This window comes from Lithobates pipiens, unplaced genomic scaffold, assembly GCF_037356315.1.
Source record: "Lithobates pipiens isolate NorthernLeopardFrog02 unplaced genomic scaffold, aLitPip1_a1.2 Scaffold_1, whole genome shotgun sequence".
NCBI lineage: Eukaryota > Metazoa > Chordata > Amphibia > Anura > Ranidae > Lithobates > Lithobates pipiens.
The window spans coordinates 201730634-201874812 of NW_027507685.1; the positions used below are offsets into that span (position 1 = coordinate 201730634).

General features: G+C 44.4%; 3 protein-coding genes across 3 annotated transcripts in view; 2 read left to right on the forward strand and 1 right to left on the reverse strand.

Moving 5' to 3' along the window:
- The window catches only part of SARS2 (seryl-tRNA synthetase 2, mitochondrial), a 48949-nt gene extending 40380 nt beyond the window's left edge, over positions 1-8569 (forward strand). Inside the window, exons 12-16 of the mRNA XM_077480098.1 lie at positions 982-1094; positions 2449-2542; positions 3057-3149; positions 4717-4782; positions 8129-8569. Coding sequence (XP_077336224.1) covers positions 982-1094; positions 2449-2542; positions 3057-3149; positions 4717-4782; positions 8129-8257 — 495 coding nt within the window. The 3' untranslated portion in view covers positions 8258-8569. The remainder of the gene's footprint in view (positions 1-981; positions 1095-2448; positions 2543-3056; positions 3150-4716; positions 4783-8128) is intronic.
- A 31680-nt stretch (positions 8570-40249) lies between these two features.
- On the forward strand, positions 40250-65667 carry LOC143981914 (uncharacterized). Its single transcript, XM_077480164.1, has 6 exons — positions 40250-40438; positions 41382-41428; positions 44602-44695; positions 51707-51775; positions 54552-55312; positions 64488-65667. Exons 1-6 carry the CDS (start codon positions 40393-40395, stop codon positions 64560-64562), a joined length of 1092 nt encoding a protein of 363 aa, XP_077336290.1. The 5' UTR covers positions 40250-40392; the 3' UTR covers positions 64563-65667.
- LOC143981911 (inositol-tetrakisphosphate 1-kinase-like) lies at positions 65465-107404 on the reverse strand. Its single transcript, XM_077480152.1, has 11 exons — positions 107299-107404; positions 106645-107160; positions 101774-101798; positions 96963-97085; positions 90942-91059; positions 85892-85987; positions 82551-82591; positions 80267-80432; positions 77727-77794; positions 75578-75737; positions 65465-66283 (listed from the first exon to the last, which is right to left on the reverse strand). Exons 2-11 carry the CDS (start codon positions 106737-106739, stop codon positions 66060-66062), a joined length of 1116 nt encoding a protein of 371 aa, XP_077336278.1. The 5' UTR covers positions 106740-107160; positions 107299-107404; the 3' UTR covers positions 65465-66059.
- Positions 107405-144179: the final 36775 nt, after the last annotated feature.

Genomic DNA, 144179 nt, shown 5'->3' on the forward strand with positions numbered 1-144179 from the left:
AGAACTGTATTAGGAAATTGTCACCTAACATCTCTGGGCACAGACATGCAAGCACAAGGAATCCTTGAATAATTCTTGTGGTTTATTGGTGTTTATTCAGAGAGCACAGTGTACAAGCAACATCACACAAAAACCTTGATGCAATTTGCACCCCTATTACTTGGGCTGTCCCTATGATGGAAATTCCTTTCCTGCAACCACAGGTCGCAGAAAAGCAATTCTCCTGATTCCCTTAACTTCGCAGACAGTGCTGACAGGCATCAGCAATTGTCTTCTGGCTGGGGAAGGTGTCCCCGCTGGGAGAAGACAGTGGTTGTCGTTAGCAGCTTTAGCAACCACTAGAAATAATCGTAGGAGAATCCGGCAGGCTAGTTATCCCCAAGTTGATTGATTGATCAACTTGATGCATTCTGCCTGCCCATTAACTGTTCGTGTTTCAGCTGGTTCCTGCTAAACTGGTCGAGATTTGAAATGTGTATGGTCGGCCATACACGTTTCAGATCTTGGGTGGTTCAGTAGGGACCGGCCAAGATTCGAACCATGGCAGGCTGAATGTACCCAAGTTGATTAATCAGTCAACTTTGGGTGCAACCAGCCTGCTGGATTTTTCATGCGATTATTGCCAGCGACTATAGCCACTAGCAATAATCACTGTGTTCTCCTGGCCAGGACATCTCCCCCCGCCAGGAGAACACAATAGCTCCACAGGACGGATTCCCCTATCAACACTGTGTTGATGGGGAATCAAGTGATTTCCTTTCGGCAACCCATGGTTGCAGTAAAGAAAATCGTTTTATCAACGGCCTTTTACTAAAAAGGTCTAAGTGAATTTTAGCACTGACTAAATGGCAAGTACTATGCAATCAGGGAGAATTTGCTGCTCTTTCAAATAAAGCATAGCTGAAGACCATACAAGTTTCAAAGAATTATTCACACCTTTGCTTCCCGGCTTTTAACTTTTGTTCTCCTCCCCCCACTCAGGTAGAGATGTTTGGGGTCACAGCTGCTGAAAGCGGGACCGAAAGTCAGGATTTGCTTGATGAATTCCTTCAGCTGCAGAAAGAGATATTTTCGGAGCTTGGTTTACACTTTAAGTAAGCGTTGCATTCATCTTTTATGTTGTGTTGCTGAACTGCTGTGCATCAGCATGTGTTAAAATGAGTTACTGTGGCCTAGATCTAATGACTATTTTTTTTTAAATTCTATAAAGTTACTGCTTGTTCTCAATTTCAAGAACCATACCCTCTCGTGTGGCAAGAGTTCATAAATGCTTTTTCTTTATGTACACTGATATCAGAGTCCACATTTAAGGCCTTATGTATCTAATAAGTGGACCAGCAATGGCTTGGGGAGCCCATTGGGTGAGACTTCCCCACAATAGTGTGTCATCCTCTCTTAAAGCCATAAAGATGTGTCATTTTCTCTGTGTTCTATTAAGAATCCATTAGGGGAGGGTAGCATCATTATTTGCCTTTGAATGGCCATGGCTGAAAGGAACTAGGCATTCTACTATGGAGGCACCCCATACTGAAGTCTGCAAAAGATGATAAAAGAAACTAGCGAGAGAATAAACTTGTCATAAAGAACACAAACTCAAAATCTCTTTTATGGGGTTGGCCTTTAAACATTATACTTGTGGTGAGAGAGACTGTAACGTTCAAGTCAGAACTGACCCGCATTACAAATCAAGTATGTCCTTGTATCATTATCTGATAGAAAGGCAATGAAAGCTTCCATGGGTATTGTACTGGAAAATATTATACTGGAAAACTTCCATGGGAAGCCAGCTATGTTTCCTAGTTCTGACCAGCTCAGCTATAACATGCTAAGGGGGGTGGAGAGATGTGACCAAAAGCACTAAACATTTTGTAGAAAATGTTTTTCTTCCTGGAAAACAGTCTTGGAGATGGATCCCTGGACAGGTAAGTTTTTTTTATTTTATTTTTTACAGTATTTGTAGCTGCTGAGATATATATATATATATATATATATATATATATATATATATATATATATATATATATATATATATATATATATATATATATATATATATATATATATATATATATATTTTATATATATATATATATATTTTATATTTATAAATTTTTTTTTTTTTTTTGGTAAATAGAGTAAAGAACTGTTTTAAGGCTTTCCCTGAAAGAAAAATAGATTGTCATTGTTCAAGGACAAATTGAATGTTTGTTTTTTTGGGGGGTTTTTTTGTACAAAATCCCCTAAATTTATACAGCCTAACCATTACCCCTTTAGTGATTACTTACCTCCTCTGGCGGTGGTGTTTCTTTTTTTGCCTGCAGTCTGGTGGTGAAAATCTACTGTCGGGCATTAACAATTCATGGACTGGAGTGGGGTGGTGGTCCAGTAGTACGGAGTCTATCTTTTCACTAACCGCTTCAACATTTATCAATAGATTTTGCCTTTCAGGGTTTTGGAGATGCCGACTCATGAGTTGGGCCTACCTGCCTACAGGAAGCATGATATAGAGGCATGGATGCCGGGAAGAGGGAAATATGGAGAGGTAACTTGGAACGCTAACTGCCAAACAACATGGCCCTGTGTATATCCAAGGAGTCCCTGTCGCTATAATTGTGTTCAAGAAACAGATTTTTTAAAATCTGGTGTAATACTTAATTACCTCCAGCTGGGGGCACAAGAGCAGAATGTTTAACTTTTTTTAGTTTTATTTTTTTCTTCATTTGTAACTGTGCTGCTTGTAATTTGTGTTCTTCTTTCTTCTTCTTTCTTCTTTTTTTTTCCCATCACCCCCTCAACACTAGTTGAAATTCACAGCACAGTAAGATTGGGATTACTTTATGACAGGTGTCAGGACACAGAGTGGCACACCTAGAGGGATAATCTTATGAACATAAAAAAATAGCTTTTCCAGTAAGCACATGTTTTGTAGGGTTGTTGTCAAAGCAGAGAACTGACTGTAGAAACAAAAAAGATTTTGTATGAAGGATGTGGGCTTTACGTCTACTTGACAACACTTTGCTCTTCAATGCTGACATTTTCTTTTCCATGCCCTCTAGATTTCCAGTGCATCAAACTGTACTGATTACCAGAGCCGTCGGTTAAACATTATGTACCAGGGACCTAATGGCGAGCACTGTCATGCACACACAGTGAGTAAGCTATGTAACTTGTTTTGCTTTTAAGGTGAGCTGGCATGAGGCGGGCAAAGTAAATGCTGAAGTCAGCTGATCGGCTGTGGCCAATTGCACGCAAAGTACTGGGTTTTCAAAAGCACATAACTGTTTTGTGAACTGTGGTCTGGATGTTTGGGGAAAAAAACAACCAGACCTTTAAGTAAAAGCAGCACACATTACACATTGTTTGGCACACAACTAACCCTTTGATTGCCCTTAGATGTTAACCCCTTCCCAGTCAGTGCCATTAGTACAGTGACAGTGTACACTATTAGCACTGATCACTGTGTTAGTGTCACTATCAATGTCAGGGTCAGTCAATTTGTGTACCTTCCAGCCAGTGTCAGTGCAGCGGGCAATTTGGCGCAAGCTATAAGTCACTGATTACAACCATTACAGTATAGCGTCTATCTATCTGAAGAATACATTTTGGCCTAAATCTATGAAGAACTTCGTTTTTTTTTTTTTTGTTTTTGTTTTTTTATCTGTTTTACTGGATATGTTTATAACAGTGCTGAATAGCAAAAAATGTTCTAGTCATGAAGGGGCTCAAGTGGTTAAAGAGCAATTTCAGGCAACATCTGAAATCAATCAGTGAACAGCTAATGCTATTCAGTACTGCACTGCTGTGCTAAATTCAGAAAGTCCTCTCCGCTTGTGTTGAACTGTATTCTCTCTAACCCACTGAGTCAGATTGAATCTGATATATTACCTGTCAGATTCAAACTTTCAAGGCAGTTTTGAATCCGATTTTTGCCTGTGAAAGGTCTCCTGGTACAACAAGAGCCTATACCAGTTCAGGAATTCCTCTCTTGTTTTATAAACTAGTAAACACAAGGGGTTTCCAGATGACCACCAAAAGAGAATGGGTGGACTATAGTTGTATCTGGATGGGAAAACTCCAGACTTGCTGTGCTGCTAGAGTGCATTTATTTTCCTGTAGTGTACCTTCTTTCTGAGATTAAAAAAAAAAATTCAAGTCTAACTTGGTTATATATAACTATTATAACTGACATTCTGTGTGTATCTAATAAATATATATATGTATTATTTTCTCTCCCTCTCCCTCTCCCCCTCCCTCTCCCTCTCTCTCCCTCTCTCTCCCTCTCCAAACCTGGTGGCCAACTACAAGAAACGTCTGACCTCTGTGATTGCCAACAAGGGTTTTGCCACTAAGTCATGTTTTGCGAAGGGTCAAATACTTATTTCGCTCATTTAAAATACAAATCAATTGATAACTTTTTTTTTTTTTATTTTTTTTTTTTACATTTTTCTGGATTTTTTGTTGTTGCTCTGTCCTCTCACTGTTAAAATAAGCCTAACTTTTAAAATGTATAGACTGACCATTTCTTTGTCAGTGGGAAAACATACAAAATCAACAGGGGATCAAATACTTTCCCCCCCTCTGTGTGTGTGTGTATAGATAGATATCTATCTATTATATCTATGTTTTTTTAAATAATAATCTCAGTGTATATACAATTTTAATGTTGCTTTCTATTTAATTATTTTGCAGTATAATCTGCTCTTTTCTCTCTTATAGATTAATGGTACAGCCTGCGCAGTTCCCCGACTCATCATTGCCCTTCTGGAGTCAAACCAGTTAAAGGTGAACGTCTCACCTGTAGATTGCACTCATCACCCTTTTCACCTACAGTATTTCATCTTAATGCTTAAAGAGGAGGGCCAGTTTAAAAAAAAAAAAAAAAAAGTCAGCAGCTGCAAACACTGCAGCTGCTGACTTAATAAAATCACTTACCTGTCCAGGGCGTCCGCGATGTCGGCCGCCCGAGGCCGAGCCGTCCCTCGGCTCTCGGGTCCCGGCGCCGCCATTCCCTGTAAGGGAAACGGGCAGCGGAGCCTTACGGCTTCACTGCCCGTTTCCTACTGCGCATGCGCGAGTCCCGGAACTACTGCGCATGCGCGAGTCCCGCAGCGCTTTCCGAATGGGACGCGCTGTGTTCTGGAACACACAGTTCCCAGAACACAGCGCGACCCATTACCCAGAAGACGCCGCGATGAAGACAGAAGACGGAAGATCTCCGCGGAGGAGGAAGATTAGGATAAAGTGCTTAGCAACAGGCATTTCTGGTAAGTAAAAAAAAAAAAAAATTTTCCCATTTTTATTTTTTTTAGATTTTTTTTGTCATTTTTAACATTTTTTGGTTTTCAGGGTGGCCCTCCACTTTAAAGAGGAGTTCCTCCCTCAGCTTTCATTTTTCAAAAACTCAAAGCTTCACAATGCTTAATGGAAAAGTTCACCTTTTCGAGCATGTTACACCTGTGTTTAGAAGAACCCCGTGACGGAGGGAGAGGTTTCTTCTCCCCTGCAGCCATGACATTCATTCACAGGGATCTGTGAATAAGGAAACTGCAAGTCCTGCTTCCCACCATATATGAGCACCCCTGTAGTCTCTAGACACTTCCTTCAACTTTCTAACAGAGCCAGACATTGATGTGCAGGCTCCTGTTGGAAAAAAATAATAAATGCCCATTTTTTTTTTTCCAGAAAAAATTATGTGCATATATTACGTTTTTTTTTTCTCCTGAAACTTATCCTGTTAAAGTAGAATTCCTGCCCTAAACTTAACTAGTCTTAAAAATTTTCCCATCCTCCTAACACCAGTCACATGATACTGCTCCCCTGTTGGCCAGCAGTGGATACAGGGAAGAGGAGGAAGCACCAACATTGGCTGGGACATGGGAGCCTATGGGTGACATCGCTGCTTCTAGTTATCCCCAGCCATTGTCAAGCACTCTCTCTCCTCTCCCCTGTAACTGCTGCCAGCTGATACAGGGGCTCACATGACCAGAGTGAGCTGAAAATAGGTAAGAAGAAAATACATCATCCTTTTTTTTTTTTTTTTTTTTTTTTTTTTTTTTTTAGTTAGTAGAGATGGGCTTGGGTGTGTTTGGATCAATCCACCAGGAAGCCATCACTGCACACCGCCAATCATAGACAGCGTGTTTATGTGCAGTTGCTGTTTAGGAAATGCCTCACTGCATATAATTTGGCGGTGGGCAGTGGTGGATTCGATCCGAACACGCCCGAGCCCAACACTATTAAGCTGGCCATACACCTATAGATTATCTGCAGATTTTCTATGGTTAGATGGAAAAAGTGCAACAGATTTCTCCATGTATGCTGAACTGTGTGGATGGAGGAATCTCCCACTGGGCCAAGCTTCAGTATCTTGCTAGTCGACCCCGCTGGCTCCCACCCTAAACAATGCCTGCACCCAATCAGAATGTTCAGGTATTGAGAGCCAGCGGGGCCGACTAGCAATATATGGAAGCTTGGGCCAGTGGGAGATTATTCCATCCACACAGTTCAGCATAGATGAAGGAATCTGTTCCATTTTTTCCATATGACCATAGAAAATCTGCAGATAATCTATAGGTGTATGGCCAGGAATATGGAACATATTTAAAACTAGTTAGGTTTACGATTGACTTCTACTTTAACAACCAAAACACCATATGCTATTGAATGATGTCTGCTCACAAATAAGCATACAGGCATCTGTAACTTCGAGCCTGACACCTAAAAAAGTACATGAACTACTTTTGAAGCAGAATCTGGCTTTTTTGACCCAACAGATTTAATTTGCTGCCTAAGCAACCATCTGCTCCTAGTAACTAGTATTTCCTTGGTTGTAAGAGAAATGCTCAAGTCTTAACCCTAGGTGTATACCTATGCATTTTTGAGTGCGTTTTGCATAAATGTGCTACGGTACATTTTACATGGTTGCCTGTGGTACACGTTCACATCTATGGAACATGCATCTATTTTTTGGAAAGAGTCAGATTACATTTTGCGTGTAATAGACCTCAATGGGCCCACACCAAAAATGCTAGTATTGTGTTTTTACATGTGTTTTGCGTCTTTTAAATTTTCTCTTTAACACACCGTGTATAACTGGCTAAGGAGCAGGCTGGGAAGCCGGCCACCGCAACCTTAACAACGAATGAGTCGTCAGTTATCAGCGGGCGTCCCCGCTGAATGTAAAAACAAGAATTGCCAGCAATAAAAAAACGAGAAAAAAACGGCCCAATCCATAGAAAAAAAATAAAATAAATGAGGTGGGGCCCCCCCCCCCCCCCAAAAAAATCGTACTAGACCCTTAGTGCATGCAGCCCGGCAGGTAAGGAAAGGGTCAGGAGGAGTGAGAGCCCCTCTTCTGAACCATACCAGGCCACATGCCCTCAATATAGGGAGGGGGCTTTGGGCAGGGGGACTCCGCCCCACCACCACCACCCCAGAGCACTTTGTTCCCATGTTGATGGTGACAAGGTCCTCTTCCCCACAACCCTGGGCGGTGGTTGTGGAGATCTGCAGGCAGGGGGCTTATCAGAATCTGAAAGGGGTCCCCTGATCCCAGTCCACCCCCCCCCCCCCTCCATGTGAATGAGTGAGTATCCCTACTCATTCACCAAAAAAGGGAATAAAGACATTCCAAGAGTTTTTGACAAGCTGATGAGTCCTCAGTTTTTAAGAATGAGGGAGCTGGCTTCCCAGCCCACTCCTTAACATCCAGCTATTTGCAAAGAGAAAAAAAAAAGCAAAATGCTTGCAAAAATGCTTTAAAAATGCGAACACACCTGAAAACCACATCAACCGTCTAGAGGTGTCTAGGCTAATACACTCAAAAATCATCTGTAAATTCTCAATGGCAGCAAGCATACCTACATTAACCTTGTGCAATTAGACATAGAATTTTATTACAGAAAAATACACATTTTACCATTTCAAGTTTTTATGCTTTAAATATTTTTTTTCATATATACAAGAATCAGGATTTGCAAGTCAACTAATAGTGTAAAGCATTGGACTAACAAGCAAATCTAGTGTGTGTGTGTGTGTGTGTGTATATAAGCACAGGTGAAAACCCTATCAATTTTTACTGTTTGTTTGGAAGATGCTGTTACGCTACTTTTTTTTATTTCTTTTTTAGGATGGCAGAGTTCGGGTTCCTGAGGTCTTGCAGCCTTACATGGGCACAGACGTTATAGAAAAGCCTCCTTACACTCTACAGAAATACATCGGACCAAACCAGAAAAAGTCTGAGAGCAGGATGACGTGACATTGTGATCGGAAGGGACAAGGAGGACCTGTCAGTATCAGGGGATGCTGCACTCCAACTGGACAATGAAAAATGAAGCGGCCATATCTTCCCCCAACATAAGAAGCAACTGATTGTGAAAGGAGTGATTGTGCTGCCTGTAGTAACCAGTCATTCGCTTTCACAGGCTACAATAGCAAATGACAACTGTGCTTTGATATGGGTGTAAAGGGCAACATGGACAGCCTAATGTGATGACCCTTGAAAATCTTCTGAACAGAGCTTCTACCATTTCTGTTGTGTTTATTGTAAATAAAGAAGTTGTTAATGGTGTGCATCTTTGTCCAGTTCTGTGCTGTTTTTAGATCAGTTCTAGGCAGGACCTGAAACCAGTCATTAACCTGCTATTGCTTGCTTGCAAACACTGCAACCTGAGCTGATGGCAAAAGTTCAGTTTTAATATTTTCATAGGCCCCTTTCACACAGGCAGACCGATCTTGTTAGCCTCTGAGTTTTTAAAGTGGACTCAGACTAATCATTGCCCTCTATGGAGCGGCGGGTGTTAAGACGTGTCTGTTCACACCCGCCGACATCTGATCTGATCCTATCCACTAAAAACAGATGCATGGGGGATCCAATCCCCATCCGTCTGGCTGATCGGATGACAGCCAGATGTAAAAGGACAGATGGTCCGTTTTACATCTGACCGCCCATAGAGGAAAGCTGGTTGTGTCTCCTCTACTTCAGTGGAGCAGACATAGGTCTGTCATCTGCCTGCTCAGTGGGGTTTAGTCTGTCCAAACCATGATGACATCATGCCTGCGATTTGCATGCGGGAGTCTCAGTTGCGGCACACAGCTCTGAAGGAACGGCGCAGGTATGCTGTTCCTTCAGATCACTTGCGCTGGTGACGTCATCCCTCTGATCAGCAGAGAGATCCCCTGCTGAGCAGGTGGATCTGCTGGCAGACTACACCAGTGTGAAAGGGGCCTAAGTTCTGTATAATCCTGTGCAGCCAAAATCCATATAGTTTCTCAGGTAAGGTCAGGGGATGTGTGCGTGTGCCACTCAATTTTCATTAAAGTGGTATTAAACCCCCAAACTAAAAATGTCATATATTGCAGCCTACCAATCAGATATAGTGGCTAGAACCAAATATGAGGAAACACAGCTCAAGGTATGGGTGCTGCAAGTCTGGTGTTGCTTTCAAAACAGAGGTGCCCACCCAGCTTACCTCCGAGATCAACAGGTAAAAATGGATGAATATCTGCACATTCCGGGAGGATGCCAAGATCTTTTTTTGTAGTGATCAACAAACAAAAGCATATACAGCACAGCTAGCACTAGGAGATAAAAATGTTAACGCATTTCATGCCGTGCCGTCGCTCTGGATAAAGGACAGGAGGTACATTTTTGGACAGCAGCATGGTCGGTATGGGAGGAGGGGGGTGTTAGATGGAGTAGCAGATTTAAGTAAACCTTAATTGCAAAAGCATTTTACCACCGTTGCCCATAAACGTTTACTGTACAAATTGAGGTCTGTCAGCATGGTCCATAGGGTGAGTATTGAAAACTAGCTACAAGGGTGAGTTCAGAAGGTGGTGATAAATGGAGATTAATAGGAATGGTCAGAGGTGGGTAGTGGGGTCCCCCAGGATTCAGTCCTGGGACCAATCCTATTTAATTTTATTCATAAATGACCTGGAGGATGGGGTGAAAAGCTCAATCTCTGTATTTGCGGACTATACTGAGCTAAGCAGGGCAATAACTTCTCCGCAGGGTGTGGAAACCTTGCAAGAAGATCTGAACAAAATAATGGGGTGGGCAACTACATGACAAATGTATATATGAGGGCTCCTGCGCTATATGTAGAAAAATGAAAGGCACAGTTCTATTCCAATAGGTGCAGCAAACATTTTATGAGTTGGCTCTCATTTAGATATGAATAGAATAAACAGACTTCTGTTTAAAGAATAATTATTTTTGGTTTAATCAGAAGTTCTACCACCAAACAGGCGTCGCAATGGGTGCAAAGTTTGCACCCAGCGTCGCTGGTTTGTTTATGGCAAAATGGGAGGAAAACACAGTCTTCTCTGATACACCTACCGAATTGGTGATGTATAAACGATATATTGATGATATCATACTACTTTGGAAAGGAAGCAGCACTAGCCTTAGTGAATTTCAAGGCAAACTGAATCTTAATGACATGAACATAACACTTACATGAAAAACAGGTGATTTTTTTTTGGACCTTGCGATTATACAAGATGATGGGAAGCTGCAGACAAAAACACACTTCAAAAGTGTTGATAAGAACAGCTATCTTCCCATAACAAGCTGTCATCACCATAACTGGTTATTCAATATTCCTAAAGGACAGTTCATGAAACTGCGTAGAAATTGCAGCAAACAGGAAGTCTTTTTGGAACAGGCAAAATCCATGGGTCAGAGATTTTGCGAGAAAGGCTATGATAATGATATAATCACAGAAAAAATATCGGAAGTAGAGAAGATGAACCGCCAAGATCTCCTTAAAGAAAAAAGAACGCAAGATAATAGAAATACGAAATCAAATGATGGGGCAATAATCTTGGACTATAATAGCCAATATAAAACTGTGGAAAAAATAATTAAGAAACACTGGCATATCTTGTTGAACGATAAAGATCTACATAATGTTTTACCACCTATACCGAAATTTATATATAGACGTGCTCCGACATTAAGGGATAGGATAGTAAGAAATATCCCAGATCCACCCACAAAGAACTTTACGTTCTTTACAGGGAAAGGCTTTTATCCGTGTAAGAGGTGCTTTGCATGCACGAGAGCAAGCAAACCCAACAAAGTATTTCAATTTTCATCTACAAGTACAGGTAATACACCTGAAATCAGAGATTTCATTTGTTGTAATACAGAGGGTGCTGTATATGCCTTAGAGTGTAGTTGCGGCCTGCAGTATGTAGGTCGCACAAAGAGGCCCTTGAGGATCAGGCTCAAGGAACATGTACAAAATATCCTAAAGGGATTTGACAAACAGCGTTTCCAAGCACTTCGCTACACATCACAAAAAGGATCCTAGGGACCTGAAGTTTTGGGGGTATTGTGCCATACGTTAAACATTGGAGAGGGAGGCATAAAGTTAGGACTTTGAGCCAGATTGAATCAAAATGGATATTTTCCCTTGACACCATTGCCCCCAGAGGACTGAATGTGGAATTTGACTTGAATTGTTTCATCAGTAACTTTTAGTGCCCCCTTGACATCCCCTCTCCCTCCAACATTTATTTCTCTCTCTGTTATGCACTATAACCCCCTTTTTTTTAAATATATTAGATTTTTTTATATATATATATATTTTTTTATATATATATATTATTGGATTTTACATATATATCACATGATCTGTAATGTATACGTCACTTCCGCGATCCTTCTCTATTGTTGTTTTTATAATTTTTAGTAAAATTAATATTCAATATAATACCTTTTATTTTCCATTGCTTTTTACATTTTAAATTTTAAATTATGGAATTATGGTGGTCTACATGACCACTTGTGTGTGTATATATATATATATATATATATATATTTATGGCCCAGAGCCCTCTGACCGATACGGATAAGGATGACAAACAAGGTTAACATAAACTCGCTTACTTGAACCGGACCTGAAAGTGTGCCCTGGCCTAACGTAGGGTATACCAAAATAAGGGGGCATACCCTAGATAGAGAAATGAGTAATAAATGAAATGAAAATGAAATGGAGTGAAATGAGTACTCACCCGAGGAGTATAATGCTTGAGAAATGCCCTGACAGGGGATGGGTGGGTGGGTGGGTATCGCGCACCGGAACCGACGAGGGAGCTAGGCGAACGGGCTGGTTATATACTCCACCGGGCTCCACCCATAATTCCAGGCCACCATACTGGCCTTTCCATTTATGGCCCAGAGCCCTCTGACCGATACGGATAAGGATGACAAACAAGGTTAACATAAACTCGCTTACTTGAACCGGACCTGAAAGTGTGCCCTGGCCTAACGTAGGGTATACCAAAATAAGGGGGCAAAAACATACAGGTAGGGAATGCTTTTATTGATTCGAGTTTGTTACTGGGTGAGCTTGACAAAGGCCTGGGCCATCTCTACTTGCGGATTGGGTATGTAACGGGCAAAACAGGTGGACTTCCATCTACCCAACTTTTTGATAACGTGGACCGGGACCCCTTGGCGGGAGGCAGTTGAAGCCGCTCCGATACGAAATGAATGTCCGGAGTAGTGAGCCGGATTGAGGTGAAGGATGCCCAGGAGTATCCTGACATGCTCCATGAACTGGGCTGCGTTCAGTGGCTTACCGTGGAATGGCAGAAGCGGGCCAGTTCCTGGTTGATCGGCCAGAAGGGTCAACAAGCGGGTGAGAATGGCGACCGGGCACCAGCGGTTGTTGGTTTTATAAAAATGTATGTCCGTACCTGGGCCAAGCTGCTGCGTCTTGGATACTGCTATATGTAGGATGAAATGGTCTCCGTGCCTGACCAGGTGGTGCTTGCATAGCATGCGAGCTGAGGGGCTACTGGAGGTAAACTCGCCTGGCCGTAAGAAGCCGTAGAAGGCCAGGTGTATGGCTGCTTGTATAATGATACTAGTGTGGAGCCCGAAAGGTGCAGTGGCCAGAATATCAGACATGTTTCTGAAAACGTCTCCTGTGATAGGCAGGCGTTTGGCGGAGGCCGTAGGCTGGCGTTTCTGGATGCCGCGCATGACAGCCCGAATGGCGTGAAAAGTGAACAAGGAGGGTTCGGCAGGGTCCTGGAGGGACGTAAAATGTTGTACCCCGGCCAGGTATAGCCGGATCGTGTTAAAGGATAACGCCAAGTCCGAGTGGCAATGGGCAATGAAGGCCAGGACTTGCTTGACCCGGGAGGTCTCTGTGGAGTGAGATGTTAAGAAACGGTTAAAGGCCCTCCAGGCTGTTTGGTAGGCCTTGCGGGTATTGTCTGAGAGGGAGTGATTGATGAGTTGAGTTGCGGCTACTAGGTGAGGGGTTAATCCAGGGTCAGTTGAGACCAGTCCGGGATAGCTGCTGACGTTGGTCCGGCTCCGGGCACCTGATCAAAAAAGGAAACTAAGTTAAAGCGGGAGAGGGCGTCCGCTGCCCGATTACATTTACCGGGGATAAAGGCACAATGAACATTAAATTGAAATAATAACGAGAGCTGGACCAGTCGCCGCAGGAAGGACATAATCTCCAGAGACTTAGACCTGCCTTTGTTAATGATTTCCGCAGTGGCGAGATTGTCCGTTGAAAAGGTCACTGTTTGACCCGACCAACTGCGGCCCCATGTGTGGGCAGCGGCTACGATGGGGTACAACTCGAATAGGGAGGACGTCTCGGTGAAGCCCGGAATTGCCAGTATCTGAGGAGGCCAGGGGGCTGCGAGCCAGAGGTGGCCAAAAATTGCCGCAAAACCCGTGGAGGCTGCTGCGTCGGTCACGACCTGCGGTGACGAGGAGGACACGGAGGGGATGAACAGGGACACGCCATTCCAGGACGTCAGGAATTCCTCCCACATGGCAAGATCTGCTATAGCTGCGGGGTCCAGGCTGAGGACGTGCTCCGGGTCTTGTGAATGGGACAGTAGGACTAACAGGCGCGATACGAATGCGCGACCTTGAGGGATGATGCGCATAGCAAAATTAAGCATACCGAGAAGGGACTGTAGCTGCCTCTTGGTGCAAGTTCTGGTGCGGGTGAAGTCCCTCATGACCATCCTGATGCGGCTTAGTTTATCCGGGGGGAGGCTGGCCTGCATAGTACTGGTGTTTAAGCTGACCCCGAGAAAGGTGATTGCCTGCGCAGGGCCCTCCACCTTGTGCTCAGCAATAGGGACGTTAAGGTTATTGAAGACCACCCTTAGTTTATCCAGATCCCCTGGAAGGGAGCCAGGTGACTCGATCAGCAGGAAGTCATCCAAATAGTGTATGACTCCCTGGCACTGGGCTACGTGCAGCAAGATCCATGCGAGAGCCTGCGCAAACGAGTCGAAGAGCCAGGGGCTACTCTTGGACCCGAAGGTTAGCTTAGTGGCAAAATAGTAGAGCTCCCTCCATTTGATGCCATGCCAGCACCAGAGAGATGGATGGATAGGAAGGAGCTTGAAGGCGTCCGAGATGTCGGCCTTGGAGAGCCATGTTCCTGTGCCTGACTTGAGAATGGCCTGGATGGCCGTATCTACGGATGCGTATTTAAGGGAGAACTCCTCAGAGGGGATAAGGGAATTAAGACTGGGGACAGAGGAAGAATAAGGCGCTGACAAATCGTAGACCAACCTAAGTTTATTGGAGAACTTGCCCTTGACAAGCCCAATAGGGCTGACTCGCCAGGTGTTAAACGGGGGCTTTGTGAAAGGGCCTATGACGAAGTCCCGGTCTAGCTCTGCCTGTAACAGCTGGTCGATGGCCTGTACATCCGTGGCTGCTGACCGCAGGTTCTGGCAAAACTACCACGTGGAGGTAACGATCCAGTTCCTCCCTCCTGCCGGGGGAGGCCGAGCAGATGACATCCCTCAGCATGCCGAAGGCCAAGGTGAACTCGGTGACAGAAAGCTTCCTGTCCAGCCTGGGGTCTTTGGCTTTGAGGACCACCGACACGTCCCCCCAAGTGTAAGCTTTGTTTTCTGCCAGCTCATGAATGGAGATAAGGAGTGAAGCCAGATTGACGTCCTTGCCCTCTAGGATGTCCTTCCTGATGTTGGCTGATATTAAATGAGAAGGGTACACTACTGGTGTACACCCGGGGGTACCTGCGCTGGTGTTATCCACTGCTTGTGAAGCTGGTATTGGAGGAGGAACGAATGGGCGGGTCTCGAGGAGGGCCACCCGACTCTGAACCTCTGACATTGAGGTCGTCAGGGATGACACCAGAGTGTGAAGCTGCGTGATGGAAGCAGCGATAGAGCCCAGGGAGGCCTGCTGGGCACTATCCTCAACCGCGGCTGGGGGAGGAAAGAGGAGCCCAAAAAGTTCGGCCTTTCTGGCTGTAGCTGGAAAGGGTACACCCCTGCGCCTTAACTCGGCTGTTAGCCTGGGAATGGTCCATGCTCTGAAGGACCTTTGGCTGCCACTCTCTGAGACAAGAGAAGGGGACAACGGAGCCGTGTAGTCCTCGCTGCCAGCCTGGGACATGGTGGCAAAATCCAGGCTTGGTAAGCCTATTAATCACTGGGTCCGGGTTTTCTCCTGTACGGAACCTACGGAGGCACCGTTCGACCAGGTGCAGGTTGGACCTACTGAGAACTCGACTGACCTGAGGAGATGAAGGTGAAGTTTTGTTTGAGAATCCAACACCTAAAGAGAGATGTCTAGCTAACTAGTGGAGGTGAGACTGGAAATGTGATAAATGACATAAATGAAATGAATGGACAACCGAAATTTGCTTTTTTTTTTTTTTTTTTTTTTTTTTTTTTAGAATAACGTACGTACGACAACAGAGACGTGACTTGGTTGCGTCGCCGATGCAAAAATATTATTATTTTTTTTTTTTTCCTTTTTTAATTCTTTTGAGGCAATTCAATAGTGAAATGAGGCTGATGGTCAAGGCCCCCCGATAGAAATCCGATATTGAAGAGTCAACTGGACTAACCGGGAAGCCGTATGTGACCGTGAAATGAGTGGATCCGCCATGACAGAGATCTGAATCGCCATGCCACAAACTTGCGACCGAGCACGAAACGGACTCTGGAGCATGTACTGAAATGAGGCCGTTCCTGGGGCACGCCGATACGAATTTAGTACACGGAAGTGGCTATTCGTACCGGAACGTGATAAGTGAAATGAAATGAAAACCCATGACAAAGACATGAATCAAAGGACGAGCCCATGAACCCAACAGAAGAATCCTGTCTTTGGAGCATGTACCGAAATGAGGCGTAACAGCTGGGCGCACCGGAACGACTCGGTACATAACCAAATGCAACAGGATTCGAATCGGAGCGTAATAAGTGACTGAAATGATATCCCATGACAGAGACAAGTTTCAACGACTGGACAGATGGTTACCACAAAGAATCCGTCTCTGGAGCATGTACTGAAATGAGGCGTAGCAGCTGGGCGCACCAGAACGAATCGATGCATAAGGAATGCGATGGGATTCGAATTGGAGCGTAATAAGTGACAGAAATGATATGCCATGACAGAGACAAGATTCAATGACAGGACTGATGGTTTACAATAAAGAACCCGTCTCTGGAGCATGTACTGAAATGAGGCGTAGCAGCTGGGCACACCAGAACGAATCGGTGCATAACGGAATGCGACAGGATTCGCTTTGGCGCGTAATAAGTGACAGAAATGATAAGCCATGACAGAGACAAGTTTCAACGACTAGACTGATGGTTGCAACAGAGAAACCGTCTCTGGAGCATGTACCGAAATGAGGCGTAGCCGCTGGGCACGCCAGGACGAATCGGTGCATAGCAGAATGCGACAGGATTCGAATTGGCGCGTAATAAGTGACAGAAATGATATGCCATGACAGAGACAACATTCAACGACTGGACTGACGGTTACCACAAAAGAATCCGTCTCTGGAGCATGTACTGAAATGAGGCGTAGCAGCTGGGCACGCCAGGACGAATCGGTGCATAGCAGCATGCGACAGGATTCGCATTGGCGTGTAATAAGTGACAGAAATGAAAGCCATGACAAAGACTAGAATCAAGGACCGTGCTTGAACCTGCGAGTGACTCAGTCTCTGGAGCATGTACAGAAATGAGGCCGAACCCTGGGGCACTTCGAAGCGAATCGGTGCATTGGAGATGCGACAGGATTCGCATTGGAGCGCGGTAAGTGACAGAAATGATGAAATGTCTTTAGAAATGGTAGAAATGAAATGATCCGACATAACAGACTGAAATGATTGAAATGACTGAAATGATTGAAATGACTCGAAATGATAGAAATGACTGAAATGATTGAAATGAAATGAACCGAAATGACAGACATAGTACAAACGGCATGAAATGATTGAAATGCTTAACTTATTCGGATTTGAAACGGTCCGACCGTTTCATGATTTTGGACAACGTTAGATTGCCATTGGCCGGAGTGCTCAGTTTAACGTGACAAGCAGACGGCTGTAATTTCGAAACGGTTCGATCGATTCGAACATAGAAATGATCGGGGGAGTCGTTCGGTTTGCAGCGACGTGCTACGAAACGAGGTGCCTGGTGGCACGAACGGCATGTACCGAAAAGTGATAACGGCTTCTTTCGAAGAAGGGGTAGTGACATGTAGTAACGAATACGAGTGCCACAGTTAAGACGTTCGTGCAATCTAAAGTGAGTGGTTCGTGAGTTCAGGAATCTAGTTTACGTGACTTTGTAACACATGAAATGAAATGGGTGCCGAAGCCCTACCTGCGACAGCCGGCCCAGACGTGTTTGTATGACAACGGAAAATTTCGATTTGAGTATAGCGACTCAGACGGCAATCAGACGGACGCTGACGAACGACAAGGCTTTGTCGACACTAAGGCGGACGGAACAGCGTGGAACTCACGAACCCGGCTCACTGAAAGGTCTCGAGGATAGTCGGCCCTTGATTTCTGACGTATCAGATATCGCGCACCGGAACCGACGAGGGAGCTAGGCGAACGGGCTGGTTATATACTCCACCGGGCTCCACCCATAATTCCAGGCCACCATACTGGCCTTTCCATATATATATATATATATATATATATATATATATATATATAATTTAAATTATATATATATATATATATATAAATAAAATTTAAATAATATATATATATATATATGACATTTTTATATATATATAATTTTTCTGCACCTGCTCACTTTTAATTTGTTTCATAGAATTATTTTTAAATGATGGTATAATTAATAATTACTATAAAGATCATGACATCTACATCTAATAGACTGACACCAACAAAATGGCAACGAGACGAATACCCTTTGTCTAATACATAAATAGACATTTACCTCCAAAACAATGGCTGCTCTCACCAGTGTAGAGACATATAAATAGTCTCCTAGAAAATGGCTGCGAGCGCTTTCTTTATTATAAGTTATAAGGGTTAGTCCTAGTCATTTATTGGGCTTGTATAGCAAGCAGTGTGCTCTCTATTTAGATGAAATTTTTTTTACTATTAATTTCCATCATTATGCGCTTTGAGTCCTCGTTCTGTGTCCGTTTGACCGCTCGCTCTTTTCGTAATGTCTTTTGAGCGTGACGCGATATGCAAATGATGGGCCGGGTATACCCGCCCAGTCCTCTCAAAAAGCCACTTCCGGCCGCTATGGAAACATCCCAGTTGAAGTCACTGTGTGACGTAACGCGTAGGAGACCGGAAGTGACGCCTACACCCGAGCGACACACTCGTTGGTCTGTTTTGCTGTGCGCTCTGTCCTTCTCTACCTTTGTGAGTAGTTTGATATTTGTTTAATAAAATCGATATTATTTTAACCTACTACACTATGGAGGACTCTATCTATTCCTTGAGTGTATATGCTGATAGTATCCACGGAGGAATTTGATGGATGACGGTGACGCTAGAGAAGTGTGAAGTTCCCCCCCTGTTTATCTCCCGAATTCAAGTGTTCCTTATTAAAGGCTATTTTGCTGTATACCTTACAGCAGTAAGGTAATTACCTGGTGTGGCCAGCACTAACACGTGAAAATCACCTGAACGGAGAGAGTTGGCTTGGCACTGTGAACACATAACTGCACTATTTTATTTGGTTGTGATATTTCACCTTATTATCACGATTGGACTATCTATGGGTCACTCTGATTAAACCCAATCAGTTTTTTTGGAATTTAATTTTTTTTGCTGTATGCACCTTACTACTTTATATTATATGTTTTATCACAGCACCACTGCCGCTGATATTCGAATTACTTGCATATTATCTTGAAGTCTTATTTTAATATTTTGACATGTTATGCACAGATGCACTTTGTTCTATTTTTTCTTGATATTATTATTTTAGATTTATTAAGCACGTTTGCACTTTGTTTTCTAGTTTTTTACATTTATCATTTACACTATTATATCTTTGACACCTTTTTAAGATATAGATTGACTATTTAGTAGCTGCCGAGTTTTATTTTAGGAGCCCAACTACATGACAAATTGAGATTTAATGTGGAAAAGTAATGAATTTGGTTGGCAAAAATATGAATGCAATCTATACACTGGGGGAATCTAGGATGGAAAAGGACCTGGGGGTCCTAGTAGATGAGAGGTTCAGCAATGGCATGCAATGCCAATCTGCTGCTAACAAAGCAAACAGAATATTGGCATTCATTAAAAAGGGGATCAACTTCAGAGCTAAAACGATAATTCTCTGACTCTACACAACTCTGGTTCAGCCGCACCTGGAGAATGCTGTCCAGTTCTGGGCACCATTCCTTAGGAAGGATGTGCTGGAAATGGATCACAGAGAAGGGCAACAAATCTAATAAAGGGTGGAAGGATATTAGTTATGAGGAAAGGTTGCAAGAACTGAACTTATTCTCTCAGGAGAAGAGATGCTTGAGAGGGGATATGATTTCAATGTACAAATACCGTACTGGTGACCCCACAATAGGGATAACCACTTTATGCTACAGGTAAGCCTATAATAAGGCTTACCTGTAGCTACCTTGGATATCTCCTAAACCTGCACAGTTTAGGAGATATCCCCTGTATGTGCCGATGTCCTCGGCACATGCGCACTCGGGCAAACTGGAGCAATGGGATAAATCTTCCAGCGGTCAAGTGGTTAATTTTACTTATGTGATTGCAATTGCTTATAAAAAATATACTGTATTTACTTGATTCCAGTAAATGTATTCTGCTGCGCTTGGTTTCTTCTTTTATGTTTTTAGTGTTTGTGGCTGCTTGTTTGAATTTAGGCAGGCTATAGACAGTGCACATTTCTTTCCTGCAACCATAAGGAAGCCATCCCTGCCGGGAGAAAACGGTGGTTATTGCTAGTGATCAATCAACTTGGTACATTCAGCCTGCCCATTAATGGTTCCAATCTTTGCTGGTTCATCAGAAACTGTCTATGACGTGCCTAATACAGGGTTTACTTATGCACTACAACACATACTGAATGGCAGCCGGTGAAACTTAAGCCTAGTACACATGGGCCAAATGTCGGGTGGCTTCGGCCTGTTTCTATTGACATTCGGCTTGTGTCTATGCAGCCGGTCTGACAGAAGCCAGCCGTTGAAAAAAAGGTCTGTCAATCGCTGACTGGAGTTTTCTGTTGGGGGGGAGGGGTCCCCTGTCAGAACACAATAGAATAGCAGGGGAGATCGCTGTACTAACATTGCATAGTTAGTACAGTGTCTCTGGCCTGAGCTGTAATTTTTTTTTCTGTTCAGCCCACGGGGTTGAACAAAACAATAAATAGTAGTGTGTACCAGGTTTTAGGCCGGTTCAAACCATGTATGGGCAGGCTCAATGTACCGAGTTGATCAATCGAACAATTTGGGTACAACCAGCCTGCCGGATTTTACATGTGATTATTGCTTTTCCGGCAGGGAGAACACAATGGCTCGGTGGAAGGGATTGCCCTGTCAACACTGTCTGTGTTGATGGGCGAATCGAGCAAATTTAATTTGCTCCGTCTATGGCCGGCCTAAGCTATAAAGCAGGTGAAAATCTGACTCAAGTGAAATGAAAGTCTATGTTGCGCCAACATTTCATATTCCTGATATGTGTATGTTGCACCAGGTACTTGTGTTCTCTTTGCATTTCTTCCTTTGTGTAAAACACCTGGTGATTCTGCCAGTCCCCCTGCCTTCTTATAAGGCAAGCCATACATGTATAGATTTCTTTATCCATGATAAACACCGTGGTTGCATCTGATTGGATGTAAATGCTGTTTGGCAACCGACTCAGCTGAGTGGTCACTCATTGCGTCATAGGTGTGCGCAGCCTATTTTATTAGGGTATGCACCTCAAAGCTCCAACGTGTGTGTTTGTGTGTGTGTATATATATATATATATACAGTGGTGTGAAAAAGTGTTTGCCCCCTTCCTCATTTCCTGTTCCTTTGCATGTTTGTCACACTTAAGTGTTTCGGAACATCAAACCAATTTAAACAATAGTCAAGGACAACACAAGTAAACACAAAATGCAATTTGTAAATGAAGGTGTTTATTATTAAAGGTGAAAAAAAATCCAAACCATCATGGCCCTGTGTGAAAAAGTGATTGCCCCCTAAACCTAATAACTGGTTGGGCCACCCTTAGCAGCAACAACTGCAACCAAGCGTTTGCGATAACGTGCAATGAGGCTTTTACAGCGTCCTGGAGGAATTTTGGCCCACTCATCTTTGCAGAATTGTCCTAATTCAGTTACATTAGAGGGTTTTCGAGCATGAACGGCCTTTTTAAGGTCATACCACAACATCTCAATAGGATTCAGGTCAGGACTTTGGCTAGGCCACTCCAAAGTCTTCATTTTGTTTTTCTTCAGCCATTCGGTGGTGGACTTGCTGGTGTGTTTAGGATCATTGTCCTGCTGCAGAACCCAAGTTCATTTCAGCTTGAGTACACGAACAGATGGTCGGACATTCTCATTCAGGATCTCTTGGTAGACAGCAGAATTCATAGTTCCTTTTATCACGGCAAGTCTTTCAGGTCCTGAAGCAGCAAAACAGCCCCAGACCATCACACTACCACCACCATATTTTACTGTTGGTATAATGTTCTTTTTATGAAATGCAGTGTTCCTTCTACGCCAGATATACTTGGACACACACCTTCCAAAGAGTTCCACTTTTGTCTCATCGGTCCACAGAATGTTGTCCCAAAAGTCTTGGGGATCATCAAGATGTGTTGTGGAGAAATTGAGACGAGCTTTGATGTTCTTTTTGCTCAGCAGTGGTTTTCTCCTTGGAACTCTGCCATGCAGGCCATTTTTGCCCAGTCTTTTCCTGATGGTGGAGGCATGAACGCTGACCTTAACTGAGGCAAGTGAGGCCTGCAGTTCCTTGGACGTTGTTGTGGGGTCTTTTGTGACCTCTTGGATGAGTCGTCTCTGCGCTCTTGGGGTAATTTTGGGCGGCCGGCCACTCCTGGGAAGGTTCACCACTGTTCCATGTCTTCGCCATTTGTGGATAATGGCTCTCACTGTGGTTCGCTGGATTCCCAAAGCTTTGGAAATGGCTTTATAACCCTTTCCAGACTGATAGATCTCAATTACTTTCTTTCTCAATTGTTCCTGAATTTCTTTGGGTCTCGGCATGATGTGTAGCTTTTAAGGATCTTCTGGTGGACCTTACTGTGTCAAGCAGCTCCTATTTAAGTGATGCCTTGATTGTGAACAGGTGTGGCAATAATCAGGCCTGGGTGTGGCTAGAGAAATTGAACTCAGGTGTGGACAACCACAGTTATAGTATGTTTTAACAAGGGGGGCAATCAGTTTTTCACACAGGGCCATGATGGTTTGGATTTTTTTTCACCTTTAATAATAAACACCTTCATTTACAAATTGCATTTTGTGTTTACTTGTGTTGTCCTTGACTATTGTTTAAATTGGTTTGATGTTCCGAAACACTTAAGTGTGACAAACATGCAAAGGAACAGGAAATGAGGAAGGGGGCAAACACTTTTTCACACCACTGTATATATATATATATATATATATATATATATATATATATATATATATATATATACACACACACACACACACACACACACACACACACACACACACACACACACACACACACACACACACACACACACACACACACACTCTCTCTCTCTCTCTCTCTCTAATAAATACAGTAAATGTAAATAAACCTTTTAAAATGTGGCTAGTGTCAGTAGGACAGTTGATATGTCAGTAGGGCAGAGGATAGTGTCAGACAAAAGAGCAGTGTACGGTGTCAATGTTTTATTTTTTTTTACGATTTTATTTTTACAATATTATTATTATTTTTTTTTTTTTGGGGGGGGGGGCTTTGGTGAAAGATGCAGTGGACAGTGAATGAATGGGATGTGCCCTGTGCTGAGAAACTTCCTGTTCATTCACACAGTAAGACCCCTTTCACACCACACCGTCGATAGCGTGGGCGGTAAAACGCCGCTATTTTAGCGGCGTTTTACCGCCGGATTTGCGGCGCATTCCGGCCACTAGCGAAAGGGTTAAAACCGCCGGCACTACACCGCAATAGCGGCGTTTTGCCGGCGGTATTACAGCACTTCCCCATTGATTTCAATGGGGAGCAGCGGTGGAGGAGCGGTAAACACACCGCTCCAAAGAAGCTGCTGGCAGGACTTTTTTCTGACGTCCTGCCAGCGCACCGCTGTAGTGTGAAAGCCCCGGGCTTTCATACTACACACAATGGTGCAGCTTCTTTCGGGCGTTTTGCAGGCGCTATTTCTAACGCTATAGCCCCTGCAAAACGCCCTGGTGTGAAAGGGGTCTAACACAGTGTCACAGTTTACTATGCTTCAGTTATGAATGAACGCAATACCGATTACTCACTGTGTTCATTCAGAAAAGGAAGGGGAGGGTGAATTGCATATTAATTGGCCTCTCTGCTCTCCATCCTGAAATGACGGGGTGGGGGGAGACCAGAGGAGTAAGAAGAGAAACAGGGACAGGAGGGGTGGCGGGGGCAGCATATATTGGCACCGATCCCCTGCATTGTTATGTGGCAGCCCCCCTATAGCCCTCCATCACAAAGCCCCCATCACAGATCCCCCCCAATCACAGACTCCTTTGCATCACAGAGCCCGCCATCACAGATCCGCCTGTCACCGGCTCCTCTCCATCACAGACTCCTCCATCCCAAAGCCCCCATCACAGAGCCCCCATTACAGACTCCTCCATCCCAAAGCCCCACTATCACAAAGCCCCCATTACAGACTCCTCTCCATCACAGACCCCCTCCCCATTACAGACTCCTCTCCATCACAGAGCCCCCCTATCACAGACTACTCTCCATCAGATAGCCCTCCACCACAGACCCCCCTATCACAGACTCCTCATTCCCCCTGTCACCGACTCCTCTCCATCACAGATCCCCCATCACAGACTCCTCTCCCTCACAGACTCCTCTCCATCACAGATCCCCCATCATAGACTCCTCTCCATCACAGATCCTCCATTACAGACTCCTCTCCATCACCGAACGCCCATCATAGATTCCCCCCCCCCCCAACACAGACTCCTCTCCATCACAGAGCGCCCATCACAGACTCCTCTCCATCACAGAGCCCATCACAGAGCTCCCATTATACATCTCCCTGTCCTAGACTCCTTTTCCATCACAGACCCCTCTCCATCACAGATCCTCCATCAGACTCCCCATTATCACAGACTCCCCCATAACAGATCCCCCCCCCACCACAGACATGCCCCCCTGGTGATTAATTGCTGGGACGGCCTCACTGCCTAGTAACCAATCACCCGCTTCTTAACTCAAAAAGTCCCGCCCTTTGTCCTGTCACGTTTCTCGTCTTGTCTGAATAAGGTAGCAGACGAGAGGGGGAGTGCTGCGATGCTATAAAGGGGCAGTCCACTGGCCGGTGTTCTGCCGAGAACTGTCCTCCCATCAGATAGTGTCCGCCCCGTACTGCGCAGGCACAGTGCTTGCGCAGTACGGAGGACAACGAGATTCCGAAAGTCTCCGAAGATGAACGGCGCATGCGCACTTAATAGTACCTTCTGCCCTGAGTCCAGGTTCAAGCCCCCCCATCCAAGTGGACATACGGTAGATGATGTTAAACAGCACTCACATGCTCGATTCGTGGGCCTCCCTTCACTCACCAATTTTTTATTCTAACTCTATGTCCACTTGGATGGTGGGGCTTGAACCTGGACTCAGTGCACAGGCGCCGTTCATCTTCTGAGACTTTCGGTGTCTCCTTGTCCTCCGTACTGCGCTACGGCGGACAATATCCGACAGGGGACAGTATTCGTCAAGACACCAGGTAAATCACCCTGGCTGGCTGTATCTGGCCCACAGCCCATAGTTTGAGGACCCGTGCTTTAAAGGATAAGATCATTTAAAAAAAAAACTAATAATAATTCATTTTTTTGCAAGTAAAAAAATGTGTTTACTATTTTTTTTTTCTAGGAGCCTAGAATGCGATGTACCTGTAATCATCAGATCGTGGGTGCAATCCAGGGCTTCTGCAGACTGTGTACAGACATACCCCACTTTTAAGTACACAATGGGGTTTATTTACTAAAGCTGGAAAGTGTAAAATCAGGCTTCTAACCTTGGCTTGTTAAATTAAGCTTTGGTAATAAAACATGGAAGATCATTGGTTTCTATGCAGAAGTGAGCCTGATTTTTGCACTTTCCAGCTTTAGTAAATAAACCCCAATGTGTACTTAAAGTGCGGTATGCCTGTATGTTGTCTGCTCATACCTTACATGGGCAGGCAGTTGCACAATAAGGCCGCGTACACACGGGCGGACTGTTCGCCCAACTTAGTCCGCTGAACAGTGTTTCAGCGGACAATCCACTCGTGTGTGGGCTTCAGCGGACTGTTTCAGCGGACAGTCTGACGAACAAAGTCTTACGGAATTTCCGTAAGACAGTCCGTTCAAACTTGGTTTTGTCCGTCCAAACTTGGTTTCAGCGGACAGTCCGCTCGTGTGTAGGCAAGTTGGACGGACTAAGTATGGCGCATGCTTAGAAAGGGTTTACACGGCCGAAGGTTGCATTGCAGTGTATAGGACGTCGTTTTTCTAGTCCCGTCGTACGTGCTGTACACGTTATCGCGCACGCTTTCAGCGGACTGTCTGCTCATCGTGTGTGGTCAAGTCCGTTCATGCAAATTTTGAACGGACTGTTTGTCGGATTGTTTGACGAACTTAGTTGGGCGACCAGTCCGCCCGTGTGTTTGCGGCCTAACAGAATCAAGGAACTACCTAGAATGTGCTGGTTATTGAAAACTACAAGTCATTGTAGCCATGAATGTTGCAGCTATATAGGCAGAGTGCCACTGTGCTCTTTTAAAATAGTGGCAGCAGGTAAAGGGAGAAGATCCTCAGCCCACTGTCATACGGAGGGGGGATTGGGGGAGCGGCTGCAGGAGTGAGTGGGAACATGTTACATGTTGTATCCTAAAAATGGGTTGAACGTTTAACATGTTCCTAAAGGTGAACTTATGCTTTAAAGAGGAAGTAAAGGCAAAAAATAAAATAAAATTAAAAACACACCCTGTAAGGCAAAGGCATAATGAGATAGTATGCAGCTGTGGCCTGCCCAGTGCGCCTGCGCGCCGCTGTCTATAGCGCATGCGCCGTAGACAGCGGTGGCTGTCTTCGGGGTAAATATCTCCTAAACCGTATAGGTTTAGCAGATATTTCTTGGACCTACAGGTAAGCCTTAATCTAGGCTTACCTGTAGGTCAAAGTTGGTTGTAAGGGTTTACAACCACTTTAATGATAGGCCCATTCTCTACCCCCATGCCTGAGTCCTGGTTCTACCCATCTAAGACTTTAAGCAGTATAGGAACTTTTTTTTAAAGGTTTTACAGAAGGGGCCAACATGGAGTGATTAAGCAGAACTTACATTTCTGACTAAAGTTCCACTTTAAGCTGCATTTTCTCAGAAAAGGTAAGTAGTTCAAGCATTTCACAAATCTTTTTAGTTATCTGTCCCAGCAAGATTGCTAATGATAGCTTTATGTTTGAGTATATTGAGTAAAGCTCAGCACATAATACAGCGCAGAAGTTTTGTTACTTATGTTTTGTTAAAAATGGGGAACAATCCGGAGCCCCCTTTTAACCCGCCTCCTTTATTATCTCCTTTATGAAGGCAGAGGCGCCGCTCTAATACAGTTTGGATTGTGGTGTCTCCGGGCAGTTTTCCACCCTCATCCAGGTGGTAGATGGCAGCCCTGCGGCCAGTAATTTATAGACAAAGACAGACACAATAGACAGGAGGACACCTGCCAGAGATCTGCTGGGAACAATAGGCATCAGAGGACTGAACATTCACTAACTGTGATTAACTGTGTACCTGCCACAAACATCAGACATTACAATTCATTATGATCCTATTATTGGAGATATTCCCGACCTACACCACATCTCTGAGTCCTTGTATCTACACCCTGACATTTATATCCTGTACATCTTGTGTAAATACAACGTACAAAGTGTTCTAACGCCGCCCACAACCTGCCTACGTATTATTATATCCTTATATTTAAACGTTTTCTGTTTGATTTAGTCTTATTACATTTCATTAAAAAAATGGGGATTCCTCTTCTAATGATCATGTACTGTATATTATACAATCAATGTTTATAGCACAACAGTTACTATGATGTCAGGATATCTTACACAAAGTTTATTACTTTGCCTGATAAGGATCAGTACAGCACAAAAATAAAGTGGAACGTCACTCTGTCAATCAACTCTGATTATTTTGAATCCTTATGCTGCTAGCATTAGTAAATCGATAGGAAACAGGGGCGTAACTAGAGATCACAGGGCCCCATAGCAAAATGTTGTATGGGCCCCCCCCCCCCACCAAAAAAAAATGAACTAATGCTATTAAACAACAGACTACCACACCCATGTGGCACAGTACCCAGGCAACAGCTTATATAAATTTTGAACAACAAAGTATGCAGTATACTGTATGCAGCCCCTGAAGGGAACACATTGCTGACCTCCAGGCCTTTTAACCAATTTCTGTTCTGTTATATAAAATGAAATAGTTCAACTCACCATAATGCAAAATCAGTGGGATCCCTGAGCGTGTCACTTGCCATCATCGCCTGCCACCAGATGCAGATTGTAACTTGTCAAACGTTGCGGAATGTCACCTACCACATGTTGCGGATTGTCCACTTGCCACATCCCAGATTGTCACTTGCCAAGTCACCTGCCACACATTATGGATTGTCACTTGCCACATCCTGGATTGTCACTTGCCACACATTATGGATTGTCACTTGCCACGTCCTGGATTGTCACTTGCCACGTCACTTGCCACACATTATGGATTGTCACTTGCCACGTCCTGGATTGTCACTTGCCACACATTATGGATTGTCACTTGCCACGTCCTGGATTGTCACTTGCCACACATTAAGGATTGTCACTTGTCACATCACCTGCTACACATTGCGGATTGTCCACTTGCCACGTCGCCTGCCACCAGATGCAGATTGTCACTTGTCACACTTTGCAGAATGTCACCTGCCACATGTTGCGGATTGTCCACTTGCCACGTCCCGGATTGTCACTTGCCACGTTACCTGCCACACATTACGGATTGTCACTTGCCATGTCCTAGATTGTCACTTGCCACGTCTCGGGTTGTCACTTGCCACGTCACCTGCCACACATTACGGATTGTCACTTGCCATGTCACCTGCCACACATTACGGATTGTCACTTGTCTTGTCACGGATTTTCACTTGCCACGTCACCTGCCACATGTTACGGATTGTCACTTGCCACATCCAGGTTGTCACTTGCCACGTCACCTGCCACACATTACGGATTGTCACTTGCCACGTCCTAGATTGCCACACATTACAGATTGTCACTTACCACATCCTAGATTGTCACTTGCCACACATTATGGATTGTCACTTGCACGTCCCGGGTTGTCACTTGCCACGCCACCTGCCACACATTACGGATTGTCACTTGTCATGTCACGGATTTTCACTTGCCACGTCACCTGCCACATGTTACGGATTGTCACTTGCCACATCCAGGTTGTCCCTTGCCATGTCACCTGCCACACGTTACGGATTGTCACTTGCCACGTCCCTGGTTGTCACTTGCCACGTTGCCTGCCACACATTATGGATTGTCATTTGCCATGTCATGGATTTTCACTTGCCACATCACCTGCCACATGTTACGGATTGTCACTTGCCACATCCAGGTTGTCACTTGCCATGTCACCTGCCACACGTTACGGATTGTCACTTGCCACGTCCCGGGTTGTCACTTGCCACGTCGCCTGCCACACATTATGGATTGTCACTTGCCATGTCACCTGCCACACGTTACGGATTGTCACTTGCCACGTCCCGGGTTGTCACTTGCCACGTCGCCTGCCACACATTATGGATTGTCACTTGCCATGTCACCTGCCACACGTTACGGATTGTCACTTGCCACGTCCCGGGTTGTCACTTGCCACGTCGCCTGCCACACATTATGGATTGTCACTTGCCATGTCACCTGCCACACGTTACGGATTGTCACTTGCCACGTCCCGGGTTGTCACTTGCCACGTCGCCTGCCACACATTATGGATTGTCACTTGCTCTGCCACTTTCCTGCTGTGTCACAGAGTTAGGCAGCAGATTATCAGTCAGGCAGCAGAGAGATAATGTCATCTCTCTGCTTCCTGGCTGCCTGCACAGTGAGGGGGAACTGCACTACAGGGATGAGAGGGCAGCGAGAGATGATGTCATCTCTATGCTCCCCCGCCCGTCAGCTCCCTGATTGGCCAGCCCACTCATGCCCACTCTCATCTGCCTCCCAGTCCCACTATCACCCGCGGAGCCGCTCGCGGACCACCCGCGGAGCCGCTGACTACCCGCGGGCCGCCCGCGGACCACCCACGGAGCCGCGGACCACCCGCGGACTACCCGCGGACCACCCGCGGAGCCGCGGGCCGCCCGCGGACCACCCGCGGAGCCGCGGACCACCCTCGGAGCCGCGGGCCGCCCGCGGACCACCCGCGGACAGCCCGCTCTCACCCGCTATCTCCCGCGGAGCCACGGAGCCTATCCTCACCGGGCCCCACTTGACTGCGGGCCCCATAGCGCCCGCATGTGTTGCTATGGCGGTAGTTCCGCCACTGATAGGAAAGTGTATCATATTTACTTATTTTCTACAGTTTTTTTTTTTCTGCGTTTCTTTAGTTACCGTTGTGCACATAAGTTTACGTACCCTGGCAGAATTTATGATTTCTTGGCCATTTTTCGGAGAATATGAATGATAACACAAAAACATTTCTTTCGCTCAACTGTGTTTACTCTTTTTAAATCATAATTGAAACAGAAACTACCCTGATCAAACGTTTAAATACCCTGGTGATTTTGGCCTGATAACATGCACACAAGTTAACACAAAGGGGTTTGAATGGCTATTAACCACCTCAATACTGGGCACTTATACCCCGTTCCTGCTCAGACCAATTTTCAGCTTTCAGCGCTCTTGAATGACAATTACTCAGTTATGCGACACTGTACCCATATGAAACTTCTGTCCTTTTTTCACACAAATAGAGCTTTCCTTTGGTGGTATTTGATCGATTTTAAATAATCACTAGTAGGTTTTTTATTTTTTGTGCTATAAATAAAAAAAGACCATAAATTTTGTGAAAATGCCCTTTTCTTTGTTTCTGTCATAAAATGTTGCTAATTCGTAATTTTTTTTTCATACATTTTGGCCAAAATTTATACTGCTACATATCTTTGGTAAAAATAACCCAAATTAGTGTATATTTGGTCTTTGTGAAAGTTAGAGTCTACAAACTATGGTGCCAATCACTGAAAATTGATCATACTGTATCTGATCAGGCCTTCAGTTCATCAGGTGAATCTCACTTGACAAACTAAGACCTCGTTCACACTGGGGCATTTTCAGGCGCTTTAGTGTTAAAAAAAAGCGCCTGTAAAGCGCTTGAAAGAAGCCTCATCTGTAATCCCAATGTGAAAGCTGCCAGCGCCCGAAAAAGGCTCGTAAAGTGCTGCTTAAACTAGCGGTGCTTTAGCAGCATTTTTCGAGCACTAGTGGGGCGCTTTTAACCCCTGCTAGTGTCCAAATAAAGTGTTAAAAGCGCCGCTGCCAAAAGCGCTTTGCAGATGCTTTTCAGGTGTTTTGCAGGCGCTTCCCATTGATTTCAATGGGAAGGGAAGCTTTAGGAGCGTTGTATTCACTGCTCCAAAAGCACTGCAAAGAAGCTGCTTGCAGGACTTTTTTTGAGGCCCTGCCAGTGCAGCGCCTCAGTGTGAAAGCACTCGGGCTTTCACATTGGGATTGCAGTTGCGGCTTCTTTCAGGCGCTTTACATTCGCTTTTTTTTTTTTTAAGCTAAAGCACCTGAAAAACGCCCCAGTCGAGTGCTTTCACACTGGGATTGTAGATGAGGCTTCTTTCAAGCGCTTTACAGGCGCTTTTTTTAGCGCTAAAGCGCCTGAAGAATGCCTCAGTGTGAAAGGGGTCTTACAAGTCAGGAAAGTACAAATACCCCGCAAATGACCCCTTTTTAGAAAGAAGACATTCCAAGGTATTAAGTAAGTAGCATGGTGAGTTTTTTTAAGTTGTCATTTTTTCCCACAATTCTTTGCAAGATGAATTATTTTTTTTTGTTACAAAATTGTCATATTATTAGGTTATTTCTCACACACAGCATATGCATACAACAAATTACACCCCAAAATACATTTTGCTACTCTTCCCAAGTATGACGATACCACATGTGTGAGACTTTTACACAGCCTGGCCACCTACATGAGTCTTTTGGTTAATTTTTCCAGAAGTTTTGTGGAAAATGTTTAAAAAAAAATGAAAACACTTTCTCTTTTTTTTTTTTTTTTTTTTTTTTACACAAAGTTGTCAATTTATAAGATATTTCTAACATGTAGCATGTATATAGAAAAAATTACACCCCAAAATACATTCTGCTACTCTTCCCGAGTATGGCGATACTACATGTGTGAGACTTTTACAAAACCTGGCCACATACAGATGCCCAAAATTGAAGGAGTACCTTCAGGGGTTCTAGGAGCATAAATAACACATCTCATTTCATTCCTACCTATCACACTTTTGAAGGTCCTTGAGCACCAGCCCAATGGAATTACTCACAAAATGACACCATTTTGGAAAGCAAACACCCTAACTTATATTCTATGAGACATGGACTGCAGATAGGTATTCGGGTACTCTGATGGGCTGGAGACAGGTACTCGGGTAACTTGATGAACTACAGACAGGTACTCGGGTACACTGATGGGCTGGTGACAGGTACTCTGGTACTCTGATGGGCTGGTTTCAGGTACTTGGGTCCTCTGATGGCCTGGTGGGATATACTTGGGTACTCTGATGGGCTACAGATAGGTACTTGGGTACTCTAATGGGCTGGTGACTGGTATTCGGGTACTCTGAAGGGCGATGACAGGTACTCGGTACTCATATGAACTGTGACGGGTACACGGGTACCCATATGGACTGTGTCAGGTACTCATATCGACTGTGACAGGTACTCGGGTACTCAGATGGCTTGTGACAGGTACTCGGGTACTCATATGGACTGCGACAGGTACTCAGGTACTTTGGTACTCAGATGAACTGTGACAGGTACTCAGATGAACTGTGACAGGTACTCAGGTACTCATATGGACTGTGACAGGTACTTGGATACTCAGATGAACTGTGATAGGTACTCATATGGACTGTGACAGGTACTCGGGTGCTCATATGGACTGTGACAGGTACTCATATGGACTGTGACAGGTGCTCATATGGACTGTGACAGGTACTTGGGTACTCAGATGGATTATGACAGATACTTGGGTACTCAGATGGACTGTGACAGGTACTCGGGTACTCTAATGGACTGTGACAGGTACTCAGATGGACTATGACAGATGCTCATATGGACTGACAGGTACTCAGATGAACGGTGACAGGTACTTTGATAGGTGGTGACAGGTCCTCTTTATTGGGGTAGGCAATCAGTGTGATTGGTGTACACTGTAATGAGATGTTACTGTAATCTCCTTCTCACACATGATCGGTGTGTGAGAAGGAGAACCCGGTAGCATCTCGGTACTGTGGTTTGTTGACATTTAGTGATCGGCTCTGAAAGGATCACGTGCTAAACAGCTGCTGGCCAATGGCTGATTACCAGAGTCTTTGACTAGCAGTGTTCCCGGGAACACGCCGCCACCGACGCGCATGCGCCATGCAAAGTGGGACAGTACCACCTGTGATCAGCCGATCACGTGGAAAACAGCCATGCCCAATGGCTGTTCACCCCCCTCAGTGGCGAGCGGTGTCTCCATGACAAGCCGTCAGCGAAGGTACAGGGATACGTGACGCCCATCCTATGACGGCCGGTGGGTGGCAAGCGGTTAAAGGTAACCATCCTCATCTGTGATCTGTTTTCCTGTAATTAGTGTGTGCATATAAAAGGTCAATGAGTTTCTGGACTCCTGACAGACCCTTGTATCTTTCATCCAGTGCTGCACTGACGTTTATGGATTTTGAGTCATGGGGAAAGCAAAAGAATTGGCAAAAGATCTGTGGGAAAAGGTAGTTGAAATGTATAAAACAGGAAAGGGATATAAAAGATATCCAAAGTCCTCTACAAGATGCTGGAGACAGTAACACCTTGCTCCAAGCCCCTTTTCATAAAAGAATGGGAGGGAGACCCAAGAGAATAACTGCAAGCTCTTATTAACCTCCCTAGCGGTAATCCCGAGTCTGGCTCGGGTTGGGAATTTACTGATAGAAGCGGTAACCCCGAGCCAGACTCGGGATCGCTTCGCTGGATGCAGGGGAGGACACAGGGAGACTTACTTACCTTGTCCCCTGGATCCAGCGATGTCCGCCGTGCTGTGTAATCGAGCTGTCATCCGCTCGATTCACAGTGCCGAATGCCGCCGAGCTCCGTTCCCTGCGGTGTACGGCGCACAGGAGCGGAGAACGGCGGCAAATTCAAAAAAGTAAAAAAGACACAAAACACACACAGCACTGTAATCTTACAGATTACAGTGCTGTATTAAAAAAATTACACACCCCCTTTGTCCCTAGTGGTCTGTGCAATGCCCTGCATGCACTTTCAAATTATAAATACTGTTTTTTCTGCCTGGAATTTGGAGATTGTCCATAGCAACCAAAACGTGTCCCTTTTTCAGTGTTTTAGGATTTGATTACATTATTAAATAATTTTTATTATTCTTTATTATATTATAAACGTTATCATACCCAGCATGTCTGCTAGACTCTGGTTTGAAGAGATTTAAGAGCATTATTCCTAAGAATTACAGGACTACAAAATAAAACGCCAGATTTCCATGCAAAATAATTGTACAGCTTTCAGCACCTAATTCCAGACTGAATCATACCGCCAGGGAGGTTAAGGTGGTACAGGGTGCCCTCATCTCTGGCCAGAATTTCCCTCTGCCTCCGACCAGTGCTGGAGGGGATGTGGAATGCAGGGAACACTTCTCCATATATGGTGGGAGTGCCCAGTGCTAACACCATTTTGGTCTATGGTTGTCAGGCAAATATCAGATGGCTTGGGTATAGACCTCCCAGCCTCACAAAACACTTTTTGCTCCACGTCCTCCCCATGCCTATATCTCACTACAAACGTAGTGCTCTCCCCCACCTCCTCAATGCAGCTAAACACCTCATACCAATACAAAAAAAGCCCACATATTCCAAGCGAGCTTGACTGTGTTGGGAAGGTGAGGGAGATCTTGGAGGCAGAGGACTGGCTCGCTACTTGTAAAGGCACCCCAGAACGATTTGAACTTACATAGACAGCTGACACATACATGTACATGACACAACCACAGTTTCAGCTAGACTAGACGTTGCTTTACTGGCCTTAGCAGATCCCTCCTTTAAGAGACTTGTCCAAATGAACCAACACCCAATGACTAGCAGCTCTACACAGCTTATGAACCTGGTGAACTTTTATTTTTGTTGTCTTTTCTTTTGGTACCTTTGGTACACTCTTTTTTTCATTTTTATTCATGCCACCTGAGCGGTTACCCAGTACCCGACCATTCATGGTACCTCAAGTTCTCTTATGTTATTAATGCACTTTAAGTCCTATATACACTACCTTTTTTTTTTTTTTTTTTATTGGAATCGGCCCTACTCTCTCCTCATGCGGGAGTGAGATTTGTCCATATGGACCAAATGTCCGAGACAAGGAGGGTACCCTTGCAAACACAACACATTGATATGTCTTCCTGCTATTACTGTTGTTTTCATTGGGGCCATGACAGATCTATCCCTCGTCTCCCTCCTTTATCCCTTTCTCTCTCTTCACCCCTCCTTTCTTTGTGTGCGCTCCCTTGTTGTAATGACAAAATGTTACTAAAATAAAGATTATATACAAAAAAAAAAAAAGATATCCAGGGAATTTAGACTGCCAATGAGCAGTGTTCAAACTCTAATCAAGAAGTTGAAAATGAGGGGTTCTTGTAATTAGTGTGTGTGTGTGTGTGTGTGTATATAAAAGGTCGATGAGTTTCTGGACTCCTGACAGACCCTTCCATCTTTCATCCAGTACCGCACTGACGTTTCTGGATTCTGAGTCATGGGGAAAGCAAAACAATTGTCAAAGGGTCTCTGGGAAAAGGTAGTTGAACTGTATAAAACAGAAAAAGGGATATAAAAAGATATCCAAGGATTGAGAACGCCAATCAGCGGTGTTCAAACTCTAATCAAGAAGTGGAAAATGAGGGGTTCTGGTGAAACCAAACCATGGTCAGGTAGACCAACTAAAATATCAGCCACAACTGCCAGGAAAATTATTTGGGATGCAAAGAAAAACCAACAAATAACTTCAGGTGAAACACAGGACTTCCTGAAAGCATGGTGTGGCTGTTTCAAGATGCACAATAAGGAGGCACTTAAAGAAAGATGGGCTGCATGGTCAAGTCGCCAGAAGAAAGCCATTACTACGCAAATGCCACAAAGTATCCCACTTACAATACGCCAAACAGCACAGAGACAAGCCTCAACCCTTCTGGCACAAAGTCATTTGCAGTGATGAGACCAAAATTTAGCGTTTTGGCCACAACCATAAACGCTACATTTGGAGAGGAATCAACAAGTCCTATGATGAAAGGTACGGATGTGGATCGCTGATGTTTTGGAAATGTGTGAGCTACAAAGACACAGGAAATTTGGTCAAAATTGTTGGCAAGATGAATGCAGTATGTTATCAAAAAATACTGGAGGAACATTTACATACATCAACCAGGAAGCTGAACATGGGATGGGGTCCAGAGACCGGAAATAATGCATCGGTTCCATTTGATGTGTTTTGCCATCAATACTTGACATCTTCAGAAGTAACTATTGATGACGAACTTCCGGTGCATCATCTCCGGTCTAGGTGGAATGCACACTGAGAGTTAGGCAACTTCCCCATAGCTTTGTATTACAGGACCAACAGTGTTTAATGTTAGCGGCATTCTTTTTATGCATTCTTACTAAAATTACCAATCGTTTTTTACATTATCAGAGGACTCCTCAACTTTTTCCTTTTTTATTCCCTCTTGCCATTCGAGTCATCGGAATATGGATTCAAGTACTAAAAAGGAAAGGATAGCTATGGAAAATGCCATTTAGGAGGCCTAATTGGGGCCTAAGGTGACCACAAATGCGCAGATGACTTCTCTTGTTATTCAAAAAGGGGATCATTGGATTCTGGTGAGTGTGGACTGTTTCACATGAGCAATTGGTGAAATACTATGAAGAGGGATATTTTGGTGTCAAGACACAAGCACTTTTCATGAACTTTCATAATTGCTTGGATTATATAGGAGATGCACAAAATTCTTTTGGACTGAGTACATATGTTATAATTTAATATTGTTTCATATATTGGTTGTGTTGGCAAGCACTTTTTCTATTGTTTATATTGTTTTGAACATTGCAAATATCGATACCAAGGTCCCCAGATCTTCTCAAATTTTCGATTATTTAGCTAAAAGAATGCTGGCTAATTTCTCATGGATCATAATCCACAAGAGTTTGTTCTTGGTGGCAGCCAGTAGAACCACTGCGCTCTTCCACTCCTTCACAATTTCACTGCCAAAAATATGAATTGGGTTCTGGGTGTGCTTGGGTATATTGCAACAGTCTTAATCAGGAGCGCCATTCCTGCATTCTTAGTTAAATTGATATTGTTGCGCTTATCATTTTCAAACATGATTTGGCCTTCAGCATACAACATAATAGAGGGAATCTCATTTCAAAAATTACATTTAAAATCAATCAGGATTCACCCATCAGTTGCCACATTAGACATATATTGAATCCTCTGAAAAGGATAGCCTTGAGTTGTAAAAACAATATCCAGTAAACATCTGCTATGCCAATCGTACTGTGAATCCTTTCTAAATAGGGCCTGCCTTTATGTTTTATACCGGTGGATCTGGAGTGGTGCTTATTTTGTTAGTGTGGTCATTCCTAATTGTTATAAAAAAATAACTGTACTAAATGTTGGATGGATAAATGAATAATCAAAATCACTTGTTTCTTAGGATTACCATTTTTTATTTTTTTTTATCTATCACTGCATTGTCCGGGTGAAGAATAAAAATATATTAGAACATTACATCATTTCATGTTTTGCTTACAGTGCCTTAAAAAAGTATTCATACCCCTTGCAATTTTCCACATTTTGTCATGTTACAACCAAAAACATAAATGTATTTTAATGGGATTTTATGTGATAGACCAACACAAAGTGGCACATCATTGTGAAGTGGAAGGTAAATGATAAATGGTTTTCAAAATGTTTTACATATAAATATGTGTGTAGTTTCAAGGCTTTTGTAGACCCTAATGCCCCATAAACACGGGCGGAATTTCCGTCGGAAAAATCTTGGATGGTTTTTCCTGGCGGAATTCCGCTCAAGCTTGGCTTGCTTACACATAGTCACACAAAAGTTTGCTGAACTTTCAACCATCAAGAATGCGGTGACGTACAACACTACGATGAGCTGAGAAAATTAAGTTCAATGCTTCCGAGCATGCGTCAAATTGTTTCCGAGCATGCATAGGAATTTTGCGCTCCGGAATTGGTACAGACGATTGCAATTTCCGATCGGAACTTTTTCCGACTGAAAAATTAAGAACCTGCTCTCAATCTTTTGCTGACGGGAATTCAGCCAGCAAAAGTCCGATGGAGCATACACATGGTCACATTTTCAGACCAAAAGCTCTTATCGGTCTTTTGCTGGTCGAATTTCCAATCGTGTGTACGGGGGCTTAACATGTTTTCTTCTAATGCCATGTACACACGACCGGACTTTCCGGCAGACTAGGTCCGACGCTCTTCCTGACGGACTTTCGGTGGAGTTCTGATGGACCTTCTGAACGAACGGACTTGCCCACACACAAACGGACTAAGTCTGTTTGAAAGTCCGTTCGTTTTGAATGTGATGACGTAAGACGGGACTAAAAAAGAAAGTTCAATAGCCAGTGGCCAATAGCTTCCCTTGCGTCGTATTTGGTCCACCGGACCAGCATACAGACGAACGGTTTTCCCGATAGGAATTGAGTCCGTCAGACAGATGTGAAACATTTTCTATTTCTAGGTCCGTCTGATTTTTTATGTGACGCACGATAGCGTTTTGCTTTTAGGCCAAAAAGTTAAATTTTGCTCCCACCTGACCAGAGCACCTTCTTCCACATGTTTGCTGTGTCCCCCACTTGGCGCCCCGCAAACTGCAAATGGGAATTCTTATGGTTTTCTTTCAACAATGACTTTCTTCTTGCCACTCTTCCATAAAGGCCAGATTTGTGGAGTACACGACTAATAGTTGTCCTGTGGACAGATTCTCCCACTTAAGCTGTGGATCTCTGCAGCTCTTTCAAAGTTACCATGGGCTTCTTGTCTGCTTCTCTGATTAAAGTGGTTGTAAACCCTTACAAACCACTTTGACCTACAGGTAAGCCTAGATTAAGGCTTACCTGTAGGTCCAAGAAATATCTCCCAAACCTATACGGTTTAGGAGATATTTGCCCGAAGACGGGCACCGCTGTCTACGGTGCATGCGCCGTAGACAGCGGCGCGCAGGTGCACTGAGTGTGGCATCGTCGATGACAAAGATGCGGCGCAATGCCGCGCGTCTCGGCTCCCGTGCGCATGCTCCGGCGAATCACAGCGCCAGAGCAGCGAGACCCACGGAGACCCACCAAGAAGATAGACGCTCGGAACTACAGGGGACAACGGTGACTTCGCTGGCTCCTGTGTCAGGTAAGTGACACATAATGGACTACTATGCGATGCATAGTAGTCCATTATGCTTTGCCTTTGCAGGGAATGAAAGAGGAAGTAAACTCATCAGGTTTTACTTCCTCTTTAATGTTCTCCTTGCCCTGCCTGTCAGTTTAGGTGGACGGCCATGTCTTGGTAGGTTTGCAGTTGTGCCATACACTTTCCATTTTCAGATGATGGATTGAACAGTGCTCTGTGAAATGTTCAAAGCTTGGGATATTTATTTATAACCTAACCCAGCTTTAAACTTCTCCACAGCTTTATCCCTGACCTGTCTGGTGTGTTTCTTTGCCTTCATGATGTTGTTTGTTCACTAAGGTTCTCTAACAAACCTCTGAGGGCTTCACAGAGATTATACTCAGAATAAATTACACACAGGTAGACTCTATTTACTAATTAGGTGACTTCTGAAGGCAATTGGGTCTAATAGATTTTAGTTAGGGGTATCAGAGTAAAGGGGGCTGAATACAAATGCACACCTCACTTTTCACATATTTATTTGTAAAAAAAATTGAAAAACTATTTATCATTTTCCTTTCACGTCACAATTATGTGCCACTTTGTGTTGGTCTATCACATAAAATCCCAACAAAATACATTTATGTTTTTGGTTGTAACATGACTAAATGTGGAAAATTTCAAGTGGTATGAATACTTTTTTAAGGCATTGTACATTGGGGTGTTTTTGCTCATTTTTTTTTTTTATCTCACTGTATGCAACTGTTCGCTACAGGTTTGAAGCACTCGTGGTGAGGAGAGATTGTGACCCAATCAAAGGAGAAAAGATTGCTGATCATTAGTGTGCAGTGCATGCAGAGATGTTAAAAGAGAAAAGGATTGGGGATTAGGATGACAATGCTGAGCTCTGCTGCACAGACCCATCTGCAGGAGGGGGGGGGGTTGTCCATACAGGTGAACAGCAGACTGCTAATCGGTGGGACACAGTCACCTGCAGCAGATGGGGAGGGGGGGTCACATGATCACACTGCCTGTGCACTGTGCCAGCTATATAATCTGCAGCAATAAACAGAGTGTGCAAACTCTGGTCCAGCCTGAGGCTCAGGCTCTCTGCATCCTTCTTGTCATTGCTGCCTGCTGCTTCTGGGCCAAGGGATTCTCTGCACATCCAGGATGGGTCTTGTGAAATGTTTATTGCTGGCAGCTGTCTGCATTCAAGGTAAGAACCTTAGCCACAGAAAATGTTCACTGCTATGCTTTATTAGATTAGAATATTCCATCAACAATATAAAGGTATGAATATTTGCTACATCAGCGATAATGCATGCATGGTCATTTCACGCAAATCCCAATTCTCATTGGTGATTAGGGATGTGCTTATCACTCTGTATATGTTATTACATGCATGATGGTCCCCATATGTTCATATATATTTGAGGATAATTTGTTGATCACAAATAATTGCCATTAAACAAAAAACAGATACCTGACTGTATGAATGTGCCAGCATGCCTTTTCCCCCTAGGACATCGTTTCTTTAAAAAAGCCAATACGGTACTCTTGCAGTTGGCCAAATTGAATGTTGGTCACTCACCATTGGTGTCTTTTGACCAGATCTGCTTAATAGAAGGTAACAACTTTAAGAAATAACAAGCTGCCATCTAACTTATTTGTAAAGGAGAAGCAAGGAAGGTACCCATAGAAACCAACCAGCCTTCAGTTTACTGCAATCAGACCAATTTAAGATAAATTCTGATTTTTGGGTGGACTGAACCTCAAAATGAGTCTTGATCTAAAACATCTTTACCAACCAATATTTGTAATGGTGAGCATAGGTCCCTAATTTTGTATACTGACTCCACAATAAATCCAGAATAGTTCAGAATATATCTTGACTCCATAGGTTTTCCTAAATTAATAGGATGATCAGGATAATTGAGGCTATATAGCTGTGAATTGGTTGACAGTAGTCTACCAGTACCCTTAGACCCACCAGCTCTTTTCACAGACAATTATGAAATTGACAGATGGACACTGTGAATGTATGTATAGTTAGCTACTTATGTATGTATGTACTGTATGTGTGTATATAAAATATATATATTCCTGATTATGTACCGTTCTTCTTCCTTCCTGAAAATCATTGATCTTCTCCTATTCAGTTTCCTCAATGCCCTTGTCTACTCAGCTTTCCGAGGAAGAAGAGAAGGTGAGAGATCTGAACATAAATGGACTTCTGTTATCTTGATAACATATTGTAAAAAAGTACCCGACTGTGTGTTTTACAAGTGTAGCATGGCGGCTGTATAGCCAGAACTGGGATTCTAGGTTCAATTCCCAAGGGGACACTATTTACTTATGTAGCTTGTGGTATCTGTGTTTTTTTTATTTTATTTTTATTAATATACAGGATTTATATAACGCCAACAGTTTGCGCAGCACTTTACAGTATGAGGGCAGACTGTATATTTACAATACAATTTAATACAGTAGGAATTAGAGGACCCTGCTCATTAGAGCTTACAATCTAGGAGGAAGGGTCAAGTGGTACAAAAAGTAGTAACTGTGGGGTATAAGCTGATGGAGAAAAGAAATGTACAGTTGTTAGGTGGGGGCCAGATAGGCTTCTTTGAAGAAAGTAGATTCGTTAGGAAGTGGCATATCTTGGAGAGGTTGAGGAGGCAAGCTTTGGACAGTGATTGGATGTGGGGCCAAAAGTACAGTTCAGAGTCCAGGATTACACCTAGGACCTTGGCATGCCGTAATGGGTTAATAGTTGAGAAATCTGGGGAAGGGGCACACGGGGCAGGAAATATTATGAGGAGTGGTGTGACATCCAGGCTGATATGTCGGTCAGTAAATTATTGATGGGTGAGGAGACTGATGGACTGAGCTGAGGGGTAGAGAGATAAATTTGTCATCAGCTTAGAATTGGTTTCAAAAGCCATAGGAGGAAATCAACTGACCCAGGGAGGAGCTGTCGATTGAGAATAGCAGAGGTCCAAGAACAGAACCTTGGGGAACTCCGATGGAGAAAGGAAGAGGAGTGGAGGAAGTAGAAGTGCAAGTGACACTGAAGGTGTGGTGGGATAGGTAGGATGAGAACCGGCGAAGAATACCATCATGGAGACCAAAGGAGTCAAGTTTTTTTGAGGAGGGGGTGCTCCACTGTGTCAAAGGCAGCAGAGTGGTACAGAAGTTGTACAAAATAGCATCCATTGGTTTTCACCATTAGTAGGTTGATTGGGAGTTTAAGGAAAACAGATTCTGTGGATTATTGAGGGTGAAATCTGGACTAAAGGGGATGAAGAAGTTTTGTTCTCACTCAGATGGTCGTTCATTCAGTTGTAATGTTTTTTTTCTTCCAAATGTTCCAAAGATTTTTTAATAAACTGCTTTTTAATTGTCATTAAGTTGATGCAAAGTTTTTGTACTAGAGATATTACTGTGCTGATTTATTTGGGTGATAAGATGGTGTTATCGGCACTAGTATTAATTTAGGATTAATTGATTTAGGATGCTTTAATGTGATTTAAATTAAATAAACAAGAAGTGCAGCAAGATCTTCTTTCTTGTATAGATTCTGTTGCCTCCATTAAGTATTTTTGAAATGTTTTTTAAATATAACTAAAGAAATTACATTGAAATAAATGCACGTGAAAAATGATGACAGTAGCCAACTGCAGCCAATGCTAGTAAATGCTGGTGGACTATTGTATTTCTGATAAAATGGGCAGTTTATGTGCTAATGTGGAATCAACGCTATTCTTCTGATCATCAGGATGAGCTTAAAAATGCAGATTTAGGCTGGATTCACACCAGTTTTATTTATGCAGTTTTAGTGCTTTTTGCATTTTGCAGATTTGCACTACAGTCCATTTAACATGGTTTCCTATGGAACACTTTCTGTAGTGTAAATCTGCAAAATGCAAAAAGCACTAAAAATGCATAGGTGTGAATCCAGCCTTAGAGATGGCTTATAGGTCTTGAACTAGACTTGATCCTTAAATCCCAAGTTAAGTGTGTGAACCCACTGAATACATTTCAGGTGAATTGAAACTTTTTTTAATTACCGTAAATGTATTTATCAGATTTGCAGTTTATTCTTTTCTAAAGCAGCCACAACTCAAGTAGAAAGCCTTCTGTGGAGAAGGACCCATGCTGTCTTTGTGGAAGCGGTCTTTCTGGAGCAGTGCAACACACGACCCTGCTTGGTCAGAGCTAGTGCTCACCAATCAGCAGCGAGCATGAGCTTTGCTGATTGTAGATCTCTAGCACTGACTCAGCAGGAGACGTGATGGACCTCTGCTGAGAGACAACTGCTTACACAGAAAAAGCAAGGCAGGGGGACTGGATTCAAGCTGTTGCTGTTTTCTAAAGTGAAGAAACTGTAAGGGGTAATTTGCACAGTCACAGAGGCTCATACAGTGCGCAAGAGCCATTTGGGCAGACCTGTGTGCAGGCAGCCTATGTTAGTCAATGATGATGCAGCTACTGTACAGGCATGCAGGGACAGGTGCGAGGCCCTGAACACATATTGTCTACATTCAGGGCCTTGCATTCATTCCTGCACATCTGTTAAACTCAGATGTGCAGGTGACTCCATACAGCCACTGCCTGGCATTCGGTACAGCCACTATGTCTCCATTGACTAACACGGGCTGCCTGCATACAGCTCCACTTTTTTCAAGAAACATAAACAAACAGCTCTTGCATAGTGTATGGGCCTATGAGCCCTAAAGCTGAGATTCGAACCATGTACAGTATGGGTGGGCTGATCGATCAACTTGGGTGCAACCAGCCTGGTGGATTTTACATGCTATTATGGATTTTCCTGCCCCCCCGCCAGGAGAACACAACATCTCTGGAGGGATTCCCCAGTCAACACCCATGGTTGCAGGAATATTAATTTTGATGCACCTGGAATGTTTTTATTCCAATTTAAACTGAACTTTCAATTGGGCATTAATCTTTGCTGTTATTAAGGGCATGTTCTAGTCCAAAACGCATAGGTAGAGTACCTCCATTGTATCTTTTTGTGCCTTTGAAGATTTTTCCATAGATACTCTGAGTATTGTTGATCTTTCTGTTGGTTGGTGCTAACACATAGGCTCATTTCACTAAAATATATTTTTAATTTATAAGTTGCCATATTGATCATTATTTTGAGGGACAAGAGTCAATGAGGAGAGAAGAGAATATTCACAGGGCTAAAAATGGCTGTTATGGCAAACAATGTATGCAGTATAGGTTATGGAATACGAGCATAAAGAGCGTGGTTGTTGGTTTTTGGGGGTTTGGCTGACCAAGCTGATGTATAGCAGGGTAAAGTGGTATATCGATATTTTCTGGCTATGGAATAACATATCCCTGTATTTATAGGTCACAAGATGTATCATGGAGGTCCTAGCCGAGTCGTTGTCTACACCGGGGTCCGAGAGGGTCAGCAGTGGCTGCATCCGACTACTCAAGGAAGGTCATGTCACCTTTTGCTTCTCCTTACCTTTCCATATCTAGTCACACAATGCTTCATATACCTATATAAAATGTTTACCAATAATTTCACCCATGATTCACACAACATCCACCCAGGATGCACACAATTGTCACCTGAGAAATGTTGAATCTTGGGTGAAAGTTGTGTGAATTTTGGGTAAAAATACTGATGAACAGAGTCCTTTATTTTGCCTGAATCAAGTAATCAGAGTCTCACTTTTGTTTTCCAATATTGCCTAAGAAATATAAAAGGCAGAATCTGATTGATTTTGCGTTATCTAGAGTTGTTCTTATTTTGTACGCTGTTCTTGTCTCATCTTATCTTTGCAGTCTTACTCCTAGACTTAAAGTGTTACTAAACCCACAACAGTAAAATCCGTCTTTATATGCAGTAAAGCATGCTTGTTATACTCACTGAGGAACCTAAGGGGTTAATCTTGTGCATTGTGTAAAAAAGGCTGCTTGGTCTCGTCTTATTTGATCCTCCCCTTCTTCCACGGGCCCCAATCCATCTCCTGACAGTACAGAGCTTTGGGGCACTCAACACATGCTCAGTTTGGTGTGTATTGTTAGAGTGTTGTTTTTCTTATTTCTGGAGGGTACATGTGATCAGTACAAGGGCAATTAGCACTGTCCAGACACAGGGTCAGGGGTTCTGCAGCCTTATACAGTATATCACAAAAGTGAGTACACCTCTCACATTTTTGTAAATATTTTATTATATATTTTCATGTGACAACACTGAAGAAATGACACTTTGTTGCAATACAAAGTAGTGAGTGTACAGCTTGTATAACAGTGTAAATTTGCTGCCCCCTCAAAATAACTCAACACACAGTTATTAATGTCTAAACCGCTGGCAACAAGAGTGAGTACACCCCTAAGTGAAAATGTCCAAATTGGGCTCAATTAGCCATTTTCCCTCCCCGGTGTCATGTGACTCTTTAGTGTTACAAGGTCTCAGGTGTGAATGGGGAGCAGGTGTGTTACATTTGGTGTTATCGCTCTCAGTCTCTCATACTGGTCATTGGAAGTTCAACATGGCACTTCATGGCAAAGAACTCTGAGGATCTGAAAAAAAGATTTTTTGCTCTACATAAAGATGGCTTAGGCTATAAGAAGGTTGCCAAGACCCTGAAACTGAGCTACAGCACGGTGGCCAAGACCATACAGCGGTTTAACAGGACAGTTTCCACTCAGAACAGCCCTTGCCATGGTTGACCAAAGAAGTTGAGTGCACATTCTCAGCATCATATCCAGAGGTTGTCTTTGGGAAATAGACATATGAGTGCTGCCAGCATTGCTGCAGAGGTTGAAGGGGTTGAAGGGACAGCCTGTCAGTGCTCAGACCATACGCCACACCCTGCATCAAATTGGTCTGCATGGCTGTCGTCCCAGAAAGAAGCTTCTTGTAAAGATGATGCACAAGAAAGCCCACAAACAGTTTGCTGAAGACAAGCAGACTAAGGACATGAATTACTGGAACCATGTCCTGTGGTCTAATGAAACCAAGATAAATGTATTTGGTTCAGATAGTGTCAAGCGTATGTGGCGGCAACCAGGTGAGGAGTACAAAGACAAGTGTGTCTTGCTTACAGTCAAGCATGGTGGTGGAAGTGTCATGGTCTGGGGCTGCATGGGTGCTGCAGACACCGGGGAGCTACAGTTCATTGAGGGAACCATGAATGCCAACATGTACTGTGACATACTGAAGAAGAGCACGATCCCCTCCCTGCAGAGACTGGGCCGCAGGGCAGTAATTCAACATGATAACGACCCCAACCACACCTCCAAGATGACCACCGCCTTGCTAAAGAAGCTGAGGGTAAAAGTGATGGACTGGCCAAGCATGTCTCCAGACCTAAACCCTATTGAGCATCTGTGGGGCATCCTCAAATGGAAGGTGGAGGAGCGCAAGATCTCTAACATCCACCAGCTCCGTGATGTCGTCATGGAGGAGTGGAAGAGGACTTCGGTGGCAACCTGTGAAGTTCTGGTGAACTCCATGCCCAAGAGCATTAAGGCAGTACTGGAAAATAATGGTGCCCACAAAAAATATTGACACTTTGGGCCCAATATGGACATTTTCACTCAGGGGTGTACTCACTTTTGTTGCCAGCGGTTTAGACATTAATGGCTGTGTGTTGAGTTATTTACACTGTTATACAAACTGTACACTTACTACTTTACATTGTAGCAAAGTGTCATATTTACAAAAATTTGAGGGGTGTACTCACTTTTGTGAGACACTGTAGGATAAGACTGCTGTATATTGCAGATGAGAAAAGGTATTAAACAGTTTATATTTACTAAAAAATAATTGCATTTCCATGTTCTGTGTACTGTGGGAGACCAGATATAGTGAATTCAGGGTCCTGGGTTTAGTAACACTTTAATGCAACATAGCATCTAAAAACACATAGTTAGGTGTCAATCTCCAAAACTGTGAGATGAACAAGAATTATGTCAGAGATATCTCACTGCTGGAGTCTCCAAGCCATACAAGAAGCAAAGGACTGACTTACTCCACCAGACTCCAGCTATAATTAAAATATCACTTTTGGCCATACTGACTTATTAGGAAAAGCAATGGTAAGCAGTAGCTCATAGCATACAGTTAGTTTGAAGCTTCAAAAAACAAAGACAAGCTATTGCTTATTGTTCGTTATGGGTCACTGCACTTTGCAAATGTTCCTTGACCTACTGCAGAACCCAGTATACCTGAGTCTCATTACAAAGAGATGACATCAAAAGTTTATAGGAACAGATAATGTGATGAGAAAATACTCACAAAGCACAATGTTAATGTGGTTCACAGAGAGGGGCATATTTATCAAAGCACCAAGGGGACAGTAATCAGTGCTGAACAATAATATACCATTTGGCCTTATTCTATATGGCGTTTTATTCTTAATTGCTAATTCGCATGCAGTACCCCAAGCAACTAATCAAAATTGACCTTGTTCTGGTCTCACATCTGGCGATGTCTATCATTCATTACCAGTCTGATTCAAACCATTTCTGGAAAAGCAGAGCTGGCAAAAGAGAACTTGATGCTTACTCTTTGCTTCAAGGCTATACAGCTTATCTGAGACGGTGCTTTGTTGAGACACAAAGCTCAGTTCTTTGCTTATTAATATCCAGGGCTTTTTGTCAGTGGGGACGTCAGGGAATGCAGTTCCAGCACTGAATGTATGTAATGGAAAGAGGTGCCGGAGGCAGGGCCGGATTAAGAGCATCATGTGCGTGGTGCTGAGGATTTTGGTGGACCTTTTACTGGGCACCCTTCTGCTTTCCAAGAGCCTGTGCTGGCATGCGCCCAAACTCAAAAGAGGCAAACAGGCAAAACACTAGGGAAGCCTGGCATTTGATTTGCCAAGTTTCTGTAAGAGCCTTGCATCGGCGTGCACTCTGAGCTGAAAGAGTGCAGCTGCACAGGCCTAACACTATGGAAGCCCCAGATTCTGTAAGAGCCCTGCATTGGCGTGCCCCAGGCTTCTGTTAGGACTCCTGCTCATGCAGTGCCAATTATCAATCCCACCACCCTGGCCAGGCGGTGTGTGTGGAATGCAGGGCCCGTCAGGAGAGATCTCTTCCCATTGGCCCATTGCTTTCCATGGGAAGTTTGTCATTTTTGGGTGGCTGGGCCTATATTAAAGTAGGGGCCTGGAGCTGCAGCTCCAATAGCCCCTACGTTAATCCAGCCCTGGCCGGAGGGTCTATTGATGCTTCCTGCAGGGGGATGTAATGTCACTGGTGGGAATCAATTTTGGCATGGGGTTCTATTGTTGCTGGAGGGGATTTTATGTTGCTGGGGGGTTATTTGTTGATGGAAGGGATCTATTGTTAAGGGAGGGGTCTATTGATGCTGGCTGTTGGGAAATCTATTGTTGTGAGGGGGCTATTGCTGGATCTTTTGTTGCTGGGGTGGTATTTTGTTGCGGAGGGTCCATTGCTGGGGGGGAGTCTATTGTTTTGTGGGGGATCTATTGTTGCTGGATGCAGGTAATCTATTTTACTGCTTTCCTTGTTATCTTTTGTCATTTATAAAGGGAAAAAAAACTTGCACTGTGAACAAATAACACCTAAAAAGAAGCAACTCTGCTGTGAGATATACAGAAAGAAAATAGAGTATTGGAAGTAGAGCTGCGCTCTCTCAACTAATATGTAGCAATGAGTAACAGGTAACGAACCCTTGTGCTATTATCATAAAAAACAATGATAAGTGGTAGCATAAGCAGTACTGATAAATCACTTAATGCTCATGTCATATAAACCAGTAATATCGAATCATGTGATGATCTTATTAGTCCACAGAAACCAGTATAGGCTTGAAAAATTCTTAACAGGTATCATATGATGGCATCAAGTCACCTGCATGGGCAAAAGGTACAAATAATCATTGAAGAGGAATCTTTCTCGTAATGTTAGCAAATCATACTGACAAACAAAGTGATTATCCACCACCACATGAATGTCACACTTACCAACTTGCACAAGCTGAATCACTTGTGGCTAAGATCCCTTTCACACTGGAGGCCTTTTTCAGGCGCTTTAGTGCTAACAATAGTGCCTGTAAAGCACCTGAAAATGCCTCATCTGCAGTCCCAGTGTGAGAGTCCGAGTGCTTTCACACTGGGGCGCTGTGCTGGCAGGATGTCAAAAAAAGTCCTGCAAGCAGCTTCTTTAAGGCGCTTTAGAAGTGGTGTATACACCGCTCCTAAAGTGCCCCTGCCCATTGAAATCAATGAGTGGCGCTTTGCGGGCGCTTTTAGATCGGCTTCTAGCGGGGGTTAAAAGCACCCTGCTAGCAGCCGAAAAGCACATCTAAAACGACGGTAAAACGCCACTAGTTCTAGTGGCGCTTTACCGCTCACGTCCCCACGCTGTCAGTGTAAAAGGGAACTAATATCCAGCCAGGGCCTTTTCCTCCAGGGAAGGCAAGCAGATGGCAAATCAAACCAGATGAGCTTTCACAACACATGGGCAAAACAGATGATCATATCCTTCCACTGGGTTCAAGGGTCTTCACCTAGACACCGTATTCATGGCAATCTGAAAAAAGAGATACTTGCCATAGTGTAAAACCAAACTTTAAATTTAATTGGTAAAAAGTGATGAACTTACATCAAAAACGGCTTAGCTTTTTACAAAAATGTGCCTGTACATTCCATTTTTGATGTAATGCATCACTTTGTACCTCTTGATGGTCAAGTTTTTACACCATGGCGAGTATCTCTTTTTTTGGATTGCCATGAATACGGTGTCTAAGTGAGGATCCTTGAACCCAGTGGAAGGATATGATCACCCATTTTGCCCATGTGTTGTGAAAGCTCACGTGGTTCGATTTGCCATCCCTGGAGAAAAAGACCCTGGCTGGGTATTAGCCACAAGCGATTCAGCTTCTGCAAGATGGTAAGTGTGACATTCATGTGGTGGTGGATAATCAATTTGTTTGCCAGTGTGATTTGCTAACATCACGAGGAGGATTCCTATTCAATGACTAATTGTACCTTTTGCCCGAAGGGGCGACTTGATGCCATCATATGCTATATGCTCTAGCCTATACTGGTTTCTGTGGACTAATAAGATCATCACATGATTCGATATTACTGGTTCATATGACATGAGCATTAAGTGGTTTATCAGTACTGCTTATGCTGCCACTTATCATTGTTTTTTTATGATAATAGCACAAGGGTTCGTTACCTGTTACTCATTGCTACATATTAGTTGAGAGAGCGCAGCTCTACTTCCAATATTCTATTTTATTTCTGTATATCTCACAGCAGAGTTGCTTCTTTTTAGGTGTTATTTGTTCACAGTGCAGGTTTTTTTTTCCTTTATAAATGACAAAAGATAACAAGGAAAGCAGTAAAATAGATTACCTGCATCCAGCAACAATAGATCCCCCACAAAACCATAGACTCCCCCCAGCAATGGACCCTCCGCAACAAAATACCACCCCAGCAACAAAAGATCCAGCAATAGCCCCCTCACAACAATAGATTTCCCAACAGCCAGCATCAATAGACCCCTCCCTCAACAATAGATGGACACCAGTGGCAAGAAAGCGCCCTGAGGCGATTCAGTTCGCATAAGTAGCGCTATACAAGTCATTCATTCATTCAACAATAGATCCCTCCCAGCAACAAATAACCCCCCAGCAACATAAGATCCCCTCCAGCAACAATAGAACCCCACGCCAAAATTGTTTCCCACCAGTGACATTACATCCCCCTGCAGGAAGCATCAATAGACCCTCCGGCACCTCTTGCCATTACATACATTCAGTGCTGGAACTGCGTTCCCCAACGTCCCCACTGACAAAAAGCCCTGGATATTAATGAGCAAAGAACTGAGCTTTTTGTCTCAACAAAGCTCTGTCTTAGATAAGCTTTACAGCCTTGTAGCAAAGAGTAAGCATCAAGTTCTCTTTTGCCATCTGTGCTTTTCCAGAAATGGTTTGAATCAGACTGGTAATGATAGATATTGCCAGATGTGAGACCAGAACAAGGTCAATTTTGATTAGTTGCTTGGGGTACTGCATGAGAATTAGCAATTAAGAATAAAACTCCATATAGAATAAGGCCAAATGGTATATTATTGTTCAGCACTGATTACTGTCCCCTTGGTGCTTTGATAAATGGTTCATATGACATGAGCATTAAGTGGTTTATCAATACTGCTTATGCTACCACTTATCATTGGTTTTTATGATAATAGCACAAGGGTTCGTTATCTGTTATTCATTGCTACATATTAGTTTAGAGGACGCAGTTCTATTTCCAATACTATCTTTTGTAATTTGTATGTTACCATCAGCACCACAAAAGGATACTCTAAAAGGGGTGGTATTGGGAGTGGAAACAAGGGACAGTTCTTGAAGTCGGGTGAAGGACGGAGACAGGAGGTGACTCAAGGGAAATTCCTGCACCTATTCTCTGAGAAAAAAACCCCCTGCTAATATCTACATTATTGGGTTTTGCAGATGAAAGACTAATCTCCATTCTGCGTCATCAACATCTCTTGAAAGAACTGGAGGACCTGAGCCATCGAGGTAAAGGGAACAGCTTTGGAGGATTGAGGTCTAACCTTGAGGAGTTAAGGAGGCTGTAATGGTCAGAAGCCCCATCCCATGGCAATACAATTGAATTTTAATTTTCCCTTTTCTCAGGAAGCACACGATAGACACAAAACATAACAAGAATATATTTGATATCATTTTTATCACCGGGTATCAGCCGAGAAATCCACATGAGGCATATTGGCTTTTAAAATATGAAACCACAGTAGCAGGATGTAGTCTGTGCAACTACTGCAGGATCCAACATTAGTGACAGATGCAAGTCTGTGTTCTACACATCAGAGGGAAGGAAATTTGGCACATTTCGAAGCTTAACTGGCCTCATACACTGCGGTGACACAGATCATCCCCAAAGAGAGTTTCTCCAAGGCTTGCTAGCATGCAGTCAACCAGTTGTTTTGCTCAATCGGCACACCTGCATCTCCTCTACCTAACACCACCAGCTGAGTGGCCTCCTTTAATAAACTCCAAGTCTCCTGTCCTTGGTGACATTACCCAATCAAGGTGCAAGGATTTGCCTGTGCTAGAAGGAATTTTCCCTTGTCACTTTGCTAAACCTAAATATATGGGGGACCCTAACAAGCCTGTGCAAGATCAATAAAGCCCGAGCTTTAACACCCAATAGTTAATACTGAGAGTAAAAACCACCATATATTGTTAAGCATTGAAGATGTGCTGTACTGATAGGCTGCATTCACACCTGAGCGTTTTCAGCTCATAAAACACCCAACAAGCAAAATCCCATTAATTTCAATGGCACCTGTTCACATCTAAACGTTTTGTTACCTGAAGCAAAACGCCTGAAAGACGCCCTAAGCTCAAAAAAGAACACAAACTTCTTTGGGGCAGATTACAGGCATTCTTCTGCTTTTACATTGGTGACCAGAACAAAATCGTGGCAAAATCGCAGTAAAAACGCAGTAAAAACATGACAACTTTGAAACGCTCAGGTTTAAATGCAGCCTGAAAGTGATTGTAAATGATCACCTTGTAAAACAACCCATTCAGCTTAAAATAGAAATGAAAGGCAAAACATTTGTGTATAGATTTAAACTTTTTTCTTTTACGAATACCTTTTTTTTCCCCCCTTTTTTATAAGTGATCACATTCCCTGTGTCCTCAGCTGCATAAGATTTAGTGGGAGAAGCAGCAGCAGCACACTGAGCTTCCCAGTGAAAGGCTGTGTGTGTGTGTGTGTGTGGGGGGGGGGTTCAGGACAAGTTTAATCATTGGGGGAAAGAAGGCTGAGTTTCCAGCACAGCCAGAACACTGACCACACTATGCTCTCCTTCTTAGTGCGGTCAGTTATTAGGGAAGCATGGGGATTAGCAGAGGAAGCAATACAAAAAGAACAGGAGACTTTCTCATACAAGTACATGGTACAGCAGGCACAGATCAGTAATATGAAATTATGGGGTAACACTTTTTTATATTGTGGATTTGAATTTATGCATATTTTTCTTTTGGTGTTTTTTAATATGTTGTCTCTTTTAAGACACTATATTAATAAGTATTGTGAATTTTAATTTGATTGTTTGTATTCTTGGTGCCAATTAAAAATCTCAGGCCACAAAATTCACCTTTTTGATACCACTATATAGGGATGAGATACTTTGAAACCACTTTGGGTGTAATTAAGACAATCGGTTCTCTATGACCATTCATCTATGAAAAAGTATTTGTTATGTTACTCATTTAGAAGAATGCCTTGTTTACTATAGCCCATGTATTATTTACCCTCTGGCAGTAGTGCCAATCTCCTGACCATGACTACATAATATCTACCCGCTTTTCAACATTTCTGGTCTCTCTGTTCAAAGCTATGATGTATAAAGCCCCGTACACACGAGAGGACTTATGTCCGACAGACTTCCGAAGGAGTTCTGCCGGAGTTCTGCCGGAGTTCCGACCGAGTTCTGATGGACTTTTCGGCTGAGCGGACTTGGCCACACACAATCACACTAAACTCCGACGGATTCGAACGTGATGACGTACGACTGGACTCGAATAAGGAAGTTCATAGCCAGTAGCCAATAGCTGCCCTAGCATCGGTTTTAGTCCGTCGGAATAGCATACACACGAGCAAATTTTTCGAAGGGACCGGGTCCGGCGGAGTTCCGTCGGGAAAATTTGAAGCATGTTCCATATTCTAAAGTCCGTCAGACTTTGGTGAATCAAAACTCCGTTGCAGCCCACACACGATCGAATAGTCTGACGGAATCAGTCCGTCGGACTTTGGATGTTGAAAAGTCCGCTCGTGTGTACGGGGCTTAACTGACTGCAACATTCTTCATGTCAACATAAACCTTTCACGTTCCCCATTTAATGGTAAACCTTAAGCACCTTGTAGTGCACAAATGCACTTGTACCTGCCTTGAAATTCATTTTGTGACCAGGGAAAACCGTGGCTCCTTGGAACAAACCGTGGCTTCCTGTATGCAGACAGTCAATAGAATCCAGGGTCTTCCCCAGACACAAAGAAAGGCATTTGAAGACAAGCCTGGGTATCATCTCCACTTCACCAGTAATGTTTTTTTGTCAACTTGTGGGCATGGCAGGTTCAATTTAAAATTCTTTCTACTCCACCTACTTGTAACAATCATACAATTTAAGTTATTTCAGATTTCATTTTTCACTTGCATAGAGCAACAAAATGTTGTTATATGGTACAGTAATGGGTGTTGTCTAAAATCCATGATCTCGGCTGTGACACTTGCCTATGTTTTTCTTTTGTTTATGCTACCTTTAGAAAAGTTACAGCAGCATGGAGGACAGGAAAGCAGTGAAGAAGAAGAACTTAGAAAGAGAACCAATGAGAGTCCTGTACCTGCTCCTAAAAGAGACACCCAATCAAAAAGGGGAACAGAAAATGAAGAATCAAAAGAATTTGAGAAGATCGAAAAAGTGGAGGTGAAACAGAAAGAGCATGGTGCATCAGCTGAGGAGAAAGCCCAGGAGCTGCTGGATGAAGAGGAGGACAAAAGAAGCCCTGCTGTAAAGAGAGATGAAGGTCAAGGAAAAAGAGCTGGAGATGTGGCCAGGGATGCTGCAGCCACCAAGAGAAAGGACATGGAGAAAAAAAATATTAGCGATGAGAGTGAGGAAGACAGCTCAGAGGAGGAGCATGGTAGAGGATACCATGACAATAACAAAGGGTGGTACCACAGGAACCATGATGAATGGGAGAAAAGAAAACGAGGGTCCCAAAGAAGAATGGCAGAGGACCCCAGCCAAGAAGAAACAGCCCAGTTTGAGACTGAAGACAGACGCTTGAAATATTTAAACTCCAAGAATCACATGCATGGTTATCCTCATGAAGAGAAGAGACACATCCACCACCCAGAAGAAGGAGACATTGACAGGGAGAGGAACTACTATGGACCAGAAGAAGATGAAATGGGGAGGGAGAGACACCATCACAATGTTAGACCTGGAAATCATGAACAAAGAGAAGAGGAAGAAGAGAGGGAGCTTGAGGAAATGGAAGAACGAGAGGAGCATAGAGCTGAGGTGAGACAGTGAGAACACTAGTCTACAATAGTGGGTGAAAAGTATTTAAAGCTTATCTCAAGCTAGCCCCTCTCCCGTTCAAGGTTTACTACCTCCTTCACCATCTAATTGCCTAACTACATAAAAAAAATACTCAATACTAAAAGTACCCAAATCATTTTATTAATTCCCAGGTTACGCCATGTTCCAAGCTTGCCATTTTCTGGGTAACACGTATTCAATGCAATCTGTGGCTATGTTGCTGCTTAGATGACATATACCTGACTCATTTCATTTATGAAAATGGGAGGCACTTTTGCCCATTGCTTTGAAAAACATAAAGCTGTCTTAACTGTTATTCCTCTGCTAGTTGCCTGGTTCTCATAGTGACCTTCTGATTTCAATACTTTCTCAGCCACTGACCAGAAATAAATCAAGTGTTCATATCAGGATCAGGTCGTACAAGTGTGAAAGGGGCCTAAATCAGAGGTCATTATCTGCATACCTGTTCTAGATTAGTGACTCAAAGCACTGAATTAAGAGGGACAGGATAAAATTCAGACAGTTTCCACGTTCGGAATAAGAAGTCACTCTCCGCTTTTCCTTCTTACCCTTAAAATGTATCTAAATCCAAAACAAAGTTGTAATATATTGCATCTCAACAGTCCTTAAATGTGGTGGCAGCTTTCGTTTTCTAATTTATCAGGCTTTCCTTTGTTTATTTTTACCTGCTGATCCTTCTAGTAACACAGTTCTGGTTCTAGTGTGACTACGCTCACTGTACTGTATCTATGGAGGGCAGTGTTGTTATCTTAGACTACTCTTCTGATTTGGACTACAAACATCTCCCCTCTCCTTACCTTATGAGTTGGGAAGGCTGATAAGATTGTTTGAGATTTCAGTTCGGTGAATGGGAAGTTGCAGGGACACTGAGTTTCTGGCAGGATCTACAGATATTTTTCTGTACTTGCAGAAAATCTACTTTGTCGGAAGAAAACATCTAAGGGCTGGTCATCTACAATAAATCCAAATTTATTTTTGGGTTTGGATATACTTTAAACCAACCTGAAGTGAAAAAATACTTTCCTTTTTTGGTAGTGACAGCAACTCAAATACGCTAATAAGAATGGGCTCGACCTCGTTCGGATCAAACCCGTCAGGAAGCCGACACTGCCAATCATAGGCAGTGTGTCTATTTACAGCTACTGGTCGGGAAATGCCTAACTGCCTATGATTGACGTTGTGCAGTGACGGCTTCCTAGGCGGATTTGATCCGAACACACCCAAACCCATCACTACTAATAAGTCTGTTTCCATGGTAAGCACCTTGGGTGCCTGAAACTACTGGCATTAAAAGATAGTCATTTAAAACAATCATGTGCTTTCAACTGTTAACTTTGAACGGACTTTAACTGATTAAAGTAGAACTATGGCCTGTTATTAAAAAGTATGTGCTGCAGCAATTATAAGTGCATATGCATTTGCAGTTTTCTTTTAGCCCTGCTTTAACCACTTAAGGACCAGAAGATTTCCCCCCTTAATAACCATGTATTTTTTTGCTATATGGCACTGCGTCACTTTAACTGACAATTAGGTGGTCATGTGATGCTGCCCAAATGAAAATTTACATTATTTTTTTCCCACAAATCGAGCTTGCTTTTGGTGGTTTTTATTTTTTGCTCTATAAACAAAAAAAAGACTGACATTTTGATTAATAAAAACAATATTTTTTACTTTTTGCTAGACAGACAGATCAGACACTTTTTTGGGACCAATGAGATTTATATAACAGCGATCAAAGCTAAAAATAGATACTGATTACTGTATAAATTACTGTATAAATGACACTGGCAGGGAAGGGGTCAACACTAGTGGTGATCAAGATGTTAAATGTGTTCCCTGGGAGGTGTTTATAACTGTGGGGGGGTGGGGGTGACTGGAGGAGGAGAGAGAGATCACTATTCCTGATCACTAGGAACAATTTCTCTCTGTCTGTTTACATCTGTGGAGCGATAGCCGGTGGCCGACGGACATCACGGCCACCGGCCACGTGCATCAGCTACCCCACAATGCAGTGGGCTGTAAAACGGACCCACATCCCACTATGGCGATTTTCGGGAATGAGACGACCTGCCACAGTATAATGATGGCTGATGGTTGGCAAGTGGTTAAAGTCCCACAAATGTGTTGATGCTGCCAGTGAGGTGCATCTAATGCAGCGTCCTGTGATGGTGTCACAACAATTCTAAACTGCTTCTAAATTCAGACTGTGCCTTCTTGCATTACAGTGTCATGAAAGAAATGTCGCTGGGAGTATGGCTATGAGCATCGTCACTGCTGATTGACAAGCCTGGAGCTTGTCAATCAGCACCTGGCCACACCTAGTCCTGCCCACTGCTTTCAGGATTGACAGCACTGCCCCTGTTGCTGAAACCATCTGAGCTGCAGTGTCGCGGAGGAGGAGTATGTGAGATACACAAAGGAATGAAGAATTGGCCAACTCATGGAAGAAAGTTTGTCTGTTTACCTTATGAGGCTTGTGCATCACATAGTAACTTTATTTGGGACTTGTAATACAAGTCAATACCTATTCTGTGAAATTTTCCAAAAACTGTTCATTTTATGTCCAACTTAAGCCTTAGGCCAGTGACGGTGAACCTTGGCACCCCAGATGTTTTTGGACCTACATTTCCCATGATGCTCATGCACTCTGCAATGTAGTTGAGCACCATGGGAAATGTAGTTCCAAAACATCTGGGGTGCCAAGGTTCGCCATCACTGCCCTAGGCTATGTCACCTAACCAGGGTTGCCAACCTCTCGCAACTTGTTTTACCGACATGGAAAATTTAAAGTGAGTACACATTGCTATGGCCTTGATACTTAGCTTCATAGTGCGGAAATTTTAACTTGACATGTCAAGTTTCACAGGCAGCAACACATTGCCTGTCAAACTTGCCAGTTGAGCTCAATGTGGCTATGCAGCAGCCACAAGCCAAATGTATTGAAATACTGTGTCATACTGTGCCGTGACACAGTATTTCAATACAAAATTCCCATTCAGCTGGGGAAAAAACACATTCAGGAGGCAGCAGTATCAACTCCTGCACTAACAGTGGGAGGGTCTTAAAGGGGCATAAAATACCAGGAGTGTAAATTAGGTACAGAGTGCAGGTTTCAGGGGTGCACTGCGTACAGAGTGCTGGGTTCAGGGATGCACTGCATACAGAGCGCTGGTTTCAGGGGTGCACTGTATACAGAGCACTGGGTTCAGGGGTGCACTGCGCACATAGTGCTGGGTTCAGGGATGCACTGCATACAGAGCACAGGGTTCAGGGGTGCACTGCATATAGAGCACTGGGTTCAGGGATGCACTGTGCACAGAGTGCTGGGTTCAGGGATGCACTGTGCACAGAGTGCTGGGTTCAGGGGTGCACTGCATACAAAATACAGGGTTCAGGAGTACCCCCTTTTCCCCATAATCGCCCCCTCCCCCAGTACAGTGCTCTCCTCTCACCCCCAAATCCTTCCTCTTTGACAGTACCTGATACCAGGATAAGTTACTCAGTAGGAGAGTGTAGTGTAGCTGCAGGACACATAGGGGCCGTGGGCACAGGCTTTAGCAGCTGTTGCCACCAGACAAGCACTGGGTTCCAACTACCTATCTATGCAGAGAGGCGGCAGGCAGAGCACAGTTGAGATCCGCAGCCGGAACTACCGGAGCAGGATCGGCAAATGTGCCTGCCTGCTCTTTCTGCCGCCGACTCCAGCCTGCTTCTATTTAAAAATAATCCCAACTGGTACCAAACTCTGCCTGAATAAGGGGAAGCAGGTGCTGCATCAAGCTGTCAAGGGGTTCTTTCTGACACTTGCCGAGCCAACACTAACCTGCCTGAAAAAAAAATACAGATTTTTACTCGTTTTACACTTTCCCTAACAGACTTTTACTGACAGCTGTAAAAAATCACTAATTTTCACAAACTGTCAGTAAATGTACTGATGGTTGGCAACCCCGCCTCTGATCTGTCACTGATGAAATTCTCCTTTAAAATGAGGCAGGGTGGTTATCAGTGTTTGCTCAGTGCAATTGGATTTATCTAAGGTTTTATACCCCAGTGATAAGTTTATATTGAACCAGAATTAGTAGCAAAGTGCATGCTACTCCCCTGTACACTATCTGCAGTTTTGGCGTGTCTTAGATTTATTGCAGGATAGATTCTATCTATGTTTTCATTTTTTTCAGAACTAGTTTTAGTCAGACTTTACGGGGGTTCTTTAAGGATGTCCATTGGACTTTAGTAATTTGATACAACATCAGCAACTATAAATGTTCTTATAAATACTGGGCTCTGTCAGGGCTTGTTAAGGCCCCTTTCACACTTGTGCGACTTTACCTGCAACTTTGGACATCAGAATCGCATGGCAAGTTGTACCCCATGATTCTCAATGATAACCATTCATATCTGTGCGATTTCAAGTTGCACCGACTTCAGAGTAGTCCGTGCCTGCACTACTTTGGTTTGACTTTGATGCAAGTTGAGGTCCATAGACCTCAAGTTTGCACAGGCATTCCCTAAAATTGCTTCACAATCGCGGCAAAATCACGGCCGTAAAATTACACAACTTTTACGTTGCGGCAGTTTGACAGGGGCCTCAGGTAGAATTCTGTGTCTATTCCTATAAATAAGGCTTTGTTCACATCTCCCCGTTCCAAATATGATTCCGATTCCGCTCGCGATTCACAATAGCGGAAAATCGCGGGACGCCCGGTTGTTCTTAGTGGTAAAAATGCTCAAACAGAATCGCGGGTTGCCTCTCGTGCAAAAGAAGTACATGAGCTTCTTTTGGGGGCAACAGCCGTGCCCCGATTCTATTTGCACAATTTTACCGTGATTGTCGCCCCCATACACCTAGATGTGAACGGAGCCTTAAAGTTCATCTAGTACTTGAACAAAGTTAAAGCAGCCATTATGTGGGACAGAGCAACCCATCTACAACGCAGAATCTTAACCCCTTCATGCCGACCGTATGCAAATTTGCGGCCCCACTGGACTAAGCATTTCTCCATGGGGCTGCACACACAGCGTGCTACTTGCACAGAGACCGGAGTTTCAGGGAGGGCCCCAGGCCCTGTACTAACGATCAGGACCTGCAGCTCCCGATTCTGAGTCACCTGATCACTGTGATAGCCTCTGATTGGCTGTCACTGTGAAGCCCAGCCCCCTTTTCTTTTTTTTTTCCTCTGTAAATGGAGGAAAGAGATGAATCGTATCTCTCTCTCTCTCTCTCCTTGCAGAGAAAAATAAAGTGTGTGTAAGACAATTAAAAAAAATAATAATCAAAAAAATATATAAAAATACAAAAAAATACCTAGATCAAGGTTTGATCTAGGTCAGTGCCGGGGTTAGTGTTTGGGCCAAGGTCAGGGTCAGTATTATTATTATTTTTTTTGTATTAGTCAGTGTGTTTTAGATAGGATAAAAAAAATAGCAAAATGGGAATTATTGCTTTTGGGCTGTACAAACAAAAACTAACATGCACTTATGTGGTATCGCTGAAATCATCAGGAGAAGGAGACTTTAATATGGGTTGTTCTTTGGTGGAAGGTTATGGTAGTAGCAATAAATATACAGCTAAATTAAAAAAAAAAAGTTTTCCTTTGATAATAAAATAAAAAAAATCAGGAGATATCCATTACAATTTACCACTGAAAAAAACAAGGTATATTTCACCTGGATGCACAAAGTAGTTGTGATGGTATGTACGGTTTTCTTAACGCATATCAAAGTTTCAAAATTGTGCTTAGGCATTGAGATTTGTTTTACGGTTAGGTGCGAACACGTTAAAGTGCAATCAGATAATCTTCTGTGTCCAGCAGCCCCCTAATACTTACCTGAGCCCCATCACTATCTAGTGGTGTTGCAGGGGAGACTCAACTGCCTGGGACTCTCCTCATTGGCTGAGCCAATGAGGGGAAAAAGGGGGCAGGGTCTAGCCAGGGCTCTGTGGAGGGTGCATGTGATCAGCACTGGGCCAATCAGCATTGTCCAGACAGAGGGTCAGGCGTCATGCAGCCTCATAGGTCAGTCAGAGTTGAATGAATACTCATCCTTTGAGCTTTAACTAGACACTGATAGAAGTCATAAGACTGCCATATATTGCTGATGATAAAAGGTAGTTAGCAGTTTATACTTACTAACATAATTGCATTTCCATGTCCTGTGTACTGTGGGAGACCAGAGATAGTGAATGCAGGGTCCTGGGTTTAGTAACACTTTATGTACCAGTCTTTAGAAAACACACCCTTAAAGAGGGATTTTACTGAAAATTTTTTTTATTAAAAGCCAGCAGTATACTACAGCAGTATACTACAATACTACAGCTGCTGACTTTTAATAAATGGACACTCACCTGTCCCAGGGTCCAGCGATGTCGGCAGCCAAGACCGATCGATCACTCTAGGTGAGGGAATCAGGAAGTGAAGCGTTGCGGCTTCACTTCCCGGTTCCCTACTGCGCATGCGCGAGTCGCGCAGCGCAATAGGAATGGTCCGTGCTGTTTTTGGGACCCGTTTGTGTCCCAGCAGACAGCACAGCGGGACAGGAAACGGCACAGACTCCCGTGGGAGTCTATGCCCAGAAATGGGTGTAAATACCTGTCTAAGACAGGTATCTGCACCCCCCTCCCCCCTGAAAGGTGCCAACTGTGACACCGGAGGTAGGGAGGGTTCCGATGAGTGGAAGTTCCACTTTAGGGTGGATCCCCGCTTTAAATACAGCTTACAACACACTTGAAATGCAACCTTAGCTGTACTTGAATGTAAGGCTCTGTTTACACTTGTGCTACTTGTCATGCGACTTTGGACACATAAAGTCACAATTGTTTTCAATGGACCCATTCTATCTATGCGACTTAAAAGTTACAACAACTTTGAAAAGGTTCCTGCACTACTCTGATGCGACTTGGATGCAACTTCAGTACCAGAGAGTGTAAGGGTAAGTCAAACTGGAGATTGCGTGACTTTGGAGTCACACAAGTGTGAACAGAGCTATTAACCACTTAAATACAGGGCACTGTCCCCCTTTCCTACCCAGGACAATCTTCAGTTTTCAGCGCTGTCACATTGTGAATGACAATTGCACGGTCATACAACATTGTACCCAAACTAAATTTTTATGATTTTCTTCCCACAAACAGAACTTTCTTTTGGTGGTATTTGATCACCACTGGGGTTTTAATTTTTTTCTAAACAAACTAAAAAAGACAGAAATTTTTGAAAGGAAAATAAGTTTTTCTTAGCTTCTGTTTATAAAATGTTGTTTTCTCCTTCACCGACGGGCACTGAGTTGGCACTAATATTTAGAATTGATGGACACTGACAGGTGGCACTAATAGATAGCACTGATGGGCAGCACTGATTGGCATCTGACATGGGTACTGACAGGCGTTACTGAGGGGCACTCACTGGCACTTTGGTGGGCACTGACTGGCAGCTGTTGGGCACTTATTGGCAGCTGTGGTGGCACCTCTGATGGGGGCTGAGCTGATAATCAATGTGCTGATTATCAGCTCAGACCCCCCCTCTGACAGGGAGCCGCCAAAGGCCATGTACTGGCACTTCCTGGCTACAGGCTGTGATCGTTCACAGCTGATCACGTGGTAACAAGCCTACATCAGAAGCTCTTTACCTAGATTGGACATGCAGTGTTTCACAGTGACACACCACAACACCCTCGGCTTATCCTGCTGGACGTCATATGATGCTCAGTCAGGATAACAGAACCACCGCCCGGCTGTCATTCTGCTATAGGCCGGGCGGTAAGTGATTAAAATTAAGTATGTGATTTTTTTTTTTTTAATTATACTCACCTAGCCCCCGCAGGCACTAACTGTTGCCCGCCGACACTGATAACTGAGTGATCAAACACCGCTGATCACTCTGTTCTCAGAGCTCCCTGTGCAGATAGCTGGTGACTGCCAATCACCAGCTCTCTGCTCTGCCCCCCCCCCCCACACTCACTGGGGGAAGGGAGCGGCTGGCTCAGGCTCTCAGGGGTTTGCTGAGAGGCTGAGCCAGGTGCTGGTTCAGGCATGTGGGCAGATGACGACCATATGGTTGCGATCTTTCCCAAGCCTGGACTGGCTCTGTGATGTCAGCAGACTTCAGCCTGCTGTCTGCTGAAAACGGGTCACAGGAGGACAGAAGGAATTGCACTTCTGTGATCCATAGAAGTACAGCCAAACAAACTTTGGCTATACTTCTCCTTTAGGATGTACAAGGCTCTGTTATTTGATATTGTTACATGCATTCCAAATCTCAGAGACTGTACCAGGTCAGGTAGTTGACAGGGCAGCTACCGTCAAACTAACACCTTGATTCCTCAGTTATGCTAAGTAAAGAGATAAGGAAGGATAAATCCTTCTTAATTAAGTAAGTTAAAATTGCCACATAAGCACAATCGCAGCTAGCTCTCTTTATTATTCTGATCACACAGATCAAATACAGTAAAGTGGAAGTAAACTCCCCTATCGTTTTCAGCCAAGGAAGCTGCCATCTTTGCCTCTGTTTAATCTTCAACTGCTATGGTGCTGCACATGTGATTCGTTATGACACCAGCCATTGGATGGTTTGATAGTTTGGCTGAGAGCACAGCCAATGTGCAGTTAGCCTTCCCGGCATGCCTTTTTTTTTTTTTAACTGTTTAAATCCATGGGTTTACTTCCACTTAAGTGTGGCCAAATCAGTTAAAGATTTGTCAGACTGCCATTTAGGTTGATTGGACCATACCAATGTATACATAAAATAATGCACATTTATAAAGCACAACACTGTACACTACAAATGTGTTTAGCACTTTGCTTGCTTTGGTACTTCAAAAGCCCATTCAATTACATGAATAGAAAAAAAGAGGGAAGGAGGAAAGACTAGGCACATGGCCTGTCCAAGTCATATGCCTGACGCCTCCACCAATCAAGGAGCGTTTTCTCCAGCATTATGCAAAGAGCAGATCATAGGACAGCACAACCTTCATTTTGCGATTGGAACATAAAATGCAGGCACCGTATGGAGTAAGCGTTGTGGTGTCCAATGGAGAACACGCAGCGATATCCACCCACCATTATAAATAAAGGCCTTAGTAGGTTCTATGGCAGCTTTCAAAATAAATTTTTATAGCCTTGTCTTATTGTGCCTTTAAGGAGCGGGATATCCAAGAGGTGGAAGAAGAGCTGAGGAAGGCAGCAGAACGTTTGCAGGAAATCCACCGAGGCTGAGAGAAACAAGATGAAGGTTCAACCCTACGTCTTCCAGCCAATAATCTCTACATATACTGAGCATTGTCTGATATCTCATGTACACGATTCCCTGGTATTCTTCTACGCTGGCCTGTATGCCATTTATACAACAGCAGGCTGTATCTGTTGCTATTGTAAAATAAAGCTTTCTTGCAATGTTAGCATATTGACGAGGAATTCCACTATGTATTGTGTATATTTATATTAGCCTCATGGCAAAAATATATATATATATGTATATGTATTACTGTATGGTTTCCTTTACCTCTTATTGTCTGGAATGTGACCACTTCTCAGAACATCAAAGCTAGGCAAGACTAAGCCAGGAAAAAAAAATGAACTCCTATAATGCAGCTAAGGCTCTCATTGCTCTTCACCTGCATGATATAGATGTTGTGTAGCATAACGACATACTGTAGATACAAAAATATCTTACATAATAAGGAAAAGTGCAATGACTGGGTGCATTGTCATCACATCCAATGAGATTTGTTTTACCGCAATTCATAGGAGGAGAAACTGGAACCTGGTTGCATTGGGTTATTTTGTTAACACATTCAATGCACATTGCCTAGCTTAATGCATTTCTGTTTGGCACCGGAAAATGTTGGCTTCTCATCTATTGCAATTAAAAAAAGTTCAACGTGTGAATTGATTATATTTAGCTTAACATCGTCTCATTTTTCCATAGTTGAGCTCTTCTTTCAGATCAGATTCTGTTTTTTGTATATATAAGGCAGAAGCGTTCATCTGTCCACCTTCTGATGTCCATTTGCTTCACCAAAGTTGCTCACAGGACATCTAGAAGTTCTTAGAATTTGGAAAGTGTTATATTGTTGGGTCGGCTACAACCTATTCAATATGTCAACTTCACACAGCTATAATTTACAGAAATATTGTTTTTTAATTTAATTTACAATTAGCAGAAGAATGGCAGTGTCAAATAAAGGAAGAGGAGAGCAATGTCCTAGCCCTTGAGCCTCCAAAAACTGTACATAAATGGTCATTATGTAATTCCGGTTTCTGTTCTGTGATTATATTCAAGTTTTGCTGTGAGAATTAAATAAAAGTGAAAAACTCAGGATCCACTTTCTTCAGCTAATGATTGCCAGTGCCAATGAAACTATAAATGCCAGTGCAGATTGTGTCAAAGTCTATTATTTTAGAAATTCTGTATTAAAGTCTTGGAGGAAATATGGGAGATGAAATGTACGGTCCAAAGTTAGACTTATTCATACTCTCAAATTGTCTGAAGGAGAAGAGCTCGTTACCTATAGCAACCGTCAGGTCTCCCTTTCGTCCTCCTAGTGCAGTCTGAAAAGAAAAATCTGATTGGTTGCTGTGGGAAACAAGACTGACTTTCCATCAGAGGCTCATGGTTTAAATCCAGTAGAAGAAGCTCCATGCTTGTCTACATCGTTGCCACAAGCACACGAATGTTCACCAGAAAGTCCACAAAAGTGGACATGGTATTTGTCAACAATCAGCAGACAGGGGTGGGGTATACATGCTAAAATAGGAAGAACTACTAAGCCGCCTCTTGCATGGCTCTGGCAAGGATCTCCTCTCCGTATTGTGCTCCTCACACTGGGGGACAGAGGCTGGGAGCTCCAATTTTGAGGATTGCTTCTGGTTGCTTCCTAGAAGTTTCTCCACATGAGACAGCAAAGCAGGGAAAAACTCAGGGACTCCTTCATATCCTGGAAAAGAAATTTAGGAATGCATGTTTAAACTATTTTGCATGGTTCATTCTACTGACATTTTATTTTTCATTCATCTCATTTTTACAGAGGAATATTTTGTTATAAAGTAGACTGTTATAAAAGTGGGCAATTAAAACTCAGCATATGATAAATAAAACACATAATCAGTAGTTAACTTTTTTAAAACTGCATTCCAAAATTGTTAGTAAATCCGGCTAAGTGAAAACCTCAACCTTTGTTGTAAGATTATAGCTTGGCACCTCCAGTCTTCCATACAGAGGCTCCCTATTTGACTCTGAAAGTGATGGGCAGTCAGGCGTGGGCAGGTCAAGCTCAGTCTTTCAGGAAATGTCAGGATTTGCAATTCATCTGCTTCTATCTCTGAATCTACCGATTACTTTGACGTAGGTTTGAAGTAGGTTTCAGGTAACATCTGCTTATGCACTTTTTTTATAATATGCTTGGTTTGAGTTGCCCAATTGTAGGATTGGTAAAAGCAACTCCAGGAAACACGCTGAGCCAATCATCATGTTCCCAATGTTGCCCAGGAAACAGTGGCGGGACAAGGTCATCCAGAGTCCAGGGCAAACATGCCAAACTGCACCCCCCGCCCCCAAGATGTAAGAGCATTATACGTCATCAAAAATCCCCCCCCCCAAAAAATGGAGCACTAATCTCCCCCCCCAAGCATAAATTTCCCCTCCTCCCAGTGCAAATCTGTTCCCCTGCTGAAATCCTCCCTCTCAGCACAAATCTTACCCCCCACCCCCAATTCAAGTGCCCCCCCCAAAAAAAATCACTCCTCCTAGCACAAATTATATGCCCCTAAGATTACCCCTCCCAATAACCCCACTGCAAATCCCCCCTTCCAGCACAAAGTGCCCCAATCAGTCAGGCGTGGGCAGGTCAAGCTCAGTCTTTCAGGAAATGTCAGGATTTGCAATTCATCTGCTTCTATCTCTGAATCTACCGATTACTTTGACGTAGGTTTGAAGTAGGTTTCAGGTAACATCTGCTTATGCACTTTTTTTATAATATGCTTGGTTTGAGTTGCCCAATTGTAGGATTGGTGAAAGCAACTCCAGGAAACACGCTGAGCCAATCATCATGTTCCCAATGTTGCCCAGGAAACAGTGCCGGGACAAGGTCATCCAGAGTCCAGGGCAAACATGCCAAACTGCACCCCCCGCCCCCAAGATGTAAGGCCGCGTACACACGCGGGGACTGTCTGCCGAAACTAAGTTCGTCAAACAGGCCGCTCAAACTTTTGAATGAACGAACACGCCCACACACGGCACTTTTTGAGCGGACAAATACGGCAAACTAAGTTCGTCGTACTAAGTCCGCGCAACTTTTGAAATGAACGGACTCGCCCACACACGAGGCAACAGTCCGCTCATTTCGAGCGCGTGTCAAGGTGGGCGGGGCCCGCGACGGAGACGTCGCGGGCTCCTGGAATGGACTTCGGTTCTTCTGCCGGGCCACCGCGCCTTCTTATAGCTCTTTTACAGGCGGTGGCCCGGTCTTCTGTCGCCGCTGTCGTCGCCGCCGCCTTTCGTTCTTCTTCTTCATCTTCTTCTTCTTCTTCTTCTCCAGGAGATGTTGACACGTCGCTCTCTCCGGCCGGAATGGCAGAGCCGCGCTGCGCGGCCACTTATATAGTGACAATGGGGCGGTGTCACATGGTATATGTCACATGTGTTGGTCACATGGGTTGATGTCACATGGGGACTATGACATCGTAAGGGGGCGGGGTCACCATGTGACCAACCCATGTGACATATACCATGTGACACCGCCCCATTGTCACTATATAAGTGGCCGCGCAGCGCGGCTCTGCCATTCCGGCCGGAGAGAGCGACGTGTCAACATCTCCTGGAGAAGAAGAAGAAGAAGAAGAAGATGAAGAAGAAGAACGGAAGGCGGCGGCGACGACAGCGGCGACAGAAGACCGGGCCACCGCCTGTAAAAGAGCTATAAGAAGGCGCGGTGGCCCGGCAGAAGAACCGAAGAGGGGGACAAGACCCCCGAAGTCGGGAGAAGAGGCCGGCGGCGGGGAGGAAGAAAGCCGGACTCCTCCGCTAGCAAAAGAGCTACAAGAAGATAGCGGAGGAGTCCGGCGAGAAGACCCCCGAAGACGGAAGACCCCCGGAGCTGTGCAATAAAATATTTTATCTCGTGTGTTGTGTTTTTTTTTGGGTACTTTTATTTTACAGGTGAATGGGTAGGGGTACATTGTACCCCATACTCATTCACATAGGGTGGGGGGCCGATATCCGGGGGCCCCCTTATTAAAGGGGGCTCCTGGATTCCGATAAGCCCCCCGCCCGCAGACCCCGACAATCAACGGCCAGGGTTGTCGGGAAGAGGCCCTTGTCCTCATCAACATGGGGACAAGGTGCTTTGGGGTGGGGGGGCCGCGCGGCCCCCCCTTCCCCAAGGCACCCCCCATGTTGAGGGCACGCGGCCTGGTACGGCTCGGAAGGGGGGGCGCGCTCGCTCGCCCCCCTTTCCTGGCCGGCCGGGTAGCGTGCTCGGACAAGGGTCTGTTGTGGACTTTGGGGGGACCCCCACGCCGATTTTTTTCGGCGTTGGGGTTCCCCTTGAAGTCCATTCCAGGCGGCGGAGCCCGCGACGTCTCCGTCGCGGGCCCCGCCCACCTTGACACGCGCTCGAAATGAGCAGACTTTTCTCCGGGCGGGAACAGTCCGCTCATTTCGAAAGTACAGCGGACTGGCCCACACACGGGCGGACTGTCCGCTCAAACCAAGTTTCAGCGGACAGTTTTTCGGGATTTCCGAAAAACTTTGTTCGTCAAACTGTCCGCTGAAACTGTCCGCTGAAAGCCCACACACGAGCGGACTGTCCGCTGAAACACTGTTCAGCGGACAAAGTTGAGCGAACAGTCCCCGCGTGTGTACGCGGCCTAAGAGCATTATACGTCATCAAAAATCCCCCCCCCCCAAAAAAAATGGAGCACTAATCTCCCCCCCCAAGCATAAATTTCCCCTCCTCCCAGTGCAAATCTGTTCCCCTGCTGAAATCCTCCCTCTCAGCACAAATCTTACCCCCCACCCCCAATTCAAGTGCCCCCCCAAAAAAATCACTCCTTCTAGCACAAATGATCTGCCCCTAAGATTACCCATCCCAATAACCCCACTGCAAATCCCCCCTTCCAGCACAAAGTGCCCCAATCATCCTTCCTAGCACAAATCCTCTTCCCCCATTCCTTCTCCCCCTAAATTTTAGCATGCCCTCCAAATTTCCCCTCCTAGAACAATACTTACTCCCTGCTGCCCCCCAAATCCCCCTTTCCGACAAAAATCCCCTCCCCCTATTTCCTTATGGTGCCCCCCCCACCACCCATGATACCACAGTGCCCAGGGCAGCCGCCCCTCCTGCCCACCCCTTTTCCCTGCCCTGCCAGGAAACACTGCAACTGTGCCAAAAGTCACTTAGTCCAAGCTTGGTGTAATCCCTGGAAGCAAACTCTAGGCAACCCCCCTCAACTGGGGAGAGTGGGTCCTCTTCAAAAATGTTCCCTGTGCAACTTCTTCTCTCTCCGTTTCCTGCAGTCTTTACCTTAAAGTAGGCTTGACTTGGACTGGTGGTTGTAGATCTGAATGCAATGGTTGTGTTTGGGAATAGCTTGTTTGCATTACAAACTAGACATGTGCATTCGTTTTCGTCCGAATGCATTTTCGTCCGAATTTCAGCTATTTTCGTTTTCGTTTTGACAAACGATAACGAAAGCACAAAATCCGAAAAACGAAAGATCCGACATAAATAAATGCTTTATTTTCGTTTTCATTGTTACAACAGTTCGATATAGAATAGGAGATTCGACATGACTCTGACAACAATCTGTGTCTATAGAACCTGTGTTCGAATGTGCCTAACCTTACCTCTATTAGTCCAAGATTATATAGAGAAAATATTGGACAGAGAAAAAAGATTTGACAGAGAGAAAAGATTCTGCAAGCTACTGTCCTAAAAAGTGTTTGGGGACCCGGGTCCTGCCCCAGGGGACATGGATCAATGCAAAAAAAAGTTTTAAAAACGGCCGTTTTTTCGGGAGCAGTGATTTTAATAATGATTAAAGTGAAACAATAAAAGTGTAATATTCCTTTAAATTTCGTAGGGGGGGGGGTTGTCTATAGTATGCCTGTGAAGGGGCGCATGTTTCCCGTGCTTAGAATTGTCCCTGCACAAAGTGTCATTTATGCAGGAAAAAAAGTCCTTTAAAATCACTCGCAGCTATTATGAATTGTCGGCTCCCGTAATACAGAGAACACTCATTGAAAGTCATTGATAAAAAAAAAATAAAATAAAAAAAAAAATAAAAAAAGCGTGGGGGTCCCCCAAATTCAATTACCAGGCCCTTCAGGTCTGGTATGGATATTAAGGGGAACCCTGCCTCAAATTTAAGAAAAAATTTGACGTGGGGTTCCCCCTAAATATCCATAACCAGACCCTTCAGGTCTGGTATGGATATTAAGGGGAACCCCGCGTCAAATTTTAAAAAAAATTGACGTGGGGTTCCCCCTAAAAATCCATACCAGACCCTTTATCCGAGCACGCAACCTGGCAGGCCGCAGGAAAAGAGGGGGGGACGAGAGAGCGGCCCCCCCTCCCTCCTGAACCGTACCAGGCCACATGCCCTCAACATTGGGAGGATGCTTTGGGGGTCTGTGACCCCTCAAAGCACCTTGTCCCCATGTTGATGAAGACAAGGGCCTCATCCCCACAACCCTGGCCGGTGGTTGTGGAGGTCTGCGGGCGGGGGGCTTATCAGAATCTGGAAGCCCCCTTTAACAAGGGGACCCCCAGATCCCGGCCCCCCCCCTGTTTGAAATGGTAAGGGGGTACAAAAGTACCCCTACCATTTCACAAAGAAAGTGTAAAAAATGGTTAAATAAAACAAACACACTTTTGAAAAATTCCTTTATTAAAAATAAAAAAACAAAAAAAAGATTCCAGCGGCGGTAATCCACTCTTGCTATCCAGCGACGGACGGTCATCTCTCCAGCGATGTCTCATCTCATCCAGCGCAGCGAATCCTCCGTCCTTCTTCTGTCTCCGTGGAGGAGACACTGCAAGGATTCCGGTGGCTGACATTTCTTATATACGGAGGGCGGGGCCACCCGTCACCTGACCCCGCCCCCCTCTGACGAAAGGGGAAACCCGGGGTTCCCTGTGACGTAGGGGTGACCCGCACCCCTCTGATGTAACACAGGCAGGTTTCCGTTACATCAGAGGGGGGCGGGGTCACCTATACATCACGGGGAACCCCGGGTTTCCCCTTGCGTCAGAGGGGGGCGGGGTCAGGTGACGGGTGGCCCCGCCCTCCGTATATAAGAAACGTCAGCCGCCGGAATCCTTGCAGTGTCTCCTCCACGGAGACAGAAGAAGGACGGAGGATTCGCTGCGCTGGATGAGATGAGACATCGCTGGAGAGATGACCGTCCGTCGCTGGATAGCAAGAGTGGATTACCGCCGCTGGAATCTTTTTTTTATTTTTTTATTTTTAATAAAGGAATTTTTCAAAAGTGTGTTTGTTTTATTTAACCATTTTTTACACTTTCTTTGTGAAATGGTAGGGGTACTTTTGTACCCCCTTACCATTTCAAACAGGGGGGGGCCGGGATCTGGGGGTCCCCTTGTTAAAGGGGGCTTCCAGATTCTGATAAGCCCCCCGACCGCAGACCTCCACAACCACCGGCCAGGGTTGTGGGGATGAGGCCCTTGTCTTCATCAACATGGGGACAAGGTGCTTTGAGGGGTCACAGACCCCCAAAGCATCCTCCCAATGTTGAGGGCATGTGGCCTGGTACGGTTCAGGAGGGAGGGGGGGCCGCTCTCTTGTCCCCCCCTCTTTTCCTGCGGCCTGCCAGGTTGCGTGCTCGGATAAAGGGTCTGGTATGGATTTTTAGGGGGAACCCCACGTCAATTCTTTTTTTAATTTGACGCGGGGTTCCCCTTAATATCCATACCAGACCTGAAGGGTCTGGTTATGAATATTTAGGGGGAACCCCACGTCAAATTTTTTCTTAAATTTGAGGCAGGATTCCCCTTAATATCCATACCAGACCTGAAGGGCCTGGTAATTGAATTTGGGGGACCCCCACGCTTTTTTTTTTATTTATTTTTTTTTTTTTTTATCAATGACTTTCAATGAGTGTTCTCTGTATTACGGGAGCCGACAATTCATAATAGCTGCGAGTGATTTTAAAGGACTTTTTTTCCTGCATAAATGACACTTTGTGCAGGGACAGTTCTAAGCACGGGAAACATGCGCCCCTTCACAGGCATACTATAGACAACCCCCCCTCCTACGAAATTTAAAGGAATATTACACTTTTATTGTTTCACTTTAATCATTATTAAAATCACTGCTCCCGAAAAAACGGCCGTTTTTAAAACTTTTTTTTGCATTGATCCATGTCCCCTGGGGCAGGACCCAGGTCCCCAAACACTTTTTAGGACAGTAACTTGCAAATTAGCCTTTAAAATGAGCACTTTAGATTTTGAACGTTGGAGTCCCATAGACTTTAATAGGGTTCTAAAGTATGCTATATACTAGCTCCGTCGAATCTTCTTTATACATTCGACAGACACCATAAGCCTTCAAAGACAGATTCGACCGTGATTCATGTGGATTTTCGGACGAATGCAATTTTTGAACGAAAAACGAAATAAATAAAAACGAATTTCGGGAGTAACTAAATAAATTAAGTTTTCAGACGAAAACGAAATTCCGAAACGAAATATTTTACTCTGCACATGTCTATTACAAACAGGTGTTCTCAGATTGCTGACAAAGGGGAATGGTATGGACAGGTGCACCAAAGCAATACAGGACTGAAAAAACTGAAGCCAATGTAGGCTGTGTGTCTGGTATACATTCCTAAGCAAATTTTTTCATCTGGCTGGAGTGAACTTTGGGGCAGGGTTCACAATAGGATGTGTAGTGTGGCCCACAGCAAGATTCTGGTGCGTCTCCATTCACCGTTTCAGGTCTGATTGAAGCCCGAATTTTGGGCTAAATTCGGACCTGAAATGGACCAAAAGATGCACAGGACTGCTGTGCAATTTGCATCGGAGCTGCTGCTGAGATGTGTGAACCGGCTCCATAGAGAACCGGTCACAATCTCCTGCTATGCAAATTGGATGCGGCAAAAACCCCCTCCAAATCGCATAAGCGTCAACCCAGCCTAAAAGGAAATGTTTCATTAGAAATATGATTTCTGCAGTTTAGAAATTTAACAACAACGAAAATATGCAGAATCCTTTTTGTGGGAAGAATGCACCGATTTTTAAATACTTTTCACCTAATGTGTCATCAAATATATCCCGGCTATTTCTTTGGAGTTAAAGCAGTAGTAAACTTTTTTTTTTTTAACCCTGCAAGACAATGGCATAATGTGCTAGTATGCATTGCATACTAGCACATTATGAAATACTAACATTACCTTAGAACCAAACCCTCCAGTGGCACTACTGACAGGGCTTCCATCTTCATAGGTGTTCCTTCCGGGTTAGAGTGCTCTGGCCTCCTGATTAGCCGAGGTGCGATGATGTCACTCCCACGTAAGGGTGCGGGAGTCACGCACGTGGCACGAAGATCTAAAGGCATGCACTGGTGACGTCACCGGCTGAATGGCTCCCAAACAGTACAAGTTTAGGAGATATTCACTGTACCTACAGGTAAGCCTTCTTGTCAAAAATAAGAATTTACTACCACTTTAATATTCAGTCTACATTCTATCATTACTTAAATGGTAAGTTGACCTTTTCATGAAAAATTAAAAGGTGAACTAATGCCAAATATCCTGGCCACCATTCCGGACCCCACCGCAAATAGCAGTCAAAATGCCCCATGCTGCACTAGCAACAATTGGTATGGCTTTTATGTGCAATGGGGTACCAGAGGGGTGGCCACTGGCCAGGATATTTGAAGTTAGCTGACCTTTTCATTTTACGTGAAAAGGTCAACTTACCCTTTAAAGGAATTGTAAAGTCTCAAGGTTTTTCACCTTAATGCTTTCTATGCATTAAGGTGAATAACCATACAGTATCTGCTGCAGCTGGCCCCCTTTTACTTACCTAAACACGATCGGTCCAGCCGCTGTTTCGGGTCCTCATTGAATAGACTGATAGCAGCAGAAGTCATTGGCTCCCGCTGCTGTCAATCATATCCAGTGACATGGGGGCAGGACCGAGTCCTGCTGTCTGTGTCAATGGACCCAGCAGCAGGACTCGGAAGCGCATCTGCATGAGTGCCCTCATGGAAAGCGGCTCTCTGCAGGGGCACTCGATGCAGAGGAGGAGCCAGGAGCGCCACTTGGGGACCCCAGAAAAGGATGGTTGGGGACACTCTGTGAAAAACCCCTGCACAGTGTAGGTAAGTTTACCATGTTTTGTAAAGGTTCATTTAAATAAAAAAACAAAAAAAAAAAACAATCACAAGTGTAAACAAGTGTAAATTTGTTGTCCAGAACAACCATTTGTATTTAAGCTTTTGTTTTCCAACTTGTATTGGAAAAATGTAAAGCGTTCTGAGGTTCTTCTTGATCCAGTTTAATTAAACCAGTGATTCTGTGTACAGTAGCACAATAGGAAGAAAAGAACAGCTGCACACCACAGAAACGTTGCAATGATTTTATTACAAAAAACGGCAATAAACAGCAAACAAAGACAGAGTGCCTGAACCCAGGAGGTAATGTGTGCGTTTCACACTGACCTCAGTGCTTCTTCAAACCTGCCTGGTTTGAAGAAGCACTGAGGTCAGTGTGAAATGCACGCGTCACCTCACCTTCTGAGTTCGGGCACTCTGGGGCTTATTTACTAAAGGAAAGTACACTTTGCACTGCAAGTGCACTTGGAAGTAAAATCGCTGTAGATCTGAGGGGGACATGCAAGGAAAATAAAAAACAGCATTTTAGCTTGTACATGATTGGATGATAAAATCAGCAGAGCTTCCCCTCATTTCAGATTTACCCCTTAGATTTAGAGGGACTGCACTTCCAAGTGCACTTACAGTGCAAAGTGGATTTGCATTTCATAAATAACCCCCTCTGTCTTTGTTGGCTGTTTATTGCTATTTTTTGGAATAAAATCGTTGGAACGTTTCTGTGGTGTGCAGCCTTTCTTTTCTTCCTATTGATCATCGGTGGTGGGCAGTGGCTTGCACCCAACGCATTCGGACTGTAGTGACTGCTCGCTTGGAGCAGCATCTTCCTTGTTTGAATCTTCTCACAGTAGCTCAATGTTAAATAGCAAAAGACATACCTGGAAAAGCATTGACATCAATCACTGCACAGCGGCCAGACTGTGTGTCCACAATTAAATCTATACCAAAGAGTGACATTCCCAAGGCCTCCTGTAGACCCTGGACCGCCTGTCTGACCACGTCATCTGATGGAGGCAAAGCATCTGGGTACAGGGGTGCCTGGATGGAAGAAAGTGCATCTATGAAACAGCATAATTCCTCAGATTCCGAATCCTTATGTGTTGGTAAAAGCTATTTAATCTGTATTTCCATGCTTGGAATTTGCTCAGAAAATGTAAATGTGTGTATTAAGATCATTATTATAATGGGGTACAGATTCAGGGTTCTCATCTTATTCTTGGCCCCCAATTCTTCCTCTTTAAGCAATTCTATCAATTAGAAATTAAGGAACAAGAGAAAAGATGGAACTAAAATAGCTTGCAGATAGCACCCTATGTAATACCCTGTTGTGGACAGTACAGTATATACCGTAAGATATGCCCCCAATGTATTAAAATACAGTTCAATATAGTAACCAGATGTAATTTTCAGATATTGTACCTGTGTACACTAATTTGGGAAAACCAGATTTTATTTTACCCAGCCACAGGCCCAAGCACTCTGAGGATTTCTAAAGTCTCGTACACAGAATCTGAATTTCGGCAGGGAATTGTGTGGTGACAGACTGCTTAAAATCCGACCCTTCGTACGCTCCATCAGACAACTGTTGTCCAACTTTCCGCCAACAAATGTTGGATAGCAGGCTCGTAAATTTTCGGCGGACAATGGTCTGTTGTCATATTTTCGTATCGTGTGTACACAAGTCCGTCACACAAAAGTCCAAAGTACAAACACGCATGCTTGGAATCAGTGCTCACCAAACACGACATTAGCAGAAGGTGCCCAAAGGGTGGCACTCAAGAGCTGAAATTTTCATGTAGTACGCCACTACGCTCGTGTTTGTTGGCCAACAGTTGTGTGCCATTAGAATGCAAGACACATTCCTGGCACACTTTTTTCAGAGAAAAGTCTGACGCTCTGTTGGCCAACAATCCGATCGTGTGTATGAGGCTTAAGTTACTTCATAGCTAGCCTGGACGTAACTCAACTACACTATACTGTATTTTCTAGGGAAGCATCAATACCTGTTTTTTAAGAGCGAGTACGAGTATTGAATCTTGTGCGCAAGTACTCGCTGATATAAACTACCAATACTGTGCGGTTTGAGCCTATACAAAATGAATGGGCTCAAATCACACTGTAAAGAATTGCATGTGATTTGAACAGGAATGCGGTGAAATCCCTTGTCTGAATCACATACGATTTCCCTCATTACTCCTGTGTGAACGCAAGCTGAAATCACTATGACAAGCCTGGGTTCACAAAGGAGTGGTGCAGGAAACAAAAGGAGGACAAGAACCTCACCCACTATGCTGTGGCTATGCAGAGGCTCCGGAGGCTCCTAGAAAAGAGGGATGGTTATGACTGTGCTGAAAACACTGATTCAGACCACATACTGAGGGAGCAATTAATTTCTGGTCTGAAAGCAGGCCCAGTTCAGAGAGCCCTGCAGGAGAAAGTCAAGGCACAACCTACCATTTCTTTCCACGATGTGGTGGTAGATGTGATTGCGTGGGAAGAGGCGCATGCAGCAGTAGCAGTAATCAAGAAATTTGAACCTGCATATCTCACAGAGGCGGCCCTGGCACCTTTTCCCCTGTCAGTCTTGCAAACCGCACTCACTAAACTAGCTCAAGATGTGTGCAACAGGAGATAACCGCCTCAAAAGGGGACCCACCACAACACCATAGGGGCTAGAACCAGTTTTGCAGGGCCCCCGAAGAGGACCGAAAATGCTGGCAGTGTGGTTGTTATGGAAAAATATCCAAGAACTGTTGACGGCTGGACTCAAAAATCCATCTAGATAGTCAATAAACTACTAACTCCTGGGACAGAGGGACAAACCCCGGAGACAGGCAACACAACATTTCAACAAGGCCGAGGGAATGGTAGCTCCATGCCCAGTGCTCTCCGCCCTAGTCAGTGGACAGGATGTCCCACGTTTGATCAGTCAGAGGTTACAGTCATGGAATATGACTTCTATGTACAAAGGTGCAGTTTCCTCCAACTGCATTGTATAGAGATATAAATTGTAAAATAAAATTTCACCTGAGAGAGGTGAGAACAAGATTCTGCTTTGGAGACTTCATGGCTGTTGAAGAAGATGGTCTTCTGATCTGAAATGAAAAAACATGAAAGAGGAGGAGTGAAATAAATGAACACATCATAACCTCAAAGACCTACCACTTCACTTTCTGCTTATATCATGTTGTTTTCCAACAATATCAAAGAACCAGAACTAAAGCTGACCGTACACTTGAACATTTTCATTCAACCTGCATGCTGAACAACAAAGAAATCTGCCTCCATTCATACTAAACAACGTGGATTAACGAATCTCCCCTACCAGCTATTGTTTTCTGACTGTTGACGCCCATGACTGTCAGAATACCTGAACAGTGGCTGCATCTGGATGGCTGCTGACACTGTTCAGCCAACAATTTTCCACCTGGCTCCTCCTTCTCTCTCTATCTGTTGAGTTGGATGGTGTCGATAGGGTCACCCAGGGATTGAATTTTGCCCAGTTTAGCAGGAAACATGGAATATTCAATCTGTATATGACCAGTTTAATACTTTGCAGTTTATAAGTAAATTAAGCTATAAGAAGATTATAAGTATATGTTGTTGTCTGCAGCTTTGGCACCATCCAATTTTATCTACAAAAGTTCTGTAGCTATACAAGTCAGTCAAAAACAGAAATTCTGATTTTTTGCTGACATGTAAAAGATAACATCATGATCAGTGCAATAGGCAAGGAAACCTTGTTGCTATCTCAATAAAGCTGGTCATATACACAAATCTAACCGATTCTTCCATTCATGCTAAAAAGTAGTTGGATAATCTCCAATTGAAGCTATTGCTGACAGCTGTCATCAGGGCAGCTGATAAGGCTGTACAGCCAGCCCTCCTGTACTGGGCCCCGGGCCCCAAGCACCCACTGAGCTGGCCAGCTGTACTGCCTTACTGCACACACTGATCCGCTTCTGTCTCCCCCTACAGCACTGCTTTCTTCTCCTCCACTCCATCCTACTAGCTGTGCTGCAGGCAGTTCTAGCATCCGCGGCCCCATCCTCCTTGTGCGCCCCTTTTCCCTGCAGCTTTGCTGGCTTCCCTCCTCTTCTTCTGTGCTGCAGGCACAGAAGGGGATGTTTCAGGATGGAGAGCGGGGGAAGGGACTAGTAAATACATTATATTACCAAAAGTATTGGGATGTCTGCCTTTACATGCAAATTAACTTTAATGGCAGCCTAGTCTTAATCCATAGGGTTTAATTTTTGAATTGGCCCAACCTTTGCAGCTATAACAGCTTCACCTCTTCTGGGAAGGCTGTCCACAAGGTTTAGAAGTGTGTCTATGGGAATATTTAACCATTCTTCCAGAGGTTAGGCACTGATGTTGGACAAGAAGACCTGACTCGCAGTCTCCGCTTGGATTCATCTCAAAGGTGCTGATGGTTAATGAGTGGCAATGTAGTATGGGGGAGGCTGTGTAATGATGGGGGTAGTATGGGGGAGGGGGCCTATGTAGTAATGGTCTCCGCTCTAATTCATCCCAAAGGTGTTCTATCGAGTTGAGGTCAGGACTCTGTGAAAGCCTGTCAAGTTCCTCCACCCCAAACTCGCTCATCCATGTCTTTATGGACCTTGGAAGTCATGTTGGAACCAAGGGGCCATCCCCAAACTGTTCCCAAAGGTTGGGAGCATGAAATTTTCCAAAATGTCTTGGTATGCTGATGCCTTAAAAGTTCCCGTCACTGGAACTAAGGGTCAAGCCCAACCCCAACCAGATCCTCCCCTGAAAAACAACCCCATACCATAATCCACCCTCCACCAAATGATTTGGACCAGCACAAAAAGCAAGGTCTATGAAGATACAGATGAGAGTTTGGGGTGGGTGAACTTTACTGGCCAGCACAGATGAATTAGAGCGGAGACTGCGAGCCAGGTCTTCTCGTCCACATCATTGCCTGTCCTCACAAATGCGCTTCTGGAAGAATGGTCAAACATTCCCGTAGACACACTACTAAACCTTGTGGACAACCTTCCCAGAAGAGTTGAAGCTATTATAGCTGCAAAGAATGGGCCAACTCAATCTTGAGCCGTACGGACTAAGACTGGGAAAGTTTATGTGTGTGTAAAGGCAGGCGTCCCAATACTTTTTGTAATATAGTGTATGTCATAATGATTTTAGTGTATTTTTAGCAAAAACATAAATTATTATCTGGGGGTGGGGGGGGGGGCTGGGCCCTGTCAAGTAAGCAGTATGGGGCCCCGTGATGGCTGTCATAATGCAAGTACACTACCTGTATCTGATTAGATGCAGGTGTTATTCAGCCAACAATTTTCTGCCAGGCTCATTTTTTTTTTATTGAAGGATGTTGGGTGGATGAGTGCCGACAGGGCCACCCATGGAGCAAATTTTAAGTCAGTTCATCAGGAGCAGACTCAATGTTCAGCTTAGGAGATAATATGAAAGCCTGAATCTTACTAAAGAAACATCGGAATATTTGAATTATAAAAAAGCTCAAGTTGGGGTTGCATAAGTCTACAGCTAATGCTGAAAGCCTCTTTCATGACTCTGTCACAGACCTGTCTCTCCGAGGGAAAAATTCCGTATGGATGGTCTCTTCACCACAAAATGCTGCGATCCCACCACAAACACCTTGTACAGGGTGGCGCTGTGGTTGATGAAGCTCTGAAGAAGACATGGGGGGTTCACGTCCTTTAGCCCTCGTTCGTTAAATATCAGGGACATCTGTGTAGAAAGGAACTAGAGCGGTTAGAAAACCAACAGCATGGACATATATAGAAGTTTACTATCTACAATGTGTGAGAGAGAAGGGTTATAACTTTATATCTAATGTGGTTTGTTTCACATCAAACTGAAGGTCTTTTAAGATTTTGTAGATGTGGCTGTTTCCATGTTCAAACAATGAAAATTGGTATATACTGTAGCGGTTATAAATGTTCCTTATCGCTTCCAATTAATATTGACCCAGTCAAATCCCACCCATCACAAGAGAACTATGAGGTCATAGCTGATCTTCCTTTCAAAAAAAATGTACATTAATTGGCTGTCATTCTGATACTTTGGCATCAAGGCATTCTAAATTGTATCTTAAAAAATTGTGGTCTGGAGCACCATCTGTGGTCATGTGCCTCCATCCCTAAATCAATGCATACAAATTTATATTACCCTGGAACTTTAAATGAAGCACATGACATCAAAGTAGTAAAATGATCAATGCACATGATTACAAATTCATTAATCCAAATATATACAAATCTGATAACAAGTTAAAAATATGTAATGCTATAGAGTGGGACTCGTTTTCTTCACCTCCGGTATACTGTAGATGGACTACACTCTTTTTTCTTCTTTAGGTCATTGTGGACACACTTTGGACTACAGCCCCAGTATGTAGGACTTGAGAAAATATCACTATTTGCAGGCCAGAGGATCAGACTCTAAAGCCTCGTACACATGATCGGATTTTCCGCCAACAAAACCGTAGGCTTTTGTCTGAAGGGCGTTGGCCCAAACTTGTCTTGCATACAAACAGCACACAACTGTCGGCCAACAATCCCAAATGTAGAGACGTACTACATGGTTTTTCAGTTCTTTAGCGCCACCCTTTGGGCACATTCTGCTAATTTCATGTTAGAAGTTTGGTGAGTTTTGATTTGCGATTTTAATTTTGTGCTTTTCAGTTCGTTTCTGAACGGCCGTTCATCAACCAGACATGTTGCGGAATCGGAGGAGATAACGTGTTATTTATTATTGGCCTCAGAGTTTTTGCTTTGACATTATTTTTTAATGAAAAAAGAAGATAGCGGAGGAGTCCGGCGAGAAGACCCCCGAAGATGGAAGAAGACCCCTGGAGCTGTTCAATAAACTATTTTAACCCTTGTGTGTTGTGTTTTTTTACATTTTTTTCACAGGTGAATGGATAGGGGTACATTGTACCCCTTACTCATTCACATAGGATGGGGGGCCGGGATCCGGGGGCCCCCTTATTAAAGGGGGCTCACGGATTCTGATAAGCCCCCGCCCGCAGACCCCAACAACCAACGGCCAGGGTTGTCGGGGAGAGGTCCTTGTCCTCATCAACATGGGGACAAGGTGCTTTGGGGTGGGGGGGCAGGTAAGTATAGCCATGTTTGTTATTTTTCTTTATTTTTATTTTTTTTTAAATGAGGGTTTACAGACACTTTAAAAAAGGTAAAAACTTTTTTACTTTAGAACTGCTTTAAAAAGACCTCGTCACCAGAACATTCTTTATCTTTCCTTTATCTTTCTCTAAATGATCTCCTATACAAAAGATCCATAAATACAACCTACAACCTTCTAGGACAGTGATGGCGAACCTTGGCACCCCAGATGTTTTGGAACTACACTGATGCTCAGTGAGGTTCCAAAACATCTGGTGTGCCAAGATTGCCATCAATGTTCTTGGATATTCCAGGAGGATGTGGGCAGCGAAGGGAACATCACTGTTCGTTAGGGCGAGAAATAAGAAAGTGGGAGGGTGGAGGAGAAAAAATAAAGGGAGAGAAAGATGGGAGAGAGGGAACGAGAGAAAGTGCAAACAACACTTTAAGTGGGAGAAGTAGACAAATGGAAACAAATGTACATCCACCAAAAAATTATAAATCTACACATTGTTTTTTTTTTTTTTGGAGAGGTTCATCCAGCAAAGAACTTTTGTATGAATGCATTCCATGCTGCTTCTTGAGACCGTTATCTCATTCCTACAGGTAGACTTAGCATTCCTACACAGTGTGGTATTCAGAGAGAAAACAAAAACAAATGTAAAACAAGACTGACGACTTTCAAATATGTGAAGTAACAGTCAAGGAGAACAATTCCTACCTCATGTGATCGCGGTCCATGAGCCACACGAGTTTTGCAAACTGCATGGGAGAAAACAACCGTAGTCATTATTAGATCAATGATATTTGTACCACTAGTTTGTAAACAACTAATCATACATCCAATTGTGTAGGGAGGTCACCAATATCAGCCATTCTCTAGTATGGATAGGATTATCATGAATAATGTATGGCGGGTAGCAACAGGGCCATTTTTAGGCAGGGCAAAAGGGGCAGCTGCCCTGGGCCCCATCATTGTAGTGGGGCCCAAAGCAGCTGCCTTATACTTGCCAACTATCCCAGTTTAAATCCCCTTATCCCCTGAAGTTTTAGTCCCATGCTGTGTCCAGACATCTCAGTGTAAACTTCTGCTGCCCAGCTCTGCCCTATTGCCATGTGCAGATGACTTATCTACGGCGACGACTCACCCTGTGTTTACATGTAAATAGCATGAGCTGCGGCGTTGATATGTGAATAGAGGAGGCATTCATATGTATTTTATGTCCCCCTGAGGTCACATCCACCAAGATTTCTGCTGAATGCTGCCCACTGGGGAGGTAAAGGAGCAAGCTTGAAAGTCCTACCTACAACTGTGGTCATTAAGCCTAACATCAGCCTGTTCTGCAAAAGTAAGCAAATTGGAGGTGGAATCCTTCTTCAAAATAACATGGTGCCATTGCACCCTGAATTTTGGTGTTTGTGAAAACGCAGGCAGGCAGGCAGCCAGGAAGCCAGGAGATGATGTGCTGTAACCATTATCAACAAATCAGTGAGCAGTAATGCTGTGCACTAACCTCTTGCAACCAACCAGTGAGCAGTAATAATGTGCAGTAACCTCTAACAACCAATTAGTGAGTGGTATAGATGTCCACTAACCTCTAGCAATCAATCAGTGAGCAGTATTGATGTACAGTAATCTCTATCAACCAATAAACAAGCAGAAGTCATGTGCTGTAACCTCTAGAAAATAACAGTGAGCCATAATGTGTGCTGAAACATCTAGCAGCCAGTCAGTGAGTGGTAATGATACACTGTAACCTCTGGCAACCAATCACAATCACTGCCTGATCTGAATCAGTAAACTGATTTTGAGTCTAGCTACTATTTATTGTATGTCAAAGCAAAAATTGCCTGGAAGAGGGGGCCCAAGAAAATGTTTGCCCAGGGTCCAGTCATTATAAAGACGGGCCTGAGTAGCAAAGGTCAGCATGAAGCTGAGGGAGGCATGTCAAGGCCCTCACTGGCCTAAGGAGCAGTTTGCCCACCAAGGATCGAGATCTCTACTGTAATGCTGGCCACCCACACCCATGAATGTTTGCACAGGGCCAATCAGCACTGTCCAGACATGTCCAGACAGAGGATCAGGAGAGAATGAAAACTCCTACAAGATTTACTAGGAACTGATACAAGAAACAAGACTGCTATATTCTGCTGATGAGAAAAGGTATTTAGCAGTTTATATTTACTAAAATAATTTCATTTCCATGTTCTGTGTAATGTGGGAGATCAGACATAGTGAATGCAAGGTCCTGGGTTTAGTAACACTTTAAGTAATCTTCAGGCCTAAAATGATTTTTTAAATATGTAAAAAAAAAAATCCAAAAAAGCTCACGTAGCAAAAGGGTTAAATATAAAATGACATTTTACCTTTGAACAGTTGATTAATGGGTTAATGCACAGCTCACACATGGACTGTGGCAATGCAGAAGAAGCAAAAATATCCCTTGGCTTGTTTTGCAAAGCTGGTGTGATTTTAGCAGTTGTATGTTCTGCTGTTACAGTATCTGGCAGCCTTTGGGTGCATGTAGGTGCCAGTCCCCTCCTTGATTTATTGGTCTCTTATCTCTGTTGAGGGTGGAGAGTGTATCTATCTCACACTCTGAGCAAAGTTCTTGGGGAGTGTCAGTGGGAAGGGGCCATTGTGTGCATGAAACACTGTACATGCATGAGTGCCTATATGCTTATGTCACCGGGCTCTGTGGGTGTCATTTTGTTTGTGTTAGTAGTGCCTAGCTCCAGTTCCTCTTCTGAATGTACATCAATACACACTGCAGAGTTTCCAGGTAGTTGTCATTACCTAGATAGTTTCTACAACTTGGACAGGTCCCTATCACATGATGATGATGATGATAGTGTTGTCACTGGTGCACCTAGATAGTACAGGTCTATTATATCATCAGTTCTACAGTTCAGTGACACTTGGCAAACACTGAGAATTACACAGTATGCCAAGCATTAGAGGTACAACTCTGACTAAATTTGGCCATACCCAACAGTTGGTCATGATAGACTGAAGGGGGATAGCCTATGCAAAGGTAATCCTATGAGAAGGGAGTTGCAGTAGTGGAGGTGAAAGGTGACCAGGGGGTCAATTAAGAGCTTTGTGGAGTCATTGGTTAGGAAGGGGCGTATTTTGGAGGTTGAGGCAGCAAGCTTTGGACGGTGACTGGATGTGGGCCGAAAGGATAGTTCAGAGTCCAGGATTACACCTAGAACCTTGGCTTACGGGGACGGACTGATAGTATTGCTATCGATCTTGACAGAGAAATCAGGGGCACATGTAGGAGGAAATATTGGATGGTTTTGGATGGATGGAGTTTGAGGAAGTGGTGTGACATCCAGGCTGATATGTTTACTGGTAAATGAGTGAGCATGGGGGGTAGAGAGATAGATTTGGGTGTCGTCAGCGTAGAAATAGTACTGGAAGCCATGGGAGGCTATTACCTGACCCAGGGAAGAGGTGTAGATGGAGAATAAGAGAGGTCCAAGAACACAGAAAGAGAAAGGGACAGGAGAGGAGGAAGTAGAATTGTAAGTAACGCTAAAGGTGTGGTTGGATAAATAAGATATGAGAACCAGCGAAGAGTATAGTTATGGAGACCAAACGCATGCAGGAGTTTTTTTTGAGGAGGAGGGGTAATTACATTCCCTGACAGATGACCATAAGCGAACATTTACAAATCTGCATATTAAGTACAAGAATCAAACAAAACAGCAACATTTTGAGTAAAAAAGTAAATGCTGCAATCATTTAAAACATGTTCTTGCTGAATATATGCTATAGAGTACCTAAAAATATTATAAAATATTGTTTTGATAATTTTCTTATTGCCCGACTCAGTAGAATATATTTTCTGACCCCAAAAGGGGAGACGCATATGAAGTGGATATGGAACAAATTTGAGTTGGAGTTTGCTTGGATCGGTTCTAAACATTAATGTTTGATGTAAATATGCTGAAAGATGCATAAAGTGTGGACAGGGTGTTACATTAGGAGTAGAAGAGGATTTAACACTACCGAGCACCACCAATTCAAAAAAGTCAGTAAGTAGCTGTACATACTGATAGGGAAGGTGAGGTTCGCTCGGACTAACGTCACAACATCACTGCGTTCAGTTATCAGTTCCACACAAGGAGGGGAGAACACGCCGCTCATGCCTGGAGGACATAAAACATGAAAAAATGTAATAAGATCAAAAACAGAACAATAGTTATAGCATATCAATCAAAGTAGTATTAAACCCTCAGCGTTTTTTTAGTTTACCAAACTGAGCACAATGAATACAATTTTCCCCAGCAAACTATTTGTTAAAATTCCCACCCTAGCACTTGTGGCTGAATGGCAAGAGGGCAGAGCACACTACTGTAGGGGGGGGGGGGGAGAGGGTGTGATGTGAAAGGGGAGCAGTGCTGTAAGAGGGAGGTGAGGTAAACACGGGGGGGGGTAGTGCTGTCTGTCGAGGAGGGGGGCTGAGGTAAAGGGGGGTATTGCTGTGGGGAGGATATGAAAAGGGCAGTGTGCACTACTGTCAGGTGTTGTTTGTCATGTGAGAGGGGGCATTGCTGTAGGGGGGTGATGTAAAGGGGGAGTTGTGCTGTTGGGATGAGTTTAAGAGGGCACAGCACCCTACTGTTGGGGGCAGGATTTGTGATGTGAAGGGGGCAGTGCTGTAGAACCGTGATATTAAGGAGGGCCAGTGCAGTTTAGGGGGAGGGTGACGTAAAGAGGGGAGTGCTGTGGGGGGAATGATGTGAAGAGGGCACAGCACACTACTGTGGGGGGGGTATTTGTGATGTGAAGGTGGCAGTGCTGTAGGGGGTAATATAAATGGGGGCAGTGCTGTGGAGGGATTTGAAGAGGGTAGAGCACACTACAATGGGGGGGGGGGGGGGGGGGTGTAGGGGAATGATGTGAAGGGGGAAGAAGACAGTATTGTGGGGGTGGTGATGATTTGAAAGAGGGTTGAGGGCACCGATGTTAATAAAGGGGGTGTGTGATGTGAAGGGTATTCAGAAAACTACTGTGAAGGAAAAACTGTAATGGGAAGTGGGGGACTATGGACACTGATGTAAGAACAGGATTGTGATATAGGAGGTGAGGGCTGTAATGTCATTGCACAAAAATGTGATACGGACCCCTGTTCCAAGAAATGTTACTGATCAGACCTCCATAAATTTTAATTCAATACACCTGGTATAGGGAAACACAAGTTTTTGACTCTGTATGCAAGGGTGGCTCCATAGAATGCTGCAAAAGAAAGGGGCCACCCTGAAACAGGAAAACATAGGCAAGGATTAAAAAATAAAAATAAAGAACCACTATAACACATTCTCTTAAAACAATAATAAAACATTATAGTTTCATAATTATCAGTGTAGCACCCTCTACCTAGTGTAGGTGCTACAGTGAAATTTTGTAGTACAGGTAAAGTTAAGCAGGCCAAGCCAGAAGCTAGGCCTGTTTGTTTTGATCTGTGGGCTGGGAGTAGGCTGGTGATTCACAGAAAGCATCATTTTGGTTACCTCCCTTCTGCTTCTAGAGGATTCTATAAGGAAGAAGGGGAAGAGAAGTGTAGCTGCCTGAGGTGTTCTAAGGAGCCCTGACCAATCCCCAACCTGGATTGGCAGGAGGCAGGCCTCCTTAAATACCTAGGGTCAGCCCAGCTGGGCTGTTGTTGCCTGGGTGGAAGAACTAGAGATGGAGTATTAGGCTGTCAGGCCTTGGAGGGAGCCCCCCAGTCTGGGGGGGGGGGGTGACCTTGGGCCAGGGGCTCAGAGCTGAACAGGAACACCACACAGCCCAAGGGGTGTCCTGAATAGGAGCAGGAGGGGGCAGTGGGGGATACTGCTGGGCAAGTCTCCAGGAGGGATCCACCAGGTGTCGACGAGTGGCAGGCACAGTCGGGAGAGCTGGGAGGGCATGCCGGAGAGGACTGGGAGTGTTGCAGTCAGAGGTGGATGCAGAGCCAGCGGGAGAGACTGTGATGTTACTGGCAGTGAAGTCAGGCCGCTGCAGTCAGGAGGGCTGTCAGAGCTTGCAAAGGGCTGACTGGGATCAGTAGTCCACCAAGGTCAGTTACACTAAAGACTTTCCTATTTTTGTTGCTACATTAAAGGGCCTGGGGTCCCTGGCTGTAATAATGCAACTTTGCTAAGTCTTGGCTGAAACCAGAGTCAGGCCCAACCATGTGCTAGCTGAGCCTGAAGAGTTGTGCTGGAGGGAAAAGGAGAGATAGCCTGCAACACATGTTGTGCAGAAGGAGAATATCTGAAATGTCCCAAACCATGCAAGAATAATTTTCTAGTTGTCCCATGAATTCCTTAACCCCATCCAAGTTCTAATCCCTCAATAAAATACAAAAAAACAAAACTGATGGATTGTTCATTATCTTGGAGTGTCTGGAAGTGAATGCCGGGCTGGGCAGGGTGACAGGTGGCCTTACGGAGGTACCGCTATCAGGTAAATAAGGTAAATTTGTAAAGTGAAACTTTACTAGCAAAAAAAAAATTGTGTGTACAGGCAGGATTTTTAATGCAGAAGAGACATACTCGGTATCTTCTGCATTAAAGTTTCTTACATGCCTGTCGGCACTGTACACTGAGCTATGCACATGCAGCTCACTGTGGAATTTCGGCCTCTGCCAAGATTGGTGAACTCTCATGCATGCAGAGGAGTGATGTCATCTCACCCCGGCCAATCAAAACGGTCGATGATCGCGAACCTGGTGAGGGAGCTTTAGGACACCATATCACTGGAGTGGAGATGAGTATAGTTATACTTTAGGCACCTGTCTGTAGCCACACTTCCACCACCTCTTCTTGAAATACCTGAGCAGGTATTGCTGTCAGTCAATATCTTCTGTTGGAGGAAAGTGGGAACAGACACATTGTTTAAGAGGGTGCTGGATCCTGGCTCTCCTAATTTGATCATTCTTCTGCTCTCCCATTGTCAGGAATGTAGGGGTTAGTTAATTATATATAAGAAATACCCATGCAGTCCTTGCCTAAGAAGCAATTACATGAAGTTTGAATACAGTACATATCCCCCAACTTTCCAAGATAAGAAAGACATCTTTCTGCACTAAGTCTTTAGGCGAAGGACACGACATCCCCAGCTATGCAATCAGAAAGAATGATTAATGGTTATACCAGCCTTTATCAACCTTTTCAACAGAGCGGGACTCTCTGGTCTAAGGGAACACCTGCTAAAAATGGTTATATCTACAATCCATGATACATCAGTGTGATGGTCAGTGGGAAGAATGCTCCTTACACTTGTGGTCATTGGGAAGAATTACCCCCTTACAGATAGCTAAAAAGATCAATGGTGTCAGTAAGAACTTATCAGAGAGGCAGAAATTGCTCATTGCTCAAGGAACCCCGAACAAACTCTGGAGGAAGCCTTGGGTTCCACGTAACCTTGGTTGGGAAGCACTAGGTGTCTTTTTCACCATTGCATTTCCTTATATTGCCTTATCAAAGTAACAAATCCAATTGTTTAGAAAATGTATGAAAGGTTAGGGCTCGTTGACACCAGCCCACATGCTAAAACTGTTTTTTTTATCTCAAAACAAAAACTGTTTTTTTAATGTGTGGGTTGGTTTCCATTGTGTACAGCACCATACAATGTTTACTTTCTAAACTATATTGGAATGTCTCAAATACATTTCATTCATTCCTATGCAAATATCCTATGTGGCTTCACTGATACTCTTATACTCTTGCAGCATTTCCTTGTGTATTTCATTATTTTTTTTTTCGTTACTCAAACAGAGGTGAACCACTTTTTTGATTTTAGGATGACCCAGCCAGGGCCGCTTATATGGCAGTACAGTCAGCCCCTCCTGTACTGGGCCTGGGCCCCATCTGTTCAGGAGGGCCGGTGGTACTGTTTATTACTGACACTTGTGGATCCCCCTACAGCACTGCCAGCTTCTACTCCTTTCTCCCTCCCCTCCTGCTGTGCTGCAGGGGGATTAGTTCTAGGATCTGCACTCCCTGCTGTCAGATTCCTCTGTGTGCTCTCCTCCCTTCCTTCCCTCCTCTTCTCCCCCACTGGCTGCTACAGGCACACAGGGGGATTGTTGCAGGATGGAGAGCAGGAGGGAAGGGGGAGTTGGGGAGCGGGGTAAACATATCATATTTACCAACCTCTTCCTTTCCTGAATGAACATAGTGGTCGATCAGTATCAATCACTCCTGTGTGCAATCATCACTTAGTCATAAAAAGAAAAAAGAAATAGTAGACTGTGCAAGTGGTCAAATAAACCAAACAAAAATACTGTAATTATAAAAACCAGCTGCAGGCACAGTAAGTGATATCAGCTTATTCACAAATAACTAAAGAGTTAGCACAGCACAGTATTTTTAGTTATCACTGAAGCATAGTAAACTGTGAATGAACAGGAAGCCTCAGAGCGCTTCCTGTTCGTTCAATGTTGAATGCAGCTGAGGCTCAGTCCTCAGTCCCTTTGTCTCATATGTGAGACATCAGTGGTCTGTTTATACCCTTGATATTTCACCAAAAGACCCCAAGAGGGCAGTTAAAAAATGTCAAATAAAAAAAAGAATAATTAAAAAAAAGTGTAACAAAATATCAATTCTAAAAAAAAAAAAAAAAAAGATTTTTTTCAAATGTTTTTTGCTCTCTAAAGAGCAGTGAGAATTCGGACCACTCTTCAGAGAGCATTTGACAAGCGGTGAGGCATTGCCTCCTTGCCACCTGCTTTAACCCTGCACTAGCGCATTGCAGGGTTCTTGCAGAGCGGCATTATTAAATTTAATTGGTCTTGATCGATGAGGGTTTAATTTCTGCCATGGCTGCAAAGCACAGCATTGTGGCCATGGCAGATTAACGAAAATGTTATTTGATATTTTCTTGTGGCGGAGGTCAGATAGACTGTATGGAGCTAACAGCAGCCCTGGACCAGGCTATGATCTTCAGATGTACAGTCTCCTTCATACCCTGCAACATAGGGATTCCAGCCTTTTCCAGGGTTGATGTCAACACTTTTATTCAAACTAATGTGATATTTTTTCCCAGATCCTCAATGAATCCTGGGTAGTCACCCTTTCTGCCCTCCCCTTATTACACCCTTGCCTTGATCCTGACCTTGGCTGCGGGACTCCAGGCTGCGCAAGAGGTGGTAGGACTGGAAGCGGTCGAGCAATGTATGCAGAGCTGGAAGAGGGTCCAGGAGGATGGTAAATGGATGTGTATCTAGATAAACCTGTAAATGCCAAAATAACCACTTGAAAAAAAAAAACTGCTCCAAAAAAGCATGCTTTTATATCACGCCTTTGTCATTAACAGATGGTCAACAACTTACTAGATCTTAGCACAAGTACAAAAAGAAGACAAATTGTGTGGCAGAGGTGCTGGAGGGAGCATAAGAAACACAGGTTAGCAAGTTTAAGCTGTAGAAACCTTTCCAGTGGATTAACTCAAAATTTGGGCAGATCAGTTTCTATATTTTTAGGACTAGGGGCTTCTTTTTAAAAAAAAAAGTGGTAGTAAATCATGTTAAAAAAAACTGTTCCCCTGCAGGTATAGTTATGATGTGCTAAGATGCACTGCACCAAAAAAAATGGATGACCAGGATTCCATCTTCACTCGGTCTTCCGGTCATTTCAATGGCTGAGCCGCGATGATGTCACACCATGACAGCTCTCTCAATGGACAACAGACTCGAGTGTGCCGTCCATTTAGAGTGCAGTGTGCATGCGCCGGTGATGTTACTGGCTGCTACACATGTAAATACAGTACCTTGAAAAAGTATTCACACCCCTTGAAATTTTCAACATTTTGTCATGTTACATCCAAAAACGTAAATGTATTTTATTGGGATTTTATGTGATAGACCAACACAAATTGGCACATAATTGTGAAATGGAAGGAAAATGATAAATGCTTTTCAATTTTTTTTACAAATATGTGAAAAGTGCGGTGTGCATTTGTATTCAGCCTCCCGAGTCTATAATTTGTAGAACCACCTTCTGCTGCAATTACAGCCGCAAGTGTTTTTGAGGATGTCTCTACCAGCTTTGCACATCCAAAGAGTGACATTTTTGCCCATTCTTCTTTGCAAAATACCTCAATCTCTGTCAGATTAGATGGAGAGCATCTGTGAACAGCAATTTTTAAATCTTGCCACAGATTCTCAATTGGATTTAGGTCTGGACTTTGACTGGGCCATTCTAACACATGAATATGCTTTGATCTTCTAAACCATTCCATTGTAGCTCTGACTGTATGTTTAGGGTTGTTGTGCTGCTGGAAGGTTAACCTCCGTCCTAGTCTCAAGTCTTTTGCAGACTCTAACAAGTTTTCTTCCAAGATTTCCCTGTATTTGGCTCCATCCATCAGCTTCCCTGTCCCTGCTGCCAATACCACCATGTTTCATGGTGGGGATGGTGTGTTCAGGGTGATGTGCAGTGTTAGTTTTCCACCACACATAGCGTTTTGCTTTTAGCCAAAAAAGTAAGATTTTGGTCTCATCTGACCAGAGCACCTTCCCCACATGGCTTCTCGCAAACTGCAAACAGGACTTCTTATGGTTTTCTTTCAATAATGGCTTTCTTCTTGCCACTCTTCCATAAAGGCCAGATGTGTGGAGTGCACAACTTATAGTTATCCTGTGTACAGATTCTCCCACCTGAGCTGTGGATCTTTGCAGCTCCTCCGGAGTTCCCATGGGCCTCTTGGCTGCTTCTCTGATTAATGCTCTCCTTACCCAGCCTGTCAGTTTAGGTGGATGGCGATGTCTTGGTAGGTTTGCAGTTGGGCCATACTCTTTCCATTTTCGGATAATGGATTGAACAGTGCTCCATGAGATCTTCAAAGCCTGGGATATTTATTTATTTATTTTTTTAATTACACTCACCTATTTACTAATTAGGTGCATAAAGAAAAAAATAAGTAATTCAAAGAAAACCTGTGGTCGGACTTTAAAGACACAACAAACACTAGGAGTACAAAAAATAATTGTAAAATTTATTGAAAAATACATAAAGTATAAAAACCAGAGACATGAAAGAAATAATAAAAATCACATATACAGATAAGAATCGATACATGATGTGAGCCCTAATGCATCGGACGCATTAGGGCTGACATCATCTATCGATTCTTATCTGTATATGTGATTTTTATTATTTCTTTCATGTCTCTGGTTTTTATACTTTATGTATTTTTCAATAAATGTTACAATTATTTTTTGTACTCCTAGTGTTTGTTATGCCATTAAAGTCTGACCACAGGTTTTCTTTGAATTCCTTTTTTTTCTTTATGTTCCCAATATTCGCGGATCAGGCAATGTGAGTGCTTTTTCTCTGTTTATTCATTACTAATTAGGTGACTTCTGAGGGCAATTAGTTCCACTAGATTTTATTAAGGGGGTCTCAGAGTAAAGCGGGGCTGAATACAAATGCACGCCACACTTTTCAGATATTTGTAAAAAAAATTGAAAACCATTTATAATTTTCACTTCACTATTATGTGCCACTTTGTGTTGGTCTATCACATAAAATTCCAATAAAATACATTTACATTTTTGGTTGTAACATGACAAAATGTGGAAAATTTACTTTTTCAAGGCAATGTATCTCCTAAATGGTGCAATTTTAGGATATTTTTACTATACCTTCAGGTAAGCCTTATAATAGGCTTACCTGTAGATACAAGATAAAAAGCAGAGTTTACTACCGCTTTAAAGAGTATATAAGGACATTTTTTTTTACATTTTTGGATAAAATGTTGAAGGGTTAGGGCCCCCGTCAGGTTTTTATTTCAGTTTTTGTCCCTGCTGGAGGAGATGGACCCTCTCTATTTGCTTTAATTACACTTGGTACAACATTTTAAAAAAAATTTGAGTTGTTATCAAAATGGGAAATAATTTAATAGGACACTGACAACTGTCAAAGGCTTGGTTCACACTAGGGCAGGCCATGCAGTCTGGTTGTGAGTGCAGGAGTCACAGATTCCCACACCTGCAACCACCTGCAGCCGAATCGCTCTGCTCTTTCAAGACACGTGGGGCTGACATTTATTCTGAATGGCACATCTCAGCCTGCAGAGTGATCGCGGGAACAAATACCATGCAGTTTCTCTGTGGCCACGTTTTTAAAAAGGTCCATGCACCTTCATTGTGTGTTTAACGTGGCGCAGCAGCCCATTCAAATAATTGGGCTGCCGTACCAGAGCAAACGCGGGATGCACGGCCAGCAATAATGTGAACTGAGCCTACAAGAGGATTTCCTCTCACCATGAAGAGATCAACTCTTAATGTTGTATCTGAGAAAGGAAGTGAAGGAAATGGGACACAGAGAGCAAAAAGAACTTGGCAGAGATATTACCTTATATTGCTCTATCTATATTGTTTGCTTGTGGTTTACAACAGCAACTGGGTGCTGATATTTAAAATTTGTTTGATGGACAATTATATCATGACCAATCTGTTGTATAAGATTTTACAGCTGGACCTTTTTAAACTATTGAAAGGAGGTTTTTTATTTTCTTTATTAAAGTTGCTCTTTAATGAGGGAGACCATAACCTACCCAATATTTACAAGGAATGCTCCCAATTTGAGCATCATTTTTTGAATCCCTAAGGGTGATAATGACATAATTAGGAGGCAATCACAGAGGAGAGAGAAGGACTAAAATCAATGTTAACTGTGTATTATGAGACAGCAAAATGTTAACCTATGGTCAGATATCTTCACACTCATTATATTGGGGGAGATTGTGAGGTGTAAGCAGCATAAAGCTGAACTCCAGTTTTTCATACACTTTACATGGGACATTTGGCCAAGGTGGCCCAATCAAACTATGTCCCTTACTAAAATGTGAGGCCGCTGGATGTACGGTATAAACTGTATCTAGCTGAGGCCACATACAGCATACTGCACTGTGTTCTGGGTTTGAGCCAAGACTTCCTGTCTCATACCCAGAACACAATAGAGTCTATCTGATCAGCGCTCAGCCATTTAACCGTTTGCTGACCGCCGCACACAGATGTACCTCGGCAGAATGGCACAGGCAGGCAAATGGGCGTACCTGTACGTCCCTTTGAATTTGCCATCCTATCGGGCGTGTGTGCCCACCGCACACCGCGGGAGTGTGCCCGCGGGTCCCGTGAACTCAATATTCGCCGGCAGCCCTCGATTGGGGTGAGGAGAGGCAGAACGAGGAGATACCTTTATAAACAAGACATTTCCCTGTTCTGCCTAGCAACATGACAGAGATCCACTGCTCCCAGTCATCGGGAGCAATGATCACTGTCATGTTAGTGGTAGACCATCCCCCCTACAGTTAAAACACCTCCCTAGGACACACTTAACCCCTTGATCACCCCCTAATGTTTAACCCCTTCCCTACCAGTGTCAATTACACAGTAATCAGTGCATTTTTATAGAACTGATCGCTGTATAGATGACAATGGTCCCAAAATAGTGTCAAAAGTGTCCAATGTGTCCGCCATAATATCACAGTCACAATAAAAATCGCGGATCGCCGCCATTACTAATAAACAAAAAATAATAATAAAAATGCTATAAATCTATCCCCTATGTTGTAGGCGCTATAAGTTTTGCGCAATCCAATCAATGTACGCTTATTGTGATTTTTTTTTTACCAAAAATGCGTAGAAGAATATATATCCACCTAAACTGAGAAAGAAATTAGCTTTTTTATATATTTTTGGGGGATATTTATTATAGCAAAATGTAAAAAATATTGCTTTTTTTTGCAAAATTGTCACTGTTTTTTTTTGTTTATAGCGCACAAAATAAAAACGGCAGAGGTGATCAAATGCCACCAAAAGAAAGCTCTATTTATTTGAAAAAAATTATGTAAATTTTGTTTGGGTACAACGTCACATGACTGCGCAATTGTCAGCTAAAACGTGCAGTGCCAAATCACAAAACAATTCTGGTCAGGAAGGGGGTAAAATCTTCCGGGGCTGAAAAAAATGTATTCTATCAATCAGGGCCATCTTTAACACAGGGCAAAAGGGGCAGCTGCCCCGGGCCCAGTTATTTTTGTGGGGCCCAAAAGCAGCTGCCCCTTGAGCCTGCGCTGCCTGCAAATAGTTGGTAAGTGAATTCAGATGGGCCTAAAAAAATGTTTGCCCAGAGTCCAATCAATATGAAGGACATCCCTGCTAGCAATGAATACAAAGCTTCCTCTGATTAGCTGAGTCAGAGGTTGTGACATCATCAGCCCACCTTTCTGACTCCAATTAAAGGAAGCTTTGTATTCATTGCTAGAATACATCGATTTATCTGAATGGCTGAGCACCGATGAGATAGACTCTAATGTGATCCAGGTATGAGACTGGAAGTCTTGGCCCAAACCCAGAACACAGTGCTGTATGTGGCCTCAGCTACATGCAGTTTATACCGCACATCCAGCGGCCTCACATAGCTTGGCCAAAACAAACTATGTAATGAACTATGTAAAATGTATGAAAATCTGAATTTCAGCTGTAAAGTGGTATTAAACCCAAAACAAAAAATTTTATATATTGCAGCTTACTAATCATTAGATGTTGTGGCTGTTTTCTTTTTATACTTTTTTCCTTTTTTTTTTCACCTGGCGATCTGGCCAGTAACACACCTCCTGTATTAGAGTGCCTCCACTCTGGATGAAGGAGAACAGGGGGCACAGCAGACAACAGCATTGTCAGCCTGTCCGTTTGTCAGTTAGCATTGTCATTCTAGGGGGATCGGAGTGTTAGAAATATTAGCAGATTTAAATACACTGACACATTGAAGCTGAATTTCTGCTAATATTTTATACTCAGTTGCAGCAAACATTATTTTTTTTCCTTTTGGGATAAAGGCATTACACAAATATATAATCATTTTAAGCACCCCTGCCAAGGTTAAATGGTTTTGTCTCATCCCTGTAACTGCAAGAGAGCTTTTCTGTCCAAAAACAACAGATTTACTGGCTGGATCACCAGATGAAAATAGAACAAAGAAAGCCTAAAAAAAAGCAAAACTAGTACAGTCATCACATCTAAGAATTGGTGAGCTGTAATATAATAACAGTGTACATGTGGGATTAACACTGCTTTAACATTATCAAGAGTTAAAAAAAGCAATACTAATTGAATGTTTTCAAGTGTACCTGAAGCCTCTGGACAAGGTGATGGGAAGGGAGGTCCTGACCGGCCTCCACCAGGAGGTCCGATAACTTGTGGATAATTAGGTCAAAGGGCCCTTGATTATTCAGGCACTTAGTGAGGTCAACCTAGAAAAATGCAAGATAGACAATATGATAAGGTACTTGTAGAAACAAATGATGACATTTCACTCTGTTTAAAACACAACATAAGAAGAAGGACGTGAGAAGAAATCATCTTATGTCTGTGGACCACCACTAATATTTTCAGATAATCCCTGGCCCATTGATCTCACAGAAAGGATCTACATTTGTCTGGAGATAGGTTTGGTGCCATGTATGTCTCCAAAGGACAAAAAACACTTAAACCCAACTGGTATGTTCATTCCATGATCATTCTAGACAGAAATTGTATGGAGATTGTATCATGTCTACAGATACTTTTTATTAACTGTATACAAATTACATTTATATTTAGTTAGAGCATCCATTGAGTACTTCAATAAAAGTCTGTCAATGTTCTTATTTATCCCGGGCATGGTCTGTCTAGCAGTAGTAGATCATGGTCTATCTAGCAGTAGTAGATCATGGTCTATCTAGCAGTAGTAGATCATGGTCTGTCTAGCAGTGGTAGATCATGGTCTGTCTAGCAGTGGTAGATCATGGTCTATCTAGCAGTAGTAGATCATGGTCTATCTAGCAGTAGTAGATCATGGTCTGTCTAGCAGTGGTAGATCATGGTCTGTCTAGCAGTGGTAGATCATGGTCTATCTAGCAGTAGTAGATCATGGTCTGTCTAGCAGTGGTAGATCATGGTCTGTCTAGCAGTGGTAGATCGTGGTCTGTCTAGCAGTGGTAGACCGTGGTCTGTCTAGCAGTGGTAGATCATGGTCTGTCTAGCAGTAGTAGATCGTGGTCTATCTAGCAGTAGTAGATCATGGTCTATCTAGCAGTAGTAGATCATGGTCTGTCTAGCAGTAGTAGATCATGATCTATCTAGCAGTAGTAGATCATGGTCTATCTAGCAGTAGTAGATCATGGTCTATCTAGCAGTAGTAGATCATTGTCTGTCTAGCAGTAGTAGATCATGGTCTATCTAGCAGTAGTAGATTATGGTCTATCTAGCAGTAGTAGATCATGGTCTATCTAGCAGTAGTAGATCATGGTCTGTCTAGCAGTAGTAGATCATGATCTATCTAGCAGTAGTAGATCATGGTCTATCTAGCAGTAGTAGATCATGTTCTATCTAGCAGTAGTAGATCATGGTCTATCTAGCAGTAGTAGGTTAAGGTCTATCTAGCAGTAGTAGATCATGGTCTATCTAGCAGTAGTAGATCATGGTCTATCTAGCAGTAGTAGATCATGGTCTATCTAGCAGGAGTAGATCATGGTCTATCTAGCAGTAGTAGATCATGGTCTATCTAGTAGTAGTAGGTTATGGTCTATCTAGCAGTAGTAGGTTATGGTCTATCTAGTAATAGATAGTCACATTCAACTGCAGTTTATTTAAAATGTTAAAGAAATTTTGTAGCCCATACAAACTACTTTCCACTGTGTCTTAAGGATGAACAAAAATAATTTAACAGATGCCTCCATTCAGCTATAGAGCCTGGATGGACAAAACTTCCTCAGCAGCTATAAGCCACTGTTGCCAGCTGTCAGAATACCTCAACAGCAGATGCATATGATTAAATACAGCCACTTCTCAACCATATCTGCCCAGTTCCTTTGATTTTTCAATCAAATGGATACCGGATGAGAGGGTTCTGGTGGACCTACCCACAGAGCGAGATTTGGCTGTTCATCAGGAAGTGGTTGAAATTTGAGCAGTGCATGGCCAGAAATCCAGTGGGCCAATAACTTTTTTGAGGTCTATACAGTGTTTTCTCAAGCAGTGTTATCATCCCTGCCCAGTTTAGCACTGTAGACTACAGTACACCTCTTCCTTTGTTATAGTGACAAGAATCAGGATGTTCTTTAGTCCAACTGTAGGCAGGTGTAGTCTGTACTCCCCACTGCAGGTGGCGCTCGACCGAAGCGTCAATGCAGGAGGGGAAGGAAGTTGTGAGGAACTTGGTTCCTCTATAACTTCCTCCCCGTTTGAACGCTGGATCCAAATGTGACTCCAGTGGCCATCTTGGGTCAGGGAGAGTTCATTTAAGACCCTGCTTCTGAATTAATGCAGTGGCTAGTGCAGGGACAGGATCCACATCTGGCAGGGACAGTGCTTAGAGGTAGGAAAGGTTAGAGGAGTAGAGGAAAGTGCAGGAACTACGTCTACCTCTCTTCAAGAAGACTCCCCTTTGGGTGTGGACCAGGAATTCCGCATTTTTCTCCCCATTGCAGTGACTGTGTGCCTACCTGCTGAGCCTGAAAAAATTGTGTTGAACCTTTCTATAATATAACCTTATTGCCTGACTTGGATTTTGTTTGTTTATTGCCCACCCTACCATGCTGCACCTTGCTCACACTACCACATTTACTGTCCTAGGGTGTCATCAGCCTAGGTCAGGAAGTATGTTACAAACAGGACCCCCAGGTAAGAGTAAAAACATTTAGAAGCCTGAAAAAAAAAGAGAAAAGTAATGCAGCCACCACATGTAAAGATTTGTAAACGGCAATATATTAAATGTTTAAATTTATTTTACATTTATTTTTATTTAGTTTAGATACACTTTAAAATCAGAGCAATAACAAGGTCCCACAGGCATCAGATTTGCAAATATATTTCTACAACTGAATAACTACTATTGCATTTTACCTGAAAGAATTAACTTTTCAAAGTGTAACCTGTACTTAATAATGATTTCCCAAAAAACTGGAAAGCCTATTTTTACATTGTTACATAGAAGTACCCATATCAAACAGAGGAATTCAACTTTTCTTGCAAATTTCTAAATCAGGGACAGAATTTACTCTGCGGGTTCCATAGTTTTGACAGGGAAAGAAAATCTCCCCACTCTTCCTCCACAGCGACAAACCTGCCTGCCATACATGGAGCGAATTTCAGCCTAATTTCAGCTTCCAGATTCTAATAAGCCCCCTTGCCCGCAGACCCCCACAACCACCACCCAGGGTTGTCGGAAAGAGGCCCTTGTCCATTACAACATGGGGACAAGGTACTTTGGGTGGGGGAGCAGAGCCCCCCACACCAAAGCACCCACCCCCCATGTTGAAGGCCTGTGGCCTGGTATGGTCCAGGAGGACTTTCGTGTCGGATCGGTGTGAACATAGCCTGAGAGATAAAGAGGCTGCATACTCAGTAAAGCCGGCCACACATACATGGTTCATTTGTTTTCCTTCAACCGGTGGGCTGAAGGTAAAAAAACTGAAATGATTTCCCCATCCACACATCTGTGGTGGATGGGGGAATCCTTCTCCTTGTGCTACTGTATTCTAACAGCTGGGAGACTCCTCCGCTGTCAGAATACACAGATCAGTGCTGCAGGCAATAGATCAGTTTTTATCCGACAGGTCAGCTGAACGGGATTCAATCAGTAGATCGAATTCTCTATACCAACATATAGATTGAAATTCGGCTGATCCCTGCTGAACAGGCCAAATTTTAATCCATGTATCCCTCCATTTAATCCATGCCGGCTTAAGTGATAAAAGCGGGCCATTGATGAATCATTTTTTTTCGTTCAGCCACAAACAGCTAGTGCAAGAACTTGCCTGTTAGGGATTAAGGATTAAAAGGGTCACGTAGTTAGGTCCTCACTTTACCAGTAATTCCTTGAAATATAAATGAATTGTACAAAGACTGTAAAATCTGATTGCAACATGTATGCCCATTTTTAGACAGATTAACAGTCTACCTGAAATAACTGATTCTGAGAGCACAGAATAGCTTCATCCCTTTATAACACTCCTAAGCTGGGTATACACTAGTAGAATTTTGTTTAACATTTTTCATTGTAAGAACATTTGTTAGTTTTTCTAATCATTAGTGGGGTCATATCAACGTTCATCTTTTGACTAAAGTGACAAGAAAATTCAGCAGGATTGAAATGTTTTCTTAAATCTATGTGGTTTTCATTCAGTAAAGTCCATTCTTTCCGAAATCGAATGTTAAAAGCAAACAAAGACATTCGACTGACATTCAGGCTGCATTCACATCTGAGCGTTTCAAAGTTGGGCGTTTTTACCGAGATTTCGCCATGTTTTTTAACGCGTTTTTGTCGCGATTTTGTACAGGTCACCAATGTGAAAGGCAGAAAAGCGGCTGTAATCTGTTACAAAGAAGCTCCGAGCTTAGGGAATTTTTCAGACGTTTTACTTCAGGTGACAAAACGCTCAGGTGCCATTGAAATGAATGGGATTTTGCTTGTTGAGCGTTTTTTCAGGCGTTTTTTGGGGCGTTTTACAAACTTTTTGAGCTGAAAACGCTCAGATGTGAATGCAGCCTGAAATATGCAGATAACTTTCTTATGACCTTTAGTTCATAATTCTACTGGTGTGAGGCTGGATTAACACCTATGCATTTTTTGTGCTTTTTGCATTTTGCAGATTTGCACTACAGATCATGTTCTATAGAAAACCATGTTAAATGGACTGTAGTGCAAATCTGCAAAATGCAAAAAGCACTAAAACTGCATAGGTGTGAATCCAGCCTAAAACCCAGCTTCAGCTAACTCCATTAATGAAATCTGTCAAAAAAAAGTATTTTACTGGAAGATGAGGTCATCGGATTCCCCTGTATTGTCTGCGGCAGGAATGTCTGGGTGGGGGGAGGGCGCGTTACACTAGTATGTTCAGGTTTGGCTGTCACATTCTGATCGGACAACAAAAAGGAGAATATTCCACTACACACTCACCTCTGTCACATCATAGCCGTGATTCCTAGAAAGAAAGGAGAGAGCGATGAATAAAGTATATTATAAAGACAAAAACACAGATACATACATAAGTATTATCACATAAACTAGACATGTTCTGGTTTCTAAATACCACTCTATATCCAGTCCTGTAATGTACATCCACCGTAATGTAGATCCAGGCACATGATAAAATTGTTCGGTGAGAATGGTACAGTCACCTAAAGGCTCATTAAGGCCCCTTTCACGTAAGGGCCGGTTCACACAGCGAGGCGCGGCGAGGCGTCTCCGACTTGCCTCGCCGCGACCTGCGGGGATCTCAGCGGCGACTTGCAGAGGACTTCTGTATAGAAGTCAATGCAAGTCGCCCCCGAAGTCGCCCAGAAGTAGTACAGGAACCTTTTTTCTGAGTCGGAGCGACTCGAGTCGCTCCTCTCAGAACGGTTCCATAGTACTGAATGGGGGCGACTTGCGGGAGCGAGGCGAGGCGTGCCGTGTCACCTCGCATCGCATCGCTGTGTGAACCGGCCCTTACTGTTCTGATCAATATTCCAGCTGTCGGTTCTTCAGGCGGACCTGATCAGGCGGTCCACTCACCCCTATGGACCGGCAGGTGCAAACAGACTTGGGTCCACTTATACCCACCTACCTCCAACCCAATCCAGTCTGCTAAAAACAAACAGATGGGGATCTGTTATCCTCCATATAGGTGGATCGGATCGGAGGGCAGTTGGGTGTAAACAGAGAGAGGAGCCCGTTTTCACCCAACCGCCCATCAAGCAGAGTGGGCTTGGGTTATGTCCATGCTGCATAGGCTGAGCAGACACAAATTTGTCCTCTGCCCGCTCTGCTATTATCAGCATCAGATCAGTGTAAAGATCAAAATGGAAGGCACCCCTGTAAAAGGGGCCTTAGCCTGGGGGGTGTTAAAAACACACGGTGGAGATGTGTTTTTAGTGCCCCCCTTAACCCTGATGGGTTTTACATCCTCTTTTTTCCCCCTGCAAAGTAAAAGCCTTATTATAGGCTTACCTGTAGGTAATGGTGTCGTAACTAGGTCTAAAACCACTTTAAGCTGCATAGGCTGTGGAGAGGGGTGTTCACATGCCATGGTCGTGATGCTTTGTGCCTGTGGCAAAAATTGTCCAACAGGCCTTGCCCGCAGTACGCATTCCAATCGAGCGAATAAAAATGCCGAAAATGCCTGCCTTGTACACAGTTGGTGTTTGTGCGGCAATTATGGGGTAAAACGCGTGCTAAAAAAACGCCACATGGCCTTCTCATCTGTCAAATGACTCTGAAAAGTGATCTGAACTTGGTGTCTTAGAGCAGGGTTCTCTAAGCTTTCTAAGCAAAGGGCCAGTTTACTCCAGAGTTGGGGAGGGGGGCGGGGGGGGGGGGCGGACTGTGGAATTGTCTTAGTGTAAGTAGGAGTAAACAATGCATCATTAGTATTAGGGGGAGGCCCCATCATTGGTGTCCGTGTCAATGAGAGAAATAGTTCCCCATCATTGGTGTCAGTGGGAGGAATAGTGCCCTACTGTTTGTATCAGTGGGAGAAATAGTGCCCCATTGTTGGTGTCAGTGGGATAAATAGTGCCCTATTGTTGTCAGTTTGAGGAATAGTGCCCCATTGTTAGTGTTAATGGGAGAAATAGTACCCCATTGTTGATGTCAGTAGCAGGAATGATGCCCCATTATTGGTGTCAGTGGAAGGAAAAGTGCTTCAAGGGCCTGTTAAAGGCAAGCAAAGGGCCACATCTGGTCTTCGGGTCATAGTTTGGAGTCCTAGAGTGACAAAACTGCTTCTCTATGGATACAGTACTGAGTGGATGTTGTCACTCTAGGACAGCAAGTTTGTTACCCTGTGAAAAGCAAAGGAAAAAATCCTAAAAAAAAAAACCAAATGCAGCCACCATATCTAAGGACTAGCTGCCGTATATTAAGTTTTTCTTCTTGGGTTTAGATACACTTTAATAATACACACAGTCCCAGGTTTCCATAACTTGACCCTGGAATTTTCCCTCTCATTGGACCTGATTTGTAACCTCATCCATACATGACATAGATATCTTTTTTTTTTTTTAATGCCAATCAGTTTTAAATACTTTCATATATTAAATTTTATATTAAATATTAAATATATTAAAAAATATTACATTTTATATAAACCCAACATTTAATTTTCCTTGATTTTAAACTCTACCGTGCAGGGCCCTCTGATTCCTTTTGTACCAAATTGTAATACAACGGTAATGTCTGCCTTCATTTTGTTAAGCTCTGCACAATCTGGTGGCGCTATATAAATCCTGTATAATAATAATAATTATTATTATTTTTCCAGCTTTGTGCCTGCTTTACCATGTACTTGTATGGAAAAGACTTCTGTTCCCTTTATATTGCTTCCTTTGTGTGAAATCAAATCAGACCAGTGTACTGATGTTTCTTACCTCCTCTACCTCTCTGAGCTCTTTATGTGGCTGAGAACATAGGGTATGTGAACACTTATTAAAAAAAAAAGGGGAAACAGTGTAATTATGTTTTTTTTAAATATATACAAATGTGTTGCCTTTCATTTCTGTATAAACTGAATAGATTGTTTTACAACGCAAGGGTTTAAATACACATTAATGCTGCCTTGATCTTTTTACATTTGCATTAATTGAAGAGCACATTGGAAAACAGCAAAAACCAGCCCACCCAAAAACTAGTGAGCTGAGTCAGCCTTTGGCTTCTTCTATGACTTGGATACCCCAGAAAGTGAGATCTACTGTGGCGTTTTTACTCAGAGAATAGGGCAGGAACTCTCCATTTCTGAGTTGCCCCTTTTTTCTGCCCCTACCCACTTCCAAGCTCCGTTCCGTGGTTCCACCCTTACTATCCACCTCTCATTGCCCTTTTGGAGAATACAGAATCAAGTAACATTTTGTGGTGATATGTAATATGTATGGAATTTGTTAATGATAACAGGAAAAATCTGTAAAATAGGTCCCTAGTAGCAAAGTAACAATACAGCCCCCTCCAGCAACAATAGATTTCCCCAACAGCAATGGACCACCCAAAACAAAGTACCCCCTGACAGCAATAATAGATCTCCCTACAGCCAGAATCAATAGCCTCTTCAGCAGGCAGCAACAAAAGACCCCTCCCTTAACAATAGATCTCTCCCAGCAATAACTGCCCCCCAGCAAAATAAGACCCACCCCCAGCAACAGTAGGCACCCACCAGTAAAAATAGACCCTTCTGCAAAAATAGATCCCCTTCAGCCAGAATAGATCCCCCAGTAGTCAGCATCAATAGACCCTGCAGCATACCCAAGCACCCCTTGCCTTTACATACAGTCACTGCTGGAGGTGCCGGAACTGCTGGGTTCCCGCTGAAAAAAGCCTTGGATCAAGTGTCCACGTTGGAGAAGGCTATCCTAAGGTGGACACCCATGCGGGCGTGCTCCCGAGTCCTGCATCTGTGTCCACACAGAATGCAGGACTTGGCCCCACCCCCTGGCGCTGCGTCATTAGATTTGATTGACAGCAGCGGGATCCAATGGCTGCACTGCTATCCATCCATCCAATCAGGACACGAGACACCAGGTAGATCTGATGTGCTTGTTCCCGGCTGGAGGATGACAGCATTCAGTTAAGTAAAATGGAGGGGCTGGGGGGCTGCAGAACTACAGAAGGTTTTCCCCCTTATTGCATAGAATGCAGTAAGGGGAAAAACCATGAGGGTTTACAACCCCTTTAAATGACAAAACTGTCCCCCACGTGCCTCTTCCCCTGACTTCTCTGTCAATAGCAATGGCACAAGCATCTATACATCCCCACATGTCAGCGTGCTAGGTGTTATCCTGGATTCTGAACTCTACTTTTGGCCCCACATCCAATCCCTTGCCAAAGCTTTCCGCCTCAACTTCCGCAACATCTCCAAACTACGTCCCTTTCTAACCAATGAAACCGCAAAATTCCTGATTCACTCCCTGGTTATCTCTGGCCTCAACTACTGCAACTCCCTCCTCATTGGATTACCTTTACATAGACCTTTACATAGACTCAGTCCATCATGAATGCTGCTGCCAGACTCACCCACCGTACAAATCGCTTAGTGTCTGCTACCCCTCTCTGCCAACCCTTCCATTAGCTGCCACTCGCCCAACAAATTAAATTCAAAATACTAACAATAACTTACAAAGCCATCCACAACTCTGTCCCCAGCTACATCACTAGCCTGGTCTCAAAATACCAACCTAATCACCCTCTTCGTTCCTCCCAAGACCTCCTGCTCTCTAGCTCCCTCATCACCTCCTCCCATAGTCACCTCCAGGACTTTTCCAGAGCCATCCTCTGGAATTCCCTACCCCAATCTGTCAGACAATATCCAAATCTATCCACTTTTAGGGGACCCCTGAAAACTTTTCTCTTCAGAGAAGCCTATTTTGACTCCACGTAACAACTGTATTTTCATTTTTTTTCATTAGACCATCCCCCACAGTTTTTTTTACCCTTTTGTATCACTTGACCCTCCCTCCCAGATTGTAAGCTCTTACGAGCAGGGCCCTCTGCTTCCTCCTGTATTGAATTATATTGTAATTGTACTGTCTGTCCTAACATTGTAAAGTGCTGCGCAAACTGTTGGCGCTATTTAAATCCTGTATAATAATAAAAATATCTGTTTTGGGTGGATTAACCCTGTAATAACAATACCCCGTAAAGTTTTGTAGTACCTAATGATTAACACGCTGAGGGTGGTGAGTTTAGATACCCAGGCTCAGCCAGAAATAGAAATAATAGGCAACGCATATCAATGCACCTTATCCGCCATTATAAGACAGCAAGTGTGTCGCACACCCAGGTAACATGAGATAGAGACTTACCTGCAGAGTTCTTCAAATACGTGAAAATTGAGTTTCCTTCTCTTTGTCTCATTCAGACAGACTCCGATCCTCTTCCTGGTCTGGATGGAAGGCATGTTGCATGTACCTGCGGGCAGACCTGACTATGGAAACCAGTCCAGTCACCCAGCACCAGTTTGCTGTGGTCACCTTTGACCTCCCCAGTACATTCTGTCTGTGCAGTGTAGAATGATGTGTTGCCTGCAATGGGTGACGAGGACCTGATCTGCCTAGAGTACACACAGCTCGGGGCGGGAATACAATCAGCTGATTGCCATAAATATTGATTAGGTCACTGTAACCAAGGGACAGTGTGTGCGCCACACCTTGGAGCGACAAAAGTGACAATTACACCGAAGACCTGAGCAGGGGATAGGAGGTGTGACAGGCAGCATGTCCTCCTAACATAAACAGGACTCTGTATGTACTATGCAGCCTCTGGGTCTGAGCATTGTTCAACAGCAGGAATCATTAACCTGACACTCCACCTTTTTTACCCTAGAAAAAAAAAAAAAGTAGAAGGTTCATGTTCAAAAGAAAACTATTAACGTAATGTTCAATTTTTATTATTTTAAAAGCTGAACTCTAAGCAAACAGCTAAATACAGTAGATCATTAAACGAAATCACAGTTTTACCTGCCAAAAGATTTGTGTCCAATCAGTCCTCAGATCTACATAGCCCAGCAAGACAGCAAAGTCATATCTCCCACTTTTTTGCGATGGGAACAAGGGACACCTTTTAGCAAAAATATGAAATATGTAGGCATATGACACGCCCCCCGCCACACCCCTTTTTAAATTATACCAAAAAATGTATTACGTAAACAAGTGCTTTTTTTTTTTTTTTTACCACTAGTGTTCGTTTACACTGGCTTTTGACATTTGCAAATGCAGCAATTTAGAAATTGGATGAAAGGTTTAGCACTAGGAAAACCTCTATATAGATCAGACCAAAATGAGGGACAAATGAGTAGGAAACAGGCACAGAGGGACTTTGGGTTCAATTCACTAACGTTTAACAAATGCGATAACACAGTCATGTGACTAATTTGCATAAATCATTGCATGTGGTAAAGCAAGTCCAATTAATAAAAAATAAAGATTATGCGGTATTTCTCGCAAAGAAAAATAAAATTAAATTTAAAAAAAAGTGCTGGTAAATATTGCTTCTTTTATTGCTCCCACAACGCCCCAAGATGCGGCAAGCGCACCGCTCCAGTGTGAAAGCACTCGGGCTCTCACACTGGGGCTGCAGGGGAGGCATTTTTAAGGTGCTTTACAGGCACTATTTTTCTCCCTTTAGCGCCTGAAATACGCCTCAGTGTGAAAATAGCCTTAGTAAATTGAACTCTGTTCCAAATCCAGTCACTCGAAATCAGGGACAGCTGGGAGCTATGGCATAGTCATCCTGGTGACCTGACTTTTTTCTATTAGAGTTAAAGAGGAACTACACTGCATCTGAGCACCAAAAATGCTGTTTAATTCATTTTTAATCATCAAAGTAATCTCACCCATTCATTCACGTATTCATGATTTATTTTGCTGAGAAATCACTTTGAAATCACCTTCCTAGTATTTCTGGCCATGGCCAACTTGAGTAAGGGCAGATAATGCATGTAGCATTTACTCAGTGGAATCCATCTGCCCTTGGCTTAGGCATGCAGGCAGGAGGGCATGCTTAGCTGAGAAAACTCCTCTTTGTCTCCTGAAGACTGCTGGAATGTATGACATTGTTTTGGCCTAGACCTGGAAACCAGGAAGTAACTGAAGAAATATAAAACAAAAAGGGTTAAAACAAGTAAATATGGTACAAATCTATTTAAGAATGCTAACAGCATAAGGATTAAAAATAGTCAATGTTGATTGAAAGAGTGAAGTTCTGCTTTAAACAAAACAGTTTGGTCACCTTCCTACCCCAATGAGGTCAGGTCTCTGCCGTCTCCTCTGGTCAGCATGTTTGTAGGCAGGTTGAAATAGTTAGGAGCTGTCCCGGCCGGGAGAGTAGGAGTTAATACCACGCTCAGTTTCTTGTTCTTTTTGGTGGGTTCTTGCCTGGGTCCAGCCCAGTTGTTTTGTGAGATATAAATAGGGTAAGTGGTCCGGCTCAGTGAGTCCCGAACATTGGGAGAGAGTTTCAGTGCAGTGTTGGGTTGCAAGACGGAAGATGAGACCCAGGGCAGCAGAAGGATGTCGTTCACCACTGCCACATGTAGAGATTTATAACTTGGGGTTCGCCATGAAGACACCAGCACTGGAGTGTGCCACTAAAGGATTTACATCTATGTGAGAGTGCCTCTAAAGGACTGTTATTGCTGAACTATACTTTAGCAGGAGGTATGCCTGGGCAGCACACAGCCTGTAGTTATAGTTAGAGAATTAGGAATAATAATGCCTTGTGTGTTGGACTGTGAGATGTCTAATTTGCACCTTTCTTAATTAAAGTATTGAATTGTTGTCCTTTGTCTGGTCTGAAGTTACTAAAAAGGTGTATTGTGTGTAACCAACACACACGTATTTCATCTAGTGTAACACATTGGAGAATGAAAGTATTGTTGTGGAAAGGAGTAATGTGAAGACATAAGTAGTTGCCAAGAGTAATAGGAGTGTAACAAGCAGCATGCTGATAGCGTGACCTTTTATATGTGGCACTGCCTCTAGTAGTGAGGGAGATGTCAGCACTCCTTCCACCAGCTGTCTGTCTCCAATAGCAACAGGAGCAGATTGCACCCAGAGGTTTCCTATCCTGTACAGAGGTACAGAAGTTCAAGAGTTAAGTGCATGGCGGGGCCCACTCCACTACTGGGGAATTCTAATGGAAAATGCTGGACAGGTGAATGTAGACATTGGCTCAGGGTGTCCCTCCTAAATGCTGATAACAGAGGAGGTGTACAACCAAGGGTAACCTGGAGAACAATTGCAGTGCAAGTCTACATGGTCTACAGTCATCTCTAAAGCCCCATACACACATGAGTTTTTCTGCTGAGTTTTTCCTTCAGATTTACCAAAACCATATAATATGAGGTAAAACCTTAGGAGTTTCAATTTGTATGCAATCAGGCAGGCCCTTGCACTACATGGTTTTGGTAAATCTGAAGGAAAAATCAGCAGAAAACCTGATAGTGTGTACGGGCATAAGAATAGACTTAAGGTTGAGTATTCCCCCACAGCAGACCTTAGCCTTGTATCCGGGCACTAATGAAAATGGCACAGAATGAATGTACCGCATGTGTGTATATAAAGTAATAAAGGAGAATCTTTGCTGAACCTCAGTTGAGTGTATATAGAAAACGATGCAAATATACAAAAATTTATTTTCGGACAAAAAGGTGCAGCATCTAATAAAACCAGAATATCCAGCTCATAAGAATGTGTAAAGAGAAAAAAAATGCACAACCAAAGAATGAATGAAAATAGTATTAAATAAAAAATAGAAAATATGTGAAAAGGGTGAAAAAGAAACAATGTATATTTTCAACAATATAGCAATTGGCTACTTGTAACTAAATATATAACTGTATGATTAAACACTTAATATTTAGTAATAAATACAGAGACAATCCTATGCAATGTAGTCCATACACTGCTGTAAATTGTGGCACACGGACACAAAACTTCATAGGGCATCAAAGAAACAACAATGATTGTTTTCTGTTCATCAATAATTAAGGCAAACAGCTCCTTTCCCAGTCGATGCCTTCTACAGGGAAACGCGTCGGGTGGAGCTACAGGTCTTGACCTCACCACGCATCAGCTGTTTTGAATTTTTTGTATACCGCTCTTGTTGGATGTCAGTGCAGATGGAAAAACTTTTGAATAAAACCTTTTTGAGTACTGTACCATGAAGCCTCTCTCTTCTATTCCATAATATACATCTTTTCATGGTGTGTGCCCCCCCCCCCCCCCCAGAAGATCCAGTAAAACAATATTGCAGCAGTGCCGAGCCAGAATAAGAGGAAAGATTTTGTTATCGATGATCGTTTGATCCTCTGCTGAGCAATCCTTTCTGTGTGTGTTCGTTTGATCTCTATAATTTGAGATCCACCTGATCTAGAAAGTGGCACGGTTGGCCTTAATTTTTTTCTGTTCATCAATACTCAAACGATCAGCGATAATGAAATCCTTCCTCCTATTCCGGCTCGGCACTGCTGCAATATTGTATACTGGATCTTCCAGGGGTGACACTCCATGCAAAGATGTATATTATGGAATAGAAGAGAGAGGCTGTAAGGGAACTGTGCGCCCAGCACGCTTGTGCACATGCGCGCGCGCATGGGACTAAAAGAACCAGCAGAGATCACCAAGCATGCGCTAGTGCGCGTGTGCAAAGGGGGCCACAGATGCCTGTGCGCGTCTACAGGGCCGCTGATAGGGCAGTACAACCAGCCCTGTTGTACCGGGCCCGGCCAGCAGGGGGGGCCCGAGCAGCTTTTAACTTCTAGCTAAAAAAAAAAAAAAAAAAAAAAAAAAAAACGAAATAACTATATTAACCTGCACCCACTTGATTACTAACATATATAAGGAATATATATTCATTTCCTGGGCCCCATCAGGTTACCAGAGGGGCCCAGGAGGTGAAAGCAGAAGAGGGACTTTTTTTCTATTTTCGGGTGCAGGGATACAATGCTGTGCCGCATGCTGTTCTCAGTATACCTGCACAAACTAAAGTTCTTCCTGCTCACTGTATGCCTCTCCGGCGGATGGATATTACTGTTATACGGCTCCCTTCATCCAGTAAGTGCTGCAGCTTGAGGGACTTATCACTGGGACGGCTGAGACAGACAGAGCAGCAGGAGTAATCTGGCCAATGGCAGTGGTGCACAGGCAAGCAGTCCCCTGCACACACACACACACACTGACAGGTCACACTATTGTAGCATGTGCAGTCCCTAGACTCTGTGTGCTCATGGTTATTATCATTATGATGATCAGGGCACAGTAGGTGCTGTATGGCTCTGTCAGTGTAACATGACTGTGTGGTGCTGACTTTCCTGATATATGACTGTACTGTGTGTTACAGACTATAACTCAGCACAGCCATAACAAAGTCAGCATCACACAGTCATGTTACACTGACAGAGCCACACAGCACCTGCTGTGCTCTGATCATCATAATGATAATGACCATGTGCACATAGTGAGATGCTACTTTTACACATGTGATGGGGGAAGGGACAGTAAAAATACATAGCCAAGCTGCATTTTTACCACCCCCAAACCACTCTCCTTTCATAACCTTTCACCCAAGCTTTGCAATTAGGTCCTTTTTCATGCAGACCTGATTGAAAGCTCCGTATGAAGACACAAACTGAATGGGCACAGATGTCAAAACACTGACATCTCTCCCATTCAGATGCAGTTATGATTGGTGGGGCGCTGTAAATGTTAAATGTTCCAGCTCCTGCCTCCTGCCCTGACAGCGTGGAGGCAGGGGTGGGGTTATGGGCGGAGCCAGGATGGGTTGTGGGCGGGGTCAATGGGGCCCCGTCAGGTAGGCTGTATGGGGCCCCATGATTTCTAACAGCGGCCCTGGCATCTATGCACATGCACGTGTGCGGCGTACACACGCATGAGCGCACCTTAGCACTAGTTGGCGCCAGTTAGCCTATTTAAAGGGGCTCTAGCAACAGATCAGTGCTGACTGGTCTTTGAGCTTTGTTCCGTTACTCTGAAACCCGCACTGTCTGTCTGATTACCCGTTGCTGACCTTGGCTCCCGTTGATCCTGCTCTGAACTTTGCTATACCTGATCTTTGGTTCCTGATCCCGGCTTCCCATCTGACCCGTCCCTGCCTGCTTCCCGCCTGTTGACGAACTCGGCTTCCCATCTGACCAGCCTCTGCAACCACAGTCCTGTGACCAGCTGCGACTTCCTGCTCTACAACCACAGTCCTGCGACCAGCTGCGACTTCCTGCTCTACAACCACAGTCCTGCGACCAGTTGCGACTTCCTGCTCTACAACCACAGTCCTGCGACCAGCTGCGACTTCCTGCTACAGGATCCCGGGCTTTCATCTGCAGGCACTTGTGTGCCTCCTGTCCCTTGGCTTCTTCTGTTCCACTCTCAGCGGGACCTGGACTGGAGATACAAGAGAGGCCGACCTCGTCATTTCAGTCTCCCCTCAGGTACGTGACAGAGGCTTGATGGTGCAGTACTCAAAAAGGTTTTATTCAAAAGTTTTTCCATCGGCACTGATATTCAACAAGAACGGTATACAAGAAATTCAAAACAGCCGTAGCTCGATCCAGCCAGCTGATGCGTGGTGACGTCAAGAGCTGTAGCTCCCACTGACGCGTTTCCCCATAGAAGGCATTGACTGGGAAAGGAACTGTTTGCCATAATTATTGATGAATTGAAAACAATCATGGTTTCTTTGATGCCCTATGAAGTTTTATGTCCATGTGCCACAATTTACAGTAGTCTATGGACTACATTGCATAAGATTGTCTCTGGATTTATTACTAAATATTATAAAGTGTTTAATCACAGTATTTATATTTAGTTACAAGTAGCCAATTGCTACATTGTGGATAATATACATTGGTTCCTTTTCATCCTTTTTCACATTTATCACATATTTTCCATTTTTGTTTAATATTATTTTCATTCACTCTTTGGTTGCGCATTTTTTTCTCTTTACACTGTATATAAAGTGACCCTGTAACTAAGTGCCTAATGTAGCCCAGAAGAACCCAGGCAGGGTAGGCTTTCCATGGGTCTCAGCACTTGGGGCGCCAAATGAGTTCATGGGGAAGCATGGAGGACAGTCACACAGTATGCCTAAAAATGTTTTTTTTTTTTTTTTTACACTTCTTACCTTTTAGGCTTAATGTGCACGGGACATTTTTACAACCTCTCCTGAACGATTTAACTTGACAGATTTTAACCCACGTTTAAAATGTCAGTTTTGCTGCATTTATATGCCGCGTTTAGCAGCACTTTGTCGCGTTTGAAAAAAAAAATGTTTCCTTTAAAATAGCCAAAAATAAAAAACACCTGTAACCGCGTTTAGAAGTGTTTGGCGCTTGAAATGCAGTTTTTGGAACAATGTTAGAGTAGAAGAAGCCAAACGTGGATCTAAATTCGGCCGGTTCAATAGGGAACGGTTGAACTTCGATCCATGTATGGGCTGGGTGGTTGTACAGAAGTTGATCTACCAATTTACTTCTGTACAACCAACTTGTAAGGCTTTTTTCCAAATGATCAGTGCTCCCTGCTATAGCCTGCAACACTGATTGACTGAGTGTATTCTGACAGAAGGGAAGGCTTCCTTCCATCAGAACACAATAGTACTGCGGGAGTGATTCCCCCATCCACATTAAGTGTGTGGATGGTGAAATTGGTTAATTTCTATTCATTCAATCCATTGGTTCAGCCTGTATGTCTCAGGGGATTAATGAGTGAGACCTTGTGGTTAAAAGAAGCTTGTATGTATAGTAAGAACAGCTCCTGATGTCCATGAATATTGACAACAAAGTCACTGGGAGTGAGGTGACTGGAGTCTGTGCTAGTGGAGTGCTGCTCTCGGGGCACAGTGCTGGATTGAGATTGGGCTCAGGTAAGTATTTGGGGAAAGGGGGGGGGGGGCTGATCATTAAAGGTTTTTCACACTAATGCAGAGAATGCATTAAAAAGTGAAGTGAATGGCCTCAGGTGATACAAAGATGAAACAGATCTTTCTACACAAGTGGTATCTGTTTATCTGCTGTCTTCTCTTCTCTAGATCAATTCAAAGTGCAGAATTTATAAAGCTTGTGAGCGGTTAGAAAAAAGGGGGGCAGAGAGCTTAAGTTACACTCTGTAGAGCTCAGTAAGGTGAGCTCTGAGAGCTGATTGGAGGGAAGGGACCCCCCTTCACACAGCACACAGCAACAGAGTGGAGGCTGTCAATCAGCTGGAGCTCCCTCCTCGTCACCATTTTTCTCTTGATGTCAGGTAAACTTGCCAAAAGTGAGTCCTGCTGATAACAGAGGAATGAAGCAAGACAGAAATGACACTTAGTGCTCTTAATTGACACAAATACACAATAGAGAGGGATATGCTTTGTTCATATTCCATGTCTGAGGTTTACACCACTTTAAGGTAAAAACCTCCTGCCTTTACAACCACTTTAAGGCTGGATTCACAGCTATGCATGGCTGCAGTTGCAGCACACTACGAGGCACGCTAACACATTGTTGTGATGCGCTGCAATGCTAAAACTAGCACATGCCTTTTTTTTGTTAATTTTGGTGCATCGACAGGCTATTTAAATAGTAGTCATTTATAATTAAACTTTTGCACTAAGTTAATTGTGACTATAGGACTGCTGCAACTTAATCCCGAATACTGGACCCAATAATACACTGCAAATAAAAATGTAAAAAGTGAGTTGTCCCTTTAAGTGAAGGCTGATTTACAAACCAATACACATGTACAATGCAAATTACATTGTAAATGTGTGTGTGTTAAAGCTCTACACAAATGCAATTTAGCCTGTACTGATTTTTTAAAACAAATACATAACTGCATACATTGGTATTTTAAATACCTGGCTGGCGTTGGGCTTTAAAAAAAAAAACAGCATACTGACCCTCATTACCTATTGTTGATGTATAAACCTAATTTGAAATGCTGCAATTTACATAACAAAGGAAAGCACAAACAGAATAACATATTTGGTATGTTTGAACACATTGGATGTCTAAAGTCATGGGTCACACAAGGTCACTGAATTTAATAAATAAATACGTCAAAAAATGCGTCGTCTGTGTGCTAGTCCGACAGACTAAAACCGACTCTAGGGCAGGGATTGGCTACTGGCTATGAACTGCCTTATTCTACGTCATCACGTTCGAATCCATCTAACTTTTGGGGTGATCGTGTGTGGCCAAGTCCGTTTGTTTGAAAGTCCGGTGGACCTCAGCTGCAAAGTCCATCGGATTGTCCACTGGACCAAATCTGTCAAAAAGTCAGATCGTGTGTACGCGGCATTAGGCCCCTTTCACACGGACTTTCCGATCAGGTCCGCCTGTCAGTTTTTCAGGCGGACGCGATCGGATGCTCCATTCCACCCTATGGAGCGGCGGATGTCAGTGGTGACATGTCCGCAGACATCTACAAATACAATGCTGCAACCAGCTTAAAGGCCCTCAACCTGTATAGCTGTCAGCCTATTTTGTCTCGGAGTATACCAATTACTATTGCATCTGCCTAAGGGTGTTCAGGCCCTAACCCTCTCTCCCCCAGTTCTTGTTAAGAGACAATAAATCTCTTTTGTTCGCATTCAAAAAGTGACTTGTGCCCAACCTTTCCATCTTGCATTACACCCACTATGCCTAGTAACCCATTCTACAAAGAAGGATGTCAGCTCTCCCAGACTCTGGAGGTCACCATTAGGCCTCTAGAGGTCGGAGCAATTGCTACACAAGATACACCTCCCAATGCTGAAAAACATGTAGTCTGGTGGGAGATCTATACCTTCACTGGCCACACTTTTCTGGCCACCTAAACTGTCTGCCTGGGTAAGGGTCTAGTTGGAATAGTAAAAAAAAAATCTAACACCATTTTTCAAAAATTATTTTATACCTCATAGCGATGTGAGAGGGCTTTCTATGTTATTTTGGTTACAATACATTGCCAAATTATAAAACAATCTTGTACTGGTTTATAATTTAACAATGTAAAACAATGTACATTGTAAATCAACCCTTGCCAATTTTAAAGAGCTGTGTGCGTAATTATATGTGTATAATTACCACTACAGGAATTATGCATGCTGCAAGGTTTTTAGTGCTTTTTTTATTGCCAACTTCAAGGCACTGATACATTGCAGAGGTCAGTTTTTGTATTGAGAACAAAATCTGTTGTCAACCAGTGTAGCATTTCCCCAAATGCAAACAGCAGCCCTATTTATAACACAACTTTTTTCTGAGATTTGTTTTGAATGACATTGAATAATACCAGGGTTAGTTTACTAGTAGGGATGAATGAAATTGTAAATTTTACTTCCCTCCAATTTCTGGGAAAAGTGTACGATTTCAAAATAAAGAAAAATTTCACAATATTTTTTTTTCATCATTATATTATTATTTATATATATATATATATATATATATATTTATGGCCCAGAGCCCTCTGACCGATACGGATAAGGATGACAAACAAGGTTAACACAAACTCGCTTACTTGAACCGGACCTGAAAGTGTGCCCTGGCCTAACGTAGGGTATACCAAAATAAGGGGGCATACCCTTGATAGAGAAATGAGTAATGAATGAAATGAAAATGAAATGGAGTGAAATGAGTACTCGCCCGAGGAGTATAATGCTTGAGAAATGCCCTGACAGGGGATGGGTGGGTGGGTATCGCGCACCGGAACCGACGAGGGAGCCAGGCGAACGGGCTGGTTATATACTCCACCGGGCTCCACCCATAATTCCAGGCCACCATACTGGCCTTTCCATTTATGGCCCAGAGCCCTCTGACCGATACGGATAAGGATGACAAACAAGGTTAACACAAACTCGCTTACTTGAACCGGACCTGAAAGTGTGCCCTGGCCTAACGTAGGGTATACCAAAATAAGGGGGCAAAAACATACAGGTAGGGAATGCCTTTATTGATTCGAGTTTGTTACTGGGTGAGCTTGACAAAGGCCTGGGCCATCTCTACTTGCGGATTGGGTATGTAACGGGCGAAACAGGTGGACTTCCATCTACCCAACTTTTTGATAACGTGGACCGGGACCCCTTGGCGGGAGGCAGTTGAAGCCGCTCCGATCCGAAATGAATGTCCGGAGTAGTGAGCCGGATTGAGGTGAAGGATGCCCAGGAGTATCCTGACATGCTCCATGAACTGGGCTGCGTTCAGTGGCTTACCGTGGAATGGCAGAAGCGGGCCAGTTCCTGGTTGATCGGCCAGAAGGGTCAACAAGCGGGTGAGAATGGCGACTGGGCACCAGCGGTTGTTAGTTTTATAAAAATGTATGTCCGTACCTGGGCCAAGCTGCTGCGTCTTGGATACTGCTATATGTAGGATGAAATGGTCTCCATGCCTGACCAGGTGGTGCTTGCATAGCGTGCGAGCTGAGGGGCTACTGGAGGTAAACTCGCCTGGCCGTAAGAAGCCGTAGAAGGCCAGGTGTATGGCTGCTTGTATAATGATACTAGTGTGGAGTCCGAAAGGTGCAGTGGCCAGAATATCAGACATGTTTCTGAAAACGTCTCCTGTGATAGGCAGGCGTTTGGGGGAGGCCGTAGGCTGGCGTTTCTGGATGCCGCGCATGACGGCCCGAATGGCGTGAAAAGTGAACAAGGAGGGTTCAGCAGGGTCCTGGAGGGACGTAAAATGTTGTACCCCGGCCAGGTATAGCCGGATCGTGTTAAAGGATAACGCCAAGTCCGAGTGGCAATGGGCAATGAAGGCCAGGACTTGCTTGACCCGGGAGGTCTCTGTGGAGTGAGATGTTAAGAAACGGTTAAAGGCCCTCCAGGCTGTTTGGTAGGCCTTGCGGGTATTGTCTGCGAGGGAGTGATTGATGAGTTGAGTTGCGGCTACTAGGTGAGGGGTTAATCCAGGGTCAGTTGAGACCAGTCCGGGATAGCTGCTGACGTTGGTCCGGCTCCGGGCACCTGATCAAAAAAGGAAACTAAGTTAAAGCGGGAGAGGGCGTCCGCTGCCCGATTACATTTACCGGGGATAAAGGCACAATGAACATTAAATTGAAACAATAACGAGAGCTGGACCAGTCGCCGCAGGAAGGACATAATCTCCAGAGACTTAGACCTGCCTTTGTTAATGATTTCCGCAGTGGCGAGATTGTCCGTTGAAAAGGTCACTGTTTGACCGGACCAACTGCGGCCCCACGTGTGGGCAGCGGCTACGATGGGGTACAACTCGAATAGGGAGGACGTCTCGGTGAAGCCCGGAATTGCCAGTATCTGAGGAGGCCAAGGGGCTGCGAGCCAGAGGTGGCCAAAAATTGCCGCAAAACCCGTGGAGGCCGCTGCGTTGGTCACGACCTGCGGTGACGAGGAGGACACGGAGGGAATGAACAGGGACACGCCATTCCAGGACGTCAGGAATTCCTCCCACATGGCAAGATCTGCTATAGCTGCGGGGTCCAGGCTGAGGACGTGCTCCGGGTCTTGTGAATGGGACAGTAGGACTAACAGGCGCGATACGAATGCGCGACCTTGAGGGATGATGCGCATAGCAAAATTAAGCATACCGAGAAGGGACTGTAGCTGCCTCTTGGTGCAAGTTCTGGTGCGGGTGAAGTCCCTCATGACCGACCTGATGCGGCTTAGTTTATCCGGGGGGAGGCTGGCCTGCATAGTGCTGGTGTTTAAGCTGACCCCGAGGAAGGTGATTGCCTGCGCAGGGCCCTCCACCTTGTGCTCAGCAATAGGGACGTTAAGGTTATTGAAGACCACCCTTAGTTTATCCAGATCCCCTGGAAGGGAGCCAGGTGACTCGACCAGCAGGAAGTCATCCAAATAGTGTATGACTCCCTGGCACTGGGCTACGTGCAGCAAGATCCATGCGAGAGCCTGCGCAAACGAGTCGAAGAGCCAGGGGCTACTCTTGGACCCGAAGGTTAGCTTAGTGGCAAAATAGTAGAGCTCCCTCCATTTGATGCCATGCCAGCACCAGAGAGATGGATGGATAGGAAGGAGCTTGAAGGCGTCCGAGATGTCGGCCTTGGAGAGCCATGTTCCTGTGCCTGACTTGAGAATGGCCTGGATGGCCGTATCTACGGATGCGTATTTAAGGGAGAACTCCTCAGAGGGGATAAGGGAATTAAGACTGGGGACAGAGGAAGAATAAGGCGCTGACAAATCGTAGACCAACCTAAGTTTATTGGAGAATTTGCCCTTGACAAGCCCAATAGGGCTGACTCGCCAGGTGTTAAATGGGGGCTTCGTGAAAGGGCCTATGATGAAATCCCGGTCTAGCTCTGCCCGTAATAGCTGGTCGATGGCTTGTACGTCCGTGGCTGCTGACCGCAGGTTCTGGCACTCGTGTGTAAGGTGAGGGAGAGAGATAAGTCCTGTATGAAAGCCCTGAGTAAAGCCCTGAACTAGGTAGGTGGCAAGTGAGGGGGTGGGATGATTGGCGAGGTAGACACTGAGCCACGACACGTTGACCCGGCTTAGTCAAGATTTTCTAGCCTGCTTGACCTCGCACATGAGCCTGGGATGAGCTCTATGACATTGTGAGCATACATGGAGCAGCCTGCACTGGCTGAAATTGCACGACCCGCTGTTGTAGTTGTTACAGATGGCTGCGCCTCCCAAGGTCTTGACCGGGCGCCCCAGTTTATCCGTCTGCGGCAGGCGTACCGGCGCCGGTAGGGCCTGGGCAGTACCTGAGGTCGATGGACCGTCTACGGGCGGGGTTGCCACTGAGCTGGCACACCAAGTTGCGGTGTGAGTAGCCGACTGGCAAATGGCACAAAGGGGAGACCGCAGCCCTGCGAAGTGTCGGCAGAACAACTCGGTGTCCATGACACTCCAATCCGTAGGTATCTGAAATTGGGAGAGCCTGGCGGCCGCCTTAGCGGAGAAGGAGCGGTGATAGTCATAAAATGAAAAACCGCCGTATTTATACCCCAGGTCAACTACCACGTGGAGGTAACGATCCAGTTCCTCCCTCCTGCCGGGGGAGGCCGAGCAGATGACATCCCTCAGCATGCCGAAGGCCAAGGTGAACTCGGTGACCGAAAGCTTCCTGTCCAGCCTGGGGTCTTTGGCTTTGAGGACCACCGACACGTCCCCCCAAGTGTAAGCTTTGTTTTCTGCCAGCTCATGAATGGATATCAGGAGTGAAGCCAGATTGACGTCCTTGCCCTCTAGGATGTCCTTCCTGATGTTGGCTGATATTAAATGAGAAGGGTACACTACTGGTGTACACCCGGGGGTACCTGCGCTGGTGTTCTCCACTGCTTGTGAAGCTGGTATTGGAGGAGAAACGACTGGGCGGGTCTCGAGGAGGGCCACCCGACTCTGAACCTCTGACATTGAGGTCGTCAGGGATGACACCAGCGTGTGAAGCTGCGTGATGGAAGCAGCGATAGAGCCCAGGGAGGCCTGCTGGGCACTATCCTCAACCGCGGCTGGGGGAGGAAAGAGGAGCCCGAAAAGCTCGGCCTTTCTGGCTGTAGCTGGGAAGGGTACACCCCTACGCCTCAACTCGGCTGTCAGCCTGGGAATGGTCCATGTTCTGAAGGACCTTTGGCTGCCGCTCTCTGAGACGAGAGACGGAGACAACGGAGCCGTGTAGTCCTCGCTGCCAGCCTGGGACATGGTGGCAAAATCCAGGCTTGGTGAGCCTATTAATCCTTGGGTCCGGGTTTTTCTCCTATACGGAACCTAAGGAGGCACCGTCCGACCCGGTGCAGGTTGGACCTACTGAAAACTCGACTGATCTGAGGAGATGAAGGTGAGTTTGTATGAGACTCCTATACCTGCAGAGAGATGTCTAGCTAAATAGTGGCGGTAAGACTGGAAAATGTGATGAAAGACATAACTGAAACGAGCTACATAATGAAACGAGCAGACAACCGAATTTAGAATAACGTGCATATGGCGACAGAGACGTGACTTGGTTGCGTCGCAGATGCAAAATTTCCTCTTCCTTCCCTTTCCCCATTTTTTTGTTTCCAACGCAATTTGCACATAGAACGTGGGGCTCAAGCGGAGGTGGACCCCGCCACGTGGAGCTCAGGCAGGGGGGGGGGGGGGGGCCTGCCACGTGGAGCTCAGGCGGGGGGTGAACCCCGCCACATGGAGCTCAGGCAGGGGGGGGGGCCTGCCACGTGGAGCTCAGGCGGAGGTGGAGCCCGCCACGTGGAGCTCAGGCAGGGGGGGGGGCCTGCCACGTGGAGCTCAGGCGGAGGTGGAGCCCGCCACGTGGAGCTCAGGCAGGGGGGGGGGGGCCTGCCACGTGGAGCTCAGGCAGGGGGGGGGGCCTGCCACGTGGAGCTCAGGCGGGGGGTGACCCCGTCACGTGGAGCTCAGGCAGGGGGGGGGGGACCCCGCCACGTGGAGCTCAGGCGGGGGGTGAACCCCGCCACGTGGAGCTCAGGCAGGGGGGGGGGACCCTGCCACGTGGAGCTCAGGCAAAGGGGGGGGTACTGAAATGAGGCGTGGCAGCTGGGCGCACCAGAACGAATCGATGCATAAGGAATGCGATGGGATTCGAATTGGAGCGTAATAAGTGACAGAAATGATATGCCATGACAAAGACTAGAATCAAGGACCATGCTTGAACCTGCGAGTGACTCAGTCTCTGGAGCATGTACAGAAATTAGGCCGAACCTTGGGGCACTTCGAAGCGAATCGGTGCGTTAGAGATGCGACGGGATTCGAATCGGAGCGCGGTAAGTGACAGAAATGATAACATGGTTAGAAATGGCAGAAATGAAATGATCCGACATAACCGACTGACATGATTGAAATGACTGAAATGATTGACATGAAAAGAAATGACATGACGGACATAGTACAAACGGTATGAAATGATTTTTTTTTTTTTTTTTGGTTTGAACAACCTGAGATTGACATTGCCCGGACTGCTCAATTTAGCGTGACAAGCAGACAGCTGTGATTTCGAAACGGTTCGATCGATTCGAACACAATGAAATGAGTCGTTCGGTTTAGCAATGACGTGCTACGAAACGAAGTGCCTGTTGGCACGAACGACATGTACCGAAAAGGTGACAACGACTTCTACGAAGAAGGGGTAGTGACATGAGGTATCGAATACAAGTGTCGCAGTTAAGACGTTCGTGTAATTTAGAGTGAGTGGTTCGTGAGTTCAGGAATCTAGTTTACGTGACTTAATAACACATGAAACGAAAAGGGTGCCGAAGCCCTACCTGCGACAGCCGGCCCAGACGTGTTGTACGACAACGGAAAATTTCGATTAGAGTATAGCGACTCAGACGGCAACCAGACGGACGCTGACGAACGACAAGGCTTTGTCGACATGAGGCGGACGAAAACGTAGGAACTCACGAACCCGGCTCACTGTAAAGTCTCGTGGATAGTCGGCCCTTGATTTCTGACGTATCAGATATCGCGCACCGGAACCGACGAGGGAGCCAGGCGAACGGGCTGGTTATATACTCCACCGGGCTCCACCCATAATTCCAGGCCACCATACTGGCCTTTCCATATATATATATATATTTATTATTTTTTTTTGGAAACAGGCATGTTTTACCACATAACATACACAACTCTGGAACTTACAAAGTTAAACGTATAAAAACTGAAAGCAATATCAGACATTATAGTGTCAAAAATTTCTTGATATTGCCTTCATCAGATGAGGTGGAAAAGCCAAATTTTGAAGATGCACACAAATTGGGAGTCCAAATGGGTAATGTCAACATGTGCTATCTCCTATCATGGGGGATCAATGGATGTGTTTTGGGGATGCAATCCCTTCCTCTCACCTGCTAGCGCACACAAATTGGGAGTCCAAATGTGTAATGTCAACATGTGCTATCTCCTATCATGGGGGATCAATGGACGTGTTTTGGTGCAATCCCTTCCTCTCACCTGCTAGTGTTATGAGGAAGGGGTTGCACCCACAAAACGCGTACATTGAGATCCCCTGATGGCAGATACAACATGTTGACACACCGTGTGCATCTTCAAAATTTGTCGGGGAAAATTTTAAAAACATTAAAACCAAGAATGTGGTCATCTCCAAAGGAAATAAAGAACGTGATCGATTTAGTTTTAGGGAAAAAGGCATTATATTCTCCCCAAAACATCGATCATGTTCTTCATTTCCTGCTGCATGATGTCCAGCTGATTGCGCATTGCATCGATTTCATCATTCCAGGCCATGATCTTGGCAATGAGGGTTTGGGTGCTGGCGCTTGTAAATGGTTCCCCTTCCACATCCAGAACATCACCTAAAATTGATGAAAAAATATGTTTTTTAGAAATATGCAGGCATACCTAGATTACCTGAAGCTGGGGTGTCAGACCCTTACCTGGTGGGGTGCCCATGTTGCCCACTTCCTCCACCTCTCCTTCCTCCACATCCTCGGCGGGGCTGAGGCTTAATTCCCATTCACGCTGGCGAGGTCGGGGGTCCCTGGGATCCTTTTGTCTGAGTCTTTTCTTCCCTATGAGAATGAAACAAAAGGTACACTTAGCACACAGATATTTGAGTCCAGAAATAGGAATATGAAACATTGCTTAGGAGTGTACTATTGTCTGTTTGGAAGATATCCACGTTGAAGACATGATTAGAATTCCCTTTTAAATAAAATGCAATACCACAAGAGAGAATAATGTATGAACAAAAGGGAAATCTGCAACAATATGAAAATATTTGGGAAGGATGGAATAGATCATACTTAATAGTGATGGCCGAACGGTTCGCCCGGCGGTCGTTTCGCGGCGAATTTCCGACTTTCGCCGTCCGCGGGTTCGAACGCCTTTTTCCGTCGTTCGCCCCGGCGGACTTACGTGTTTAATGTATACAAGAACTTTAACCTTTCGTGACACGTTTATCATGTGTTACAGGACAACCAATTGAGACATGACAGCTCATGGACACTTGGACATTCCCCCTAACCTATAAATACACCCGATCCGGTGGCCATTTTACATTCTTTCTTCTGTCACTGTAGGGAAAGGATCCTGTGTGGAGTAGGGACAGAGAAAACGCTAGCTATTTGGTACACAAAAGTTCTTTTCAGGACTGGTATAGGTGTTAGGTCAGCAGCCTGAGTTTCTTTTGTCAGTTTAGATAAAGGGACAGAGCGCTGTATGCTGCTATTTTAGGGACAGCTCAGCCAGATTAGTCTTTCTTCATCATCATCATCATCATCATCATTAGCTGTTACTATCAGGTCCACAAAAGAGCTGTTCCAGCTAATCGTTCCAGCCTACTCTTTTTTGCCAATTTGTATAGGGACAGGCAGGAAGCAGTGTTGTCAGGCAGTGAGGATAATTTTAAAGACTTGCTGTTACTATTAGTTCCACAAAGGTTCTTTTCAGGACTGGTATCAGTGGTACGGTAATAGGCTTGTACACGTATAATATTCTTTCTTCCAAATATAGAAAGAATATTATACTTGACTGCTGCCCTTCTGCTGCAGTCTGCTAATCATTCACAACTCACTTGTTCCACAAAGCTCTTTATCAGGACTGGTAACTTGGTCTGTCTAGGGTGCTACGGTACATAGGCTTGGGTGCGGTACAGTCTGCTGTTCTGTAAGGACCGCTATCGGTCCACAATACATAGGGTTGCCGTGCACTACTGCTGACCGCTGCCCTATACTGCAGCAGTCCTTCATTGGTATAGGGACTGACGTACAGTCTGCTAATCACTAACACACAACCTGCTTGGTCCACAAAAGTTCTTATAAGGACTGGTAACTTGGTATAGGGTGCTACGGTACATAGGCCTGAGTGCAGTACAGTCTGCTGTTCTGTAAGGACCGCTATCGGTCCACAATACATAGGGTTGCCGTGCACTACTGCTGACCGCTGCCCTATACTGCAGCAGTCCTTCAGCGGTATAGGGACTGACGCACAGTCTGCTAAACACTAACACACAACCTGCTTGGTCCACAAAAGTTCTTATAAGGACTGGTAACTTGGTATAGGGTGCTACGGTACATAGGCCTGAGTGCAGTACAGTCTGCTGTTCTGTAAGGACCGCTATCGGTCCACAATACATAGGGTTGACGTGCACTACTGCTGACCGCTGCCCTATACTGCAGCAGTCCTTCAGCGGTATAGGGACTGACGCACAGTCTGCTAAACACTAACACACAACCTGCTTGGTCCACAAAAGTTCTTATAAGGACTGGTAACTTGGTATAGGGTGCTACGGTACATAGGCCTGAGTGCAGTACAGTCTGCTGTTCTGTAAGGACCGCTATCGGTCCACAATACATAGGGTTGCCGTGCACTACTGCTGACCGCTGCCCTATACTGCAGCAGTCCTTCATTGGTATAGGGACTGACGTACAGTCTGCTAATCACTAACACACAACCTGCTTGGTCCACAAAAGTTCTTATAAGGACTGGTAACTTGGTATAGGGTGCTACGGTACATAGGCCTGAGTGCGTTACAGTCTGCTGTTCTGTAAGGACCGCTATCGGTCCACAATACATAGGGTTGCCGTGCACTACTGCTGACCGCTGCCCTATACTGCAGCAGTCCTTCATTGGTATAGGGACTGACGTACAGTCTGCTAATCACTAACACACAACCTGCTTGGTCCACAAAAGTTCTTATAAGGACTGGTAACTTGGTATAGGGTGCTACGGTACATAGGCCTGAGTGCGTTACAGTCTGCTGTTCTGTAAGGACCGCTATCGGTCCACAATACATAGGGTTGCCGTGCACTACTGCTGACCGCTGCCCTATACTGCAGCAGTCCTTCATTGGTATAGGGACTGACGTACAGTCTGCTAATCACTAACACACAACCTGCTTGGTCCACAAAAGTTCTTATAAGGACTGGTAACTTGGTATAGGGTGCTACGGTACATAGGCCTGAGTGCAGTACAGTCTGCTGTTCTGTAAGGACCGCTATCGGTCCACAATACATAGGGTTGCCGTGCACTACTGCTGACCGCTGCCCTATACTGCAGCAGTCCTTCAGCGGTATAGGGACTGACGCACAGTCTGCTAAACACTAACACACAACCTGCTTGGTCCACAAAAGTTCTTATAAGGACTGGTAACTTGGTATAGGGTGCTACGGTACATAGGCCTGAGTGCAGTACAGTCTGCTGTTCTGTAAGGACCGCTATCGGTCCACAATACATAGGGTTGACGTGCACTACTGCTGACCGCTGCCCTATACTGCAGCAGTCCTTCAGCGGTATAGGGACTGACGCACAGTCTGCTAAACACTAACACACAACCTGCTTGGTCCACAAAAGTTCTTATAAGGACTGGTAACTTGGTATAGGGTGCTACGGTACATAGGCCTGAGTGCAGTACAGTCTGCTGTTCTGTAAGGACCGCTATCGGTCCACAATACATAGGGTTGCCGTGCACTACTGCTGACCGCTGCCCTATACTGCAGCAGTCCTTCATTGGTATAGGGACTGACGTACAGTCTGCTAATCACTAACACACAACCTGCTTGGTCCACAAAAGTTCTTATAAGGACTGGTAACTTGGTATAGGGTGCTACGGTACATAGGCCTGAGTGCGTTACAGTCTGCTGTTCTGTAAGGACCGCTATCGGTCCACAATACATAGGGTTGCCGTGCACTACTGCTGACCGCTGCCCTATACTGCAGCAGTCCTTCATTGGTATAGGGACTGACGTACAGTCTGCTAATCACTAACACACAACCTGCTTGGTCCACAAAAGTTTTTATAAGGACTGGTAACTTGGTATAGGGTGCTACGGTACATAGGCCTGAGTGCAGTACAGTCTGCTGTTCTGTAAGGACCGCTATCGGTCCACAATACATAGGGTTGACGTGCACTACTGCTGACCGCTGCCCTATACTGCAGCAGTCCTTCAGCGGTATAGGGACTAAGAGTTTTGTCACAGGGTGATTTAAAAAATGACAGGCAGAGGAAGAGGCAGGCCCTTCCGCAGGGGTGGTAGGGGTAGGGCAGGAGCAACAGCCTTGAGCCAAAGTGGGAAGTTGCAGAAGGTGCGTTCAATTACTTTAAAGGACGCACCAGACTTGGTTGAGTGGCTCACTCAGCCTTATTCTTCTGCACCCTCCTCATCCTCTCGATCTGCACCCTCTTCTTCACTCTCTGCTATGTGCACCCCCAAAGACACTACCACCAACAACACGACCACCACCACCACCACCACATACCTTCCGCTTGAGTCACTGGAATTATTTTCCGATCCATATCAAGAGGACATTTCTGATGCGCAGCCACTCTTGGTATTGGATCAGGAAGAGGAGGTAGCAACAAGCGCTACTCAGCAGTCTGACGCCAGTACCCAGATCAGCCCAAGGAGGAGGTTGGTCCCCGGTGTTGCTGCCTACTCTACTTATAGCGGTGGGGAAGGTGACGTTGATGATGACGTGTCTAGTGATGTCACGTGGGTGCCCACAAGAGAGGAAGAGGAGGGGAGTTCAGAGGGAGATATGGACCAGCAGATAGGGAGGAGAAGCAGCAATGACTTACATTGCACAGCAGGGACAAAGCAGACTGCAAATGTATCAGGAGCGAGTCATCGACCATGTACGGTCACATCTGGCGCTCCCAGGACACCGGCACATGGCTCCGCAGTGTGGGCTTTTTTTAACGTGTCCGCTGCTGACAATAGCGTTGCCATCTGCAATCTTTGCAGTCAACGCGTTAGTCGCGGTAAGCCCAATACTCACCTAGGGACGACCGCCTTAAGAAGGCACATGAGCAGCCATCACCGAGCCCAGTGGGAGCAACGGAACACACAAAGCCACACTGCAGGCTCTCACCGTCCAGCCTCGTCTTCTACTTCTCCTTCTCCTCTCTCCTCACAATTGTCCTCCACTCCACCTTCCATCACGCCAAGCTCACATTTTTCTGCAAAAAGGCAGGCTTCCGTGGGCCTAATGTTTGAGCGTAAAAAAATGATGACGCCGGATAACCCTCTTGCCCAACGGTTGGCGGCTGGCTTGTCAGAACTCATAGCCCGCCAACTACTGCCATATAAACTGGTGGACTCGGAGGCCTTTCGCAAATTTGTGGCCATTGGAACACCACAATGGAAGGTCCCAGGAAGGAAGTATTTCTCAGAGAAGGGCATCCCAGAGCTATATGGCCATGTTCAGCGGCAAGTGAATGTATCTCTGGCACACAGTGTCGGTGCCAAGATACATCTGACCACAGACACGTGGTCTAGCAAACACGGGCAGGGAAGGTATATCAGTTTTACTGCCCACTGGGTGAACCTTCTGACGGCCGTCAAGCATGTAACCCGTGGCACCCGTGTAGATTTGGTTTTACCGCCACGGATTGCATGCAGGCCTGACTCTTCTTCTCCTCCTCCTACTCCATCCTCCTCCCTCTCCTCCTCAGCTGCCTCCTCCTTTTCCGCTGCTAGCGTCTCTTCCACTGCACCGCCCAAGCTCCCCAGAACCTATTCCACATGCCAGGTGAGACGTTGCCATGCCGTGCTGCGTCTGTTGTGCCTGGAAGCAAAGAGCCACACTGGCCCGGCACTCCTTTCAGCTTTGCGTTCACAGGCAGATGAGTGGCTAACACCGCTCAATTTGACAGTTGGTAAAGTGGTGTGTGACAACGGTGCCAATCTGCTTAGCGCATTGAAACAGGGCAAAATCACGCACGTGCCGTGCATGGCACACGTCTTAAACTTGGTCGTGCAGCGATTCCTTGTCAAATACCCTGGGGTCCAGGACATCTTGCGGCAGGCAAGGAAAATCTCGGCCCATTTCAGAAGATCTTACACGGCCATGGCTCGCCTTGCTGACATTCAGCGGCGACACCATCTGCCGGTCAGACGTCTTATTTGCGATTGCCCGACGCGATGGAACTCAACCTTCTATATGCTTGATAGGCTGCTCCAGCAGAAACGTGCAGTTAACGTCTACCTGTATGAACTCTGCGAAAGAAACGGTTCTGGGGAGCTGGGTTTTTTTTCACCGCGCCAGTGGCTGCTCATGCGCGACACATGCAGACTTCTGCGGCCATTTGAGGAGATCACCAAACTGGTCAGTCGCAGCCATGGCGCCATCAGTGACATGGTACCTTATGCCTTCTTTCTGGAGCGTGCATTGCGTCGTGTCATTGATCAGGCTGTGGAGGAGCAGGAGCGGGAAGATGAGGAAGTCGCAATGCTGGATGAATTCCCAGGGGGGGCTACTCTATCTGAGACAAGTCAACAACAGGAGTCTGATGAGGAGTCAGAGGAGGATGGTGCCGGGGCGGATGAGCAGGAGCAAGAAGAGCATGCTTTAAACCTTTCTGGGATCCCTGTTGTGCGAGGATGGGGAGAGGAGAATGAAGAGGACGACATTATCCTGGATGATGAGCAGGAGCCAGGCCACCACACCGCTTCCACTTTAGTGCAAATGGGGGCCTTCATGCTCCAGTGTTTTAATAGGGACCCCCGTATAAAAAGCATGAGGGTCAAGGACCAGTACTGGGTGGCAACGTACTTAGACCCCCGGTACAAACACAAAATGGCGGAAATGTTACCGCCGTCGCAGAGGGCTGTCAGAATGCAGCACTTCCAGGCCTTGCTTCGAGAAATGCTGCATTCTGCTTTTGCGTGCGCTGGCAGAGGAGCAATTCCCACTCCCAGAGAAGGATTTGCGGGTACCAATCCAACAGCGCCTGCAAGAAGAGGCCGGTTTGAAGATGTGTTGGTGACTTCGGATATGAGGTCATTCTTTCAGCCGACCCATCGACAGGTGTCATCCGGATCCAGCATCAGGGAACGCCTAGACCGTCAGGTGTCCGACTACATTGGGTTAACGGCCGATGTGGACGCTCTGAGGAGTGATGAACCCCTAGACTACTGGGTGGGCAGGCTTGACCTCTGGCCAGAGCTTGCCCAATTTGCAATCGAACTGTTGGCTTGCCCCTCATCCAGTGTCCTGTCCGAAAGGACGTTCAGCGCAGCAGGGGGGATTGTGACCGATAAGCGTACTCGCCTAGCTCACCACAGTGTTAACTACCTCACATTTCTAAAAATGAATGAGGCATGGATCTCGGAGGAATTCAACACATGTGATCAGTAGACCATGTATATGTCTATAAACAATTTTTGGAATCAAGCACACAGACCTTCTTAATTCATTTGGCTCACTTCCCTGACCCAAAAAAGCACACCGTACTATATGCCCCTACCCTCCTCTTTGAAGAGGTTGAGCGGTGTCATATTTCTACTGGGGCTGCTTATTATGAGGGGTTCCCACCATCCCTGTGCTGTGCTGACTTCCTCCTGGGTGTTCTTATTATGAGGGGCTCCCACCATCCCTGTGCTGTGCTGACTTCCTCCTGGGGGTTCTTATTATGAGGGGATCACACCATCCCTGTGCTGTGCTGACTTCCTCCTGGGGGTTCTTATTATGAGGGGATCACACCATCCCTGTGCTGTGCTGACTTCCTCCTGGGGGTTCTTATTATGAGGGGATCACACCATCCCTGTGCTGTGCTGACTTCCTCCTGGGGCTGCTTACGGTGCTGCTGTCAGCGCTGTATGTCACGGAGCTGCTGTCAGCGCTGTATGTCACGGAGCTGCTGTCAGCGCTGTATGTCACGGAGCTGCTGTCAGCGCTGTATGTCACGGAGCTGCTGTCAGCGCTGTATGTCACGGAGCTGCTGTCAGCGCTGTATGTCACGGAGCTGCTGTCAGCGCTGTATGTCACGGAGCTGCTGTCAGCGCTGTATGTCACGGTGCTGCTGTCAGCGCTGTATGTCACGGAGCTGCTGTCAGCGCTGTATGTCACGGAGCTGCTGTCAGCGCTGTATGTCACGGAGCTGCTGTCAGCGCTGTATGTCACGGAGCTGCTGTCAGCGCTGTATGTCACGGAGCTGCTGTCAGCGCTGTATGTCACGGTGCTGCTGTCAGCGCTGTATGTCACGGAGCTGCTGTCAGCGCTGTATGTCACGGAGCTGCTGTCAGCGCTGTATGTCACGGTGCTGCTGTCAGCGCTGTATGTCACGGAGCTGCTGTCAGCGCTGTATGTCACGGAGCTGCTGTCAGCGCTGTATGTCACGGTGCTGCTGTCAGCGCTGTATGTCACGGAGCTGCTGTCAGCGCTGTATGTCACGGTGCTGCTGTCAGCGCTGTATGTCACGGAGCTGCTGTCAGCGCTGTATGTCACGGAGCTGCTGTCAGTGCTGTATGTCACGGAGCTGCTGTCAGCGCTGTATGTCACGGAGCTGCTGTCAGCGCTGTATGTCACGGAGCTGCTGTCAGCGCTGTATGTCACGGTGCTGCTGTCAGCGCTGTATGTCACGGAGCTGCTGTCAGCGCTGTATGTCACGGAGCTGCTGTCAGTGCTGTATGTCACGGAGCTGCTGTCAGCGCTGTATGTCACGGAGCTGCTGTCAGCGCTGTATGTCACGGAGCTGCTGTCAGCGCTGTATGTCACGGTGCTGCTGTCAGCGCTGTATGTCACGGAGCTGCTGTCAGCGCTGTATGTCACGGAGCTGCTGTCAGCGCTGTATGTCACGGAGCTGCTGTCAGCGCTGTATGTCACGGAGCTGCTGTCAGCGCTGTATGTCACGGAGCTGCTGTCAGCGCTGTATGTCACGGTGCTGATGTCAGTGCTCTGTATTACGGTGCTGCTGTCAGTGCTCTGTATCTCCTGCACCCTCTTGTTTGCCTACCCTGGTCCCTGACCTTCCCTCTCCTCCATTGCCTTCATTAGCTCCATAGTCCTGAATTGTCAGAACAATTTCCCAAATAAAAAAAAAATGCTTGTAGTTATCGATCCCAAATTCACCTCATACATGTATTATGCTATTGTCCAGGTGGTGGGACTACGTGCTACCCCCTAATAATTACCCCGTGGCCGCAAATTCGACCTAAAGGTTTGCGAAATTCGCCTCCCATTGAAGTCAATGGAGCCCGCGGCGAACGGTCGTTTTCGCGAACGTTTGTGCCCGTTCGCGTTTCGCGTTCGCGAAACGTCCCGTCGGAAGTTCGTCCATCACTAATACTTAACAACGGATGCAGGAAAACCTGATTATACAGCATAAAGTGAATAAAGGAAATAGAGACTATAAGAGGGATCCGTGGGAAGAATGAGATGTAAGAGTGAATGGATATGAAAATAGAAATATATGTTAAAACTCTGGAAGAAATAAATGTATGTATAAAAATGTATAAATTATGTATATCAATTTGTAAAAAAATATTTTGTAAAAAAAAAAGGAAGGCAACACTGGAGACACTTCTGGAAATTGTCAAGACTTGGGTTCCTGAAGAAAACATTACATTTTTTGGAAAATAAAATTGGGATCTTGAGGAATATGTACAGGCAGGAGTAAGAAGAAGATCAAGGCAAGAAGATCCAGGCTTCCCTCAGATCAGGAGCAGCAGCAGATAATGTTTATGTCCCCAAGCTGTGGTACTTCCACAAACTGTGGTTTCTGGATGACCAGACGGTAGTGAGGGAATCTTTTTCGACCCTTCCCTGCAGCCTTCCCTCCACCCTTACCTCCACGCCAGCAGAGGCTTCCCAGGAACAACCGGGCCCTTCCATCCTTGAGGAAGTGGATGGAGCCAGGTTTATTCGTTTTTAGAAATATTGACTGTCCTTATATTGATGATGTTAACTAAGATGTTAAAATTGCTTACAAATCAATGATTTTATACCAAAAATTATCTATACATATCACTAGACAGTAGTGGCCAAAAATGTTGGTGACCAGCTTGAAAAATGCTGGGATCAGAATAATAGCCCTTTCTATTTATTAACATTCAATTTGCAAGTCATGAGCTGAAAATTGTGTGTGACTGATGAAGCAAAAACGACAACTATGTCCCTTTTTTATACACAGGATGAGCTCGGAGGAGGGTCTGGAAAGCATCAGCCAGGAGGAGGCCCTGCCCAGTGGCAGCCAGGAGGAATCCGTGACCAGTGGCAGGCAGGAGGAGGCTGTGCCCAGTGGCAGCTAGGAGGTGGCTGGGCCCAGTAGGAGCCTCACACAACCACAGGTGCCTCCCCTCCGCCTTACCACCAAAAGGCCCAGGAAGGCAACAATGACAAAGGAGGCATCACTTGCCCTTATTTAGGAAGCCAGACAGTTCCTGAGGAGCCCCCCCCAACGCTGAAGAGGCCTATGGCTGCTATCTGGCCACCAGGTTGGTGGAATTGGAGAAGAGCCAACGCCTCCTCTGTGAGGGAATTTTCGCTGAGGCCCTTCAGAAGGGGTTGAGGGGCCAGCTCACTGAAAACAGCCATATATATGAGCAAGCCCCTACTCCTCCTGCCCCTGCCACATGTCCATCACCAGAGGCACAGCCTCCAAGGAAGGCTGCAGGGAAGAGAAACAAGTGATGGCCTGGGTTCAGTCTGGTCTGACAGAATACGCAGGCTGTTGTAGTACCAAAGCCTGGGGACAGATATGTCATCTGCTGCTTGTCCTGATCTCTGGGATTCCTGGACCAGATTGTGCTCCCTATTATATGGACTCCTCAAGATCCCAAATTTGTTTTCCACTGACTTGATGTGTGCCTTCACAAATTCAAAAAGTTTCTCCAGTGCTGCCTTCCTCTTTATTTTGTTAACCAGAATAAATGGATATTTTATTTTCACTAAATACTTTCCTGTTTTTTATAGAAAAAGGAAAGTTTGTTTGTGAGTAGGCAGGTACATTTCAAAAAGGCTATGGGGGTTATTTACGAAAGGCAAATACACTTTGCACTACAAGTGCAAACTACAAGTGGAAAGCGCACTTGAAATTGTACTGCACGTGCACTTGGAAGTGCAGTCGGTGTAAATCTGAGGGGTAGATCTGAAATGAGGGGAAGCTCTGCTGATTTTATCATCCAATCATATGTAAGCTAAAATGCTGTTTTTTTATTTTCCTTGCATGTGCCCCTCGGATCTACAGCGACTGCACTTCCAAATGCAATTTCAAGTGCACTTTGCACTTGTAGTTTGCACTTGTAGTGCAAAATGAATTTGCCTTTCGTAAATAACCCCCTATGTCAAATTAACAAGGGACACCAACCTCCTTAAGGTTAAGAAAAAATAAAAGATAATAATGTTATTGTGGTAACTTGAAACTCAAAAAAATCAAATTATACGGAGAAAATAATTTTTAAGTAATTGTAAAATAAATGTGACTGTATACAATAAAGCAATAGATCAGGAAAAAACTTCAAAACTAGTGCTTCCAAAAATTGAGCATCAATGATAAAGGATATAAATGTGTATGCTGTGCAATAAACAAAGAAATAATAAATTGAAATTGGTTATTAAACCAAAAAAATTTATCAAAATTAGTGAAAAAGCAAATAGTTGTTTAAACTACAACTTATTGCTATGAGGCACAAAATTATGATTAAGTGAAACAAATAAACAACAAAAATAAAAAATAAAAAACAAAAAACAAATCAAAACAAGTCCCATGCCTTGGATGAGTGAAGTGATTTACAAGGCCCCATACACGTGAAGATAAAAGTTCATTAAGTGAAACGTGAGTAAATAAAACGTTGAAGTTGATCCCAGATATCACTGGTGCAGGTGCTTGACCACGTAAATTCTTTCACTATACAGCTTAAGTAAGTAGTAAAGGCTTACCAGAGCAACCATTAGTGTGCGCAGATACGAACTCCCAAACGATTAGGATCGGACAAGATCGCTCCTCCGACACTCCTCATATGAATGGATGATTCGAATCGCCTTTGGGGGCGGGAAGGTGAAACCTGACCCACACCTTCGGATGTTCCTTGAACGTCGTCCGTTCCGGTCAGTTCGAAAATTTCAAGTTGGCGTGTCACCGAATGGATGAAAAAGGAAAAAACGCCCAATCGTGTGATAAAGTGTGTAGGTTACCATCCACAGAAAGAGAAGTGACCGTGATATTATGATCACGGTCACTTCTCTTTCTGTGGATGGTAACCTACACACTTTATCACACACTTTATCACACGATTGGGCGTTTTTTCCTGGGTTTTTTATTTTTTGTGCTATAAAGGAAAAAATACCGAAAATTCTGTAAAAAAATGAATTTTTCTTTGTTTCTGTTAGAAAATTTTGCAGATTAGTAATTTTTTCTTCATAAATTTTGGCCAAAATTTATACTACTACATATCTTTGGTACAAATAAGTACAAATTGGTGGATATTATTTGGTCTTTGTGAAAGTTATAGAGTCCACAAGCTATGGTGCCAATATCTGAAAATTGATCACACCTGAAGTACTGACGGCCTATTTCAATTCTTGAGACCCTAACATGCCAGAAAAGTACAAATACCCCCCAAATTACCCCTTTTTGGAAAGACATTCCAAGGTATTTAGTAAGAGGCATGATGAGTTTTTTGAAGTTGTCATTTTTTCCCACAATTCTTTGCAAAATCAAGATTTTTTTAACTTTTTTTTTTTTTTTTCACAAAATTGTCATATTATCAGGTTATTTCTCACACACAGCATATGCATACCACAAATTACACCCCAAAACACATTCTGCTATTACTCCCGAGTATGGCGATACCACATGTGTGAGACTTTTACACAGTGTGGCCACATACAGAGGCCCAACATGCAGGGAGCGCCATCAGGTGTTCTGGAGCACCCAGGACAATTCTGACATTTCTCTCCTACATGTAAAAATCATCATTTATTTGCTAGAAAATTACATAGAACTCCAAAACATTATATATGTTTTTTTAGCAAACACCCTGGAGAATACAATGGTGGTCTTTGCAACTTTTTATCTCGCACGGTATTTGCGCAGTAATTTTTCGAATGCTTTTTTTTGGAAAAAAAAAACAGTTTTGGGCTTAAAAAAAAAAAAAAACAGTAAAGTTAGCCCAATTTTTCCATAATGTGAAAGATGAAGTTACGCTGAGTAAATAGATACCTAATATGTCACTCTTCAAAATTGCACACGCTCGTGGAATGGCGCCAAACGTCGCTACTTAAAAATCCCCCATAGGCGACAATTAATTTTTTTTTTTACTGGTTATATGTTTTGAGTTACAGAGGAGGTCTAGGGCTAGAATTATTGCTCTCGCTCTAACGTTCGCAGCGATACCTCACATGTGTGGTTTGAACACCGTTTTCATATGTGGGCGGGACTTACGTATGCGTTCGCTTCTGCATGCGAGCACATGGGGACAGGGGCGCTTTAAAAAAAAACATTTTTTTTTATTGTTCATTTTACTTTATTTATTTTAGTTTGACATTTTTTTCCCCAAAAATAATTTTTTTGATCACTTTTATTCCTATTACAAGGAATGTAAACATCCCTTGTAATAGGAATATGGCATGACAGGTCCTCTTTACAGTGAGATGTGGGGTCAATAAGACCCCACATCTCACCTCTAAGCTGGGAAGCCTGAAAAAAAAAAAAAAAAAAAAAAAAAAAAAAGATTCTGTCTTTGATCATATTAGCGATTCGATAGAAGCACCGGAGGGCGGCGGGAGGGGGGGGGGATGTCTATGGCTGGGTATTGCAGGGTATCACCGACTATGGCTGGGTATCTCAGAGTATGGCGTTGCAGAGTATTGCATTGCAGGGTATTGGCGGGTGTTGCAGAGCATTGCAGAGTGTTGCAGGGTATTGGCGGGTGTTGCAGAGCATTGCAGAGTGTTGCAGGGTATTGGCGGGTGTTGTAGGGTATTGCAGAGTGTTGCAGGGTATTGCAGAGTGTTGCAGGGTATTGCAGAGTGTTGCAGGGTATTGCAAAGCGTTGCAGAGTGTTGCAGAGTATTGCAGAGTGTTGCAGGGTATTGCAGAGTGTTGCAAGGTGTTGCGGAGTGTTGCAGGGCATTGCGGAGTGTTGCAGGGCGTTGCGGAGTGTTGCAGGGCGTTGCGGAGTGTTGCAGGGCGTTGCGGAGTGTTGCAGGGCGTTGCAGGGTATTGCAGAGCGTTGCAGGGTATTGCAAGGTGTTGCAGAGTGTTGCAGGGTATTGCAGAGTGTTGCAGGGTATTGCAGAGTGTTGCAAGGTGTTGTGGAGTGTTGCAGGGTATTGCGGAGTGTTGCAAGGTGTTGCGGAGTGTTGCAGGGTATTGCGGAGTGTTGCAAGGTGTTGCGGAGTGTTGCAGGGTATTGCAGAGTGTTGCAGGGTATTGCGGAGTGTTGCAAGGTGTTGCGGAGTGTTGCAAGGTGTTGCGGAGCGTTGCAGGGTATTGCGGAGCGTTGCAGGGCATTGCGGAGCGTTGCAGGGCATTGCGGAGCGTTGCAGGGCAATGCAGAGTGTTGCAGGGCAATGCAGAGTGTTGCAGGGTAATGCAGAGTGCTGCAGGGTAATGCAGAGTGCTGCAGGGTAATGCAGAGTGTTGCAGGGTAATGCAGAGTAATGGGGGTATTGCAGAGTAATGGGGGTATTGCAGAGTAATGCAGAGTAATGGGGGTATTGCAGAGTAATGCAGAGTAATGGCAGGGTATTGCAGAGTAATGCAGAGTAATGGCAGGGTATTGCAGAGTGTTGGCAGGGAATTGAGGGGTTAAATTTCGGTGCGCAGCGATGTGGGCACTGCAGATGCAGCCCACATCGCTGCTGACACCGATCTCTTCCCCCTCCGCTGTACCGATCGGTACAGAGAGGGGGAGGGAGGAACCGGCGTCATAACATGACGCCGGTTTGTTTACAAGTGATCACTCCGTCATTTGACGGAGCGATCACGTGGTAAACGGCCACGCTGAGCGGCCGTTTACCGTGATTCGTGATGCGCCGGGTCCTGTGGACCCGGCGGTCACGGATGCTCTCGAGTGCGCGCCCCAGGGGGCGCGCGAGAGCAGAATTCTGGGAGGCCGTTAATTAACGGCCTCTCAGAGTTAAACAACCGCCCTGAAGCCGTTAATCGGCAATGGGCGGTTGTTAAGTGGTTAAGGTTAAACCTCTTTTCTTCTAATTTTAATGAGTGGCCAAAAGTCTTGTTAAATTCCCTTCCGCGAAAAAGTTTTACCCCTATTGTGGGGTCACCAGTATGGTATTTGTATATTGAAATCATATCCCCTCTCAAGCGTTTCTTCTCAAGAGAGAATAAGTTAAGTGCTTGCAACCTTTCCTCATAACTAATTTCCTCGAGACCCTTTATTAGCTTTGTTGCCCTTCTTTTTACTCACTCCATTTTCAGTACAACACAGAATTTTGTGTGTTTATTATTTCCAAATAATCATAATTTGAGCCCAAAAAATGTGATATGTGTACCAACATCAGAAATCAAAATGTAATTCCCAAAAATCAGAGGTTAACACCACTATTCTACACTCACCCACCAAATATCACAGAATAAATTAAGAAGGATAAGGATAACTCTTGAGTAATGTAATTCCATCACCTATATGTCCAAAGAAATGCAGTATATGTATAGGAGGATTCCACATGTGGTGGCTCTGTGGCTTAGTAGTTAGAACTTCTGCTTAGCATCTCTGAGGGTCTGCGTTCAAATCCCAAACATGCCCCTTCATGTAAAGAAGTTGTCTCATCTCCCTATGGGGTTAAACATAACTCCTAACTCAGGTCCTAAAACTATGTCTAAATGTAGTATTTATGTGTAGGAGTCTTCCACCACCATTGCAAATCTTGCCAGATACACTATCTAGCCAAAAGTATCAGGACGCCTGCCTTTACACACACATGAACTTTAATGGATCGTGTGCATGCACTGATGAAGTCGGCACAAGTGTATATTGTAAATATCTCCTAAACCATGCAGGTTTAGGAGATATTTCCAGCACCTACAGGTAAGCCTTAATATAGGCTTACCTGTAGGTAAAAGTGGTTGTACAGGGTTTACAACCACTTAAAGAGGGATTCCACCAAAAAAAAAAATATTAAAAGCCAGCAGCTACAAATACTACAGCTGCTGACTTTTAATAAATGGACACTCACCTGTCCCGGGTTCCAGCGATGCCGGCAGCCGAGGCCGATCGATCGCTCGGCTCTCGGCTGCTGCCGCCACCATTCTAGGTGAGGGAATCAGGAAGTGAAGCGAATCGGCTTCACTTCCCGGTTCCCTACTGCGCAATGCGCGAGTCACGCAGCGCAATAGGAAATCTCTGCGCTGTCACTGGGACCCGTGTGTGTCCCAGCAGACAGCGCGGCAGGGCAGGAAATGGCGTAGACTCCCACGGGGGTCTATGCCCGGAAGTGGGTGTAAATACCTGTCTTTGACAGGTATCTCCACCCCCCTCCCCCCTGAAAAGTGTCAATTGTGACACCGGAGGGGGGGAGGGATCTGATCAGCGGAGGTTCCACTTTAGGGTGGAATCTCGCTTTAAAGTATGTTTCTATAATCTTGCAGATAAAAATGTGATGTGGGTTGGTGGGTGAGTAGTCGTATTATGAAATGTGTTGCCCATTATACACTGAAAGTAAAGCTGTGTTCAACTCTAATGCCGCGTACACACAACCGGACTTTCCAACAGACTAGGTCCGACGGTCTTCCCGAAAGACTTTTTCGGCGGCGTTCCGACAGACTTCTGAACAAACGGACTTGGCCACACATGAACGGACTAAGTCAGTTCGAAAGTCTGTTCATTTTGAACGTGATGACGTAAGACTGGAATAAAAAAGGAAGTTCAATAGCCAGTAGCCAATAGCTTCCCTTGCGTCGTATTTGGTCCGTCGGACCAGCATACAGACGAACGTTTTTCCCGATAAGAATTGAGTCCGTCGGACAGATTTGAAACATGTTCTATTTCTAGGCCCGTCTGATTTTTTTTTTTAAATGATCGGATTAGCCCACACACGATCGGATTGTCCGTCGGACCTAGTCTGCCCGAAAGTCCTGTCGTGTGTACACGATATAAGGGTTAGACACATTTTAGATTGTAAGCTCCTATGAACAGGGCCCTTAAAACCCAATTACTAACTGTTTTGATAAATGTAGCACCATATATCCTGTAGAATTTATTATTATTTTTTTTATGCTAGTAAATGAATGTACATAATTGTGTTTCTGCTGGCAAAATAAAAGTACACTATCAAGCTTGTTTTTTTTTTTTCTCTTTTCTTTCTTCTTTTTAATTTGTTTTGGGGGTGGTGGTTTTGGGGAAGTGCAATATCTCACTTAGCCCAGATTCATGCAGCTGTGGGAATGAAACCGTGCGAGTTCAGCTGAACTCGCAAGATTTCACTCCTGCATGTCAGTTTGCGATTTCGGCCGCAATTTCAGAGACATCTGTGCAGGTTTCGAAAGAAATTAATGCATCATTAACAAAAATATGAGATACGTGGGTGACACCGAGTCGTGTCCACCACAGGGAGTCTGGGTGGCCCAGGAGCTCTAAGAAGTTTTATATATATATATATATATATATATATATATATATATATATATATATATGACTTGTTTCACACTTGGGTGACCTTTCCAGCATATTTGGACCTCCGAGGTCTATGACAAATTGTACCCCATGATTCAAAGTAGTCTTTGGTGTGACTTTCTTGCAACTGGAGGTACATAGGTCGCAATATTATGCAGGCATTCCCAGAAGTTGGGGTCAAGTTGCAGCAGCAAAGTGGTAGCAAAATAGTGTGACTTTCAGGTCGCAGCAGTGTGAATGAGATTCATGGATAACACCTTCAATTTGGCCCTATTGTCACTTGTGCATCCTGAAAGTGGGGCAAATTCGTCCCTGCACTACCTTGGTTTGACTTTGATGCGATTTGAGGTCTATTCATGACAAGATTACACAGGCATTGCTTCAAGTCATGGCAAAGCTGTGCAATTTTCAGGAAGCACAAGTGCAAATAGGGCCTAATTCAAAGGTGTTATCAATTAATCTCATTAGGTTACTTTCACACTTAGGTGACTTTTCATGCAGCTTTGGACCACAGAGTCACATGAATAGTTGCCCCCCCATGATTTCCATTCATATCTATGCAACTTCACCCATGTTCACATAGCTCTGAATTGACATGTCAAATTGCAGGACAAATCAGTGCCTATTGACAGCAATGGAACTGTCCGAATTGGTGCAACACCACACAGATTCCCAAAAGTAGTTCCTGGACTACTTTGGGCGACTTCGGGGGGCGATTTCTTACCTCCCAACTTTTTGAGATGGGAATGAGGGACACTTATTAGCAAAAGTATGTAGACATAGAACACACCACCTAACACGTCTCCTTAATCTTTTTGAGATGTGTTTACAAGTTAAAAACATTAGAAAACTACTTAGAACCCCCAAACAATATACATTTTTTTCTAACACCCTAGAGAGTAAAATGGCGGCCATTGCAATACTTTCTGTCACACCGTATTTGCGCAGCGCTCTTACACACTTTTTTTGAAAAAAATACACTTTTTTGAATTAAAAAATAAGACAACAGTGAAGTTAGCCCAGTTTCAAAATTGCGCCCACTCGTGGTTATGGTGACAAACTTTTACCCTTAAAAATCTACATAGGCGACATTTAAAAAATTCTACAGGTTGCTTGTTTTAAGTTACAGAGGAGGTCTAGAGCTAGAATTATTGCTCTCGCTCTACCAATTGTGGCGATACCTCACATGTGTGGTTTGAACACCGTTTTCATATGCGGGCGCTACTCACATATGCATTCGCTTCTGCACGTGAGCTCAGCGGGACGGGGAGTGTTTAACCACTTTCAGACCGGACCATTTTGCTGGTCAATGACCAGAGGTCTTTTTACAATTTGGCACTGCGCTGCTTTAACTGGTAATTGCGCGGTCATGCAATGTTGTACCCAAACAAAATTTGCGTCCTTTTCTTCCCACAAATAGAGCTTTCTTTTGATGGTATTTGATTGCCTCTGCGATTTTTATTTTTTGCGATATAAACGTAAAAAGACCGCAAATTTTGAAAAAAAATGATATTTTCTACTTTTTGTTATTAGAAAAATCCAATAAACTCAATTTTAGTCATACATTTAGGCCAAAATGTATTCAGCCACATGTCTTTGGCAAAAAAAAAGTCAATAACTGTATATTTATTGGTTTGCGCAAAAGTTGTCACATCTACAAACTAAGGTACGTTTTCTGGAATTTACGCAGCTTTTAGTTTACGACTGCCTATCTCATTTCTTGAGGTGCTAAAATGGCAGGGCAGTACAAAACCCCCCCAAATGACCCCATTTTGGAAAGTAGACCCCCTAAGGAAATTGATAAGTGGCATGTTGAGCCCATTGAATATTTTATTTTTTTGCCTCAAGCGATTGAATAATGACAAAAAAAAAATTTTTTTTTTTTTTTACACAAAGTTGTCACTAAATGATATATTGCTCACACATGCTATGGGCATATGTGAAATGACACCCCAAAATAAATTCTGCTGCTTCTCCTGAGTACGGGGATACCACATATGTGGGACTTTTTGGGAGCCTAGCCGCGTACGGGGCCCCGAAAACCAAGCACCGCCTTCAGGCTTTCTAAGGGCGTACATTTTTGATTTCACTTCTCACTACCTATTACAGTTTTGAAGGCCATAAAATGCCAAGATGGCACAAAACCCCCACAAATGACCCCATTTTAGAAAGTAGACACCCCAAGCTATTTGCTGAGAGGCATGTTGAGTCCATGGAATATTTTATATTTTGCCACAAGTTGCGGGAAAATTACAAACTTTAATTATTTTTTTTTTTTTCACAAAGTTGTCACTAAATGATATATTGCTCACACATGCCATGGGCATATGTGAAATGACACCCCAAAATAAATTCTGCTGCTTCTCCTGAGTACGAGGATACCACATGTGTGGGATTTTTTGGGAGTCTAGCCGCGTACGGGGCCCCGAAAGCCAAGAACCGCCTTCAGGTTTTCTAAGGGCGTAAATATTTGACTTCACTCCTCACTACCTATTACAGTTTTGAAGGCCATAAAATGCCAAGATGGCACAAAACCCCCACAAATGACCCCATTTTAGAAAGTAGACACCCCAAGCTATTTGCTGAGAGGCATGTTGAGTCCATGGGATATTTTATATTTTGCCACAAGTTGCGGGAATATTACAAACTTTTTTTTTTTTTTTTTTTTCACAAAGTTGTCACTAAATGATATATTGCTCACGCATGCCATGGGCATATGTGAAATGACACCCCAAAATAAATTCTGCTGCTTCTCCTGAGTACGAGGATACCACATATGTGGGACTTTTTGGGAGCCTAGCCGCGTACGGGGCCCCGAAAACCAAGCACCGCCTTCAGGCTTTCTAAGGGCGTTACAGTTTTGAAGGCCATAAAATGCCAAGATGGCACAAACCCCCCCCAAATGACCCCATTTTGGAAAGTAGACACCCCTAAATTTAGGGGTACACTAGTGAGACTAGGTAATAAATGGCGGGTGCCCTGAAACTATAAAAAAATAACTAACCAACCAGCGTCACCTGTAACAGTTATATGGTGATCACTGGTGAAAGGGTTAACTAGGGGGCAATCAGGGGGCTTTATGCGGTAGTATATGGGGGTCCCTGGCGCTATAAAAAGCTGCGGTGAACCTAAATACCTACCTGCCTAACTAGCGTCACCTGTGACACTAATACAGCGATCAGAAAAACGATCGCTTATTAGGCTGGGTTCACACTGGAGCGATGCGGGAACGCCACGAATCCGCGGCGGGTTCCCGCATCGCATGCCTCCCGGCGGCAGTTCACACTGCCCTATGCGAACTGCTGGGAGTGTCAGTGAAATGTTAATGACACCCCCAGATCAGTTCGCATATCGCAGTGCGATCTGCAAACTCGGATCGCATGGTGTGAACACCCATGCGATCCGATTCTGCTGCGGACCAAAAAAAGGGTCCCGTGCGAGTTTGCGGCGGGTGCGGCGGGTACGACGCGAATTCAGCCATACTATCTGTATGGCTGAACTCGAATCACACAGAGATCGGATGTGATTTGCACTGCAGTGCGGTGAGAATCACATCCGTTCTCATAAACCGCTGCAATGTGAACCCAGCCTTAGTGACACTGGCG

What these genes read in the sequence shown, in the direction of transcription:
- LOC143981914 (XM_077480164.1), top strand. Translation starts at nt 40,393, where the DNA reads ATGGGTCTTGTGAAATGTTTATTGCTGGCAGCTGTCTGCATTCAAG. An exon ending in GGCAGCTGTCTGCATTCAAG is followed by an intron (nt 40,439 to 41,381) that starts GTAAGAACCTTA and finishes TCTCCTATTCAG; the next exon opens with TTTCCTCAATGCCCTTGTCT. An exon ending in CATCCGACTACTCAAGGAAG is followed by an intron (nt 44,696 to 51,706) that starts GTCATGTCACCT and finishes TGGGTTTTGCAG; the next exon opens with ATGAAAGACTAATCTCCATT.
- LOC143981911 (XM_077480152.1), bottom strand. Translation starts at nt 106,739, where the DNA reads ATGCCTTCCATCCAGACCAGGAAGAGGATCGGAGTCTGTCTGAATGAG. An exon ending in ATGGACCGCGATCACATGAG is followed by an intron (nt 80,433 to 82,550) that starts GTAGGAATTGTT and finishes CTTTCTACACAG; the next exon opens with ATGTCCCTGATATTTAACGA. An exon ending in TTTTTCCCTCGGAGAGACAG is followed by an intron (nt 77,795 to 80,266) that starts GTCTGTGACAGA and finishes TTTTCATTTCAG; the next exon opens with ATCAGAAGACCATCTTCTTC.